The 144,179-nt window shown below is 37.8% G+C and overlaps 10 protein-coding genes, 1 long non-coding RNA gene and 1 other non-coding gene across 18 annotated transcripts in view; 4 read left to right on the forward strand and 8 right to left on the reverse strand.

Moving 5' to 3' along the window:
- Window positions 1-11,589: 11,589 nt before the first annotated feature.
- LOC592806 (ranBP-type and C3HC4-type zinc finger-containing protein 1) lies at window positions 11,590-31,169 on the forward strand. Of its 3 annotated transcripts, none has more exons than XM_030984770.1 (14): window positions 11,590-11,888; window positions 14,222-14,848; window positions 15,319-15,511; window positions 17,111-17,281; window positions 18,611-18,761; window positions 20,128-20,221; window positions 20,782-21,028; window positions 22,283-22,503; window positions 24,774-24,953; window positions 26,153-26,310; window positions 27,078-27,189; window positions 27,794-28,072; window positions 28,923-29,066; window positions 30,253-31,169. In XM_030984770.1, the coding sequence occupies exons 2-14, from the start codon at window positions 14,624-14,626 to the stop codon at window positions 30,331-30,333; spliced, it is 2,256 nt and encodes a 751-aa protein (XP_030840630.1). In that variant the 5' UTR covers window positions 11,590-11,888; window positions 14,222-14,623; the 3' UTR covers window positions 30,334-31,169. The 3 variants fall into 3 exon arrangements, with proteins under 3 accessions (XP_030840630.1, XP_030840638.1, XP_030840621.1); XM_030984778.1 differs by having other exon boundaries at window positions 20,782-21,001; window positions 26,150-26,310; XM_030984761.1 differs by having other exon boundaries at window positions 11,591-11,888; window positions 26,150-26,310.
- An 8,865-nt stretch (window positions 31,170-40,034) lies between these two features.
- LOC115923652 lies at window positions 40,035-51,257 on the forward strand. Of its 2 annotated transcripts, none has more exons than XM_030984788.1 (3): window positions 40,035-40,275; window positions 47,072-47,422; window positions 48,162-51,257. In XM_030984788.1, the coding sequence occupies exons 2-3, from the start codon at window positions 47,257-47,259 to the stop codon at window positions 49,976-49,978; spliced, it is 1,983 nt and encodes a 660-aa protein (XP_030840648.1). In that variant the 5' UTR covers window positions 40,035-40,275; window positions 47,072-47,256; the 3' UTR covers window positions 49,979-51,257. The 2 variants fall into 2 exon arrangements, with proteins under 2 accessions (XP_030840648.1, XP_030840653.1); XM_030984793.1 differs by having other exon boundaries at window positions 47,123-47,422.
- On the reverse strand, window positions 42,899-43,109 carry LOC115923704. Its single transcript, XR_004064059.1, has one exon. It is a non-coding gene; the product is annotated as a small nucleolar RNA U3 (small nucleolar RNA).
- A 7,123-nt stretch (window positions 51,258-58,380) lies between the features above and the next one.
- Window positions 58,381-79,116, reverse strand: LOC576039 (differentially expressed in FDCP 8 homolog). 3 transcript variants are annotated; one of them, XM_030984810.1, is made up of 13 exons: window positions 78,725-79,116; window positions 73,664-74,348; window positions 72,617-72,774; window positions 68,971-69,120; window positions 68,288-68,435; window positions 67,519-67,583; window positions 66,417-66,513; window positions 65,761-65,888; window positions 65,136-65,249; window positions 63,767-63,847; window positions 62,714-62,854; window positions 61,969-62,078; window positions 58,381-59,179 (listed from the first exon to the last, which is right to left on the reverse strand). In XM_030984810.1, the coding sequence occupies exons 2-13, from the start codon at window positions 74,277-74,279 to the stop codon at window positions 59,071-59,073; spliced, it is 1,917 nt and encodes a 638-aa protein (XP_030840670.1). In that variant the 5' UTR covers window positions 74,280-74,348; window positions 78,725-79,116; the 3' UTR covers window positions 58,381-59,070. The 3 variants fall into 3 exon arrangements, with proteins under 3 accessions (XP_030840670.1, XP_030840679.1, XP_030840664.1); XM_030984819.1 differs by having other exon boundaries at window positions 73,664-74,351; XM_030984804.1 differs by lacking the exon at window positions 78,725-79,116 and having other exon boundaries at window positions 73,664-74,440.
- Window positions 79,117-80,508: 1,392 nt separating this feature from the next.
- On the forward strand, window positions 80,509-89,077 carry LOC115923665. The gene is made up of 3 exons (XR_004064036.1): window positions 80,509-80,643; window positions 86,964-87,097; window positions 88,325-89,077. It is a non-coding gene; the product is annotated as an uncharacterized LOC115923665 (long non-coding RNA).
- Window positions 89,078-91,100: 2,023 nt separating this feature from the next.
- LOC115923673 (tubulin beta chain) lies at window positions 91,101-94,600 on the reverse strand. Its single transcript, XM_030984838.1, has 3 exons — window positions 94,462-94,600; window positions 92,693-93,028; window positions 91,101-92,402 (listed from the first exon to the last, which is right to left on the reverse strand). Exons 1-3 carry the CDS (start codon window positions 94,516-94,518, stop codon window positions 91,452-91,454), a joined length of 1,344 nt encoding a protein of 447 aa, XP_030840698.1. The 5' UTR covers window positions 94,519-94,600; the 3' UTR covers window positions 91,101-91,451.
- Window positions 94,601-97,869: 3,269 nt separating this feature from the next.
- Window positions 97,870-100,555, reverse strand: LOC115917993 (tubulin beta chain-like). The gene is given in 5 exon segments (XM_030984831.1): window positions 97,870-98,464; window positions 98,466-98,579; window positions 98,581-99,126; window positions 99,390-99,725; window positions 100,422-100,555. Coding segments are annotated over 5 exon segments (1,344 nt in total). The 5' UTR covers window positions 100,479-100,555; the 3' UTR covers window positions 97,870-98,173.
- Window positions 100,556-105,038: 4,483 nt separating this feature from the next.
- LOC115923677 (tubulin beta chain-like) lies at window positions 105,039-113,631 on the reverse strand. The gene is made up of 4 exons (XM_030984846.1): window positions 113,568-113,631; window positions 111,293-111,401; window positions 106,217-106,443; window positions 105,039-106,001 (listed from the first exon to the last, which is right to left on the reverse strand). The coding sequence occupies exons 1-4, from the start codon at window positions 113,622-113,624 to the stop codon at window positions 105,054-105,056; spliced, it is 1,341 nt and encodes a 446-aa protein (XP_030840706.1). The 5' UTR covers window positions 113,625-113,631; the 3' UTR covers window positions 105,039-105,053.
- Window positions 113,632-119,241: 5,610 nt separating this feature from the next.
- Window positions 119,242-122,204, forward strand: LOC100891843 (proteasome assembly chaperone 4). 2 transcript variants are annotated; one of them, XM_030984856.1, is made up of 4 exons: window positions 119,242-119,344; window positions 120,042-120,426; window positions 120,915-120,990; window positions 121,446-122,204. In XM_030984856.1, exons 2-4 carry the CDS (start codon window positions 120,223-120,225, stop codon window positions 121,565-121,567), a joined length of 402 nt encoding a protein of 133 aa, XP_030840716.1. In that variant the 5' UTR covers window positions 119,242-119,344; window positions 120,042-120,222; the 3' UTR covers window positions 121,568-122,204. The 2 variants fall into 2 exon arrangements, with proteins under 2 accessions (XP_030840716.1, XP_003727241.1); XM_003727193.3 differs by lacking the exon at window positions 119,242-119,344 and having other exon boundaries at window positions 119,656-120,426.
- A 1,009-nt stretch (window positions 122,205-123,213) lies between these two features.
- Window positions 123,214-131,738, reverse strand: LOC115918610. The gene is made up of 3 exons (XM_030984864.1): window positions 131,642-131,738; window positions 126,848-128,294; window positions 123,214-125,950 (listed from the first exon to the last, which is right to left on the reverse strand). Exons 2-3 carry the CDS (start codon window positions 128,262-128,264, stop codon window positions 125,388-125,390), a joined length of 1,980 nt encoding a protein of 659 aa, XP_030840724.1. The 5' UTR covers window positions 128,265-128,294; window positions 131,642-131,738; the 3' UTR covers window positions 123,214-125,387.
- A 6,159-nt stretch (window positions 131,739-137,897) lies between these two features.
- LOC115923682 lies at window positions 137,898-140,225 on the reverse strand. The gene is made up of 2 exons (XM_030984871.1): window positions 140,031-140,225; window positions 137,898-139,641 (listed from the first exon to the last, which is right to left on the reverse strand). The coding sequence occupies exons 1-2, from the start codon at window positions 140,209-140,211 to the stop codon at window positions 137,966-137,968; spliced, it is 1,857 nt and encodes a 618-aa protein (XP_030840731.1). The 5' UTR covers window positions 140,212-140,225; the 3' UTR covers window positions 137,898-137,965.
- Window positions 140,226-140,435: 210 nt separating this feature from the next.
- LOC115918599 (embryonic protein UVS.2-like) overlaps window positions 140,436-144,179 on the reverse strand; it is an 18,259-nt gene continuing 14,515 nt past the window's right edge. Inside the window, exons 2-3 of the mRNA XM_030984597.1 lie at window positions 141,068-141,210; window positions 140,436-140,750 (exon numbers count right to left, since the gene is read on the reverse strand). Coding sequence (XP_030840457.1) covers window positions 140,436-140,750; window positions 141,068-141,210 — 458 coding nt within the window. The remainder of the gene's footprint in view (window positions 140,751-141,067; window positions 141,211-144,179) is intronic.

Consider the following 144,179-nt stretch of genomic DNA (forward strand, 5'->3'; position numbering starts at 1 on the left):
ACAATAAGAGAGAAGGAAGGAAAGGGAAAGAAAAAAGGAGAAGAGGAGATACTGCAGGGAAGGAAAAAAGAGAAAGAAGAAATTAAGGAAAACAAGGGGAATATCAGTTGCAATTTTCCTGCCAACAAGTTGTGGAATGGAGGGGGGAAAGCCCTTGCCTCCCCCCCCCCCCCCCCCCCCCGCCTCGCTATAAAAAAAGAGAGAAGGAAGGGAAAGGGAAAAGAGGAGAGCTAAAAGGGAACAAAAAGAGGAAGAAGAAAAGAAGGGGAGATCAGTTGCGGTTAATCCCGCCAACATCGTGTGGTTCGGGGGGCCGAAAGGCCCTTGCCTCCCCTGCCCCCCCCCCCCCCAGCAAACCTTAAAAAAAGGAGGGAAAGAAGGGAAGGGAAAGGGGAAGAGGAAAGAAGAGAAAGGGAAAAGAAGAGAAAGAAGAAAGGTAGGGGAATTGGGAAATCAGTTGCGATTTTTCCCGCCAACAAGGTGTAGATCGGGGGGGGGGGGCACTGGAGTACTGTAGGGGGGGGGGGGGCTTGGGGGAAATAAAATTCAAACGTGGTTTATTTCTACTTCCATTACGGTGATTTAAAAAAGTTGCTGAACTCTTGACATAATTTTTCGAGAATTGTCCTCACTTTTTAGTAAATCAACGTATAATTCTTTATGCGTTTGTTGCAAGATGACAAATTCCTAACTTTACGGTCAGGCAAGAAATTATGCTCATTGAGATGCCCACATGTCAGGGCCCGCGTAACCGGCGGGGGTTGGGAGCCTCGAGCTCCCTCCTCCCCCCCCCCCACACTTTTTTTGGAAAAGTTTATGAAAGAGAAATAGAAAGAAAGAGAGCAAGAAAAAAAGAATAGTGAACTGCCAGGGTCACAAATAATAAAGTATTAAAATATGCTCATCTGACCGTGATTAAACGCCTAAAACCCCTGGATTTCAGAGCCCTATACTGAGGCGGGCCCTTAGATGCTCATCTGACTGTAATTAAATGCCTAAAACCCTTGAAATTCCGGGGGCTCCGCCCCTGAACCCCACGCCAAAAATACTGTAAATACTGTATCGGGCCCCTGAATGCTTATCTGACCGTTATAAAATGACTCAAATCCCTGAGTTTCATGGGGCTCAGCCCCCTTGACCCCACGCCAATTAGTAACCTGTCAGTGTTATGAATAAGGTATCAAAAATATGCTCATCTGACCTTAATTAAAATGCCCATATACCCCCTGAGCTTCCAGGGGGCTCCACCCCTCGACCCCTGCCGGGGCTTTGCTCCTAGACCCCACGTCAAGTTATGCTACGCTCATTAACCTTATCGCAAATACTTTAGCCTCCCCACCCACTTTGAAAAACGTTCAGCGGGGCCTGCATGTAAGAGAATGGGGTGATGCGGATTTTTTTTTGTCTGCCTCCCAAACGTTTTTGCTCATTCCGTCACTGCTGGTCACCATTACGTACCAATATTTGGTCGCAAAATTTCAAATTTGGGCCCCCCCCCCCCTAAGAAATCCTGGATCCGCGCCTATATACGTATAGGAAAGAGTGCAACTTTTTTACTTACACAGAGAAGTGCCCCATTTTCTTTAAAATAGATGCCCCTTTCCCCTTCTCAGAAGTGCCCCTTCAAGTTCATCTCTGGCTGATCAGCGCCACTTTTCATGTGTGAGAAATACTCCTTTCATCACGTTAAAGTGCCTCTTTTACTTCGACTCGCACTCCTTTTCCTTTTTAATATTTTTTTCACTTCATTAAGTGCATCTTTTTACCTACCATAATATTTCCCAATCTCGTTTACAAAGTGAGGCCTTTAAAAAAATTTAATCTATAGTCAATATAGAGAGTTATTTCTACCTTCAAAGAATCGGAGCATGCTGCAGCTTTGTGTAGTTCCAAGGACACAAAATATATGGCCCTTTAAACTGTCATGACATATATTTCTGTCCCCCGAAACAACATTTCACATATAGCCTTCCAAACATGTGCCCCTAATATAAAGCGACTGAGAGTAATTATTTTGAATTTATAGAAAAGCTCGCTCGCTAGTCGCTACGCTCTCTTGCATTATTATGGTCTTATACATTCTTTCATTATGACTATGAGATAATGCTTAAAACCCTAACAGGTTGTTTCCACTAATAAGATCTTATCATAAATCTTTAAATATATTTTGCTCGCTCGCTTCGCTTGCTCATGAATGAATCTTCAGGCCATCGCCCACAACTGCAAAGTATGATGCTCAATCATCTTGCATCTTGGACCACGTAAAGAGAAAATCTTGAAGATCTTCCCTGCTAAATTATATATGTATTAATGTAGGGTTATATTATCTTTCTCTGAAATTTGTATTGTTTTCTATTTAAGGTATACTCTTTGTAGGTGCCCCCTTTTCCCCAAAATCGTTGCTGCAAGGGTTTGAGGTGCTATCATCAGATACCTTTTGAAGAAAATGCATTCTTAGTGGTGGTGGTGGTGGTGGTGGTGGTTATTTCACCTGACTGTTAAGAAAGCACAAATGCTTGTAAGCCAAGCAACCAGACGGCCGACGGCTGGTCCTCTCCGAGGGACCTGGTAATGAGGATAAATGCCTTACCAAATGGCACTAGCGCATCGCTTTGGTTTCGAACCCGGGTCACCGGATTACGAGACCACTGCTCTACCGACTGAGCTATCGCGCCTCCCTTTCTTTGTTTTTTCATTGATTTTTAAAGTGAAAAGGGTTACCCTCAATCTCCCCCCCCCCCCCAAAAAAAAAAAAAAAATATATAATAATAATAATAATAAAATAAATAAATAAATTTAAAAAAAATTAAAAAAAATATTTTTTTTTTTTTTTTTTTAAGTGAATTTCTTCCACTCTTTTGTTTGTCATAATTATTAACTGGTTGTTGCAGGTTGGGGCGGGCACGTTAGCGGTGTCAATTCCATTTTGGCGAGCGAGCATATAGCGAGCAAGCAAAAAAAATAAATTCTCTTTTAATAGAAATTAATAAATAAACTTGCTTTTATTGGTGCAGGTCAGGATGGACGCAATCGCGTTTAACGCGATTCAATTCCTTTTTGGCGAGAGGGCGAAAAAACTCTTCCATTTTCTTCCACTCTTTTGTTTGTCATTTTCCTTGCTCAACGTTTTTTTCCGGGTCTGCAACCCCTCGATCCTTGACCAGAGCAGTGGCGTACCTGGGGTACTCCGTCAGGGGTGGCAAGCGACCGAAACAAACAAAAAAGGCGATGCTAATTTTCACTTCTGGCGAGCGAGCGAGCGAGCAAAAAAAAATCTTTAAGTAACGTTTGGTATATAAACTGGTATTGTTGCAAGTTGGGGGTGGGAACATTCACTTGTTAGCGACGTTAATTTCATTTTTTTGCAAACTAGTGTAGCGAGCAAGAAAAAAATCACTTCTTTTTTAATAATTGCCACTTAAACTTGGTTCACTGAATTGTCCCATGCAGGGCGCGGGAACAATAGTGTGTTTAGGGTGATTTTATACCCATTTTAGCTAGCGAGCGAAAATACATCTTTCTCTCAATGAATTGCTATATAAAATTTGTTTCATTGTTGCAGGTAGGGGGCGGGCACAATCGTGTTTAAGGCAATGTCAATCCCATTTTGGCGGGCAGGCAACCCCCTACATTTCTCTTTTTAATGATATTGTAGCAGGTTAGTGGTGGGCACATAATTCCACGAGCTAGCGATCGTAGCGAGCGAAAAAAAAAATCACTTTTCTTTTATAGGGAAAATATGGTACATAAAACTTGGGTTCATTGTTCCATGTCAGGGACGTGATTATTAAAAGCGGTGTTAATTCTATTTTGGCGAGCGAGCGTAGCGAGCGAGCAAAAAAAAAATCACTTCTCTTTATAGGGAAAATATGGTATATAAACTTGGTTTAATTGTTCCATGTCAGGGACGTGATTATTAAAAGCGGTGTTATTTCTATTTTGGCGAGCGTAGCGAGCGAGCAAAATTTTTGTAATGATAATTGGTTCATAAATTTCAGATTTTTTTGTTGCAGGGCAGGGCTTACACAATCATGTCTATGCACGAGCACACCAAAACTTCTTTGAATAACGTTTCGTACATAATTATTAACTGGTTGTTGCAGGTTGGGGCGGGCAGTTGTTAGCGATGTCAATTCCATTTTGGCGAGCGAGCATATAGCGAGCAAGCAAAAAAAATAAATTCTCTTTTAATAGAAATTAATAAATAAACTTGTTTTTATTGGTGCAGGTCAGGATGGACGCAATCGCGTTTAACGCGATTCAATTCCTTTTTGGCGAGAGGGCGAAAAAACTCTTCCATTTTTAATGATATTGTTGCAGGTCAAGGGTGGGCACAATTGTTTCCAAAGCAATGTCTATTCATTTTATTCGCGAGCGAGTGTAGCGAGCTAGAAAAATGAATTAGTCTCTTTTAGTAACATTTGGTACATATATTGTGTGTTATTGTTGCCATGGTTGCAGGTCGGGGCCCGTCGGGGCAGGCACAATTGTATTCTAGGCAATACTAATCTTTTTCTTTTTTCCGGGGGACGAGGAAGTGAAAACATTTAATACAAAATAGGCTAGCAAGCAGTTCGCGCCAGCGAAGAGTTTCAAATTTGTTATATCACTTATATTTTCCTATTTTCATTTGTTTTAATTTTTCAGGGCCGTATGCGGAATATTTTTCTGATGGGGGAAGGGGGAAAGATGCGTTAAAAGTTTTCGAAGAATCTCAAAAGCAAAAGGAGTGAAGGGAGTTCGAGCGACCGAACTGGTCATGAGGGTACTTTTGCATTTTCAAAAGTAGAATTGAAGGATTTGGTATAGGCCTACACTACATTTTCAGGAAAAAAACTGTATGATTTCAAAATATCTGGGGTCAACTGCCCCCCCCCCTGGTGCTTACGGCCATGTTCCAGTTTTTTCCCCATTTTTATTCCTTTCCTTTTCTTTTCCCTTTTTCTTCCTTTTCTCTTCTTCTTCCTTTTTTCTTTCCTTTTTTTCCTTTTTTTCTCTTTCTTTCCTTTTTTTCTTTCCTTTTCCTTTTTTCTTTTTCTTTCCTTTCCCTTTCTTTTCTTTTCTTTCCCCTTTTTCTTTTTTTTCCCCTGGAGCCCGTCAGGGGGGCACTCTGCCCCCCTGCCCCCCATAGGTACGCCAGTGGACCAGAGAATACTAAATCCGCCTCCAAAGGATGGGACTTTCTATAATTATATTCTCACCATTCATCTCAATCCCAGGAAACTCTCAGACCTGCAGACACCCGGTAGCTGAGGCTCGATTTATTCCCTCGCATAATTTATGTAAATGTCTCCATGACATTCGTGGCCCCTCAATCACTGACATATTGTGCAACTGGTCTAGTCATTAAGGGGGCATTGAATTTATTGAGGAGATAGGGCGGGGCGGGGCAATAACCATATAATTATAATGGTGGCTTCTTATGCAACGTATATATTTCACTGGACTGGTATACTCCAAGACTCGAGCTGCGCGCTCCCGTAGCACGATGGGGTGGAGAGGGACAAATGGTGGATGAAGTTAAAATTGCCGGGTCTGCAAATGAGAATCAAGTGAATGAACAACTATACCACGACAACTCCACAATTTTTCTGTTATAATCATATTGATATTCCTTTTCCCTTTTCTCTATAAAGCTCTTTTTTTTTTCTTAGCTATAATTTTTCTTTTTCATTCCCCCCTGGTAATCCGACTTGGAAGCACTAACTCTGTTTCCATAGTGGTGATATTATGAGCAACAACAAAAAACAAAACAACTCTAGCTAGTCACTTAATGTATGCAAGTTTTTATAGGCACGACGTCATGAGCTCGCTGCAGAGTGCATTATTTAAACCCCCATAGGCAAACTCTCAATACTGAACAATTTATTAATAATAATAATATTAATAATGATAATAATAACAATTATAATAATAATATTTTTTATTTTTTATGGGGGAAAAAGGAGAAGATAAAAGAAAAGAGAACAAAAAGTAAAGAAAAGAGAGAGAGTTCAAAAAAGAGGAAAGAAAAAGAAGAGAGGAGCCGGTGAGAAAGCAAGACAACGAAATGGCACTAAAAATTAGTGACAGTAACGACGAATAAGGGAAAGACAAGGGGAAGGGGGTGCGTGAAGGCGGATGCATTAAGGGGAGGGGGGGGGGGTGACTGGCCGTATTCTTATTTTTAGGTTATGCGAAACTGAGTCGAAATTATGCTTCTTTTCAAAACAATCTTAGCATGCTTGTTTATGTTAAGCCGGAGTGCATGAAAAGGTTAGTGTAGAAACACTTCTGAAAAGGCCGCGCCCGGCCCCTCCAAAGAACGGCAGAATGGTAATCTATAAATTATGGGGTCATTCTTGATGGCTTGGGAGTCGTTATTAAGGAGGGGGCCCGGCCCTACTCAAATGGTAGTGACGGTAACGATGGATAAGGCAGAGGGGGGGGGGGGGGGGGTCAAACCCCCCTCAAATTTTTGTCAAGTTGTCAAGTTGGTCCTGATGTGTATAATGCGTAGACCAGGGGTTCTCAAACTTTTTCTTTGACGGTCCAGAAGCGATTTCTATGAAAGCTGTAAGGTCCGAAATGACACTTGTATACTGAAGATAATGAGGCTTGTTTTTGGTCTATATCTGATCCAAGGAGAATTGTTACAGTTTAAAAAAAAACAGAACCGCCAGTGCTTCCACTCGTTTAAATAGAGTTTCCTGAAAAAGAACACCCAATATCCTGGAATTTGAAAGAATTTTCTTAAAACATTAAAAATGCCTCTTACGTGGATTTCTTATTTGGATGAATCGCTGTGACGTTTTAATATGTATCAATTATTGAGTGGGCTTATTTTGCTTTCTAATGGATCCATACAACGTGGCAGAGCTTGAGGGGTCTGGTAGAGCCTTTTCAAGAAAGAAATTGTCTTTAGGAGAAAAAAAGAGGTTATTTCTAAAATGAAATGAAAGGGTTATTGACTTTCAAGAGAGAAAATTGTCTATAAGAGAGGAGGAGAGGTTATTTCTAAAATGAAATGAAAGGGCTCTTGTCAAATAGCCCTTTCATTTCATTTTTTCTCTCGAAATAAACTCTCTTTCTCTCTGATAGACAATTTTATGAGATGGAATCTTCAATCTGAAGCCTTTTTGTGCTCTTTGAAAATGGGACACTGAATGGGGGCAGTGCAATTTAAATTTCAAGGGATGGATTAGAGTTTTTATCGCTCTTGAAAGTCAAATAGCCCTTTCATTTCATTTTAGAAATAAACTCTAATACATTCCTTGATATTTAAATTGCGCCGCCCCTATTGTGTCCTCTTTTTAAAGAGCACAACAGAGCCCTCAGATTAGGCAGCAAGTAGCAAAACAAACCCGTAACACTGGACACAACATTCAATGGGATGATGCCCATATCATTGAGTTTGAAACGCACTTCTGGTCAAGAATGGTAGAAGAAGCATCTGCATAAAAAAGGATGAATCCTTCACTGAATAGGGATTCTTGCTATACACTTTTACCTTTGTGTAAATAATAAAAAGTCCACGGGCGTGGTTGTTAGAAGCTTAAACTACATAAAACTCTCTCCAATTTTGCAGGGGGAGAGCCTTTGTCGGGAGTCTTTAATAATAAAAGGGATAAATCCTTCACTGAATAGGGATTCTTGCTATAATGTTACCTTTCTTCGCTCCAGTGATCTCGAGGCAGCAGACAGCAAGAAATTGTGTAAATAATTCGCTGTTGCCGGGAGTCTTGCATGGGGCGGAGCACCAGGAAGTTCTTGAACTTTAAAAAAAATTAGGAAATTCCAAATAGTCGTCATGAGCGATAGAAATTGTAATTTCCTCCTTGAGAGTCACATACCCCCTTTCATTTCATTTTAGAATTTAACCTCTCTTTCTCTCTTAAAGACAATTTCATATAACTTCTGTTTTCGTATTGTTGTACTTTCGTCCGCAGACTACTTAAGCACATGTCGAGCCAACTCAGTCGGAAATGTAATATGTAGGCCTAAGTGTAAAGTTAAGTTTCATGTTCTTCCTTTTTTCTTTCTTTCTTTCTTTCTCTCCCTCTCTCTGTCTCTCTCCTTTTCCTCTATCTTCTTTAAACAAAAAAAAACTCTTTCTTTTCTTCTCATTTTTCTGTGTGTGACATGCGTTGCGCGTACGTCTATCAATGTCTTAATATGGTAGATTTACATTTTGATGTTTCCCTTTGTAGGTGCACCTTATATTCCAGAAAGTGCCTATTTTGATGGTGCCCCCCCCCCCCATGTATCGATCTCGATAAAAAAAAAAAATTTCTCATTAATTCTATTTCCAATATATCTAATACTTGCGCTAATCTCCAATTAAAAAAAATCGTCTACTTTCTCTCAAGACAACATTATATAAAGGATTCATTAATGCAAGGCTATCACGCGAGTAATCTCTCAATTTCTAACTTCCTGCTTTCCTCATCTCCCAGTCTCCCTTGCTTTAATATTCCTCGTTACTTCCTTCCAATTGAACTCCAACTTAATTGATGTTATACACTGTATCTATTCTTCAACTACAGGTAGATGCAAATGTTACTCAAAATCCATTATATAAATCACACTCAGGATACAGCCAATCGACGAGAATTGCTTCAATCTATATTTTACATGTATCATTAATATATGGTTTTACAATGGCTATGGTGATGAGTTGTCTAGGTAACATGTTGATGTGTTTGTTAAAATGTATTACCATGGTGCACCTTCTTGGTTACAAACAAATTATGTGTATGTATTAACGTAAGTTCGTGCCTTTACATATCACAGTAGAAATCAATGTTTTATATTTGATGCAGAATAATATTAATATTTGGAGATTAGAAACACAAACAGTTTCCATAACCGTTCAAGTGTTTCAAGAAAAAGTTAAGAAAACTTTCTCCTGGATGTAAATTGGAATTTTAAGCGGTTTCATTGGAATTAATCGAGAAATTCCCCTCGCTAGCGTGTAAATAAAAATACGCTGGCCGGCCATACGTAAATGGCAGTGACGGTAACAACGAATTAGGAGGAAGGGGTGCATACGTGAACTACAAGCGATGATGATGGGGCGGGTGGCAGGGGTAGGGGGCAAAGTTCGCCCCACTCTTCAAGTACCCCCCTCCCCAAAGGGCCACTTTTACTTTGTAAAGAAGTGCCCCTTCCCCTTTTTAACTCGGATAAGCGCACATTTCATCAACACATGTGCCCCCTTTCCTATCTGATAAGGGCTATTTAGAAAAATGAGGCCCTTCATAAATAAAAAGTGTCCCTTTTCATCTCTGGTAAATGACCATTTTCATATATGAGAAGTTAATTCTTTTCACTTCAGTGCGCTCTTCACCTCCGATAATTGCCCCTATTCAAATCTGAGAGATGCTCGTTTTACTTTGAAAAGTACCCCTTCCCCTCCTGATAGGTACTCTTTTCATCTATGATGGGTGCCCATTTTCACCTTCGCTAACTGCCCTTTTATTTTGAATCGTGCCCCTTTCCCTTTCTATTAAGGGACCTATCCCCTTTTCATAAATGCCCCTTTTCACCTCTGATAAATCAATTTCTGATGGATGCCCCCTTTCCGTCGACAAATGCCCATTTCCCATACTCATAAGTGCCCAATCTCATTTCTGGTGAGTGCCTCCTTTCAGATGTAAGAAGTGCCCAGTTTAAACCTTGATAATTACTCTTTGTACCTTGGCACATGCTCCTTTTCTTTTCTAATAAGTGTCTTTATCCCTTTCGATATGTGTCCCCTTAACCTCTCACCATCAGGCACGTAGGCACGGGGGGGGGGGCACGGGGGGGGGGGGCACGTGCCCCCTAACCTGCTCATCATTAGTCTTGCACTAATTTAAAGCGACTAAGAGTAATTTCCCCTAAAGCTTGCTTGCTCGCTCGCATTTATAGATGATACAATTATATGTCACTTTAAAACAAATGTTTTTTCAGTCTTCCGTGATGCTTATAACCCCATCATGATTTGGTTTTTTCCTCTTTCTAAGATGTAATTTTTCACTCTGCGACCTCACAGATCTTACATTTTTTTCTCGCTCGCTTTGCTCGCTCGCAAATGAATATTCAGACAATCACACTCAGCCGAAAGTGTGATGCTTAAAGTCACTGAGTAGTCGGCTCTCATGGGGAATTCGACACCGTTCGGGTGTTTACCCAATAACAGGTGTTGTCAATCACCAGGGTTAGCCTTGAGTTTTATGACCATTGGACCTTATGTAATGCTTTGATTTGCCCGAAGACTCTCGAGCTCTCCGAGAGATTAGGGGGTAATTCTTGACTGGACTATGGGTTTGCTGTGTGCAAATTTGTACCCCCATTAATGGTATTTCCACCAAGTCTGGTGTCAGCGAATTATGGCCTTCTGCACATGGAAACTGGCGATCCACTCCCTTTAAGCAATAACTTGTATGATATATAAAGAAAAACAAATATTGAAATCGTCCCTGATAATGGGATCACAATGAAAGGGTATATACCAATGTCTAAAAAAATGTATAATTTCGCCTTGAGATTTCGCTTTGTAGGTGCCCTTTTTTGTTGGTGCTTTCCACTTTGGAAATAGCTCCGCCGCCCCTGCTTACGCATTAGCGCCAGCGTTAATTTCACGCTTGCACGCACAGGGGGCGTGTGTGTGTGTGTGTGTGTGGGGGGGGGGGTTCCTCTCTAGCTCTGAAGCTGATTTTTTTTTTTTACCTAGATTCGTGCGATTCGGTTAATACTTTTAGAGGGAGTCTGAGGGGTGATGTGCCCCCCTCTGAAGCTGACATTTTTTTGGATTTTTGAAACTGGATTCGTGCGTTTTGGTTAATACTTTTTTGGGGAGTCTGATTTGATTTCAAAACACCTGCAGTTAATGCGGGATGGTGTTGCAGCCTCTCTTTCCCCGAAAATTTAAAAATTACCAATATGCATTTGTTATATCTTATCTCGTATATTTTGGTGACAATTAACACTTTTCACAACATACATAAGCTCAAATTTCCGCTCACTCGCCAAATTATTAAACCAGGAAATAGATATTGGGGCAAGAGGCTTCAGCCCCCACTGATGGAAATGTCAAAAAAATTGCGCGCGAGCATAACTTGAAAACGGGGAATGTTGATATCGGACAAGAGATGTGACGTGAGCATGTCCCCTTTCCAAAATAATTGTGCCCGTTTGTAGGTACCAGTACACTATTAAAGTCCAGTGCTTCTAATATGACCTTGTCAGTATTGGTAAGTTTAAATAATGGTCTGCGCGAATTTCGAATTTCCGGCCTCCCCTATTGGAAAATCCTGGATCCGCGCCTGGTTATCATCATCAAAATCACTCATTTCTCGTTTCAACCTGTAGATTCTATTAGACAATTATCATTAACAAATGTCACAAGCACTTGTGTTTTTTTTTAATTGTTATTATTGTATTCGTTGTTGTTCTTTTTTTAAAACATTTTTTAAAGTAAAATTAGTCCCTGTAGGCCCTGCTTGTGTCACTCCGGGAGATATCTCTCCAATTTCCCTGATTGGTTTGTGAAGCTCTTTTCATGAAATGATTGTGAAAATAATGATAGAATAATCTAATAATCGATCCATTTGACTATGAATATTGATCAATAACGTTTTGAGAACATATCGAATTTATCTATCAAAAGGTATAACCATATTCTCACGATCACTAGGAAAACACTCTATTAAGTCAATCGCAACAATACCAGATGACCTATGACATTGTCGTCATCGTCTGCATGCAGGTCGGGGAATTCCCATTTCACGCTTAGGGTCTATGTGAATTAATGACGCATCGTTGAGTGTATTTCGCAATTTCCTTTATTTTCGGGTTGTACACACAATTTTTTGGTGCTGCGATGATTCATCATTATTAGGTATCATCATAGATCAAGAAAATATGTAAGTAGACTTCTCTTATTTTGATAGTCAGTTTAGCTAGCACGCACACGGCCATGCACCTGGCAAGACAGTGCCCAACCGCCCAGTACAGTGCAGTGGACGTGCGTGGCCACACAGATCATGGACGCTGTACTGGCATATCATGTCATTGTCAATGCATTCACTTGCTGATGTGGCCTAACTAGCCGTGGTGGGGGTTGAAGTCTATGAAATAATGAAGACTGTCTATGATAAAAGACATAAAAGACAAGATGTGGGACTAGACCTATACATATAAATTATGTTATTACAATATTAGCAACACAACTGGCTTTATTGGGCTAAAATGTTTTAAAATGAATTCCAAGTTGCATTCCAGTTCCATGATTCAATGTGCTATTATTTGTCTATAAAGTCTTTGGAGGTGAATAGATTTTAATTAATTATTTGTTACCGAACAAAGGATATTGCACCAACCAGAAAAATCAGTATATATCCTCTGCAGAAGTCGAGATGATTGTGCAATTTAAAAATAATATTTCATGCCATGGTTTGTGAAAACCACCAGGATGACTGTGCAATAATTGTTTCAGTATCTCATGGTTAAGGGTGCGTGAATGTGTAAAACAGGTGAACACGTTTTTAAATACGCTAAGGCTATAAAGACAATAGGTGCATGTACCGACTCGTGCAAAATGGTAAGGACAAAAATATGTTTTGCTTTCTGTTTATATTCATTCATAGGATGGTGTTCTCTAGGTCATATTTCTTTTTAGGCTGTTTTATGTTTCGATTAAATTCTAACGAACTTCCTCATGCCATCACGTCGACATTCCAAAAGAATCAACAACTTCATAATTATCCAACCCGACAGTCTTCCTTTTTTCACTTACACAAACTGAGAACTTTACTAAAACAAAAAACTTTGATTTATACTGGTCCTGTGTACTGGAACTCCTTAGACATTTCGCTCAGACAGCTGCCAAGTTTAAGTACTTTTAAATATCACTTGAAACATAAACTTCTACTCCAGTATGAAATTGAGTAAGGTCATCATGATAGAGACCATCGGTATTATCAACACTTGTTGGCTGGCTGCACCACACACCCGTTTTTGTTCTTTTGTTTTGTTTTTTGTTTTATATATTATGTAACAAATGTATTATGTAAAGGGAACCTTAATTACAAGCATTATGCTTCCAAGGTTTCCTCCTCATTACTGCAAATAATTGTTAGCATCATATGTATTAAATGACTTGCCATTACATTGTTTTTATTACTGTTGTATCAATCAAATATTATGTACATGTTTTGTTACCTTGTATATGCTTTTCTTTGTAAATTCTTTTCATATGCAGTTAATGTGGAAATAAAACCTTAAAAAAAAATATATAAGTGCATTTAATAAACTACACATGCATACTAGTACTGGATGCATGTGAATTATATGCAGTGTTTGAATCTGTTAATGTTCTGCCAAAGCTAATTTTTAGGAGAGAGAGAGAGAGAGAGAGAGAGAGAAATGAGAGAGAGAGAGAGAGAGAGAGAGAGAGAGAGAGAGAGAGAGAAATGAGAGAGAGAGAGAGAGAGAGAGAGAGAGAGAGAGAAATGAGAGAGAGAGAGAGAGAGAGAGAGAGCTTGTAAATGCTTTCAAGTTTAAGCAAATATGTCATTTGTTGCACTGGTGGACACAAAAATACCAATACTGCAGAAGAAATACATGTCTTTATCTGTGCAAGCAATATATGGATATACAGTAGGCTTACGGTTGCACCAAGTAAGAGAAAGGGGGGGGGGGTAGGGGAATCCTGAAAAGGACTGTCAGCAATCTTTCTTTCTTGAGTGTTTGTGTAGTAATGAAAAGGACTGTGGAAGTCTTACTAATTCTTCTGAAGTCAGGTGTCAGCTTCTAAATTTATTTCCAAATTCCTTCTTTGCGTGAAGTTGGCCGGATCATGAACAGGTGGGTTGGCGTCGAATTTGAACTTGACAAGTTCTCCAGTACGTGTCCAGACCGTTTTCAGATTGTAGACACTGAGTGCATGAACTAGATCTTCATTTAAAGTATTTCAGGGTTTTCTCATTCTTATGTAAAAAGAGTTTTTACATTCTGGCACTACCTCTTGGTCATACCAATGAAATGATGATATACTGTAGCCTTTGCTCATATGGAAGAGCCTTAAACTCAGGTACCAAGTTTGTGGCCCTTCTTTGTAAATTTTCTCATGCTTGAATATGCTTTTTCGTATAAAATACTCATATGATATATATGTCAAAGATTCATTTCTAATTTATTCTTCTTTGAGAGAGTGCATTAATCAATCAATCGTATCTTTTGTTTTATTTTGATGCAGGTGAAGAGCATTTGTTGGCAATATAATTATATGAGAAGTCCCTTCTACCAACAACAAGTTACCATCAAACTACCTGTAGGAAATCAGTCTCGACAAATTCCCCCGCCTTCCCTGCCTTCCCTGCCCTTCCCTTGCCTTCCCCTGTCCCTTCAGATTTGAAAAATCCAATCCACAATACAGATTGGTGTCTAAACTTTCTCTCAATTATCCTTATTACACCTTCTTTATGAACTTACGAATCTAGAGAGACTTGTTGTACCAGGAACATTGATTAACATTCCAAAAACCAGCTAGACCTGATAAAAACAAGACCCAAGATATTAAAGCAAAAACAAAAAACATTCAGGAGGTTGCCAATTTCTTTACAAAGCGTGATCCATCTGCTATACTGACCGTCGTATAATGCACTCAAGTCTGTCACGAGGCCACACATCTGGGATAACTGTCGTTCTCTCAGGAAGAGGCTTCTTAAGCAGTTACCCGGAGACTAGGAGGCGAGATCCAAACGGGAGCCCACCGGCTAAAAACGGTTATGATGGGGGTCTCCTAAATGCCCCGGTCAAGCTACAGCTTGTTAATCACAAGCATGGGGGCTACTCCATCCGTGTAGTGCACAATGATGATAGAGTAAGTATACTTTAATGAACTTTGTGTCTCTAAAATAAAGAAGTAGTGGAGAAGTTTTGACATTTTTATTTCCATTTGTAAGTAACTTCATTGGAGAAAAAAATGTTTGCTGCAAATGAATCAAATTCCCCCCTTTTTTTAGAAGGTCTTTTTGCCAGAGATTAGGGACTTTTAAAAAAATATAATGGTAATATTATTACCAATGTTTAAAGTTAAAAAGGCGAGTGTCTTATGAGTAAGTTTAAAAAAAAAGGTCATGTTATCAAATTAAGAAAATGTAACGCAATAACAGGCAGAAATAAGAAATTGCTTTTGGACCATTATTAGACTCAATACCAGTATATACAATGTACATTTCACCATCTCTGCAAAACATCATTAAAAAAACAAGTCTTGTGTGTTAATTCCTTGTATGGAAATATAAGTGCCAGAGTAATTTTCATTTTCATTTTGATTCTTTTGCATTTCAGCCACGATCTCAACCTATCATCAGCGAAAATTTAGATGACATATCCGTTCTGAATCACACAGCGCAGGAGTTTGAGTTCCTCTTGAACAGAGACGGCAGTCGCCATTTGATGCTTTTCAGCAGCTTGGACGAGGGACAGCAATTCCAATTGATATTCGGTGCCGTCAATGTCCAAGGACGAATCGGAATGACAAGTCAGTTTTTTTTTCACACTTTATCATATTTTGTGTGCTGAGAGCCAGAAGGGCATTCGTTCTATATAAAATGATAGTACTGTGAAACCTGTCTATAAAGACCACCCAAGGGAGACAAGAAAGGTTGTATTTATAGGCAGGTGGTCTTTATGTACAGGTTCCTGTACATGTTTCAATGAGAAACCATTTTCAAGGGAAACAAAATAAGTATGTGGTCTTGGTAGACAGGTGGTCACTAAAGCAGGTTTGACTGCATTTAATTAATGCTTTTTTGGCTGTTAACAGAAAATTTGAAGGTTATGATTTTATCACACAATTTGAAACATGCATGTGAATTCAATCTGAATTTTTACTTTTCATCTCCACGAAACATGGTCAAGTGAAAATATTCACCTGTAAGATATTACTGTGTGGGGTTACTGCAATAGCGACGCTGTTATGTGCTAGGCGAAAGAACAGAAACACCCAAATAAATGTACAAATATGATTGAATAGTATACTTAATGCTTGATGACTTGATTCAGAGGCTATTTCCAGATACATTCACATAGTAGATGGCTATATTTCCCTATAAGATGTACCAGTCTATAGAGCCTGTCTATAGAGGCCACCATAGGAAGAAATATGTACCGGTATCGTAGAACATGTCCAGAAAAGCCACCTGTCTATAGTGGTCACTTTTTTTTGTTTCCCTTGGGTAGCCTTAATAGATAGGTTTGACTGTAATTACAATCATTTGCCTGCTCAGGAAGTAAGAAGGAAAATTGAAATAAAACAGAACACTTGAGGTTTGAATGCTCAAGTAGGTAAGATAAGATGAGCATTTTAAAAGTATTGAATGCCAAAGTCCACTTGAGTTGTTTATGCTATACTGTTTCATGTTGTCATTTACAGTCGTTTATCGAAGCAGCACTTGAACAGAACATTGAACTTATTCCATACATGAACCTCACACATATAATGTCCGTCATATTCTAGTAAACAGCCTAATTTCATTATCATGAATTCTTGTCAAAATATATTCTTGAAGGAAAGAAAAACTATCAGTAATGATTTTTGCTAGTGTCAGGTAGTATCTTTTAGTTTATCTTTAATAATTCATCTGAGTATGTGCATATTAAAACGTAATAGTTAATGTTTTGGACAGATTGCTATGCAATTCCAATGTAATTGCAATTGTTTATATCAGTACGTCTACCACACTTATTAGTGACATAGATCAATGTCAATTGATAGGCATTGGACCAAATTTGAAAAAAATATATTATTCCATTAAAAGGCTCAAACTTGAATCGTTCTTTCAGATAAGCACAATTTAATGAGGTAGTTCAAACTTGACATATCATTTTATATTCTGCTTAAAGCCAGAAGGACATTTTGCATTGACTTAATGATGACTTTCTGGCTCTCAAGAGATTAATTCTTTTAACTCTGCCTATTTTTCACTCCATTTAGCAGATTTTGCACGTTCTAACTGCCCTTCCAGTGACTCCAGCAGTGACTTACAGGAGAGTAGCCTACATCATCTCCAGTACTTCCTGAAATCAATTAAACCATATTTTTCTTTCTTCTTACCCCCACCCCACCCCCTTCCTCCAGGTAAACGAGGAGTAGCTCCAATGGCAGCCAGGTTTCCAGGCCAACAGGGATCCAATGATGTAGGAGGAGGAGGGGGAGGAGCAACGATTAAGAAGAAAGGATCCAAGACGGAGAACGACAGAGTTCCTATGTCAACACCTATGGGTAATGGAGGAGACGACATTGATGTCCGTAAGTTCACTTGATACCTTCGTAAACACTTGCCTACGATAGCCTTTGGTTCCTGTATTAAAGGGGTGTAGCATGGCAAATACTGGTTAACGCCATCTACCACTTCTTTTGGAAAACTGCACGTAAACGAATGGACTTGATTAACGGTCAGCGTGCACTATAGCGTTCGCGAAACAGACCGAAGTTCTCTTCACGCTTTGGTTTTGCGTATGTTGCATGCACGTGAATACTTCGGTCGCGTAGTCTTTTCATACCCGATTGGCCCCAAGTCAAGCCACAGGAAAGATACGTAGACTCATCATGCTACCCCCCCTTACAGTTAAAGGGAATGAGATAATTCAGAATTTAATGAGTTATTATTCTTCAGTAGAGCATTTTAGTTGTGGAAGGCCCTGATCTACTGCAAAACTTGGTAATGGGGACACACTAGGGGGAAAGATATATATATATATATATATATATATATATATATATATATATACACATGTATATCCCCCCCCCCCCATTTGATAATTTCGAGACATATTTTCTCTGCATAGTAATAAAGCAGACTCGTTTCATGCTTGATATATCATTAATGAAAGGAATGACAAGGGTCTGCATCATTCCCACAGAACACATATAATTTGTGTTCATATTCACCCTGTTTCATGGTACAAGGTTAAGGATTGTCAAATTTGCATACAATTCCAAGGAAATGGGATGAATTGACTTTTGGAAGTGATCGACCCATACTGAACATTGGTTTAATACAAACAACTGCCATGGCTAGGGATGTGTAGAATGATTACTACTACTGACAGATGCAGTGGAAGCACTATTAATTTCCTTCGTCAGTTTGCAATGTTCTTATTTGATTTGTTTTGATTTTTGATTTACCAACAGCAATACAGAGTTTCATACAATGTGTTTACATATATAGAAGAGAACTATTGATTGGTAAGAGGGGCCAGATAACAGCACATATGCTAGTCGAGCCTTTAACCTCTTAAACAGCTATTAAACAAAGTATTTTGGTACAAATCAGTTAAAAAAAACGTAACAAATCAAGAATAATGAATTTAGTATCGATACTTTACAAAAATAAGAATACTTAACAATGTCTTACAATATACAAAATGATAATGTACAATATAATTTGTGTATATATGCAGACTATTTAACTAGATATTTCATTCATGATTTTTTCAACAAATGACTTGTAACAGAATTCCGAAATATACCGTGTTAATCTGACATTAATAGCTCTATTCCAAAATTCACTGCCCACAAAAGACAATGTAAATTTACCTTGTGCTAAATTCATGTATCATATTCTTCCATCAACAGAAACAATGGTAGAACTTTTAAAGTCATCAATACAGGCTGGTGATGTGAAGAACGCTGAGATCTGGGCTGGGAACCTCGCTAATCACCAACCAAAGCTCAGTATCTTGGTTGAAACAGCTGGTACTACCGTTTCTTCAAGCAGTGAAATATCGTTAGTGCCCCTACTAGTTTCTTATATCTTTTCTTATCTTTTCTTATCTTCATTTGTTTTCCCCATCTCCGGTCTTCTTTGTATGGTCCTCCATATTTCCAATATTTTTCTGATGTTTTTTTAAAGCTTACATTGATGGAGATTCATCGAAATTAAAATTAAGAATGTTGGTGCCATCCAATGTAACGATAGCTGGACTTGAATGTCAAATTTTTCTTCATGGAAATTATCAAGTTTTTAGTGAAAATATCCGTTTGTAGATTAGTTCCCATTATTAGATATTGCAAAAATGATAAATGTTAGAAGATCTAACCCCAATAATTTGGAATACTGTTATAGCTACCTGATAATGAAATTTAATTCTCACATGGTTATTTTACACTAAGCATCTCTTTCAGAGTTGTTATTGTCTTCATAAGATATATATTTTTATTACTGGATAATGTGAATGGTTGTGAATTATGAGTCTATAGACAATGATAAGTTCAAGACATCAATGAATGACTAAGTAAACTGATGTGAATTGATATTTCACTAAAAAATTATCATCAAACTTAAAGGTAAAGACCAGTTATGGTCATGCGATTGCATTGTGAAAGAAACGTTGTGGAATCGATCAGAAAAGGTTGATCATCTAGCATCTAGCATCTGCAAGGTTCTGGAATCATCAAAATGATAAAAAATTTGGCCCATTCTTCATAAAGTTACAAGCACTATACACAGAAAGATGTATATGGGACTACCCTATATCTCTCACAGACCATGAGAGAAACAAATTTACCAAATATATGAATTAGTAGGCGGGTTTCCCGGCGAATGTTTTATCATCACGTATTAGTCAAAACATATTCTTTCACATGATTGGTAATGAGACCTTCCATTTCATTTTTTGAAATTGGGGCGTTTCCAATACTGGTCTTTACCTTTAAAAGGATTTAAAACAATTTCTATCCTTTGACATATATGTACCTTTGATGAGGCCTCACAAAAAAGATGTTGTATTGCCCTTTAGGTGCCTACCAACACCTGGGTCGGACGGTCGGTAGATTTTTTTTCTTCTTTTTCTTTTTTTTTTTGGTGTTGATTTTTTTTCCTCTTTGGGCTGATATTTTTCAGTTTTTAATGCTTTTACACCGTACATATATTTTGATTCATTAAACTTTTTTTCTTTCTTAAAAAATGGTTTAAAAAAACATTCAGTAAAAAGCCAACCAAGTAGGTCACAAAGGGCAATACAATTCTTTTTAAAGCCTGACAATATTGAGAAATGCTTGCAAACTCATGATATTTTAAATGGTGATTTCATCTTTCATATTACCTTGGAATTCACGTTCATGAAAAAGATGATTTCCCTTCTCATTTGCAGGATCCATGTTCAAGTTGAAGACAAAGATTCATCGAAATTAAAATTAAGAATGTCAGTGCCATCGAATATAACGATAGCTGGTCTGAAGAAAATGGTGAGTAAAAATAAAAACAGGGAAGAAAGTAATTACTTCACTGAGTTTACAAGTGTAGCCAGAATTTGTTTTCATGGACATTCAAAACCAACAAGAATAACCCACTTTAGCAAGTTAATATCTTTGGCCATCACCTTTATCAGTTATCTTGTATGTGTGAGAAAAAGATAGTTCCAAGTTGTCGCGGTCTGTTTCAAGTTTCTCGCTTATGCTTTATATTGTCATGTAATTCAGCTGAAGCTACGATATGATAATAAAACAAACTGAACTGAAAAAACTAATACTATGTGTACATTACATCTATTTTTTTTTCTGCAAAAACTTCTTAGAGTCTCTTTGGTTGGGGGGGGGGGGGTGGGGATGGTTGAGGGTTTGGGAGAACGTAATGTAAGAAGTAGTATTAGAAATAGAAGCATATTTTCATTAGAACATTTTCTTTTCCTATTATTTTGGGGTTTTTATCATAGAAAAATTTAGCTGAAGGTCATACACAATGTTTAAGTTACATATAATATCCTTGAATTTCAATTTGCCGAATTATTTCTACTGATTACTTACAGACTTGTCTCACATACGCTCTTCCAACGCCAGTCCAAAATTGGCTTATTGGGGGCCGCATCGCTAAAGACACCGAGACACTAGCAACCAATGGAATCTCGTCTTCTGGTGCAACCCTTTACCTCTATTTGACCTCGGCTTTAAAGGTCAACACTACAAAGCATGCGCTAGAGATTGAGAAGCATGCTATCTCTGAGGAGCGAAAACATCCAAGACATACCAGTAGGCCAGAACTAAATAGGACAAAAGGTAATCTACTACTGAATGATACTTTTGCTTAAAAGCTAAATCCAAATAATTTGCTTTTGATAGATGCAGATTTAAGTTGAATTAGCATAAGTATACACAAGAATCATTGCCAGAATGTTGGACATTAGGACTTGCATTTAGTACGCTTAGGCCAACAAAAAAAAATTGTTTGGTTGTCCTTGATTGCTATTCTGGAGTAGGGGCAGGCGGGCGGATTTTTTTTTTTTTTTTTTTTTTTTAATAATTTTTTTTCCATAAAAAAAAAAAATCTTTGGGATTGTCAAGCATTTAAACAAACAAAGTCTATAAAACACTTTAATATGGTAAAAGACTAGTTTAATGTACAATAAATATCAAGACCAACACAGAAAGTATTATGGGCTTTGAAATACGGCACCTTTTAAATCTCCATTGTACTACTTATAGCTACTTGCGCCCTCTATGTAGCAAACAATGCCTAATCGGTGACCATTGGTCTGCCATTATCCTCTTTATCTTATATTAACTGAGAGCTGATTTGATGAGATAACCACCTGTGCAGTGACCTTGCAGGGTGGTCTAATCCCTCCTGTAAACTAGTACAGATGGGCTCTAAAATGAGTTTAAGAATGCTCAGACCCTGATTTGAATGAACGGCATTTTGACATAGAAAAATAAAAATGGCAAGTTTAATAAATACCTAATTGCGTACTGAAAAGACCAAACTGGCAAAGGGACCCATTTTGATCCTTGCAAATGCATAAAATGGTATGTTTGGCATTTAAGATTGCTCCCCCCCCCCAAAAAAAAAAAAAAAAATAATAATAATAATAATAATAATAAAAAATAAATTAAAAAATTAAAAAATGAAATAAAAAAAAATTAAAAAAATGAATAAAAAAAAAAATATATATATATATATATATATTTAAAAAAATTTAAAAATACGAGCAGCCCGAAAATGACGAGCGGGCGGTCGAGGACAACCAAATGATTTTTTTGGGGGGCCTTATGGAGCTGTAAACCATCGGTCAAGATAAACCTCTTTAATGAGTGGACCGAACTGTGAACAGGTCGGTGGAAGAAAGTGAGATGTTAAAAGTGACGGCTTGAAAAAGTACCGATAATTATGAACACAGAAGAAAATCAGAAACTTGAATGATAAAATGCCTCTAATTTTTTTAATAAGAAAGGTTATGTAAAGCAAAAAAAATTACTGACTTTTTTTTTTATGAAATGTAATGAAGGAATTTCTTGCGATTTTTTTTTTTTTAGAACCCCAAACCCTACAAAGGACCTCCAACAACTTCACAGAAGGTCGCGGTACTTTGCGGACCTCACATAGCAGAGTCACATCTCCCCCACTGCATGAACCAGACTCGATACAAAGACTTGCACCATCGACAAGCAGTTCCTCGGATAGGTGGTCTTCAGGTCCAAGGTCTCCACAGGTTGAAAGAGTGCCTGAGGTGAAGAAGAAACCAACGGCAATGGAGGTGAGTTGAGTTTGGGAAGTGTCGTAGTCAGACACAATAGTGGGATACAAATTGCAAGCCTTTACAGTAAGGCCTAAAGGAAAAAAAGATGTTGTATTGCCCTTTAGGTGCCAAAACATGGGTCGGTCGGAAATCCTTTTTTTTTTTTTTATCTCCCTTTTGTGCTGATATTTCTCAGTTTTTAATGCTTTAATATTTTTTTTCTCTAAAAAACGGTTTAAAAATATAAACTTTTTTAAAAAGCCGACCGAATATTTCAAGATTTTGGGGTTGGTCGCAAAGGGCAATACAATTTTTGTTTTGTTTTAAAGCCTAAGGTTAATGCTAAATGAATGGGAACAAGGTGCAGTGTTGAGAGGTTTAGGCGTTATTCCGGCTTCATATCCGATGGGAATTCTCTATAATCTGACAAGCATTACCTATTCACAACAAGGTAAATTATGAGATGAGAAAAAATGGTAAATAAGTGAACAGTCTATGGCTTTATGAATAACTGTATCAACTTTATTCAAAATTCATGTAGAGTCAATGGCATGAGGTCAAGGGTTACATGGCCAGAAGAATTATTATTCCCTTGCCGACGAAGTCAGAGGGGATATAAAAACGCTGCCGTCCGTCTGTGCGACCGTCCGTCACAAATTTGGTTTCCAACCGATAACTTCAGTAATGTTTGACTGATTTTAATGAAATTTGATGTAAAGGTACATGATATCAAAATACAGGCTAGGTTCGATTTTGGAGTACGTAGGTCAAAGGTTAAAGGTCATAGCTCATTAAATATGCGAATCTGGTTTCCGATCGATAACTTTAGTAATGTTTGACTGATTTTAATCAATTTTGATATGAAGGTTCATGGTATCAAAACACAGCGTAATTTCAATTTCGGAGTATGTAGGTCAAAGGTCATAGCTCATTAAATATGCGAATCTGGTTTCCGATCCATAACTTTAGTATTGTTTGACGGATTTTAATGAAATTTGATATGAAGGTTCATGGTATCAAAACACAGCCTAAGTTCAATTTCGGAGTATGTAGGTCAACGGTCATAGCTCATTAAATATGTGAATCTGGTTTCCGATCCATAACTTTAGCATTATTTTACGGATTTTAATGAAATTTGATATGAAGGTTCATGGTATCAAAACACAGCCTAAGTTGAATTTCGGAGTATGTAGGTCAAAGGTCATAGCTCATTAAATATGCGAATCTGTTTTCCGGTCCATAACTTTAGTATTGTTTGACGGATTTTAATGAAATTTGATATGAAGGTTCATGGTATCAAAACACAGCCTAAGTTCAATTTTGGAGTATGTAGGTCAAAGGTCATAGCTCATCAAATATGTGAATCTGGTTTCCGATCCATAACTTTAGTATTGTTTGACGGATTTTAATGAAATTTGATATGAAGGTTCATGGTATCAAAATACAGCCTAAGTTCAATTTTGGAGTATATATGTCAAAGGTCATAGCTCATTAAATATGCGAATCTGGTTTCCGATCCATAACTTTAGTATTGTTTGACGGATTTTAATGAAATTTGATATGAAGGTTCATGGTATCAAAACACAGCCTAAGTTCAATTTTGGAGTATGTAGGTCAAAATTGAAAGGTCATAGCTTATTAAATATGCAAAAACACCTAATTATATATGTGAAAATGTGGTTAACTTCCTTGCCTAGTAATATAATAGTATAGTCCAATGGAGGTAACTTGTTCTGACATATATAGGCCACTTGTACCCTGCGAGGGGATGCTACGCTTTGCATTGACTTGTTTCTCCTTGAATGATTGGTGATAGGGATTCGAATATTTGAATCTTTGTAAGTGTTTCCATGATGATGGTTAGGAGTTACAATTTTTTAAAATCTTGATCAGTTATATAGGTCAGAAAACACAAAGATTTTAAATACAGAATATGCGTTACATTTTTTTTTGCAGAAAAATAAATAAATAATCATATTGTTTTACACTACAATCACATTACAGTGTAACATTAAAAAACAAGAGTTACAATTATGTTAATGCTTCAGTCAAAGAATCTTAGACAAATTAAGGGCTATTCACATATAGCCAATATCCATAACAATGAAATCTGTCTCACAATGGTATTCGTTGTTGTTGTGTCTTCATTGTCCAATTTTATTGTTGTCATTGTCATTATCATTACCAGTGGTATGTGACTAGTATTCAATGCCTTATTTAGGTAAATGACGTTTCGTTAGCATTAAAGTATTTCTTCAAACCATCTCCTGTGCTATTTTTTTGCTTAGGTTGGATGGGTGTGTACAGCCTGCACCCTGGTCAACCCCCCTCTCATACCGGGATGCCAGGCTTGCACCACTGCACGACCCGAAGCATACTCGGTTCCTACAGAAGGCTCCTACTCAATAGACCCGTCGGAGAGGGCCTTTCAGAAAGAATCGGAAGAGAAGGAGCAGGCTTTTTTAGAGGTGAGCAGTCTAACATTTCATTTGATGTAATCCGTGCATCTAGGGTCCAAAAGTCTGAACACATATTTTGGAGTCTTAGAATTGCTTGTTTAAGATTTATAAAGGAGAATTCAAAGTTTGGATATTTTCCACCATGTCTAGAAAGAAAGATCTCAGGTGGAGAGGTCAAGTTATACCAAATTTTGCAAATGATTTTGTTGAAAGAAGAACTATTGTTGGTATTGAGGAGACAAGAGGGAAGGTTTAATGCCAGGTCATATTTGTAAAGAGTCCTTTAATCAAGAAGGTGACAGAGCCAAAAGGTCAAGTGCTTTGTACAGTCAAACCTGATTATAGCGACCGCCCAAGGGGAACACAGCAAGTGGTCTTTGTAGACAGATTCCTTTAGTACATGTTTCAATGAGAAACCATTTTCAAGGGAAACAAGCAGGTCTTTGTAGACAGGTGGTCACTAAAGCAGGTTTGACTTTAGTTGTCAGAGTTCTTTTTATGCAATTATTATTATTATTTTTATGATTATTATTTTTTATATACTGCGCTTTTCCCAGAGCAACCCAAAGCGCTTACAAGAAGAATTCTACACAAAATGAAAATGAAAACTTACAGAATCCTAAAAATCTGGATTACAAAAAAATATGTTTTAAGTCCCTTTTCGAATGAAGGGACAGATGGTAGAGATATAGGCAGAAATATTACAGTCATACTCATAAGGGTCCAGCAGATTCACAAAGGTATTATAAAAATAATCAGAGTTAATTTTGTGCAATGAGGCAGAGAAACGATGAAGATTGGTGGAAAACTCCTGAGAAAGCAACAGTATGGACCCACACGAATAATATAATAATACATTTTTATAGAGCGCAGAAACTATCCAACATGCAGTATATATTTTACTGCACTACTAAAGCTCCTGATATGCTTAGATTTAAAGTTAATTGAAAGGCTTCTGAATACGAGTTGGTTTTCAACAAAAATTTGATCAGATGGCGACAGATTGGGCTCTTGTTATGACAAATAGAAGTGGAAATTTGCTGCGAAGCTAGGAGCAGCATTATCATTAGGGTTCAGCTGATTGAGCAGTGCATGTTCAAGTTTCAAGTTCATTAATTCCCACTTCAAAGACTACTTAGTACATAATTGTGTAGCTATATTGCATCCTTACAATTGGAAGTCAAAATATATATCACTACACACAGAAGGAGAGGGAGCTGGTGATTCAGAACTATCAGGATCTCTTAAGGATTGACGATCAAGACCTGGTCCTGAATCGAGAACCCTTTGACTGTCCTGTATGCCTTGTGGACTATGAATCTGGAGAAGGGGTAGTGCTAAGGGAATGCCTTCACATATTCTGCAGGTAAGACAACATCATGAGGCTATTGAGTTTCTGCAGGGAATCCTTTGATTGTTTTGTATGCCCGTCGGACTGCGATCCTGCACTGAAGGTATAGTGCTCTGCGAGTGTCTTCATAATTGTGCCAGGTATTAGAGTTTTCAGGCTAGTCTGTAGGAATCAGGACTTTGTTTATTGTAATGTATAACCAGGGGGTGTTCCACAAGATCCTAAGTTGAACTTATCTCTAAGTTGGACATAGCAATTATGGAAGCCATCAGCATGTTTGAAAATATTTTTTAAAAGTTATTTTAAAAGGCATAAAATGTTGATTCATTTAAGTCACTCATATTTTCTATTATCAAGGAGATTTCATGTTCTTGATGTAGAATTTATAAAAAGTCTTAAATACTTAAATTTGCTTTTGAATATACTTTATTTTAAGGCTACAAATGGCTCTCCATAATGTTTAAGTCCAACTTAGAGTTAAGTTCGACCTAGGATCTTTGTGAAACACCCCCCTGGTGGATGTGATTGATGGAATCAGGTAGGGCTGGATCATGATTGGAACATGGTTTTTGCATATTTTCATACGTGTTGCATGTAAGTCAGGTTTATCACACTAGTAATCAGTAAAACCGAATTCTTTACCACATATTCTTAAAGTAATTTATACGAATTATATCACAAGACATACGGAAATACAGTACTGGTGTGATTAAGTAAATCTTTGGAATAAAAAAATAGATTACGAAAATCTGCTGCTCACAAACAATATTTTGTTGTAACAGGGAATGTGTAAGCCAGCATGTGATGCAGTCAACAGATGCCTTGGTCAAGTGCCCCGGGATGGAAAATGGCGTCCCCTGCACACAGCACGTCCTTGAAAGAGAGATCAAAACAGTGAGTATCTTCATGTACTTGCAGATCGGTGTGACCACCAATTTGTAATTGTTGAAATGACAAATGGAAGAGGGTGGATATTAAGCCCACAAGAGTGAAAACTATAGTCTTGTAATCTCTACGTACAGAACACAGAATATTATGGGAACTATCCAATTGTGCTGTGAGTCACTGTACAGTAATACAGTTAAAAACATGCTACACTTTAGTGATTTGTGAGTGTTGTTTGAAGCTGCTGTATTTTTATATGGCTAAGTTCACACTCTATGTCAAATTTTGAATGCTATATCTGTTGGCAAAGTACTGAGAGACAGGGCATTCACTGCCAACACAATCAAGTGATGACACAATATTTTCATTCTCACCTTTCTCTGAACAAACGGACAAAAGAAATTGATCTAACTTAGCTTTCTGGTCCTTGCAAAATGTTTGTTGATATATTTTGTGGGAAAGAGAGTCTTTTCCCTTTAAATCATTGCCTTTAGGAGCTAGATGGTATCTGTTATTGAGCCATTAGGTATGAGAGAATCCTTTAGTCAAAGGGATGATGTGATATTATAGCACATCGTTCACTCAAATGAAACTATTTCATCTGTTGTCACAGCTCTTGAGTGAAGAAAACTTTCAGAAGTACCTGGAACGCGGTCTTCGTCGGGCGGAGTCCAGCGCGGCCAACAGCTTCCACTGCAAGACAACAGACTGCAGGGGATTCTGCTTCTACGAAGACAACAACAACTTCTTCAACTGCCCTCTGTGCAAACGATTAAACTGTTTGACATGTAAAGCCATTCATGAAGGCATAGACTGTAAGCAATACCAGGAGGATCTCAAAACAAGGGCGCAGAATGATGTGTCGGCGAGGCAGACGCAAGAAACCCTGGAGGTGATGTATTCTTTTCCCATAATAATGAATAATAAGGCATTCCTATAGCGCCCTCTATCTTGAAATTCTATTCCGAGGTGCACTAATTATTACCCCCGCCTTTGCCTAGCTGCCATTACAGCACTCCAGCGTTTCAAGGAATTAATTTCTGCCAGGTACCCATTTATCTCACCTGGGTCGAATGTGGCAAATGAAGATGCTCTTAATCTGTGTATCCTTGAACCGCGGTGTAGTCAGTTCTTTTTCTTCACTTTTATTTGCAACCTTCTTTTATTTTCTTAATTTTTTTGTTTCTCTCCTCATTTCATACACCCTCCCCCGTTCTATCACTTCACCTTTTCCCTTTTCATGCTGCTCCTTCTCCTTCTGAATTCAAATTTGTTTTAATTTTCTCCCACCATTCATCCATGACTTTCTTTCAACAGGTATGAATTTATTTATTAATGTATTTATCCTATGTTCTTTATACAGGGTAGTGTCTACAGCATTGCTTTGCATAAGAGCCCTGTATTACATAGTACAATTAAAATACAATGTGCAACAGCAGTCAACTTAATGAATAGTGAAATAGTGCAATACATAATAAAAGAAAGCAAGAGCAAAAGTATAGACTGATAATGGAAACAAATATTAAGACTTTTGATCGCGATACACAATTCAGCTATAAATATACTTTTATTAATCAAGATTAAATACCAGAAAGGGTAATGGTGGTACCCCCTATCCCCTAATAATATTAAGGTATTTGTTATCTAAGAGCATCTCAGTAATTCTGCCTGCTTTGCAATGTGCTTTTTATTCCTATTTTACAAATTTTAAAAACATTTTTTCTTTTTAATTCTTATCGTAGGAATTGGTGAGAAGTGGAGAGGCCATGAAGTGCCCTAATTGTAGTATCATTGTGCAGAAGAAAGGAGGTTGTGATTGGATTAAATGTTCGGTCTGCCAGATGGAGATCTGCTGGGTAACGAAGCAAGCTCGATGGGGAAAAGGGGTAAGTCAATGAAAGAAATGAAAATGTATGATTTGAAATAATAAAAACATAATATTTATAGAGCACATAACAAACAAAGTTTCTCTATGCGCTGTACAAGCATGAATAACAAGAGAAATATATTCACACAAAAGGAATCAAAAAAGAGAAGTATACAAATCTTATAATGCATGTAGTCATTCAGAGATTTATTGAAGAATTGTAGTACATTCTTGCAGTCCGAATAATGAATTGTGATGTTTACAATATGATTGACATTATAAAAAACGATGGTACGAAATTGAAAATTGACTGAGAGCACATTATTAAATATTGCTAAAAAACTACCAGTACCTCGGATCTAGCTATATGTTGATAGCGTAGATCAACAAAGGACCAATGAATATGAACAAGTTGGAAATATTAAGACTGTTTTCAAAAATGAAATGTTTTGACTGTTCCATGGTCTTAGTGTGACGTCATCAAAAATCTACTTTTGGAATTTCTCAATGTTTTCTTTTTTTCCGAAAGAGCATAAAAAATGATGTCTGAATGTCGAAAACCAATTAAATATGTAAAGTACTGGCTGAGATATGACCATCTGAATAAATAGATGTCCTATACTAGGAACTCAGTGTTATATTGCTCTGGCTCATAACCATATTCACATATCAAAATAAAGGGAAAAAAAATTGAGACATTCTAAAATAGAATTTTATGATGTCACAGCTTCGGTACTCTATAGACAGTACCAAGTAGAATCACTTCACAGAAAACAGTAGATGGGACCAGAGGGTTCTCTAAATACTGGGCAGTGTGTAGTCAAGAACTAGGATCACAAGTCTAAGACAAGATGCGAAAATTTAGGTAGTCTCACTTTCCAGGGTCAAAGATAAGAGACATAAAAAACCTGAAGCCAATATGTGTTCTGTTAAATCACTGATAATTGATTGTACAAACTGGTTCTATTAGACTATTTTTAACTCAAGGTGGTTTTCATACAGTTGGATATTTAAATCTTTGTTTCATTTTAACTGATTATAATGTTACAAATATTTGATGCTCAAAACATATCACTTTGAAAAAAAAGAAGACTGTTGAATATCGAAATTAACTTGATGATGTATATTGATTGGAGAACATAACATGATATCAACTTTGTCTCTTTCTCTCCCCCCCCCCCCCCCTCTTCCTTTTGTCCTCACAGGGTACTGGAGATATAACAGGGGGATGTCGTTGCCGCGTCAATGGGCAGCCGTGTCATCCAAACTGTCATAATTGTCATTGATACTGTATTAATATTCAAGAAAGCGGATTGAGGGACATTCCTGTACAATTAAAATCAGCCTAAATATTGATGTGTACATTATCTGAAATGTTTATTTTTTTTAACTGCTAGACGTTAGATGGACGCAAGCTATAATCTCAAGATGGTGTTGAATCATGCACATTTTTAGATGGACACATGCTACAGTCTCCTCAAGACAAAAGCCTTTGTGTTCATGTAGTAATTGCCATATGCCCTCACAGTGACCATATGGTAGGAATACTACCCAGGAAGTGGAGATGTTGCGCATTCTGCTTGAAAGAATCTGATGGCTGGGGCAATGATATCTGTGAAGCGTTTAGAGACAGTATTTTGTATTAAGCACTATATAAATCCAGATTATTATTATTATTATTATATTGAATAATTTGAAATCATATAGGCCAAATCACTAACTTCAACAATAGATAGGTGATAGATAGGTGAGAGCTAGACTTGATCGCTTTTAAAGCTTTGAATGGAATTGAACATCCAAATAGACACTTGTTCAATTTTTTGTTTGGTATCCATTTCCGATAGATTTTCACGTAAGTCATCTGCTATTCTGTCTTATCTGGTCAATTAAACATTTTCTAAGCCAGCACAATCATGCATAAATGCAAACTGTATTATGATGGGACTCTGACATATGCTCAGACAACAGCTTCTCTTGGTTAGATTTCATCATAGATATAGGGGTAGGCCGGGCTGCAATTGGGTTGTAGGTTAGATATAGGGTTAGGTTTTGGGTCAGGTAGAGTGTTTGGTTTAGGGTTTAAGTTAAGAATTTAGTTACATTAAGGTTTGTTTGGCAAAATCGCTTCTTTTATGATGACGTGAAGTGTAATACGCTTTACACTTTTCTGAATCTTGTAACGCAGAGCTCAGTGAATACATGCGAGTCCTTTTTTGTGCGCAGTTGCAATTCATTTTACGCATTTAAAAAAAACATGGTGGGAGTGTTTGGGTAGGAGCATCCATGAATGTTGTTCTTTTATAATAAAAATAATAAATAATATGGTTATTGATATAGTGCCAGTAACCATCAGGTTCTGACGCTCATGGCGCTTTACACATATTACCCCTGGTCGTAGCCGAGCTGCCAAATAGCGCTCAAGCATATCAGGTACCCATTTATGCCAAGATTATGAAAATTAATAGTAAAGATATAATGATGATCGCACCTTTCATTCAGTGTTAATGTACAAGTATATTTACACACACTCAAGAAAGATGATTACTGACAGTCCTATTCAGGGCTCCCCAATTCTCCCCCCCCCCCCCTATAATGATGATCGCACCTTTCATTCATTTGTTAATGTAGAAGTATATTTACACACACTCAAGAAGGATGATTACCGACAGTCCTTTTCAGGACTCCCCAATCCTCCCCTCGCCCCCCCCCCCCCCCCCCCCCCCCGGAATACGGAAGGACCGCATTCATGTTCCCAAAATCCCACGCAACAAAGTCTGGCTCGTAATACACAAGAAATCACCCATATTGACTTTACACACACAGATTTAGGGGGGGGGGGTGCTTTCAAAGGGAGGGAACATGCATACACGTACCCTCCCTTTGACACTGAGTGGGGGCCGGGTCCTCCCCCCTCTCTCACATGTTGCAACCGTAAGCCTACTGTATAAGTATATTTATATTCAGTAATCCTAAATGAACTTTTGCTTATGGAGATGCTGAAATATTTATGATCATATGAAATCGTATTATAATTGCCTATTAATTATTTGTGCATGAAATGATCACCCAATGTAATCAGATATCGAGACTAGAGATGAATGCCTTTTCTACAAATAACCATTTATAGACCACTGTAATTGAAAAAGTTTATTGTTTTATGGTAATTGCTGCAATAAATAATTAGATGTAGTTTATTCCTAATGTTGTCTATCTAATAATAAAGTGTCACAAATAAGATACCACAATGTAGAAACTAAAGAAAAAATGTTTCTGTTTACCCTTTTCTCTTTTATGATCATATCAGAAGTACTTCTTAAAACGATATGATAACACAAGTATAAAAAGATCCTTTATATCTGGACAATATTCTTTCTCTTTTTTTAATCAAAGCAGAAGTTGCGTCGTTAAAAATAGGTACAGGGTGATTGTAATCCTGTTATCAAGACCAGGAAAGTTGTATTTGCTTTGAAAGAATACCAATATGGAATATTCTCTCATATATTAATTTCTCATTTCATATGTCATTACTCAGTATACGTATTACAAACAGAACTATGGCTCAGTTAGTTGGAGAAACTGTACTCGGTACATACTAACAGTTTTTTTTCTTTCCTCAAACATGCATCATGTAGTGATTCGTATTAATAAGTCACGAGCTAAAAATCATCTTTTCTTCATAGAGATTCGAGAAATTGATTATACTATTTGGTAGTTCACATATCGTATAATTGTTTCACAGAGTTTCTGTAAATAAATTTTACTGTTTGGTAGTTCACATATTGTATGATAGTATGTTACCAAAATTTACTTGATTGAGACTTTTTTTTAGAGATTCAAGATTTACACCTTCCAATAGTTGGAGAACCTAATAACAAGATCAAATCAGATTAATCCAAGAACCAGATCATGTAATGATCGAAGCCCAGTATAATAAGTTTCTTATTCATTTTGAAAGAATGAAAGTGATGTCAACCATTAAAATTCACTCACAAATGTCAATGCAAACATTAGAAACACGACCTTGATTCACTGGTTCCATAAGTACTTTAGGGAATTTGTTTAATTAATTAATGAATTAATGTAATTTAGCTCATGTCAAGACCTCATTTTTCTTTCATCAATCATTTTATATTATAACAGGACACTAACATTTCTAGTTTTGAAGAACGTTCTTTATTATTATTATTAAGTTAGCAGTTGTGTAGAGATTATTCTCATGTGAACATGATTAAGATATGTGAAAGAGCAGAAATTTCTGTGCCATATCTTTATTCAGGGGTTGATACCACTTCTATACCTAAATTAAAATTGTATAATTTGTACTCTTTACTTTCACAAAAGTATACAAAATTCCCTCTATGGTGTCTCACATAAATGATGAAACTAATAATAAAGTGTGCATTTATAGGAACTTCATGGGGTAGAAAGATTATGGCTTCAGGGGCAATCAAATTCTGAGATATTTTATGCTCTTTTAATGTGTTTTCACATTTTTCTCTCCCGGAAATGCTTTTTCATATATTGATATTAGTATGATAGGTAGATATTACAATTGTTCTTTTAAATGGAACTTCATTGGGGTGAAAGATTTTGGTGTCGAGGGGTAATTCATTCTAAGGTCTTTTTTGTATTTTGTGTTTTTTGTTTTCACAATTCTGATCCTTGAAATACATTTTCATATATTGATATTAACATAATAGGCAGCGCAGTCACCAAAACTATGTAGTGTTTAAATCCAAGATAATACATCATCACTTCTTCTCTTGCAATATATGGTCAACTCATCATATGCATAATGTATATTAGAGGAAAAAGAAGTATGGAGAGAGGACATTGCTACATCATGAATTTTTTTTTTGCCCTACACAGCTCCATGTCCTAGAACATTTTAAATTTTAACATTTGGGACGAATTTGTTTGTTTTATGTACTATATTCTGATATCATTTGATTAAATTGCATTGAAATTGTAGCCTTCGCTGTGTTTCTCTGTGTGATGTTTTCTGATCAATTTGTAATTAACATAAATGCATCTATCTAATTTCTTGATATGGGTGGTTTCTACCGGATCGAATATGAAAAAGAATTAAACAAAAATATTAATTCCGTTTCGGCTCCATATCTGTGATTTGTTGACATTTATATAGGTTTCATTCGCCCCCTCATATGCTACCCCCGTTTAGCACTCGGGTCTTACCTTCTCCCGAACTCGTGAAATTGAGAGAGTGCAAAAACATGCCCTTTGTTTAATCATGGATTCAGCTTATTCATTTTACAATGAAGCGCTGGAATACACACATAGGAGACTAGTATTTAGAAGGATTCATCTTTGTAAAAAAAAAATGCCCAGGCCTTCACAAAATCTGGTCACTTCAATCGCGGGTTATCCCTTAGGAGACGACATGAAGGTTCCTGGTCACTTAGAGATGAATCATTTTCTTTCTTTCCACTTTCCTTTATTTTCAACCTCCCTCTTTTACTCTTGCTATCATATCGCTGCTTGAGATATTCTTCTGCTACGTACAATTACTCATATGTTATCCTTTCCCTTTCTCCCTCTCCCCCTCTCTCACTCTCTCTCTCTGTCCCCCTTTCTCTATCTTCCTCTCTCTCCCCTCTCTTTCTTTCTCAAACTTACTCCTCTCTATCTCTATCTTCGTCTATTTTCCCTCTTTGAGAACCACATTTGGCGCATTAATGTCCACCGGCACTTCCTGGAAAAAAAACTAGGCCTTCTGATTGGTTATAAGTTATAGAAAAGTTGTATATGCTTCGATGCCGCACAATGCACAAAGACGGTGGTCCGGTACTTCATCAGTAGTACTAGCAAAACATTTCTCGAGTGTATAAACTGTGTCGTTATCAGGGGTGTCGCTAGATCTGTGTCAGTGGGGGAGTGGGGAGGGTGTATATAGAGGCCACCGATTACCCACAAAATGAGCAACAAATATACCGACAAATATATTAATGCCAATGTCCAAATGTCTACAAATTTAACCCTATAAACCCGGGGATGGGAACTAAGTTATTTTTCAGTCCCCCCCCCCCCCCTCCCGCGCGAAGCGCGGAAACTTTGACACTTCATTAAATTATTAGAGAAAGAAGACGATCCGTTGTACCGTTCTCGACTCTTAATCCTTGTCTGAATTCATTTACGCCCAATCCGCGCAAAGCGCGGAAGCTTTGACGTTTCAATAAATCATTACTCTTAATCCTTGTCTGAATTCATTTTCGCCCATCCCACGCAAAGCACGGAAGCTTTCACGTTTCATTAAATTATTAGAGAATTAAGAAGACGATTCGTTGTATCGTGTTCTTGTCTGAATTCAGTTCCCCTCCCTCCCGAAGCTTTGACACTTCATTAAATTATTAGAGAAAGAAGACGATTCATTGTACCGGTTTCGACTCTTAATCCTTGTCTGAATTCATTTTCGCCCATCTCGCGTGAAGCGCGGAAACTCTGACGTTTCATTAAACTATAACTCTTAATCCTTGTCTGAATTCATTTTCGCCCATCCCGCGCGAGGCGCGGAAGCTTTCACGTTTCATTAAATTATTAGAAAAAGAAGACGATTCGTTGTATCGTGTTCTTGTCTGAATTCAGTTTTCCCCCTCTCCCGCGCGAAGCGCGGAATCTTTGACACTTCAAATTCAAAGTTTATTCAACACTCTTCATTAAAACATTTAAAACATACAAATACAGAATGGAATAATAAAAAAAACAAGAAAGTGATAACAATGGCAATTTATAAGAGCATTTGGGATAGGCAGAAAGGAGGGATTCCTTATATAAAAGCCTACCCCTAAAAACACACATACAGGAAAAAAAAAGAAAACAAGAACATGGAGAACAAGAACTGCATTAAATTATTAGAGAAAAAAGACGATTCATTATACCGGTTCCGACTCTTAATCCTTGTCTGAATTAATTTTTGCCGATCTCGCGCGAAGCGCGGAAGCTTTCACGTTTCATTAAACTATTACTCTTAATCCTTGTCTGAATTCAAATTCGCCAATCCAGCGAAAAGCGCGGAAGCTTCCACCTTACATTAAATTATCAGAGAAAGAAGACAAATCGTTGTATCGTTCTCAACTCTTAATCCTAGTCTGAATTCAGTTGCCCCCCCCCCCCCCCCAATGTCGGGAAAAAAAAATGTGTATTTTTACAATTTCTAACGTTGATTTTACCTTTTTTTGGAGATGCCCCCCCCCTGGCCCTCAAGGGGGGGGGGGGTGCAATTTTTTCAAATTTTCGAGGACCAAAAAAAATAATTAGTGCTCACTACCAGTTTGCAACAGAAATGGAGAAACGCGCATTTTGTTGAAAATCATGTGATATCACGAACATTTATACATCACTTGTATATGGAATTGAAAATAAGTCATGGTTCAATTTCATTTGGGGGAAGGGGGGCTGGCGCCCCCAAGCCCCCCCCCCCCCACCAGTACGCCAGTGCTGTATACCATCTAATACTAATTCGAGCTATTTTGGTTTAAAATGTGAAAGAATATTTGTTGAATATGCTACTAATTTTGTATGCAGTTATTATTTTGTGTAATGCTTTTTACAGTGCCTTTTTATGTCACTGAATTGTTAAAAAAATCGTGCAATTCAGCCTTTGGGATGCAAGAGATTTTTTGAATAAATAAACCATTAATAAAATAACTGCACATACTTCAGTCACATTTTAGTATCCCCTATCCCCTATCTCTCTCTTTCGCTTTCTCTCTCTTTCTCTCAATCCCACCTACTTTCTGGACTCCCTCTGTCATCTTCATTTTGGTTACTGTTTTTTGTTGTCAAGTCTATCTACTTGTTTTCTTCGCCCCAAAGGTTCGGGTGCACTGTAAGGGCGGCTAGGGTAGGGGGAGGGGGGATGAGGGAGGACACTGTACAGTCGTCATCATCATTAACTTACTCATTCTATATCTTGGTGGATAGTAATATCTGTCCTTGCCCGGGTCATTATCTTGCATCACTTCTGCTTCATTTCAACCTGTAATCCCTATATCACATCCACTCGACTGCATCTTGTGTATCACCATCTTCGTCGTCAGGACATCGAGAGGACACACCTGAGCACACTTCAGTGCTCTTTTTTGTCTTAATGGTCCCGATGCTGACGTTCGGAAACGTCTTTCCCCATTGTTCCAAGTGCAGTGGTTTGTGACAACATACAGCCTTTCGAGACATATAATCTCTGCTCGTCCTTCCAGATCTTCTCTGCAAACAAAAAACGGGTTATTGAAGGGGTTCTCGACCTCATCCATTATCCGAGGGCATAACTTTGGAAACCCTTATGTAGTTCACTCGTTCACTCTCGTCTACCTGCTAATAGGTGGATCATTCTGGTCTCTAGCTGTATATACCATCAGTGTTTTGAGGTACTCATGACGCATCACTTTCCTTTGACATGTATGTGCCCCTTTTCCTTTGCAATAAGTGTCTCTTTTCCAATATCTTACGTGCCCTTTTTCACTTCTGATAAATGCTCCCTTCACCTCTGAGATCTCTCCCTTTTCATATCTGAGAGGTGCCCCTTATCCTTTGTAATTATTGACCCTTCCTCTTCTGATAAGTGCCCCTGTTCATCTCTGGTGGGTGCCCCTATTCAGGTGCGAGAATTGCCCCATTTTCACCTCTGATAATTGCCCTTTTCACTTTGACACATCCTCCTTTTATTTAGTGTCCTTTTCCCTCCTGATAAATAACCCATTTTCCTTTCTCTATTACATGCGCCCCTTATAATGTGAAGCGATTTAGAGCAAATTTGTATTCAATTCCCCGAAAAACTTGCTCGCTACGTTAGCTCACATGTATATTTCATATGATTATGTTACTTATTAAAGGTCTTTTCAGTCTTTCATGATTAGATTGTGCTTAAAACCCATTGGGACCCCCCCCCCCTCCTTTTTTTTTTTTTACAGGATGTAATTTTTTGCACTGCGACCTCTCAAATCTTAAGATTTGTGGTCGTTTGCTTCGCTCGCTCACAAATGAATATTCAGACCATTACACCCAACTTCAAAGTTGATGCTAAGCAGTATCTTGGGCAATGTAAAGCAAAAAAATAAATATTGAAATCATCCCTGACAATGTAATCACAATGATGACAATTTAGGGGTAGGCCTATATACCAATGTCTAAAAATTGTATATTTTCGCTTTTAGTTTTCTCTTTGTAGGAGCCCCTTTTGTTGTTTGTTGCATGACATTTGACATTTTCTTAAGGAAACAATGAAATTACATCTTATCGGTGAAATTAAAGCATTTTGAGATGGAGTGAAAGTCATCATGGTCAATTTTTGTTTAAATGAATAAACTAAAAGCGAATTTCTTTTTTGAAATCACAACGAGGCCTATTATTCTCCTCTTTCCTCCACCCCCTCTCACCCTCTCTCTTTTCCTATCTCAATCCTCCCCTCCTTTCATCTCCCCATTCCCTTCCTAATTGTCTCTATCTGCATCTTGTCATCTACATCTGAGGAGCTTAATAGGGATTTTGACAGTTTTACAGAAATACAGGATTGACACCGATGGTGTTTATTTCTCTCCTCATTTACATAAATCTAAAGATATGTATATTATTCGTAATTAATTGTTTGTTTAAATTAGTAAGTTATATTCTGTTGATTTACCTTTTTTGTAGATTGCATATGTACAGCAACAAATTAGATCAGATAAAAATACAACTTCGCTCTCTAATAGTAGAGAGATGGGATGAGGTGGGAAAACAGAAACAAAATAATTGTAATGATCCAAAGGGAAGATAAAAAGAGAGTTAATTATCAAAGAGAGAGGAGAATTGGAAATAGAATGTCTTCGCGTCTCAAGTTGGAAAGGGGGTGTAAAAACAGACCTAAAAATAAAATAAAGCTCTAAAATAATACTCCAGACAATTTATAGATGTTGAGAATGGAAAAAAGGAAATGAGAGATTGAGAAATGAAAATTCGTGTGAGAACTGCAAACAAAAAGGAGAGGTAAATGGGTGGATGCTACGGGAGGGATAACAGAGAGGAAGAAAAAAATCTTCCCCGATTCTCAAATTTGCGAGCAAGCGAAGGTTGACAGCAAAACTTTTGCCATTTTTGTCTATTACCCGGTTAGTTCATCATGTTTAACCTTTGAATTGAAAATTGTCACTGAAATAATACTTGATCGCATTAAAAAACAACTGCCAGAAACATTTTCAATAATCTTGGGGAGGGGGCTGCAGCCATATTTATTACGATTTCACGCCTATATGCTCTCAATCAAATCAGTTTATTGAGATATAATCCACGATTTTTTATTACCATCAACGTACAAGAAAGAGCAAAAGAAGATTCAAAAGAGGAATGTAATTCTTTTGACCTTAACAGATCGTTACTAGGGGCCTTGAGCGCTGAAAATTTAATCTAATAAACGTTTCCTCTTAATTTATCTGCTGTTTTTTTCTTCCCCATGTACATGGAAGAATGGTGCCCATGCAAGATGCAGTCAACAAGTCTTGGCCATTGAGTGCTATAAAGCCCGTGAAACGCTTGTTTGTTTCATTACTTTACCATTTGCCTTCCCGATCAATTTGAAAACAAGAATTTCACCCTCTGATGTATTCCTCTGTGTTCCAATCGAATAAATGAAAGTTAACAGGCGATCGATATGAGCGAATGGCGTCCACGAACGGCTCAAAAGAAAAAACAGCTTTTTTCACAGGCGCGTCTTTAATAATTCATGAGAATTTTTAAATGAATATGTCGTAAACGAGTTGCGCCCTGCATTGTTTAAACGTTTACCTAATAATGTTTCTTTCGATAAATTAATGTTTCGTGACTTGTGACAATTTATTTACGAATAATGAGGGGAAGGGGAAATAACATGGGGCCCCGATAGAAATGCAAAAACATTGTTGTTCGTAGCGTGGACAAAAGGGGGCTGGAAGCTTTCTCTTCACACGAGAAGAAATTGATCGACCCAAAATCACTGGACTATACATGCCGGTCCATGACAACGAGGACTAAGAAGCGTAGGGCCTGGATCTTCTATGGTTTATGGGACATCACCGAATTAGTTGTCTCCATTCATCAGAATACAATGAGATCCCCAATGCATGTATTGTGAGAGGGGCAGATCGAAGTTGGTTCAGTGGATGTAGCTCTAATGCAAGTACTCTATGAGTGAAGTTAGTGCTTTTCATACCAGACGCTTTTTCGGATAACGGGAATAACATTCGTATCTTCTAAGAGTGGTAAGTGAATTGCTATTTCTTTTGGGGAAAGGTATTCTTGTAATAATTCGTTAGTTTTCAAAATGGGAATTCAAGACGATTATTGAGTTACAATTACAGCCTAGGAACAAAGAGATAGCAACGCGTCGGGTTTGAGTATACAGGTATAACGTTATAATCTCTGTAATAATTATTATTGATGAGACTGCATGCTGTCGCATTGTTCATTATTTTGTCCACAGCCATAAAGTTACCAGTAGTTGGAATACTATTTAGTTATCAAAGTGTAATGATTCCAGAGTTATGTATAAGTTTACTATGATCCAAATTTGTCTTATTCGCTCAGTGAATATATATATATATATATATATATATATCACAATAATGCTATTTAAGAAGTAATGCTTTCCTCCGTATGATCGTAATGGTGATAACAATTTATATATTCGATAATGATATACCTGGTGACTGCAACTGAAGTAAAGTTGATAATGTAATAGCTCTGCTTTATGTAAAATATTTAACGAAACGTTGAGTGCTCTATTATCAGTTTCAATGTTGCCCAGATTTTTGTCTAAGTATAGGAGACCTACTCATAACTAACTACAATCTAAGGATTAAATATGCTTCTTTTTAACAAAATGAGCTGTATTTTGTGGATATCATGGACAAAATAATAAATATATACTAAACTACATAATGTTATGATGATATAGAGTGGTATTTATCTTCCTATGCACCTGGAGAAAAAAGAGCTTCTGTGAAGACTATTTTCCTCAAACACCACACTTCATAATTTTATATTAGGATTAGGAATTAAAATAATGACAGCTTAACCAATTACGTGCATAATGATCATACTAATGATAAAAGTAACAATGATAGTAATGAGTATTGGTTTACATAGCGTTTATCAGTTATTACATCTACGATGATCTCTAAGCTATACAGATATATCATTACCCCGGTCATCACATTCGGGCTTGCCCGCATACAACCTCGACACATTCTCCACTCCATAGGGATTATTCCACCCAGGTCGACGTCATTTTGACAGGCAGCCCGACTATGTTCATGTTGTTTCGCATTAAATATTAAACAATATATTGGCAAACTTTTGTAACTCTGGGCTCTGATCTTGAATTTGCATCACGAGGCATGAGCCAATGTCTAATACGAATCTCGTTCAAGGTCATGGCTTATAGATGACCGGGTGAATCTATAATGTGGTCTCTAACATATAAAGAAAAAACGACGATCGATTATTATACCAGTCTGGTACCGGACTGTATCAGTTTAACCAGAATAATACTACTTTATGCTTTAGAAGTTTCAAGCGTTTCCTTTTTTGCAAATGTAGTTTTAAAAATTGAATTGCTTTGTACGTCTGTTATACAAAAAAAATTAAACACTTCATATTCATGCCTGCGGCAATAGGAAATATGAAAACAAAGTTGAGATGTTGCTTGTGCAAAGAATCACAGTGATCTATTAGTGATTTATTTGCTGTTTGCACCCCACAATTTTATTAAGGCGTTTTGTCATTTATCCTGATATTTTCATGTCAAGATTTACAACGTTCTTTGCATTGATGTTGGCGAATCGTATTTTTAAATTATCGTCATTTGTTTGAATTCCGCTTGAATTTAATAATCAGTTCTTTGGATGAGTGACGTTTTAGTGTAATGGTGTAATTGGAAGAGTGGGTGAAGATTACTTGAGCAAATAGATACCATTAAAGGGAATATAACTATAGCTTATCTTTACTAACACGAACGTATACATCTCCAGGCAATAAGTGATCTACGTCATTATGACACCTCTGTCTTTCCATCCCGTCTCACTTTCTCTACCCCCCTCTCTCTCTCTCTCTCTTTCTGTTCCGTTTCACCCTCTCTTGCTTTCTTCCCTTTCTTTCCATCTCTCTTCTACAACTTCTTCTCCTCCTTACTTTTCTTTCACTTTTTTACTCAAATTTTCTTGTCCTTTCACATCCTCTCCAAAGGCTGCATGTAATACGCATATGAGTAATTCCTACATAATATATATATCAAGTATATTAAAATGAAATGGATTGGAAATGGATTTAAATATTTTAATCCCTTCATTTTACCTCCGACTTCCACAAATTAATGCATAATTGTTTTGTTTTTTAGCCATCAAAGTTGCATTAAAAATAAATCTCCATAAGATATGAATCTATCAATATACATAATTTGTTTTTGATCCAATAAAGGGATATCTTGAGAGAAAACATTGCAAATGGGGGGGGGGGGGGGGGGCAAAAGAAGCATACTCCTATAATCCCAACCTTGTATCGCCAACAATTCAAAGATACAGAAATGTTGTGTTAAGTGTTTTCCAAGTTGTTTGTGCACCCCGTAGGGCTTTATAATGTGATCATAATCTATCTAAACAAGGTTAGTGATAGGCATGATTTTTCAAACGGAGACACTCTAGGCCTTGTCACAATGGAAGTAGGCAACCAGAGCTAACGCTCCAACAATTCAAAGAGAAATCACACTTTGCCCACATTTTTAATAGACAGTGTTAAATATGTAAATAACTAATTTCGGGGCTGCGGGGAAGGGCGAGGGGAGTTGACCCATGCCTCTAGCTACATTTATTTATGATACACCCCCTTACCACTCAGAATTATTTTCCCTCATCATTTTCCTAACAAAGGAAAAGATGACCGGTCGCCAATGACAATGAGCGAATTATCGAGAAGATAAAATACTCCAAGCCGCTTCGCACTCAGAGGGAAACCCTCCAACTCATCATCGTGGTCATGCATGACTTGTGTTAGAGCGGATTCAAATCTCAAGGGGCAGAAAAAATCTCTAACAAGCCCCCCTCCCCCCCCCCCCCCCCCCAAAAAAAAAAAGATGAAGAAAAGTGGAAGGAATAAATCTCTTGCAGTACTTTATTCACTTAAAAAGAATGATAGATCATGTTTTTTAAAGGGGAACCAGGCGCACGAGTCGGTTGAGCTCACTTAATCCGCCATTGGGAATGGGGACACTATAAAATAAAACATAAGTTCGAAATGATTTCTAGATCATGCGCAGGCCATGATATATTGGTATATAGTTTACATGCCCCTATCATAATTATGAATTATCTTCTATTTTTTAACTTCCATAATACCCATCTACTTGTGTTCAAAATTAATTAATCAAATTACTTGGATTTCACATTTTCACGGTTGTTTTAAACAAACATTTTGATATCGATGATTTAAAGGGAAAGTCCACACCCAAAATAAGTTTGTTTCGATAGAGGCAGAATAATAAGAAAATCAGGTGAATGAAAGTTTGAGCAAATTCTGAATGAAAATAAGAAAGTTATGAATTATTGAAGTTGTGATCAATCAAATACAAATAGGCAACTCTGTGACTTATTATACGAGCTCTCCTTCATTTGCTTTGTGCATAATATTCCATAAAATCATGTTTTCTTCGTTATTGATGACGGAATATATATTTGTTCCTTGCAGGGGGAGTATAGAAACATATTTGCAATTATTATATTTAGGGTGCATGTATGGTTGAAATTTTTCTTGAGGGAAAATGAAAATTTTAGATTTTTTTAGTACTGAGCAAATGGAAGTTGAGCTCGCATGATACGTCATAGAGTTGCCAATTTGTGTTTGATTGATCACAACTTCAAAAATCCTAACTTCCTTATTTTTAATCGGAATTTGCTCAAACTTTCACTGACTTGTTTCTCTCATTTTTCTACTCCTATTAAAACTAGCTTAATTTCAGGGTGGAATTCCCCTTTAATGACACAAAAATGTCAGCGCAATTATGATTTATGGATATTAATTTTCTTTATTATATTCATTCTGTTATCAATCATAAAAAGTTATACACAATTTAAAACTATTATAATTCACACGCTAAACATGCAAAGTATATATTGTGTGAGAAATAATGCGGCATTGCTTTTTAAAAGTTACATCATCAGGTAATAAAGTCAATTTAAAATAAAATTGAAGTTGGACTATGATTTCTTAACGCCTACAATGTAGCTACGTCAGTAAACACACAAACATACACCCACATCCACACCCACACACCAACAAATAAATAAAACAGATTTTAAAAAAATGAAAGAAATAGCCACAGTCATCTTTAATTCTATTCATAATAAGTGCGGCGAATATTGCGTGGCAAAAACATCTGCCTTGGTGCGAGCTCATTTTTATTTGATTTTCCTGTATTTATATTTACAATAAAATCGATGTAACAATCTTCCTCCTTTCCGCAACAACTTATGGTGGTATATAAATATATTTGGAAGAAAATCGTTAGCGGGCGACGAAAAGGTGGTCTTTTGTAGATAAAGCTTCTTGAGAGAAGAGTGTGAAAACAAACAAACATCATCCGCCGTGTCCTTGGTCCGCCATTAGACATTAAAGTACCTTCACTACAGCTTTGACAAAAGGGATGAGGGCAGGTGTGGATCAGGGACTATGTGAAGGGGGGGGGGGGGTAGGGCACAAGAACACAGTTATATATAGGGGCACACTTTTTCTTCTTCATCTAGGCCAACTGGGTATGTAGCTCATTGGTTAGCGTGTTGTTCGGTTGTGCCCTTCCCTCATTTGATAATTATGATCATCAATACAATATGATATGATGAGGACAGGGGCGAGTCCAGGATTCTGTATTTTAAAAAAGAGGCCACTAGAACGCAATTAGTGGCATATTTTTTCGTTTGTGTACTTCAGGTAGTGGATTGGTTTTAAAGGGGGCATGGTTTGGCTGTGCCCCATATAACAAATACTAATAATGTATTCTTGTATAGCGTTCATGACAGGTATGCGCTCTTAATTGGCACTCTAATTAACATTATTACACCAGTCATATAGCCGGGCATCCAAATATGTAGCGCTCGAGCATAATGTTAGGTACCCATTCCAAAGGGATGGAGAGTGGTAAATAAAGATTAATGTCTTGCCAAAGAACATTAGTGCCGGAATGGGATTGGAACCCAAGACCCCTTGATTGAAAGTCAAGGGAATTAACATCCACACTTTATTTTAAAGTAATTGGCAACAAACTAACAGCAGAACCTTATGAATGGGGTGGGGTGGGGGTGTTGAATACACTCTTTAGCGACGCCCATGTCACGTTTACACGGGGATAAGGAGCGAATGTGTTTCCTCAGGGAGGTGACATAAGTTTCCTTTTGTCCTCATCAATGCCCTGTGGCGGGGGTTCTTGTAAAGACGTTCTTGAAAGAAGGCACCCGTTAGCGTCGCCTTTTCTCGTCTTAACAAATTGAGCTTAAAGTATACAACAACTGTGATTCCCCTGGTGGTAGTAAAGCCGATTGGCACCTCATTGTTAAGTGGTCCTCTTAAATAGCGTCCATAGATACGGGTGACATCACTCTACTCAATTATACATTCAGTAAGAATACAACATGTACTACTAATTTGCGTTCTTTAAACCGGGACTGCAAAATACTATAGCAGACAGACAATGATATTATTAAAATGGCACATTGGTTTGACTATTCTTTCATAATCAAAGCCTTTCTTAATGTTAAATCTGGCGTTCACCGTAGAAGGGTTGGTTGCTGAATCAAGATTTGATTTGGTCAATGGCGTAGCGTGGGTACATCCACTGTGAGGGGGAACTGGCGTCCGAGAGGGTAGGGGAGGGGGTGCATCAAAATATGATACGGACCAACTGCGATTAGAAGGCCATAAAGTGATGGGGCGGTGGGGGAGGGGTCGCATCTTATTGTTTTGCAATGGTGTTTTCTCCATTTCAATCCATCTCTTCATCTCTATTTGTTCGTTATTCGATCATTGGAGCACGTGCCCCTGTGCCCCCATGGCAACTCCGCTGGTTTTTAATCGTGATGTTTTGATTTGCTTCACATTCGTCTCAGAAAAAGGACAAGCAAAAAAAAACACGCTTTTTTCATAAACTTATGCAATTCACTATGCTCTAGATCTGACACGATTCGAGGACTAAACATTAATATGGGATACATACATACTAAACATTGAGTTATAAGGCGACAGGTGCTGGTAGTCAAAGCTTCGTTCATCATGTTATACAAGATTTATAAAAAACGGACAAAGTTTGTCGGTATTGTCTGACAAATTCATATTTCTGCCAAGTGCTTGATGATCTTCGAATATATAAGATGTTCAAAATAAGGAAGGATAAAAATCACCAGTGTTTTAAAAACATATACCATGTTTATTAACTAAAAAGTGTTTTCAGTTCGGCTGAGATTGCATCTGTCCATGTTTTCTTGAATAGAAACGAAGGTTATGCGAAATAGCATCATGATCATGATCATTAGATATCCTTGATCATATGAAAGTCGAGTATAGTAATTGATTATTTGTCAAGGCCTAGAATATGTCAACTAACATTGCAATATGGTAAGCTATATTAGACTTTGCTATAACATATTGGACCCCGGTGTGTTAAGATTCCTCTCGCTTATTATATATTCTTCATACGCCATTATTGAATTTGTTGTCTAGGAATATGTTCAGACTGAATGATATCATAACTCCAAAAAGCTTGTTGGAGAGGACGTGTCATACACAGTTGGTCGAGCCATGGAGGGAGCACCGTTGGCATGATGCTTGGAGATCTTACTTGTATTACAGGATTCAACAATATTAATCATCCGCGATTATTAATGATTTCACTTTGTCAACATAACACATTTAATCGAAAAATGTCATCATTATAAAATGAACTTTAATTGCAGATGAACAAAATTCAGCCCCAAGTCTGTTTGTTTAAACATCTATTTTTTCTTATTAAACGTTTAGGCTTCTAAGGACATGGGGATTGGCTGATGAGATTTACCAATTATATCTTAGTAAAGCCAAAGGCATCCGTCTCGATGAACATCGACTCACATCTACTTCATCACATCGACGATCAGCGACGATAAGGAGGTCGATGACGACGTTGACTAGGAGGACCCCTGAAACCAGACGATGCATACCTTACCATGTCGACCCCGCTCAGTGCTACCATTGCGCGTCTAAAGCCCCCGCGGGACAAACAGGCTTTGGTCCTGATGGTGTCCTGCAGCTGCGGGAATCCCGTCGGGAATGGTCTACTTCTGGTTATCATCTTCATACCTATCTTTGCGAATGCAGCTTTCGTAGGAGCTGGTGAGTTTCTAAGTTTTTTTGTCATTTAATTTGAAACCAGATCGCCATCAATCGCATCCAGGATTTTGAAAGGGAGGGGAGAGAGATTCCGAGAAAAAAAAAGAAAAAAGACAAAAAAAAAAGAAAAAAAAAAAAAAAAAAAAATCAAGATTACGGGGGCATTTTTGTAGTGAGCCAAATGGGTCTCAAAGGGTGTGTGTGTGTGTGTGTGTGTGGGGGGGGGGTGGCAGCGCGGGTTGGTTGCTGCCCCCTCCCCGAAATCCGCTACTGGTTATTTCTTAACCCTACAATCCATAGTTACCCTACAAAGGTGTCTTACGAATGTTTCACAGCTAGGTGACGATAAAAATCTCATAATAATTTTGCCAAATGGTACATTAGGAACACCAGTTTGGAAGCTACATGACAGAATAATAATCAGGATCTGATACGTAATAATAAACACAGTTCCATATCATAATTTTATTTCACTGTGTTAAAAGAAAGTTCATTATGGTAGAGTTACCAACCAAACTATCAGTTTTTGTCGTTAACTTTCTTACGAAAGTTTGCTAGTCAGAAAAAACCTCAGGCGACTGTACCGTATGTTTGACAGTTGCAACATCAACAAAACAAAATCGTTACAACTAGAATTAGGTGGTCATGATATTTTTGTTCGAATGATCCTTTCCGTGACTTGTATATGCATTTTCCAGTATCATAATTAATCACACCATGTTTTATCCCATTTACGTTTCAGAGTCAACATCTACCCCTCGACCGTCCACCCTTCCCCAAGACGAGTTAGGCGACTTGTCACGTACCCACACCCCAGAGGGTCTACCCAAAGTCGCCTCCACGGCTTTTTTCCTCATCCTTCTCTTCGTCTTCAGCCTCGGTATTAGCTACTTCTTTCGCTACTATGTCTTCAGCCGCGATCGCAAGGAGTGCTGCTGCGAGAAGCAGTCCCAAGTTACAGTATCACCCGAAGCCATGGGCCTCAAGGAGAACACCAGCAGACAGAACACACCCGAAAATGGAAACGTCGCCAAGACCGGTCGTCTCTACGCTAACATCTTTGCGAGGTCGTACGATTCGGATGAAGAGGAGATACGTCAGTTGGAGCTTGAGGCCAAGAAAGCAGAGGAGTCGAGCGATATTGAGTTCCGGATCGGAAAGAAACCAGCGGTGGCGACTAAAACCGCTATCCTCAAGGCATTAGCGACTGCCAATCATTTGCCGAAGCTTACAGTACAAGCAATGACCTTAGCGGATAAAGCAAATAATGGGAAAGCTGTTAAAACTGTGGCCGCTATTTGGAAGGATAAAGCTTTGAATAAACCAGATGAAAATAAAAATAATATTCCAGATATGACTGTCGTTGATATTGGCGACAGTTCAAACAGGACAACACATCTTGACAATGACAATAACTTTGGTCTCACGAGTGTGGTCGTACATAGAAATCCCAGTCCTCTCCCCAATTCAACCAGTCTGGCAATCAACGACGATGAGACAAACGGAAACCTCTCCCCCGAAAGGCAGGAGAATGATTCCATTTCTGAAACTCCTAGAACAGACACCACCTCGATCGGCTTTCTCTCGGTCAGACCAAAATCAAGTCATGGTGATGACGACGGATATTCTGCAGATTTCGAGTCGGTCAGCTTATATTCGGAACTATCAAATATCACTGAACTTCAAGATAGTATGGACAGCAGAAGTGTTAGGCCAAACACTGCCAGAAGGAAACATCCCACGCATCAAAACGTTGTATCACCTAGTACAAAAGACAACACTGTTAATGAACAAATTTTAAGCAAGGAAACAAGTGGTGATCATTCTGGAAACCACTTAGTAAACGAAACAAGCAATACAGGCAATAGACAAACTGGTCTTCAAGAATCGTGCCAGGGTGTTGTATCGAAAGATTCCGATATGAGACCAGGGTCTCGACCGCAGACTGGAAAGTGGGCGAACAAGGTAACCCACAACAACCCTTCAGCACCCAAGGATGGACTTATGAACAAACGCGTCGAAGATAACAATCAATCAGACGCGAATCCCACTCTTACCACCAAAGCTGGAGATCAACCACAAGCAGCGGGAGTGTCCAATCCTCTAGAAGAAAATGTGGCAAAGGCCTCTAGTGAGGATGATAAACCAGGAACCCCAGAAAGCGGAACGCCACTTCTTCATACCGATGAGGGCGATGCAGACCTGAAGCAACAGGCCTCTGAGGAACCCCTGGACCTTGGCGATGCGTCTCAATCGCGAGGAGGAAACCAAACCCCAAACATTTATTCAAAGTATGCCAATAACGCCAAACTCCCAAATAAACACATAAAAGGAGATGCGAAAGATGGCGATAGGCCTTCTACAAGTGTGAAACCCAAAACGCCAGTGAAGGCTACGGGGGAGGCAGGACAGAAAAAACAGGGTAGTAGTCCGAGCAAAGATGCAACAAACAAAAGTGGAAAGAGTTCGGCAGTGTCTAAGCCCGCAGATGGCACACCGAGAAGCAAGGCAGGTGCGAGAAAACCAAGTGCTCAGAAAAAGAGAAATGCCAAACGATGACGACGGAAGTACGTAAGGAGTTTCGCTTTTAAAACAGATTGATAATTATGATGGATGATATTTAATAATAATAGTTCGTTCTTATATAGCGCTTTTCAGGACCGCAGGCCTTCTCAAAGCGCTTTACGGATAAGGGGTAATCATATATTATTATATTTATTAATTGATCTTTTAAAGATTCCGACATATTTTTACTCCTTAAAAGTGAAGCTAAAAAAAAAAAAAATTACAGCACATTTCTGGGAGAATTTATGGCCCTTGATCTGCATTAAAGTAAAGTGGAATGTCGTCCTTTACAAAAATTCTCTGAAGCCTCCACCTCAAGAGTTTGACATATTATTGAAACTTTTGAAGGCTTACGGGAATAATTTTTAATTATCGTGTATGATTGAATGTAATATTGTAATGACAATCTTTTAGTAATTCATCAAAGTGGAATATGACTAATGATAAAGTGTATATGGCCATGTGAATTTTTTTTTATAATTTTAGGAATACAAGTGCGACTCTGTAACATCGTTTGGATTATAAACTGTATCTTAACTATCTTCTGTCAAAACTTTATAGAGTGGTTCCTCAAATTCTAGTGTAGCTCCTTGATATGATCTTCATTTCATCTTTTATTTGTGTAACTACTGCACCATACCATACATAAACTAATTTGCAGCCTCTTGTTCTTCAAATCCCTCCGCTTGGTAAAGATCTGTGCTTGAGTACAGGTTTTCGGGAAACAGTAGCACTGTCAGAGATAGTCTTTAAATGAGAGACACAAGAAGAATGAAAGACAGAAATAGAAGTATCAAGAAATCTTGTGATATAAGTCTATATCACTATGTCACTGATCTTATTAGTGACTATGTAGATCAAGTGGATATAATCATTAGAATTACTTGGGAGCCTTACAGATACTTCACACAGCTACATAAAACCTCCTTTAATTTAGAATGCATAAACTATTTTTCGATCAGTTATAATTATTTTTGTAATAAAGTTGTTGAGAAAAAAAATGAACTTAACTGTGCACATCGAGAGAGAGAGAGAGAGAGTGAGAGAGAAAATGTTGTGTCTCTTATCATGATAATGTAAATAGATCAATATCATGCATGCATTATAATACATAAAAGGAATTATATGTTATTTAAAGCAAATTTTAATCTTAAAAAAAACAAACTAATGCACAGCTTTACCTTTTAATTCTAAAATTCTAAAATGCTTTTTTGTCATATGTAAGTCATTCTATTAAATGAAGCTATCAAATAAATGAACTGACTAAATTAAAGTTAAGACTAGTCCAGGATAATTTGTTATTTATTGTGCTCATACTGTTAGAGTTCTTTGCATCTATTGAAGCAAAACGACACAAATTATAAAGTGCGTCCCAGAAAAAACGAAACCGAGAAGTATCGATGTTCTATCATAACTTAATCACAACTATAATTAATGAATGATACATATTTGGAAAGCTTAGAGTCTCCTCTTTCATGTGATGCTACTCAGATGATGCATATTTCACGCATGAGTGATTAAAAGCAATTTGAAGGAAGGAATCCAAAAAGACATTTGGCGGGCGGTATCTGAATTTCGAAGAAAAATTCATATTTCTAGAAAGTTGAGTTTCTGTGATTAAGTTATGATAAAACATCGATACTTCTCAGTTTTTTTTCTTCTGGGACGCACTGTAGTACGTTTCATATCGCATTGCACCAGAGCACTAACCACACACCAACACAATTCCTCTTATCAACAAAGCTCCTATCTTTCTTCCTTTTATCCCTCTTTTTATTGAGTCAACTTCTATTTTTTATAGAAAAAGAGAGAAATAAAATGAAAACTAAACAATGCGTGGTATACTTATAGATGATTTTGTATAATTTTATTTACAAATCGTATGACAAAAGTAGACTCTTCATTTCCACAAGTATTTACATCCATACCGACTCATTTTTTCAAACATTGCAATATATCAGTAAATGTTGTACATTATTATCTAGTCTTTACATTAATTCTAGCATAAATGTGCTTACAGTACCCATGCCTTTCTCTTTTAAGCAAACTGAAAGAAAAAAAAAACAAATTGAAAAACACTTCAATCTTTTCCACGTCTCTTGTAGTCAACCATAGGCCTACTTTTGTTTTTAACAAATGGGGAATGGGGCGTCTGCAATAAACTTTTGCATCAGTAAAATGAAAGGGAAAAACAAAAATAGTAACCAAATTAACTGCAATAAACACCAATGCAATTAAATGCAGCTTATCTACATGATTTTGTGCTTTTCGCCAGTAAATCTTAAATACTTCTTAAATCCAAGAAAACATAACTTTGAAATAATAACAGGCAAATCAATTGTATAAATATGACACTAGATTATGTGGTAATACTGTCATAACTCAATTTAGAGGTATTTTGGATTGGAATATGTGTGATAGTCACATTTTCTTTTTATCTAAGAGTATTTATGATGCATTCAACCTTGCTTTATTAAAGTTACACTTTAAAAAAATAACCCTATATCTGAAACAATATCAAACCCCTCCTCTTTATGACTCATTAATACAGCATGAAGAAGAGTTATTGTTATTCCATTATCCAACAGAATATACCGGTACGTGTATAAGTAGATGCATTGCACAAACAGCATTTCGAGGGTTCAGTGACACAAAGACGTAACTCCATATTTTGCCAAAATGAGTATTTGATATCAAAATGTTCAGAAAAATGTGGGCTTTCCAGGAAACACAAAGACTTAACTCCACCCAACACCCCATTGAAGTCAATGGCTGGTGAAACATAGACTTAACTCCTTAAGGCCGAAGTGCTCAGTGACACATAAACCACTATTTCTCAAAATGGCCAATATGGAGTTACGTCTTTGTGTCAATGACCCCTTGATTAATACAATCATTGAATAGCCTTGATTGGGATACAAGGGTATATCTCATGAGCTGAAAAGCGATGTGAAAGCGCGTGCGGTATACCCTCGTGTCTCACGAAAGAAAAGCCATTCAATATTATAATCATTAATTGTATGAAAACTTGTATCGCGATTAACACCATTATATCTTTATGTTCTGTATAAACTTGCACATTAAAAAGACGTAGAAAAAAAAGCCTTGTTTGTCTTTACTTAAGTATTTTCCAAGGGCTCGCACACACATCAATTATCTTAGCCTTTGCATATTTACCTTTTTAACACGTTCTCGAACCCCAAACTATGAGATATTGTAAATTTACAGCACAGCCATCCACGTTCGTTTGCTCAAAGCACAAGATCTGCTGAATATTTTGGTTAACAAAGTGATGTATCTATACAGTTGTTTCATTCTAAATTCATAAAATAAATTACCAACTCATGCACCATTTCTGGAAGACCAAAGATAAACAAATATATAATACTGTATTTGCTGTTCATGTCAAGTTACATAAATCAAGAATATAAACAAAATGAAGAAAGAAAAAAAAGGGGGGGTGTAAGTTTGTACCTTTGGGGCTTTTCTGAGATTGTAAAAAAAATATAAAAAAACAACAACATTGAAACATGTTTAAACATGTTTCGATGTGTTTCAGGACAAGAAAAAAATGCTACATTTGAAATCTAACCGATTAAAGAACAGTAATAGGAATATTTTTTTAGTAAGATGAGGAACACTAATAAATCAAAGAAGAGGCATCTTTACTGAGAGAGAGAGAGAGAGAGAGGGTGAGAGGAGATGGTGAGAGGAGAGGGGAGAGAGAGAGAGGGGGGAGAGGGAGAGGGAGAGAGAGAGAGGGAGGGAGAGAGAGAGAGAGAGAGAGAGAGAGGGGGGAGAGAGAGGAGAGAGAGAGAGAGAGAGAGAGAGGGAGGGAGAGAGAGAGAGAGAGAGAGAGAGAGAGAGAGGGGGGGGGGGGGGGGGGGGGAAAGAGAGGGAGAGAGAGAAGAAAGGGAAGGGAAATTATTCAATTTTTGGGGTATAAGTAAACAATTTTAGCTTTCCTTTTTATCATGTTTCATAAATGCAAAATAGTTTATAACGGAACAAACATGCATTTTGTTGTGCTATGAAGCAAAATCCACTGAAAAAAATTTGTGGACAACAACATAAAAGGAAGAAAAGAGAAAAAGACAATTAGACCGTGGGCCGAGCGCGATTTTAGGGCTTAGTTTTCTTTTTTTGGACTGACTTTGTGGTACATAGTTTTTGGTAGCCAGAAATTAGGATAAAAATACACAAAATCCAAATCAGCTTATCCCCGTGACTGAATCCTTGCCGTTCGTATAAAACATAAGTTTAATTGACAAGTTATTTAAGAGAGATTTGCGTGAACGAGACCGCCAACTCTCCGTTCGTACACGTGTATAAACTTACCGTGCGACGAGAGTGAAACAGCACATTCTCCGTCTCCATCGTACGATGAAATTATGTAATCCATTCGAATATTTCCCAAAGCTAATCACATTTGCCGATGTAAATAATATGATTTTGCAAATATGAACTCGAAAAACTATTGAAAACCTCGTCAGGGTGAAAATATTTCGAAAATGGGCGGTCATAGCTACCATGAAACAGACGAGAAATAGCGCGTTGCCAATTTGATATTATTGTAAGGATCGTGTGCAATTCTCTTGAATGTACGTACTCTGTGTAGAGATCAGCTGGCTCCGTACCGACAAGACTCGAGTAATTTTTGTGTAATTAAAACTTTTGATGAACAAATTTCTTGTATTAGCAATGCAATGGTAGTTTAAGAATAGGCCTACAGAATTAGAGTCCCTAAATATTCATTGTAACTATAAAAAAGATATATGTCTTTTTTATAATCCTGTAGTACTTTTTACATGTTTTCAAATGTTTGATTTTTTTTGTTGATTTTGTTGATTTTTTTTGTTGATTTTTTTTTTTTTTTTTTGGGGGGGGGGGGGAGTACTCGCTTAATAATAGGGTATACGGGGATGTGGGTGATTTTTCTTCCTGGAGGAAGAAATGTGACAATGTTTATTCAAATTACACTGCATTCACTGGCTTAAAAATTGATAACAACATGCTGAGGTATATATGTGAAGTGTACAGAATGATGATGTATAATGTTATGTCGTCTGGATTTTGAAATCATGTGATGTTATTTTAGTTACAGAATGTTTTCATACATGTTTATTTTACAGAAATTTTATTTGTCAGGACTTATACATTTTTGACTAAACAAATGGTGACAAGGTTTTATATCCTTTCCCCCCTCTTCCTGTCAGATCTGTATACCAGAAGCTGATACTTACAAGGAACACTCAATAATATTGTTTAATAAGTAAAATACACAGATTTTAGAGCATATTTTCTGTTAGTTTTGTTATGTTTTGATGAACTGAATGCCCATCTACGTGTATGTGCGAAGAACCATTTACTGGATGAGAATCTGAAATGAAAGATAAATGTCGGTATGTGAAGGCTTCCACTTTACCAAAAATAAATGAATATAAAAGATTATATATAATAAAAGGTTTATGGGGATCCGAGACGGGAATCATGTGCCGCCGGAATGCATGATTTTTTCACAAAAAATCCTTTGACAAGGGTTAGGGTTTTGTAGGCCTAATTCAGATCGGATATTTTAGCTAATTTTTTCGCTGGAGTATACAAAAAAACCTTTTAAATAATGGCCCCTTTCTGCCTAAATGACCATTAAATATAGGTACGGGTCAGTTGTCGGCCTTATACATTTTGTCAGGACTTATACATTTTTGACTAAACAAATGGTGACAAGGTGTCAGTTGTTAGCGACACACCCCAGTCGGAACCAAATGCGAGTCCCCCCCCCCCCCCACATGGCATAATTTGTTAACCAAAAATAAAATATTTTATAAAGGAAGAAACCAACGAATTTATTAAAGATGAACATGAATAAATGATTGAAGAAATAAATTGTCACATGTCACCATAAAACGTTTTAGTTCTACTCATTTTGTTTTTCTTTTTACTTTCCTGAAATGGAATATGGAATATGAATAAACATTGTCACATTTCTTCCTCCAGGAAGAAAAATCACCCACATCCCCGTATACCCTATTATTAAGTGGGTACTCCCCCCCCCCCCCCCCGAAAAAAAAAATTAACAACAAAAAATCAAACATTTGAAAACATGTAAAAAGTACTACAGGACTGGAAATAAAAAAAGACATATATCTTTTGTTATAGTTACAATGAATATTTAGGGACTCTAATTCTGTAGGCCTATTCTTAAACTACCATTGCATTGCTAATACAAGAAATGTTTTCATCAAAAGTTTTAATTACACAAAAATTACTCGAGTCTTGTCGGTACGGAGCCAGCTGATCTCTACACAGAGTACGTACATTCAAGAGAATTGCACACGATCCTTACAATAATATCAAATTGGCAACGCGCTATTTCTCGTCTGTTTCATGGTAGCTATGACCGCCCATTTTCGAAATATTTTCACCCTGACGAGGTTTTCAATAGTTTTTCGAGTTCATATTTGCAAAATCATATTATTTACATCGGCAAATGTGATTAGCTTTGGGAAATATTCGAATGGATTACATAATTTCATCGTACGATGGAGACGGAGAATGTGCTGTTTCACTCTCGTCGCACGGTAAGTTTATACACGTGTACGAACGGAGAGTTAGCGGTCTCGTTCACGCAAATTTCTCTTAAATAACTTGTCAATTAAACTTATGTTTTATACGAACGGCAAGGATTCAGTCGCGGGGATAAGCTGATTTGGGATTTGTGTATTTTTATCTTTTTATTAACATTATTTAAATCTTGTACCGGAATCTACGCAACGGACTGGAAGGAAAATCGCGCTCGGCCCACGGTCTAAATTGGTGCAAGATTGATCAAGAATGTGAATTTGTTGAAAATTAATGCCATGTTTGTTTAAAAGTTTTGGCAAAATCTTATTTTCAACTGAAAGTGATAAACAATATACATGTAGTACATTTAACTTTTCCAATGCCACAAGCATAATATATATAACCATCCTGTAACTGCATGGTGTACAGGACTAATCATATTGCACTCAAATAATTATTTTCATAGAAATAACTTCATCCATGAGAAGGATAATTATTATTACATTTAATAATAATTATCATTCAAATGATCATATCCGTGTGTGACAACTGCCGTTGGAAATGTATTCTTCTATCAAAAATTGCTTATGAAAAATAGAGAATATGCAGTACTATCTAAACGTGAGTATATTACAAATAAATATAGATTACATGGATTACACACCCCAAATTAGATACACAAATATTTAGCCAAATGTTTTTAAACCATCTGCAGAAAACCTTCACAACTCAGAAGACAAGTAATATTAACCCTTTCAAAACAGTGGATGCACATGATTACTCCTTTCACAATGGCCCTCTTTCCCCCCACAATATGGAGGATTCACATTCCACAGTGCCATCTAGCGACACCAGTGTTCAGTCGATTTTACGTGATGTATTATGGGAAAAAGTCTACCAAAATATCTACTGTGGCATTGTTATTATACCCTAGGAGATGAGGGTATTTAATGAGAAGTTTTTTTTTTTTTTTTGGGGGGGGGGGGGGGGGGGGGAGGTTTGATAGGTTATCTGGGGTAAAAATTTGCACTGATTCCAAAAATGTCAGTCTCAAAGACCCTACTCACATAGTTTTTGTCATTTTGGCCACCTTTAGGCTAAACTAACCATTAAGGTCACTTTTGGTCAGGGGTAATTTTTCTAATGCTGTGCTGCACTAGTAGTTGAAAGATGTTGACCCGGGAGCTGAAAAACTGACCCGAATGTGGCTTGCCGGTGGCGGAGCTTTTAATTGTGAATTCACCCTATTCTCTTTGCTATACTGACCCTTATCTGATAGTATAGTATTAATGACTGCTTTGAGAGGAATAATTGTTTTTATACGCTCAAGGGAAGGTTAGAATTGTGCTATTGCGCGAGGCGATATACATTAAAATGGATTGAAAACGGCTTCGCGTGCTGGATGCTTCGCGGCAGCTCCATTAAACGGGCCCTTCTTTTACTTTTGCAATACATATTGGCACGAACTTAGATCAACATTTATCGGCAGATGTTGTTATTGGAAGTTTATTTTCGTCTTCATGTCAACAATGCAAGATAAAATTGTCGGTAAGATCGATCGAGATTCAATTGTATTGAAATTATCGACCAATTCTTCGCACACGTACGGTATCCTCGATCGCTCAGACCATTTTTTAACATGTAAACCTATGGGTGTTTCACCAAGACTGAACTATTTTCCCGGTAACCATGGTTACTGGGATTTTAGAACTATTTTTTAAAACTATTACATGGGTTTGGAATTTTACCGGGAATTTTACAGGAATAGTTAAAGTTTATGAATGCAATTTCGACCAATCAGATGGCTGGATTTCTTAAGTTAGGTATATAATTACTTTTATTCTTATTCATTGATGAAATATTTTCCATTGATCACATATCTTTCACCATTCTCAGTTTTAATTTGAATTACCAGTATGTATTTGCAAACAGAATTGCACTTTCTAAAGTTGTCCAATATTTGTCAATAGATTTTCATTTCTTACAAAGCAGTTTCAGAAACTTTAACTGTAAAATTTCACACATGATTTCTGAAGGATATATTTCAAACACTCGCCAAGTTTCATGGAGTTTATGCAAGTCTGCAAAAGGGACTTTCTGCTTTTAAGAGCAGATGACAAGTTTATGGGATTATCAAACAAAGGATGTAACCGTGGTAAGTATATCTCAAGGGATGAGAGGAATGCCGATATTAAAATCTTAGGAAATCTATATATTTCATATATTGGTGATAACTACATATTTATTCCAATAATAATTTTTTTTTGTATCTTGGTTATCAATCATTGCATGTCTTTTTAAAAATTAATAGTTTTGATCTTACATACTACATAATATTTAATTGTTAATATTATTATGCATGAATATGACTATTAAATGCCTGATAAGAAAAACAAAAAACAAAAAAACAAACAAACAAAATCCATATTAAAGGTCAAGTTTGGAAAGGAGAAACACTGATTTCCAGGAGTATAATGATACTTTCCTCCACATGTCATCATGCAATGGTCATCCTACAGTGGTCATTTCTGGATTGGTCTTGCAGGGCTGGAGGCTGGCCGGTCAGCAGATGCTCGTTGGGACAGCCTGGTACACTTAGGGCAATCTCCTGACCACTTGTAGAAGCAGTCCCTGTCAAAAGATAGACATCAAAAGGTTGTTGGATATGTTTCATTTCCTTCCCACTGTGTTCTCAATCCATCTTATTGTACTATCACTAACCCTAACTGACCAGAGAGGTGTTTCACAAAGATCCTAAGTTGAACTTATCTCTAAGTTGGACTTAACAATTATGGAAAGCCATTAGCATCCTTGAAAATATTTTGTAAAAGTTATTTTAAAAGGCATAAAATGTTGATTCAAAATATTTTCTATGTTCAAGGATATTTCATGTTTTTGATGTGGAGATGTGGAATTTATGAAAAGTCTGAAATAGTTATTATTTGCTTTTGAATATATTTTATTTTAAGGCTATAAATGGCTTTCCATAATATTCAAGTCCAACTTCGAGTTAAGTTTGACTTAGGATCTTTGTGAAACACCCCCCTGATGAAGTGGGGGTATAATGAGAACAATGACATCATCTGCCTGTGTGGAGAGGAGCAGACCATGCAACATCTCCTAAGCCTGCCCACATCTACCAGACCCTTGTACCCAAGAAGATCTGGAAACACTGACCCCCTGCACGATACAATGCATGCAACACTGGATTGGGACAATCTAATCAAGAGTGAACGATGTGACGTAGTGACTCGAAGGGAAGAAGATCACTAACCCTAATTGATACTTGCCACCACCTCTATTTCACACTGGTTTTACGGCATAATATATGTTCCAACGACAATACGGTGTATCAATTCATACAACAGTAACCAATTTCATCTTCAACCCTTGACCCAACCCTTTATACCTAGCCCTAACCCTATATAATTGATGAAAATAAAGCCTCAAGTATTAAAGTCAAATCACCTTCACATTATATCGAAGTCCAAACTTTTTACATCTTCCATTTATTCCACAGATCGCAGTGGCAAGTGGAAGAATGTACAAATTCAAAGATCACTAACTTATACTGATCTAGATCCAATAACAATCCATGGTTCATACAATTTATAAGACGATATTCAAAAGCATACAACTGGAAAAATTATGAAAGTAGTTGTAAAGGTTATGTGATGTAAAATAATAAACATTTAGCTTGGTATTTGATATATTCAGAGCCATTTGAAAGAACATTTGCTATGATGCTTCTGAAGCAATGGGACCTAGTATAGCCTTCCAACTAGATTTCTACTTATATGTATCCAATATCAAAATCAATAATTTTCTCTATAATATTCATGCTGTACTAAGGTACAGGAGAGCTGTCAGATTTTGGGGTGAATTACACTTTGATCTACAACCATAAGGTCTAATAATCATTTGATGATTATTATTATTATTTATGATTAAATGATAGGCAAAATTGGCTTTAGACAAACTGAGAATTAAACCAACTGGAAATTAGAATGAGTAATAGACCAAATGGGTAGTAGACTTATTGGAGGTTAGACCAAATGGAAATCAGACCAAATGGCTATATAATAGTAATAATAATAATAATAATCTTTTAAAGTCCACTCCAAATTTTATTAAGTTAAACCGAAAATGGAAATTCTTTTTGCCCAATTGATCATTAGCATGGCAGCCACTGAGCAGCGCCAGATCGACGTTGCTCTATCCATTATTGTTGAATGCCAAACAAGGTAGCAGCAACTCCTGCCTTTTAACGACTTTTGGTTTGACACGGCCGGGGTTCGAATCCACGACCTCCCGGTTGTGAGGCGGACGCTCTACTGACTGAGCCAACACACCATATTAGATGGTCATTAGACCAAATGATATTTAACCCTTACTGTACTGGGCTATTTTGAGCACCCTCTGACTGGGGGGGGGGGGGCCCCTATGATCTCGGCCGTCGAATGTCCTATGAACACGAAAATTTGCATATTTGTAGATATTTACGTAAGGAACAAGATGGTATAATTAGTTTTTTCCTAATATGCAAATTTTTGTCGTTATAGCCTAATTAATTATGCAAAATGCTAATTTTATGCATTTTACAGAAAACTCTACATATTTGTCCGTTGACTTGTGAACAATCTTGAAAATGTATTGAATAAATGATTCCTTCATCTCAAATTCATGAGGTTTCATTATTTTTATGATATAAAAAATGCATAGGTTAATTTGCATAAATTATGAATACGCAAATTACGCATTCATGAATATCAAATCTGGAACTATATTTAGGGAACTAGAATCATTACAAAAATTGTCAGGCTCAACTTTTTGAATGTTGAAACTCATTATTCATATGAAACTTCTTTTCTAACACAAAATAGTTATTTGATGTAATTAATAATGATAATTTATGCGATTTTCAATTATTTGTTTTCTTATGTATTTTATTGTTTTTTATTTCTTATTATATCTATTGTCTTATTTCTAATGTATTCTTTTGTTCTGGAATACATCAAGTTACGCTGAGAAACATATAAAAGCAATTTGATATCAATTCATATCTTCACATTTCTGCTTGTACATGAATATATGCAATTATAGCACTTTTTTGATGACATGCACATACTAATTGTTATGTAACACCTTACAGGTATATCCAATTTTGACGAAAGTGGTATCAAAATGTGCGCAAGACTTGAGGGAAAAAAAGTCATGAAACGACAATTCAAAATTCCAAGCGGTAGCGGCGCGATCTCCAAAAATGTCGAGGGGGGAGGGGGGGGGGCCTCCCAGGCCCCCCCCCCCCCCCCAGTACAGTAAGGGTTGATAGAGATGACATGATTATTAGATCATGTCGGTAGTAGATGGGCTGGTAGATAGATAGACCAAACGTCAAAAAAAGACAGATCCATTCTCACCTGTGAAACACGGCTGAGCAGGTAGCACACAATGTAGCTATCATGTCAAACGGGAACAGAATCTCATTGGAATGGCATATCTCACATATAAAACCCTTGCCTTGACATATCTGAAGGATAAAAATAAAAAAATAAATATGTTATTTAAAGCAGATTTTCAAGCCAAAATGATGTACCTGTATTCAGTAGTACGACATTCAAAGTGAGTACCTTTTTTTTTTTACTCTTTCGCCGTAAAGGCCGCACCCCGACTTTTTGATATTTTCTCTTCCAAAAATACTGCGGCGTTTACGCCAGCAAATACGGTACTACATTCGGCATAGCCTGATAGTCGCATGGCATTTGAATGAGAAGAAATAAATGTGAAATTAAGTGACTATTTTTCACACAATATACAATGATACAGTTTATCTGAGCATTTCGAACATTTCAAACTGCCAAACTGATTAGATCAAGATCCACACATATCCAATGTCAATTTTTGTAATCACAGTTCCTAATTGATCCTCTATGTTTACAAGGCCTTGCCTCTTACATTCTCCTAGTGTATTCCATGCACATACATAATTTTTATTAATACATTAACATTTTTCAATTTCTGATCAAAAATTTTGCAAAATTGTAATGGTTTTGCTTTTAATGGTCATTTAAACGCTGTTTAGCCGTTTTAACTCGGCCCTAGACGATAGATCACAAATAATCCCCAGCAATGTCAAATTCCCATGAGAGAGAGCTCGCAAAGTACCTGGCAATCGATTCGTATGTGTACTGCATAGTCTCCATGTAGAGTAGCTAGCTCTGTGAGAAGATTGCCTTCTTCTGTATCGATCAGATCTTGAAGAGAGTATGAGTCACTGTTCTCTACAAAGTGCGGTCTGACCTGGAGCTGAAGAACAAAAAAAGAGAGTGAATTATACCGACCCAGTTCAAAGGTAAGATGTCGATTACTAGGGGGTGTTTCACAAAGATTAAGATTGGCTTTAAGTTGGACTTAAATATGGCAGGCCGTTCATGCCACTGTTTGCTCTCACCATTTACTGGCATTGGTCTCTCAAGGGACGTACCGAATAATACCAACCAAGGTCATAATTGAAAGACCAATGATGAGAGCAACCAGTGGCATGAATGGCCTGTCATATTTAAGTCCAACTTAAAGTCGATCTTAGTCTTTGTGAAACACTCCCCCGGTCATGCAATTTCACTTTCCAGAGGTTATCAAGAATGATGATGTAGTGAACATTAACAATTTTTTTTTTTTAAAGGAGGTAATGGACTTATCAGGATAAAAAAAATGTTGAATAGATCGTTCTGAAAATTGCAAAACAACACAAAGCACTGACGACAGATATGGCTATATTAGAATGCATCAAACTTTGATCCAAACTAGTTGTATTTGAAATACAATTACGTGTCACTTGCAATCCTTCTCATGTGACTGACATAGTAACTTTGAAATTCTTGGACATGTAAATACAAAGAATGAGAAAGGTCATATCGAGGGGCCAGTGACACACAGACGTAACTCCATTTTGAGAAAAAGTGGGTTATGTGTCACTGAGCACTTGGGCCTCAAGGAGTTAAGTCTATGTTTCACTAGCCATTGACTTGGGTGAATTTAAGTCTTTGTGTTTCCTGGAAAGCCCACATTTTTCTGAACATTTTGCTATCAAATACTCATTTTGGCAAAATATGGAGTTACCCCTCAATATTTGTCACCTTTACACAGACTTAGTTTTTCTACAACATAATGGACATAATATGTTAGTGTATTACACAGAGGGAAACTTGAAACACTCACTTGTTTGAGTAGTTTTTGCTCCATGGCTCTTCGGCAGGATAGGAAGTATACCTTCATGGTCAGGATCTCCCCTCTCAGTTTCTGTACATATCAAAACATTGAATTAATTAAAGAATGGTGGTATATTTTTCAAACAACTCTCTGCAATTGCATGTAATAAACATATATAATTATGAATATATCTAATAATCAATTTTATCCATATCTGCATATGTCACTTTCTTACATACAAATGTATCTAATAAATATATCTAATAATATCTAAATGATCAATATTCATCCATATCTGCATGTGTCACTTTCTTTGACCAGTAAAATGCAAGATATGCACTGACCATTCAGACCTGTATCAATTGCATGCAAGGAGCAACCGCTGCATATTTGGGGAGCTCATTAGTTTCTATTGAGTTGTAAGCTAGTTTTTATAACTTTCCTCTCATTATCAACAAAAAAGAAAAAAAGAAAAGGGTTACTGCTGAAAGTTTTAATCAAATCAATTCATTTCAAAGTCACTTCCACTATTAAAAACATAAAATAAAACATAGAAAAATAGACTTAGCGCAGTAAGAGCAGAACAGGTATTTTAAGCATTAAAATATTGATAAAAAGTAAGTTACAAGAATCATCAATGATTCCATTCACAAGCCTCAACACTTAATATTTAGAAGAATACGAAAATGATATTAAATATAAATTCAGAAGTACTGAATGTATCACAAAGCAAAACAGATCTAAAGCAAACACTTGTTACCATGGATAACATGGTGTCTTATAAACCAATCATGGCATGGCACAAGTACAGTCAAACCTCCTTTTATGACCACCTGTATAGAAAGGCCATCTGCCTACAAAGACTACATTTTTTGTTTATCTTGAAAGTGGTTTCCCGTTGAAACCTATACCAAAGGAACCTGTACATAAAGACCACTTTTCCTGACTCCCTTGGGCAGTCTTTATATGCAGGTTTCACTAGGCCTGTCCTCATCAGCTCGAGATTTCAAAATAGCCCGCTATTTCTGATTTGGGAAATAATCCCGAAGTTACAAATCGCGTCTTCATCAGCTCGAGACTTGACCTCGAAACTTGAAACTCAAGCTCGAGAAATTAGCTCGGGATATTTTGCTGAGCGTTCGCGCAAAGTGCGAGTCTTCGGGCTGGTAGGCGCACTGGACAAATAGTAGGATATTTTGCAAATTAGCCCAAGATATCTTGGGATGAATATCTCGACCAAATATCCCGCTAATTGCAACTTCGGGCTGATGAAGACGCAAATTAACTGGATAATTTGCGATCGGGATATTTCAAATGGCGGGATATGGGGCAATCTCGAGCTGATGAGGACAGGCCTACTGTAATTATTAGAGCTTACCTTGATCTGACTGAGCTCCTCTACATAGTTGAAGAGCAAAGGGTTCAGGTCCTGGATTCTGAGAACTGCCTTACTGCACATTAGTTTGAGGAGCTGTTTAGACTGGCGACACACCTAGAAGAATAAGGATTAACATCAATGTAAACAGACGAGCTACTAATGAAAAAATAAGAGAATAAAAGCATTGAAACCAATGATTTTCAAGGCTTTTCTTTTTCATCATATTTTTCCGGATGAAATATAAAGAGTCTGAATGTACGATTCAAAATGAGGGATCCTTTATGCTGTTTTAAGTAGGAATAAGTTAACGCATCAGGCGAGTAAACCTACATTAATCTTCTCCTTGCTCTGGCACAATTTGCTACGGCTTTATTTAGTCAGAGATATAAAGCAAGGATTTGGGCTATGATTGAGTTTTAGATGAGACGAAGGGTCTGAGATTGGTATGAACATGTACAATGTTGCTTATTGAATTAAAATTAAGAATTTGACTGAGGATAGAAACTGAACATGGAGCAAATGTCGCATGAGCATGTGCCACATAATAGAAACATAATAACTATCACCATCATCATCATCATCACCATCACTATAACAAATCCATTCTCAGTAACTACTGACTTACCCTTCTTGGTTCAAAGTCCCAGTTATGAATGACCCTTGCAGGTATTACTTCCTGGTCATTCCAATGGCACATGCTGCAGTAGTACAGGCCGCTGTAATCACACAGTCTAGGTTCCGTCGGTACTCCATCTGAAAAGAATGGAAAACATCATAATTATGAAATGTGAGTAAATAATATTGTTGTCAAGGTTTCATCGTGCAGTGATACAGACTGATGTAATCACACACTTGGCCAGCTGGAGACCCCCCCCCCCCCCTCCCACCGCAAAAAACAACACCCAACAACAACAACCCTTTGATTACTCATGTACGTGTGTGATATGATACATAAATCCTGAGCACACTACTTTTAAAGCCCCTCTGCACTACTTTGGCCAGGAGGGATTAGACCTCCCTGCAAGGTCACTGGTAGATGGTTATCTCATCAAATCAGCTCTCAATTAACATTAAAAAAAGGGCATCATGGGGGATCAATAGGTACCACTTAGGAATTGTTGGCTGTATAGAGGGCGCAAGTAGCTATAAGTAGTACAGTGTGGCTTTAACTCGTAATACTTTTTGGTGGTTTACCACATCAGAAGCTCGAAAGGAAACACAAAAAAGAAGGAAAAAGATGCAAAGTTTTCTTTCACAGGAAAGATGAGAATGGAAACTTACTGAAAGCAAGTGGGGCTCTACATTCTGCACATCTGTACTTCTGAGCAGAGAGACCTTTCTCTGGACAAATATTGAGATCAAAGCAAGGCCTTGAAATCTGGGATGAGGAAAATAAGGAAGACAATTTAAAGTCAGTGTTCAATGTTTAGCATCTCCTACAAAAATAGCATCTCTTTCACATTTTTTATGCAGGTCCGAGGTATTTAAAAATTTTCTTACGTTTCCCATACATTACTAAGAATTGAAAAGGATTTAGGTAAAACGTATTTACTCAAATATTTGGTCTAATCAAAGCTTTCACGGGATTATACACTTGTACAATCAGTTCAATGAAATCTTTGATGCAGTTGATAATATATGGGACAAAATACCTTGGGCTTGTCTGTTTGCTTCTGCCATATTCTAATATATTTATCAATATGCACTGGTAAATACCATACTTGGATGTTATGGAAACTTTTAACCCCCAGCATATGAATACAATAACAACTTAATCACCAATGTTGATTTAGTTCAGCTTATATAAGGTTGGTCTTTTATTGTCATCTGCAGCAACAATACCCCGCAGCAAAACTTATTAAAAGTTTGTGCTAAAAAATTGTTGGGATAAAATCTAAATACTGCCATAACATCAAAGTTCTATCAAAAGCTGCTTGTTCATACACTTAGCTGACAAGACAAGAAAAAATAAATGCACATACTTTAACAGACTGATTCAAATCTACCAAGGTATACATGCGGGGCATTGTGGCGCGCCTGTAATCCAGCTAACAATGGAAGTTACAAACTGATTCAGTCGAGGACGCAGGTTCGAAACTAAGTCACGTCTTTCATATGGTGACGTTAAAGTACGGTCCACAGACGTAAATAATCGTATCTGATTTATACACATCTGTAACAACCCAATTACACACACACACTTTTATACTCCTAGAGTCCACTGTGACACCATCTAATCATATTTCAGATTGCAGGAACTTGTATAGAATTACATTTGAGTTATTTCCTTGAAATACTTATTCTGCCAACAAACTCCCACACATTTCAATGATCAAAGAAGGAAAGATAAGTTAGGGCGACGTGGCATTAGATGTGGACATACCTTTGCACTCACACACTTTCGTTTCACTAGGTTAAGGCACTTGCCATGGCATCCAAAGTTGCATTCTGAAAGAGAAAGAGAAAGAGCATTCATCCAATGTGTACATGCATGGTTATGAAATCTAGTTGCAACAAGGAAAATCAGTTTAAAGGGGAAGTCTACCCTAATATTATCTTGAATGCAATAAAAGCAGGAAAATGATAGGACAAAATTAGTGAAAGAGTGAGCAATAACCGATTGAAAAAAAGGAAAGTTATGAATTTTGATGTTTTCATCAGTGAAATACAAATGTGCAACACAGTGAGGTATCTTGCTAGCTTCTCTCCAATTTGCTCTGTACAGAAAACTTCTTTAAATTCCATTTTCTTTGTAATTGAATTTATGTTTGATTGATCACACCTTCAGAAATTCAAAACTTTCTTATCTTTAATCAGTTTTGCTCAAACTTTCACTGACCTGTTTCTCCCATTTTTCTGCTTCTAGTAAAACAAAGTAAATATTAGGGTGGACTTCCATTCTAAACACATATTGGCAAGTTGTATGGTCTCCATGTATCAAATCAATATGTTTACAATTTTTTTAAATGCACACCAATGCTTTTACAATACTTAATAGTTAAAATACAAATGACTGCAGAAAAGCAGTCTTGATGACTTCAAACTATAAAAATTACATAAACCTGATGACCTTTCAACTTTCAACAAAAAAAGGACAGCAACTCTGGCCTGTAGGTAACATTCAGAAGATCTGCTGATAGGTCAAGACTTACCACTACACTTGAACCACGTCTGAAGGAGAGTCCAGATGACCGAGAGACACACCTCGCAGTGGTCATTGCGACTATTTCCTTTCATCCGATAAAAACGATGACCAAGAACAACCTTGACCTCCTCCTTCTCCTCTTCTTCATCCCCTTCCTGGTTTAAAATGATGAAGAAGTCAAGCATTGTAAGATAAACTACTTCATTGGTCATAGAAGCACGTTTTAATGGTAAAGTGAAACTTCTTCAATATTTGATCTGATTGTCCAATGGAAATTTACTTTCACTCACATTCTACATATAAATTACCCCCCCCCCCCAAAAAAAACAAAAAAACAAAAAACAAACAGATGTCGTGACACTAGAAACATTCAATATTTTTTCTTTGAATTTGATGTTAACAAAAGTGAAAGTGTGACATAATCTTCAGATATACAGGAAAAATTATGATGAAGAATTTACTTTAAATTACACAAATTCGTAAAGAATTAAAACTTTTTTAGAAAAAAAAGCCATCATCATTAAAAAAAGGGGTGGGGGAACAAATAAAATTTGTCATTGCAATATCATGGTTGCAAATTTAGCAGGATAGAACTTGCTGGTCACAATTACAGTACAACTATTGCTTGCTGGCCACAATAAGGACTGCATAGCGATTGCTTGTGAGAAATGAAAGTGAGAAGACACTTACTTGGAGCTGGAGTAGTTTAAGTCTGAGTTGTACGAGTTTGGCGACCATCTTGCGCCTGTTCTCCGAGTTTTCTAGAGATGTCTTGACTTCTTCTTTACAGTTCCCGATAGCCATCTCTAGCTCCTCAATGCGAGAGAAACCAAAAATACCCTGCACAAAAAGAAACAAAGAAACAAACAAGACCATCAAAAAAAAAATTCTCTATTATTTTTCCTGCCATCTTTCCTTTGCATGCTTTGATATTTGCTCTGGAAACAATTTTTTGTTTGGGGGGGGGGGGCGGGGGGGAGGGGGGTCAGTGAAACAAAGACGTAACTCCATTTTGAGAAAAATGGTTCATGTGTCACTGAGCACTTGGGCCTTAAGGAGTTAAGTCTTTGTTTCACTAGCCATTGACTTCAATGGGGTGTTGGGTGGAGTTTTAAAATCAAATACTCATTTATGGAGTTACGTCTTTGCGTCACTGAACCCTCGATATTAGAGCATGAAAGTTGTAAAGATTGATCAATAAATGGTGATTCATTATCAATTTTAAAAGCCCACAACATATACATCATGTATAACCAGTCGACGGAGAGCAATTGTATTTCTTTTATTTTTATACCTTCCTTTTTTCATAAAAAAAACGCCTTTTACAGTGATATTTCTTTAGACATTATGGCCTAAATTCACAAAGGAGGTTTAAATGTAACCCATGGATGATTTAAAACCTCATTTACATTTATAACCCATGTATAAAACTAGCCCAAAATAAGTGCGATACAGTCAGAGGTCATATATTAGACGCACACTACTTTTAAACCATGGGTTATGTAAATACTAAATAAGTGTTTAAATTTAAACCATGGGTTGAATTTAAACCTCCTTTGTGAATTCGAATTCTGTCATGAATTGGCTTCAGATTTTTATTCAAACATATGATGCCAAAAATTTATCACGTCTGGCAACTAAATTCATTGGCAGCAGCCCACATTTACTCAATTGAGCGTTCACCCCAAAAGAGGACAATGGACAAGACTGGATGTTGTTTTCAAAATCTGTAAGTTGACTGTTTGTTCCTGTTTTGTGTCATATTCATTTTACACGTGATAATGAATATGTACAGATCATTCAATAATGTATGGAGTTAGACAACAAGTTTCATTGATCATTCTCCTGTTGTGAGGCTTATCACAATCTACATGATCATATAGGTCTTATATTCATTGTTTGTTGAATTACCATAATGTGAGTTTGCTTTTCCATTAGAAGTCATTAACAAAGACTACAGTTCATACGCCTTTCATAGTTTCACACACACACATACATTTATAGTGAACTGTGTGTCCAGCTATTAATATAATGCTTTTCATGTACAAAGTGTGTGTAGAGTACTAGCAGTATAATTCTGGTCTTGATGAGTTACTGAAAGTAATTAAACATGTACCAATAATTACAGGATAGAAAGCAAAATTTTCTTAATGTGGATATATAGAACTATTTGTTTTCTTTCCTTTCCACTTGAACCTTCTCTGTTTCTCTTAAAAAAACATCTTGAAACTCACGGATTACTTTCTCATAAACAACACGGGTTTACTACGAAAAGATCATGTGTCGCACAAGTGTTGAATAATACACATGAATGGTTTTCAGCTCTTGACTCCACCCCCACCCTAATCATTGATGCAATATTTTTAGATTTTAGTAAGGCGGTTGACCGAATGCCTCATTGATTTGCTTCTCACTAAACTTTCAACCAATTTTAATATCCACATGTGTGGAATATTTGAAATGGGTAAAATCATGGGTAAAATGTGTTCAGTACCTTGGTTCAAACTCAAAATGGCAGGTCAACCAATTTTGTTTTTCTCTTTGAAATTCAGATACCTTCTGCCAAATGACTTTTTGGTACCCTTTCTTCAAATTGATTTTAATCACTCATGCACGAAATATGCATCATATGAGTTGCATCAAATTGAAGAGGAGGATCTAAGCTTTACAAATATGTGTCATTTATTAATTATAATTGTGATTAAAATAGGATAAAACATCTATAATTCTCTGTTTTGTTTTTCTGGAACGCACTGTATAAATGAGGCATGCGCATGAGTTCATTATACGATCTATCCGCACTCGAGTTGAGGCTGTGTGTATCTATCTATCAACGAGGGCGGATAGATGGTATAATGAACAAATGATAACATGCATCATTTGTTTTATACATCGAAACTCCTAGATCCTTGTTATTTGATGTAAAAATAATTCATTCAAGATTGTTTCTTACAGTATGGCTTAAAAAATAAATCTCAAGTTTAAGAAGGCTCAATTTAGTGCGCACACATAGAAGCGCACTTACCTCTATACCCATTTACGAAGAAAATTTAATTGTCAGTTATACAAATAATAAGATACCCCTCCCAAAAAGAAATGCAGGCTATCTTTCATCAAAAGGATTATCAATGTACTGTATATATCTCTGTATGCTTGACAAATGTAAGTAAAATTTGGATTTGTATCTATAAAGAAATATATCACTGTCAGTACTATTTATGTGATATCCATTAAATCCTACGTGATGCATAATCTGAGCTCTGAGATTTCCTCATAGATTAGAGTGTGATTAATGCATGGTTATCAGCATGTGACGTCACTCAATATAAATGAAAGTGGGCAATATATGACTAAGTGTGTGTTCCAATCCAATCCAATCCACTCCACTCCACGGAGTATTACGTTTAGTGCCTTATACTTGCAGTTGCAAAGTGTTTCACGATCTGCTCCACAATGCAGTATAAGGACCGCTTATAGTATGAAGAAATTAAAGCCCATCTGTACTAGTTTGGCCAGGGGGGATTAGACCTCCCTGCAAGGTCACAGACAAGTGGTTATCTCATCAACTCTGCTCTCAATTAACATAAGAATAAGAGGATCACAGGGGACCAACAGGCACCGATTAGGCATTGTTTGCTATATAGAGGGCACAAGTAGCTATACGTAGTGCAGTAGGGCTTTAAAGGATAATCTCTACGTGCTTCAACTAGTCTACGTAACATTACAAGTCATTCTACTGTTTCCTTAGAGTATGTTTAAAAGAACCTGCAATGTCTCTTTATAGTTACGTAATATTTGAAACTCATATTTTGCATACAGTGTAGCGTCATGGAACCCTCACATCGGGAGCAAAACTGGTGATTGATCCGGAATAATCGGAAGTCCTCGAATCAATGGCAAGTTTAAAGTCTCCTATCTCTCATGTACACAGCTGCGATTGATATCAATCACAAATAACTTGTGATTAATATCAACTCTTTATTTAAGACGGGGCCCTGGGGATGAAATTGCATTTCACAAGAAACTGGCATAACATGATGCTGAGTTGTATACCATGCTGTAGATACATATAGGTTGTTTGAAATAGCAACAACAAAAAAGCAGGGATTTCTTTGGTTTTAATCCTTAAATATGTATAGCCATTACTCTGCTTTTATACTTTTTCTACCGAACGTAAAACCAAACCATATCTGGCCGTTTAATTCTATGAAAATTAAAAAAATTATTTTCAATCGTTAACCAAACTCAAGATTTCCTCAAACTACTTGTATTTCAAGTCCATATACTTGTTGTACCACTATTATAATGACAAGGAACAAGTGAAAATAAAAAATACCTCTGGTTGAGAAAAGTGATTTTCTGTGAGTCCCACTCCAAGATCTTCATTGGTGATTTCAGCCAGATCCTGGTCTTCTGAAGGCAAGCTGATATCCAAGTCTGACTCAAAGGAGTAGGAATGGCCGTGCTTCTCATCAAAGCTATGATTTCTTGAACCTAAGGGGTAAAGGAAAGGAAATTATTAATAAAGATTATGATTATTTTCTAATATTGTGAATTTTTATTCTGTTCTTTACTCTTAATATTCCAGGATGCAGACTGTGGGGGTGACATGCTTTCGAGTAATAGCAATTTAAATTGCTTTTGTCACCCCTGACCAGCAGATTGTATCCTTTTCTCTATCTCCTCTCCACTTTCATAATGTTTTCTGATTGGTCAAATAAATAATAATAATAATAATAATGATATGAAATTATGAATATGTGGTATATACTTGTGTCATAAGAGCTAGCCAGATTTTTTTTCAAATCCGAATAAGCAGTCAGAAAATTGGAATTTTCAACAGTTTTCCACTTAATATAATACACAGCAGTGAGGGCATTATTTCATTTCATTTCATTTCATTTCATTTCATTTCTTTATTGTGTCCATATAGGATAATTGTTTATATGCACATGAACAATCTTGCTTCAACATATGAACATAGGAACAACATATAATTGTAAGAATTACCCACCCAAGGTACCTTTAGAACAGTCTAACACGCCTGAGGCGATAGCCTAGGGTGTTTGGACTGTTTTGAAGGTACTGAGTGTGGGTAATTTCACTAATGTCCAAACAAAATGATGTGTATTACTTGTTATAGGATTATTTTTGATTTGTTTTATAAAATGATGTTTTATAACATTTTACTAATGACTGGTCATTATCAAAATTACGTATTAGGCAAAATAAATGCCTGTTAACGTGTACGCTATCAACCAATCATTTGATTAGGATCCACGTCATCATCTTATAAAACAATAAAACAAAATATTCTCATTTAAGAAAGAGAGAGAGAGAGAGAGAGAGAGAGAGAAAGAGAGATAAAACTAATGCTTCTTACCAACATTATGGTGATCATTGTGAATGTGTTTATCTTCATCATCACAAGGCACATCTGAAAATGGATTGTGAGATTCTTCATAGCTCCCTTTTCTCCTGGGAACCACTTCGAAACCATCCACTTCAGGAAAGGGAGATTCAGGCAGCAGATTTTCTTCCATTGTCTTCTTTTTGGAAGTACCACTTTGTAAATCAGTCGTATTTCCCCGCTGCGACCGAAATGGCAAGTTTGAATCACTATCCCCTTGAGTTAGAATTCTATCTGTGTTCCTTTGGGAATGTGATACCCGTGGCTGGATCGAGTTGCCTGATCTTTTATGATTCACATTCCCGTTTGCAATAACATCTCTATGAACACCGGCCTCTTTAGTCCTTTCCCTGTAGCCCTTCTCCATCGTGTCCATTGTGCCTACTGTTCGGGCGCCATTATCTTCCTTGCTGCTGCGTAAGGGGGGTTTCTGGGAGTCGGGTGACGTCCTGGAATGGGGCGTGTCCTCCTCGTCCTCTGAGTCCGTCCATTGTTCCGTACCGACGGAACCACCGGAGAACTTGATGACTGCTGCGGAGCTGATGAAGGTGTTCACCTTGGGCTCCTTGTTGGAGGTTGCTGTGCTCATCTTAAGCGACCCAAGGCTGGCCCACCAAGTTTGATCAACATAACCACTTAGTCAGGAAGCAACATGTATCTGCTGAAACAAAGGAGAACTATTGATAAATTTTACCATGCATATGTTTTACATGTAATTTTACTTAGTCACTGATGTATACTTTGTAAAAAAAACTGCAATTCGGCTCTCGGGCCGCAAATGTTTTTTAATGAAGTAAACCATTTAAAATTAATCAATAAAAAAATAAAAAATAATACTGTCAAACATGCTTTAGTGACTGCCTGTATAGAAGAACTACCTGCCTACTAAGACCACAATTTATAATTTTCCCTAGCTTGCATAGCGTTTCCCATTGTACATGTACTAGGGGAACCTTTACTGAAAGACCACCTGCATATAAAGACCACTTTTCTTGTTTCCCTTGAGCTGTCTTTACATACAGGTTTCAGTGTAAAAGGTAATCTCTGAGGGTAAAGAAGGCCAGAGAAGCCTCCTGTTAGGTGATCACTTCTAAATTGTATTCTGTTGGGAGTACTCAAGTCTCTTTCAGATATGAAGCGCTAAACCGCCGCAAAGAAAAAAAACACCTGGTGTTTTTTAAACGTGTAAATAAATGGCATCTGCAATTCTGCATGCAACAAACGTCCTGTGCATATTCACTTAGCTCTGTGTAATAAGATACATGTACTATTATAGAAATGTGATGCATATTAAATTTTACAGCATCATAAAAAAACAGCCGCAGTTTTGCTGAGTCATATCTGAACGAGGTCTATTAGTACAGTCAGATCTCCCACTACAACAGAAAATATTTCAACAGTTTCAGTTTCAGAAAACTTTAACTAATGGCATAAACTTAAAAAATTCAAAGAAATCTAAGCGGTGGAAAGTGTTGAAAAGATAACTTAAATCAGTGATAATCGTTGTCCATTATCCAGATGGACCAAAATATAGCAGACTATACAGTACATACAGATCCGCCAGCTCACATTCAGTTGGACACATTTTGTTGATCATCTTATCTTGGGCATTTACCCAACAAAGTAATAACTTGTTTCCAACTTACATCAAACTATGTTTAATATCAATCAATGACTCAGTGTTTTATAAAAACAAACTATTATAAAAATAAGATGAGTTGAAAAAAGAGGAGGATAGATGAGCACAGAGGAGAGGGGGATCATTTCAAACTTTGAAATCTAAATTTGTTTTGCTCTCAGCTACTATGTGACTTACGGTAATAGAAATAATTTACTCAGGAAGTTGTTACATACAGTATGTGAAGTTCTTATACTGCAAAATGCCAAATCTTTTTATTTGGAGGGGGAGGGGGTAATTTTCTAACATGGGTATGCATTTGCTTATTATTCTTTGTTTTTCTATGTTTCTATCCTTCAATCATCTTCTCTTTCCGTCATTTTTTCCTTTCTTCTTATTTTATTTCTCTCTTTCCTTGTTATCCATTACAATTAACCGTTTTCCTATTTCAGCTTTTCTTTCATCTTGTCCCTATGTATTTATATATCCTTCTATCATCCCCCGATTCTTCTCCATATCTCTTTCCTTACATTTTTTTCTGTTTCACATTTCTATCAGCTACTCTTTACCTAATGTCATTCTTTGTTTCATCCTTCTTTTACCTCTTTCTTTCCTTTCCTCCTTATATTTTCACTTACATCTCTTCTATTATTCCCTATATATTTGCTTAGGCTATGTTATTCTTTGTTTGTCTTCTTTTTATTTCTTTCCCAGAGATTTCCTCTCATACTCCTTAGTCCTTACATCACCTTTTTTCTGCGCTTCTCTTTGTATTTCTTTACTTTCATCTTCTCTCTCTAGTTTTCTTATTTGTTTTTCTATATTAAAAAAAAATCATTCTAACTTGTTCATTTCTTCACCTATCATTTACTATGTATTTCATTGTTTTTTCTTCTTCCTTTTTCATCTTCTATTTTTATCTTCCCTAATTCTTTGATTCCTTAAAGGTATTACAAAGTTTGGGAAATTTTGAAAAATGGGTGGATAGTGATTCTATACAATTTTGATATATTTTGATGCCCCTGTGGATGTATTAAAAGCACTAGAATCTTTAGCCCCTAAAACACTTCTGCTTTCGAGAAAAATTGAATATAAAGATTTACCGGTGCTCCCAGTAAATTTTGATAAATTTCAAATAGCTCCTACGGCCGTACAATGGTAGCTGTGACCATGATAATCTCAGAATATGTAGTTGTGGTATATAATTTCCGAACGGGTATAGCTAATCGGTCCATTTTAGTCAAGAAACATTGTTTTATAGCTTAATTAACATCTTGACCTTGAGAGGGAGCTATACAACATAAAGTGTTTATTATTTACAATTTCATAACTTTAGAGTCGATTTCGACCGCGACATCGATCAGTGAATATTGTAAGATCGCATAAGCTTCCAATATTCACGACCCCATACCAAAACTTTGTATTGCCTTTAAAAAAAAAGTTTTTATTCAATCATCTTTCTTTCTACATATAATCTACCCTCACTCTTTTTTGGCTTTCTCCTTTCATCTTCTCTTTGTAACTGTCAACATTATGTTTTGTATCCTTCTCTCTCCATATTTGTCTTCTATAATCTTCTCTTTTTATTTCTTCTTATTCTTTATTGGGTTATATCCTTTCATCTTTTCATTTGTTTCTAACTTTCCATATTTCTTTAAAACTGTCCTTTATTATTTCTTATATAATTTTTAAAAAAAAGTTTTTCTTTATTTTTCTCCTTCTTTCCTCTTATTTTACTAGACCTAGAATCTATATTATCATAGACTAGATCTAGACTAGTAGTATTATCCCTTGCATTTTCCTATTTATTCTTCTTAGATCTAACCCAAGTCTCATCTCTATATTCGAAGGTGTAATTTGTTTGCATTGCTATCTGGTCCAATAAAATAGCAATCATGGCGGAAAAAATGTGACCTAACCCGCTGTTTGAATAGTTTTAAAAATCATGCTCTGGTCTGCACAAAGAAGAATTACACACAAAACTCGCGCATGCGCAATGCGCTCTTCTGTTCGCTCAAGCCCACCTTTTTTTTTTTTATTCATAATAGTGCTAGCGTCACGATGCTCGTAGTTGATTGGGTGTTTACTCATTTCATTTGCATTTGCGGACAAGAATGGGGCGATGTAAGGTCAATATGGCAAGATGGGGCTATGCCCAAGAAGGAGATACTCTCTGCGACTGCGGAGAGACTCAGACGATGGACCACCTCTTGCAGTGTGGCGGAACGGGTTGCACAAATGAAGACCTGTCCCTTGTTAATGAAACGGCCATTGCAGCAATCGAGCGATGGAAGAACTTAATTTAATTTAATTTACTTCTAATTAAGGAACTTTACATAACTATTTTGATCTAAGGAGACACGAATGAACGATTTGCATATTTTCCCACAATGTTAAACCTATGAGTGCGATGAATTCTGCCTGCGACTTCTCGATTACGTTGATATCAAACTCGTTATATTTCCATTCCGACGTCGATTTTTGAACAATTTTTTTCGCCATCGGTGTCATCAATATTTCTAGGTACCTTCAGCAAAATCGTATGGTGGTTCTTTGTTTCGGTAAGTCATATTTTTTTATGATTTCGTCGGAAGTTTTTGTGAAGGATATGTATGTGTAGGTTGAAGTGTGTGTAAAGCTACGTGCACATTGTATGTGAGCGACACGAGTGTGTAGAGAGCGACATCGTTGAAACCATATACACTGAATGTGTCTTTGGTCGCCAGTTTTTGCTTGGTGTTCGAGTTTAGTGCAGGGCCCAGCTCCCGCAACACGGCCGCTACAATACATGGTATATTACACCGCGCACAGTGTAGCTAATGGCCCATGCCTTGCAACTAGCAGACAAGCGAGGGTCGCGCGATCAGCCAATCAGCGGCACATATTTCCGTTCACTGAGTTGGATAGGGAATTCTTCAACGTGGTCTAGAGCTCCAAGAGTCCAACGCCTTCGGCATGGGCGTCGGACTTGGAGCTCCCGGTCCTGGAGCTGGAGTTAGGGGTTCGTTTGCCATGGACAGTGCATATCCATGGGCCAATCCCACTACCCAAGACACATGTCAACGTCCATCCATTTGCCTAGGGCCCTTGGGGAATCGACATGCGGATCCACATACATTTATTATGATTTATGATAGAGCATGCCTTTCGGCACTGCGCAAAGCTCAAAGGCCAAACAAGTGACTCGAAGTCGAAGCCGACACACGCACAGCGCACACACACTGACATGACACAGCGACGACAGTCATCGCGACATCGACAATTCCGTCGTTTTATAACATGCTAAAGCAAAAACAAGTATGAAGTGTATGGATAATAAGCATACTCTTGTTAACAATAAGATCGAACAGATTTACTTATCAAACAAATAACCTTTAGTGAAAACAGATCTCAGAAATAAAATAGTCAGGACTCACCGGCTAACACGAATGTTATCATAATTAGTACGCTCCTTCAAATCTTGGCTAAAATTATGCGACAACTTCAGTCATATTAGATAGGCTACCTTATCAGCTCGGCCCCTCACAATCATGGCCTCCTCACTGCTTCAAACCATAGTCTATGTTCAAACTCTCTCGACCCACTGGTTAACATAAATGAAATTTGAAGTGAAGGTCATTTTTATCATTATTTAATAATAACCTATTTTAGGTGATGGTAGGCCCTACAAAATTAACTAATTTTGCCAAATGAATCTTTATTTATCATACTATAAAGCCCAATTTTATATAAGGCCGGAAAAAAAAAATCATTTGGTTGTCCTCCATTGCTTTTCTGGAGTAGGGGCGGGTGGGTGGTGCGGATTTTTAATTTTTGTTTAAATTTTTTTTTTTTAAACTTCATTTTGTGTGTCTTTTTTTTTCTTCTTTTCTCCCCCCATTGTTTTAATTTTTGTTCAAATAATATTTGTTTTCTATAAAAAAAAAAAAATCATTGGGATGTCAAGCATTTAAACAAACAAAGTCTATAAAACAATTTAATATGGTATCAAGACCAACACAGAAAGTATTTTTTGGCTTTGAAATACACTGTTTACAGTAACTTTTAAATCTCCATACTACTTATAGCTCATTGCGCCCTCTATGTAGAAAACATTGCCTAACCGGTGACCATTGGTCCCCCATGATCGTCTTTATTAACTGAGAGTTGATTTTGATGAGATACTCAATGACCTGTCCAGTGCATGACCTTGCAGGTTGGTCTAATACCTCCTTTAAAAACTAGTACAGATGGGCTTAAAATGAGTTTAAGAATGCTCAGAACCTGATATGAATGAACGGCGCATTTTGACATGCACAGAAATGGCAAGTTTAATAAATACCTAATTGTGTACTGCCAAAAGACTGAACTGGCGACGGGGTGCATTTTGATCCTTGCAAATGCATAAAATGGTATGTTTGGCATTTAAGATTGCTCCCCCCCCCCCAAAAAAAAAAAAAAAAAAAAAAAAAAAATATGAGCGGCTCGAAAATGACGAGCGGCCGGGCGGTCGAGGACAACCAAATGATTTTTTTTTTTTTTTTTTTTTCGGGGGGGGGGGGGGGGGGGGCCTAATTATGCAGTGTCAAAGTGGTGATATACATCTTTTTTTTTTACCTAATTTGGAAGTATCTCAGCTCCTCGATCGCTCGAGATCACAGAACTCTTAGATATTTAAGAGTTCTGTGCTCGAGATACATTTTTTACTGAACATTTTTGAAAATACATGTATCTCCAAGTAACTGCAATTGGCCCCCACCATGATTATTTGGTTAGATTATTATTGGATAACTGAGGTTCATTAGGTCAATTTAGAATCACAGATCAGATCAGAAATGTTATGTATAAAATATAGGAACTAGCGGGAACTATATAGCCATATTTTGACTGCAACACAACTTGAATTGGATCGAGTTATTTTTAAGTTATGTCAAGTTATTTATATTGTAGACCGAGTTGTACTACGGACGAATTAATCCATAGCTCACATAGACGGATTGAAGTTTACCAACTACTATGTGCTCCATCATGTAATAAATTGTCAATTACCAATCTAAAAATAGGTGCTTTTTGTATTATTATACGAGAACTAAAATAGTTTTTATTACTATTTAGGGTCAATATATTTTATTTATAAAGACTCATAATTATAATCATGTTACCAACAAATGAAACAGTATATTCATTTTATTATTTTCATCATGCTAATCTACCGAAAAAATGAACGAGGCTGAACAAGGGTGCTGCTGCTGTATGAGAAACAAGCCGGTGAGAGTTTCTAATTCCATTCAAAATCTTCGTTTTAAACCAAAAGAACTCTCAAAATGGTGGCCCCATGGAGACAAGTTGGAATGACGTAAGTTATTTAATTATTGTGACATGAAAATATAACCAATAACTGTATGTTGCCATAAAAATAATGTCTTTATGATGCCATTGCTAGAGAAAACTTGAGTCTTTTCAGAAGTGAGTGGTGTGTGTGTGTGTCTCTCTCTCTCAGCTCAGCTCGGCACAGGACAGCTCGCGCTCAGTCAGCTCAGTCAGCTCAGCGTGTGTGAGGATGAACTCGAGTTTGTCTCTCACCGTTTCACATAGACCGAATTTTTCTGTCTCTTTCGTTCGTTAGCCTCTGATTTGGGTAGGTCGGCTCTCTCTTTAGAGACAGAACAGCCCCATACGCTGTAGTGGCCGCGCGTTTGTACTAAGAAACGTTACACAAAACTTGGCCAAACTTAATCCCTAATTTTGATATTTTACCGGATGCGTATCCGATGCATTTAAAGTCCTAAATTAGCTAAATACTTAACTACTTCGGTTCCACTTACCAACTTGACTGGAATAATCCGTTTAATGGTCCATTTTTAGGAAATTATGGGTCAAGATCGACATCCATGAAGAAAATCTTGCAGCCGAGTCTCATTCTTTCTAGTCTACGCCGAAGGCAAAATGATAATAACGGAAAAACTGTGCACGAGCTACGAGTTCGTAATGACATGCACAGTTTTTTCCGTTATAATCATTTTGCCTTCGGCGTAGACTAGAAAGAATGAGACTCGGCTGCAAGATTTTCTTCATGGATGTCGGACTTGACCCATAATTTCCTAAAAATGGACCATTAAACGGATTATTCCAGTCAAGTTGGTAAGTGGAACCGAAGTAGTTAAGTATTTAGCTAATTTAGGACTTTAAATGCATCGGATACGCATCCGGTAAAATATCAAAATTAGGGATTAAGTTTGGCCAAGTTTTGTGTAACGTTTCTTAGTACAAACGCGCGGCCACTACAGCGTATGGGGCTGTTCTGTCTCTAAAGAGAGAGCCGACCTACCCAAATCAGAGGCTAACGAACGAAAGAGACAGAAAAATTCGGTCTACGTTTCACAGTGCAAGTTGCCTGTTCAATATTTACCTGTGATTCAGTTTTTCCAAGAATAAGCAAGCCGAATAAGGATCGTCTGCATAGAGTCTAATAAACAAAGATATCTTCGTAAATGCGCGTGGACAAATCGTGTCCTAAAATAGGCACATTCATGGGGCGCTAGAGGGCGCTTTGCTAGGCAAATTCATGCAAAAAAATATATTCAAAAAATTGACTTGAAAACACATCACACAATTAGTCTGAACCGAGTCAGGAGCAAATTTGAAGAAATTATATTTTTAAATGTTGTAAAACCAAAGATATAGTCTAGAGTAAAGGAGCCCGTAATCGGCCAGCTCCCGTTTTCGGCCGATTGGTTGGATGCAAGGTAAAATCACTCTAAAATACATCGCATAATAGCATAACACATATCCCACACATACCATACCATGCCAGTGTCACTGAAGAACCACATTTGCAATGGAAAATATATCCTAAAATATCACATTTTAGCGATGTAATCGCCGGTCCCGCTACCCAAATCTGAAAAATCGAGTATCTTACGCGTGTCTGTAAGAAATATGGGTACCATAAAATGAGCTTTATTTCAAGTATTTTTCAGATTCAAAGCCCGATTTTGTGCTGGTCGCAAGCTCAAAAGTATCTCATCGCATGTATTAAATCAATGCAGCCGCACACCGCGACGCACACACGATATCTCTGTCTAATTCAGATTCCAACTTCCGATCACCGCTGTGCCCGTCTTCGGCCAGGCGAGCACCAGGGAGCTCCGGCGTGGGATACCTGCTCCGCCCGCTTGTGCTGTACATCAGCGCGGAAACGCACGGCGCGCGCGAGCGCTTCCTATTGACTTTGTACATGCGGCCGTAAACTGAAACGCTCGGCCGATAACGGGCTCCAAAACAGTGAAAATTGAAATGAATATTGTCATGGCAATTCGTGATTTTTTTCTGGGATTCTTTTTTTGTTTAAATAATAATAATATTTGCTTCATGATTTGAACAAGAAATGATAATAAATAGGAAGTAAAGAGTCCTAAAAATAGGATTTTGTCTTAAGTGGCCGAAAACGGGCTCCTTTACTCTAGATCTAAGAAGAAAACTGACCAATTATCTGTACTAAAAATCGTACATGTAAAATTGGTCGTATACATTCGACAGCTGAATATGACGCGCACGGTTGCATTACGTGCGTTCTCGAATCCAAAATCGTACGTCACACACACAATCTCGCCATACCGCGAATGGTCCGTCTTGGGGAGCTAGCCAGCTGAGAGTTTGCAGCGATACCAACGCAGCTTCAGAGCTCCGCAGCGCGCCATTTTAGCGGGACTCGGAAAGGTTTGCGATGGGAAGGCAGCGGCCTAGCTTTTTGCCCAAACAATGCTAGATCGGCTGCTGGCAAAATGAAAATAACTACGATCGAGAACATCGTCGGTTTCTTAACTTTTCAGTGAGATAATTCTGAATTCTAATTGAGACTATATAATAAATTAAATCGACAAAGAAACCTCGGTAGAACTCTTATAACTATACAAAAGCTTGTTTATTTCTTCATTTGACATTTTGTTTTCGACCATTTTTTCGTGCGCGAGTCAATGTAAACTATGTATTACCAAACTTTCAACACGCAAGGAACGGGGAACACTCGCGCACCTCGTAACAAATTTGTTGCAAAAAAAAATTTTCAAGGGTGATTTTGAAGCAGTGAAGAACATTGGCGCTGCAATGCGCAGAAATATACTTGAAAGAAACTTAAAAAATAATACCTGAATTTTCAGAAAATCGTATTTGTATTAGTGTACCTAGATGTGACTTGTTTATAAATCAGATTTTATGAAGATTTGTCGGGAAAAAATGTCAATTTTTTCCGTTTGGTGGTCATTTCTAGGATAATATTTTAAAAGTTGCATCAGTAATGGGCCCGATGTTTCTCTTATCGTACTCGCATGTTATTTCTACATAGATTAAACATAGGATGGTTAAGGGTAAGACCAGATAACATTATAAAAAAGATATATCCTTCCACCCTCCCATATCCAAGTTTTGGGCTGATTATTGCCGACCCACCGCAGCAAGGCCATTCAGATTTTCGTACGCGCGCAAAGCGCCCTCTAGTGCCCCATGAATGTGCCTAGCTTTGCGCGCTTACAGAAATCTGAATGGCCCACATAGAAGAATCCCCTGTCCAACTCAGTGAACGGAAATACGCGCCGCTGATTGGCTGATCGCGCGACCCTTGCTTGTCTGCTAGCTGCGAGGCATGGGCGATTCGCTACACTGTGTGCGGTGTATTGTAGCGGCCGTGTTGCGGGAGCGGGGCCCTGCACTACACTCGAACACCAAGTAAAAGATGGAGACCAAAGACACATTCAGTGTATATGGTTTCAACGATGTCGCTCTCTACACACTCATGTCGCTCACATACAATTTGCACGTAGCTTTACACACACTTAAAACCTACACGTACATATCCTTTACAAAAACTTCCGACGAAATCATCAAAAAATATGACTTACCGAAACAAAGAACCACCATACGATTTTGCTGAAAGTACCTAGAAATATCGATGACACCGATGGCAAAAAAAATTGTTCAAAAATCGAAGTCGGGATGGAAATATAACGAGTTTGATATCAACGTAATCGAGAAGATGCAGGCAGAAATCATCGCACTCGTAGGTTTAACATTGTGGGAAAATATGCAAATGAAATGAGTAAACACCCTATCAACTACGAGCATCGTGACGCTAGCACTTTTATGAATGAAAAATGACGTCAGTCGGGCTTGAGCGAACAGAATAGCGCATTGCGCATGCGCAAGTTTTGTGTGTAATTCTTCTTCATGTGGCCTTGCTGCGGTGGGTCTGCAATAATCAGCCCAAAACTTGGATATGGCAGGGTGGAAGGATATATCTTTTTTATAATGTTATCCGGTCTTGCCCGTAACCATCCTAGACCTAGTCTATGCATGCATGTTTAATCTACACTGTAAGTAGAAATAACATGCGAGTACGAGAAGAGAAACATGGGGCCCATACTGATGCAACATTTTTAATATTAGCCTAGAAATGACCACCAAACGGAAAAAATTGACATTTTTTTCCGACAAATCTTCCTATAATCCGAGTTATAAACAAATCACAACTAGGTACAGAAATACAAATACGATTTTTTTTGAAAATTCAGGTGTGATTTTTTTAAAGTTTCTTTCGTATATAATTCTGCACATCGCAGCGCCAATTTTCTTCACTGCTTCAAAATCACCCTTGAAATTTTTTTTTGCAACAAATTTGATACGAGGTCCGCAAGTGTTCCCTGTTTCTTGCATGTTAAAAGTTTGGTAATAGTTACTTAATACATAGTTTGCATTGACTTGCGCACGAAAAAATGGCTTGAAAACAAAATGTCAAATGAAGAAATAAACAAACTTTTGTATACCGTATTTGCCGGCGATAAGGCCGCACCGCCGCATAGGCCGCACCCCAACTTTGACATTTCAAAGAGGGGGAACAAAAAACAAAAAACAAAAACAAACAGACAAAACAAAATAATCATAATTTTCTCGAAAACACTATTTTTTTTTTTACAAACTGATACCAAATTCATCCATATTCTTATAATTTACCGGAATTTTACTTAAAGAGGTGATCGCAGGCAGATTTGGTGTCCGATATACCCCTACCACAATGTACGGTGTAATGCGAAACTGCATGAAATTGAAAAACAAAATGGCGACTTCGGATGGATGTTCGCGGCAGCTCCGTTAGACTGTCTCTTCCTTTACTTTTGCAATGCATTGGCACAAACTTAGATCAAGATCTATCAGCAAATTTTGTGTTAGGACGTTTATTTTCGTCTTCATGTTTACAATGCAAGATAAAATTGTCGGTAACATGTTTGGAAATGTCCTGTACCATATTGGTATTGTTATTTTACCGTTTCTAGTCCCATACGTGCAAATTCGTGTTGGTTTTGACTTTTTTTTATTTTTTTTTTTACTCTTTCGTCGTAAAGGCTGCACCCCAGCTTTTTGATATTTTCTCTTCCAAAAATACTGCGGCCTTTACGCCGGCAAATACGGTAGTTATAAGAGATCTACCGAGGTTTCTTTGTCGATTTAATTTATTATATAGTCTAGTCTCAATTAGAATTAAGAATCATCTCACTGAAAAGTTAAGAAACCAACGATGTTCTCGATCGTATTGCCAGCAGCCGATCTAGCGTTGTTTTGGCAAAAAGCTAGCCTGCCACCTAGCCCTGCACGTAACGCAACCGTGCGCGTCATTTTCAGCTGTCGAATGTCTAAGGAAATTTTTACATGTACGATTTTTAGTACAAATTCTTGGTCAGTTTTCTTCTTATATCTTTGGTTGTACAACAATTAAAAATATAATTTCTTCAAATTTGCTCCTGACTCGGTTTAGACTAATTGTCTGATGTGTTTTCAAGTCAATTTTTTAAATATATTTTTTTGCATGAATTTACCTACCTAAAAATGCCTTTTTTCTTTGGCGCTCTGCGGGTGTAGGGTAACTCACTAGCCTAACTGATCCGCATGCTGGCAATGCGAAAAACTGATTCCATGTAATAAAATACCCCAGTTAACTGTCTACTTTTACAAGTTTTCCGTCTTCCCGAGTATTTATCGTTAAAAACGTGAAAGTCTCTGTGCTGCATACCGTAAAGTGAGATATGCATCATAGAGCATCGTCTCCAATGTGTAGTTTTTCGCATCGTCAATGCGCAAATCGGAAATAAGGATCGTCCATGAAAATGCGGACAGTTCATTTTTTTTTTGGATGAGTTTTTATGCAGAAATTTATTTTTTAGAAGATATCCCATTCCCTTTAAAGAATACCTTTCTATTTATAACTTGCGGTAGGTAAATCATGTGTGAGGAAATTTGATTCTATGTGAAAACAGGTAAACCATGGATGACTGATTACAATTTGCAAAACAGGTGGCAAGTAATGTAACCACGATGATATGTATTATTTGATCAGTTGTCATCATTATATATCATATCATTGAAGTCATAACTTTTCTCATTCATTTTTTTATTTTCTTTAACCTTTTTACATCGGGACTTTCTAACTTTTATAAGGACACTTTTGTAACAAACTCTTTTTTGAAAACTTTTTGCTAAGCCTCCTTTGTCGGCCATGTATTGTTATGGTGACCTTTTATGTTACACTGATGTTTTCCTGGGTTGATGATGATTGAGATTTGAGATGCAAATTCTAGCCTCACACATCAGAGTCATAACATATTGATTCTTTCAATTGCTTTGTTCCAGGTACATCCAGTACTCTGCAATCGCCGCAAGGCTCGTTAGGAGAGCATTGCGACCAGAGCTGAGGGAACAGGCTCTCAAGATTGAGGACTCTGCAGCTAAGTCCACAAAGTGGGAAGCCGGTAAACCAGTCTCAAGTAAGTCACTAACACGCTTTATCTTTAAATATTCACCTCTCTACCAAAAGAACTCAACCACAATGTACAATGACTGTAATGTCCTTATAGCAGTGAAGTGGTGAGTGATACAGTAACAGTTCACAACTATATTATTCATACCCTTTAATACCAAGTTAAATAATTTTTCAAAGGCAGTCTGTACTAGTTTGGGTAGGAGGGATTAGACCACCCAGGGTGGTCACTGACAGGTGGCTATCTCATCAACTCATTTCTCAATTAACATAAGAAAAAGAGGATCATGGTGGACCAATGGTCACCGATTGGGCATTGTTTTCTATATAGAGGGAGCAAGTAGATACAAGTGGTGCAGTGGGGCTTTAAGTATGTGAAAAATTGATTGGTTCCTATCTAAAATTATTCAACAAAAGCCTTAATTCAACCAGTCCACATTTGATTCTCGAGTTACGAAAAACATAAAAAACATTAAATCTACAAGGTGTATGATAAGGATAATTTGGTTTTTAACTGAATTTACTGTACATCTCTACATACCGGTATGTATCTTTGAGCTATGTATAAGTGCAGTGGAAGGTTTTGCCTAATGAAATACAAATGTAAATCAGGTATATAAAATTCTTGATTAATATGATGTACATGTAAATTGTAATTTTTTTGATTTTCTTAATTAAAAAAAAGTAAATATTTCAGGGATACACTCAAGAAGACTTGCTAATGTTTCAAGGGTTACAAAATCGTAGGATGAATAACATTGTTTGTATAAAGGATCCTATGACTTTATAATTTTCAATTCTTTACAAAAACAGTAAAAATATGTGTTCATATTAACTTTGTTCATTGTTTTCTTATACTTTACTAGCATTTTGATGATTCCAGAATATATTCTGTTGACCAATGTCAGAGACATACACTGTACATGTATTAGTTTTTAGTAGCTGATCTTGAGGTGTGCTAATAACCAATCTTTCTGTAGAATTTGTCTAAATTAAAGATGTAGGACTACGTTTTAGTTGATATTGGCATTTAGATTACCGGTAGGTGTATGGTTAGATATTATATAGGATCAAGGCTTGCAGTGTTAAAGACTGACCACACAGCAGGTGTCTTTAGAGCATGTGTCGTGCAATCAGTTTAAATGCCTAAGTAACACTATAATGGGTTAATAAATGACTTGTTGATCTTGACTTTGACCACTTTTTCTCTCCATCTTCATTTTGCCCTGTACAGAAGAAGCCGCTCTATGATGTCTTTACTCTCGTGATTCTCCCAATCTTCTACCGTCAAGCTGAATTCCTATCCCAGACCCTACATGCAGAAACCAGTCTACCCCATCACAACGACAATGTTATTATTTACGGAATGGATCTGATCATATTGAGAGACATGAAGAATCATATGGAAATCTACAGTCCATCATGATAGAAGGATCAGAAAAGAAAAACAGCAAATGGAGATATTGTATACAAAATGAGCACGAGAAGTCATGCTTTCTGCGTTTTATTCCAGAAGAATCCAGATGCAGTGAAACAGTTAGCGTACTAAATCTCGTCCGCATGTCAATGTCTGTGCTGTTTTTGAAACCATTTGTAATTTTGATTTTACACAAACAATTTTGTCCTTTCGAATATGTTATTCACATGTTTATAATGATAGGACAATCTTGAGTGTTTTCACTCCCTATGAAATTACGGAAAGATTACTGTCTGTATTGTATTACAGGAAGTGTGAGTGTGGTGTCTTAAAAATATTCCCTATATTATAAAATCTTTGGCTTTGTACCCTCATTCTAACAGAATGCTATGATGTCATTTTTCTGAGGATTTACATGATAGGATAAAAATTCAGCTTGAAGATAAAAGTATGAACCCATTTTTAGAAATCTATGATTGTTCAATTCATTTTGAGCAAGATATAAATGTAGGATTTAATTCATGTATTAAAGTATTTCAGAGTTCTACAAAATTCTACATCTTGTGTTTTTGAAACCTGCAGTTTGCCATGATGTAATTAAAATGCTTTGGTTTACCTAGTACAAATTTGTTGTGACTTTTTTTTCTTCACTTTTTATTTGTTTGTTGTCAAAGCACACCCAGTTCATAGAATTTATTGGCGAGTCCAAGCTATTTCATCCCATATGTACCGAGCACATCTAAGGTTTTAATTCATGTTTATTGATTTGAAAGCCTGAGCAGAGCTTGGATCCGACCAAACATGAACTAAAATCATCCTTTTGTTTTTAAGTCAACTTGTGTTAATAACATCACAAAACTTGATAAGAAATGGGACCCCAAATGATCAAATACCTTGGACTTTTTGAATAAATAAGGCCAATTAAAAAAGAGAAATAAAGAAAGAATGGGTGAAAGAACCAGTGAAATTGAAATCGTTGGACTGTAAATTCAATCATCTGGTGAAAGCAGATGAAATTTCCATGGTGATCAAAAATTGGGTCGTATTAATCTTTGTTACCAGTTATAATGGTAGAGGGGGAGGGGACAGAGAAAGAGAGAGAGACAGAAAGAAAGGGAAAGGGTGTGGAGGGAAGGTGAATATAAAAAATGGCAGAAATGATGTATATCTAGGTGGTTAAAGAGAGGAAGAGGGCAGAGAGAATGTACAAAAATGGAAAGGAGGCTCAATGGATAAGAAAAAGAAGAAGAGAGAGAAGTCGTATGGTTACATATTGTGTGAATTTGCATGAAGAAAAATAATGTAACTCACTTTTTCTCCCTTGATATGATCTTCTGATGACGCTCAGAGCTGAAACCGGTATAGCGCCCTCTGTACTTTACATAGAATGTTCTTTTTATTTTGTATATCTATTTCCTTTATTTTTAGAGAAAGAATGTGAAAGAGAGAGAGAGAGAGTGGGGGTTGGGGGGGGGGGGGGGGGGAGGTGAAGAAAACAGGCAGAAATGATGGATATCTAAGTGGTCAAAGAAAGGAAGAGAGCTAAATGGAAGGGGGGGGGGGGTTTCGTTGGATAAGGAAAAGCAGAGGAAGAGAGCCAGAGAAAATGAGAAAGATTAAAGAAGAGAGGTGAATGGAGAGAAGTGTGAAGAGAAGTCGTATGGTCATATTGTGAATTTATATGCAGGAAACTACTGTAACTCAGTTTCTCTCTCTCAATATGCTCTTGTGATGACACTCAAGAGCTGAAACTAGTATAGCGCCCTCTGTACAATGTACTTTTTATTTTGTATCTGAATTTCCTTTATTTTGAAAAAAGGGGGGGGGGGGAGAGGGATAGATAGAAGTAGAGAGAGAGAGAGGGGGGAAAGAAAGAAAAACGATTACCCTCTAGAACCCCCCTGAAAATTACCCCCAAGGACAACCACCCCCCCCCCCCCCCAGAGAAAATTCACCCCCCCCCCCTTCTGTTCATTAAAGGGGAAGTCCATCCTGATAACTTTTTTTTTTGATAAAAGCAGATTTATTTTTTAGGGTCCTTGGACTTTATCTATATTATTATTTTTGTTTTTTTTGTTACCCAATTTTAAATCTACCAAACATAGAAACTTTGGCCATGGTCAGAGTTGACCAGACTGCATATACATATACATGGCTTTGGGAACAAACAAGTCACGACTCACAGACAAGAAACTCATATCCACTCACACAATCTTATAACGTATCCACACACAGTCTCTCAATGACACAAGAGTTAATATTTGTCATCCCTTGTTATTGTCATCTTTACTCTTACACTCAATATTTATGTGACACCGTCTATAATTTTGAAATTTGTTGTCCAATGTTACAACAACAACAAATTAAGAATGATCCTATTTGTTTGGATTGAAATCAATAAAATTTGATTTGAATTGAATTATACATGCAAATTTTGTTCAACTCACTCACTCAGGAGGGGGGGGGGGGGGGGGTAGGGAATGATACATTCTCATGCACGTTCATGGCAATGCAACATCATCACAACTTCAACACATTTGATAATCACATCAAACAATGAAGAATATTACAGAAACATCGAAAAACATCTGAGTATATTTGTATTATTAAATTTATTCAATAATTTTTCTAAACAATTTCAGTGATGATAGTTTCCATCTGTTCCTTCTAACATTAAAAAAAACATCCAAATCTGTCAAATGACATAACATTGCTTTAGTTCTTTTTTAATAAATTCATTCTTGAATATTCATGATCGATTTGAACTCAGTTCTTGGCAGAGTTAAAATAAAACAATGTAGATCCGGAAGGCAGTTGCAATTTTTTTTTCAAAACATATTACAGAATTGACAATGCAAAGGATAGGAAATAAGGACGGAATGTTGAAAAATGTGGGTCTTGGGTCAAGTCTTTTGTTCAGTTTGGAAATTTCAGATCAATTGATTTATGCAGCCTCCTCATCACCTTCCTCCTCCTCGTCGAACTCTCCCTCCTCCTCAGCGGTGGCATCCTGGTACTGTTGGTACTCAGACACCAGATCATTCATGTTGCTCTCAGCCTCTGTGAACTCCATCTCGTCCATACCCTCACCAGTGTACCAATGGAGGAAAGCCTTCCTCCTGAACATAGCGGTGAACTGCTCAGAGATGCGCTTGAAGAGCTCCTGGATGGCGGTGCTGTTGCCGATGAAGGTGGCAGACATCTTAAGACCACGTGGTGGGATGTCACAGACGGCGGTCTTGACGTTGTTGGGGATCCATTCGACGAAGTAGCTGCTGTTCTTGTTCTGTACGTTGAGCATCTGCTCATCGACTTCCTTCATGGACATACGTCCACGGAAGATGGCGGCAACGGTGAGGTAGCGACCATGACGAGGATCACAGGCAGCCATCATGTTCTTAGCATCGAACATCTGCTGGGTGAGCTCTGGAACGGTCAAGGCACGGTATTGCTGGCTGCCACGGCTGGTGAGAGGAGCAAAGCCAGGCATGAAGAAATGAAGACGTGGGAAGGGAACCATGTTGACTGCAAGTTTGCGGAGATCAGCGTTGAGCTGGCCAGGGAAACGCAGGCAGGTGGTTACTCCACTCATGGTGGCAGAGACCAGATGGTTCAGATCTCCGTAGGTGGGTGTGGTCAGCTTGAGGGTACGGAAGCAGATATCGTAGAGGGCTTCATTGTCAATGCAGTAGGTCTCGTCTGTGTTCTCAACCAGCTGATGGACTGAGAGTGTGGCATTGTAAGGCTCAACAACAGTGTCTGATACTTTGGGTGATGGCACAACGCTGAATGTGTTCATGATGCGGTCTGGGTACTCTTCACGGATCTTGCTGATGAGAAGGGTTCCCATACCGGAACCGGTACCACCACCAAGGGAGTGTGTAAGCTGGAAGCCCTGTTATGAGAAAAACCAAAAGGAGAACATGTGGTTAAAATCAATTTCAATAAATTAAAGTTTATCTACAAAAGAAAAGTTGAACTGATATGCATCTAAAATCAGATTTTCCTCCACTCGATCTAACCCCCTTGTTTCTTCAGTTAAACCTGCAAATTAATTCTTTTTTCCCCCTACAAAATGATGAAGCTACATCCTTTTCTATTTTTAAGAGGAGACCACACACAGATAGACCCTATCTGTTTAATACAATCAAGAACTAATCCCTTAAAAAGGTGAAGCTTGCCTACCTGAAGACAATCACAGCTCTCAGCCTCCTTGCGGACAACATCGAGAACAGAGTCTACCAGCTCAGCACCTTCTGTGTAATGTCCCTTGGCCCAGTTGTTTCCAGCTCCACTCTGTCCAAAGACAAAGTTGTCTGGTCTGAAGATCTGTCCGAATGGTCCAGAGCGGACGGAGTCCATGGTACCTGGCTCCAGATCGACGAGGACGGCACGTGGGACATATTTGCCTCCGGTGGCCTCATTGTAGTACACGTTGATCCTCTCGAGCTGAAGATCAGAGTCTCCGTGGTAGGTACCGGTGGGGTCGATACCATGCTCATCTGAGATGACTTCCCAGAACTGTGTCAAGATAAAGAGTAGGTATTTGTTAAAATGTTAGATCTAGACCCTATCATCATTTGGCAAACCCGGACTTTAGTGCCCAGCTGAAAATCTCAGTTTATTATGGATTTAATATCAATAATATTAATTATGCTAATATATGCAAATATAAACATACCAAAACTTGATGATTTTTAATCATTTGACGTCATAAAAAGCAATTTTAAGCCAAAAATAGCAGCGAAGTAGGGGATCTCCTCTTTGCTTGATGCGAGATACTAGCGAACTGAAATAACCGAATAAAAACTATGGTGAACTAAAAAAAGAAAAGAAAAAATCAAACCACCTCTGAAATTACCTTTGAAATGTTTATTAATTTTTTCTTCCGATATGCGCACATGATAGGGGCAGGTTGGGATGGGATGGGGGGGGGGGGGGTGCTCAATAGTCGCCAAATTTGGGGTAAAAGGGCAACTGGCCTTGGGGGGGGGGCTAAATTTATTATTTACTTATTTTTCCACCCCGGAAAAAAATTAGAAAAATGATTACAAAGAAAAATAAGTAAATAATAAATTTAGCCCCCCCCCCAAGGCCAGTTGCCCTTTTACCCCAAATTTGGCGACTATTGAGCACCCCCCCCCATCCCATCCCAACCTGCCCCTATCATGTGCGCATATCGGAAGAAAAAATTAATAAACATTTCAAAGGTAATTTCAGAGGTGGTTTGATTTTTTTCTTTTCTTTTTTTAGTTCACCATAGTTTTTATTCGGTTATTTCAGTTCGCTAGTATCTCGCATCAAGCAAAGAGGAGATCCCCTACTTCGCTGCTATTTTTGGCTTAAAATTGCTTTTTATGACGTCAAATGATTAAAAATCATCAAGTTTTGGTATGTTTATATTTGCATATATTAGCATAATTAATATTATTGATATTAAATCCATAATAAACTGAGATTTTCAGCTGGGCACTAAAGTCCGGGTTTGCCCATCATTTTATTTCTAGACAATCAATCATGTTGCATTGTGTCTGTAAGATTACCTGGGGTATTATTACTATTGAATGCTCCCCAATTGTTGCATCAATCATCAATAGACCTATTATAATCACGATGAATTTGGTTCAAATCATGACAAATCATTCTTTATAAAGACGTTTAATTAACAGAATTGAACAGTCAGTAGCCAATAATATACTGTAAAACCCTAATCCACTTATCATGATCGTCTAGACGTGTCGAAGGAGATGGTTTATATTCTGATTGTCTCACTGTTCTGAGACTTGATCAAACTTGACAAGACAACATCGCTTACATTGCATTTCACACTGACTCTTCCACTTCCACGCAAATCCAATGCCAATGGCAATGACACTTCGATTTCGATGAAAATTAGCAAGTAAATAACGGTAAAAAAAAAAAAAAAGTAAAAAGAAAACTCAGTTATTAATTACCTTGGCACCAATCTGGTTACCGCACTGGCCAGCCTGCATATGAACAATTTCTCGCATCTTTGATTAGTTTTGTTTCTAATTAATGAAAATAAAGACAAGTTTGCTACACCTAGTTTCCCTGGCTGTAGAATATGAGAATGTAGTTTCAGCAACAGGTGCGCTTTATATAGTACGCGCGTTGTATATTTTGACACCATAGTAACAGTGGCTGGCAGGCACGCTGGACGCACCACTCACTTGGTTGTCAAGTAAAGGAACTATGTTATTGTAATGCTTGGGGTGGATACTGTACGCGTACGTACCTGTTGGTTAATAAGTTTCCATTTACTATACTGTTTTATATCTTATTTATCATTTTAGTCCGTGATTCATCATCAGATTTATAATAAATGTTGAAACTTTAGTTCTTCACATTTTTCGATATCAAAATTATATTCTCCCTTCAAGAACTTGTTGATCCCCTTAAAATGCTTAGTTACAGGACGCGGTCGCGTTGCTATGTCAAACTATTATATGAGCTGCAGTAGCTCTCAGCCCCTTAATTTGCATACCAATGGTGAAATCCCAAAGAGGACCGGTCCTGCATTCATGAGGCTAGTCCTGGACAGGGATAGTTGTCATGGTGACGTTATCTTGAGATTACTTTCAAAATTGTTTAATGTTTTATCATGGAACTATCTCAACGTTCAAACGAATTACGCCTCTTCTTTAATCGAAATACTGTCTAAAAGTAAGAGCTAATTAGTAGACGAAGGCTATATAATTAACCCATCCAAGTCAGGGTCACTCGAAAGATACTATCAGAAGGAAAGAGGCCTTCAAAATCCCGACCCACCCCCTACTTATTTGATAGGAATTTATATAAACAAAGCCAAATTATCATATTATAAAACAGTAATGACGATGATGATGATTTCATTTTTATTCATTATTTTGTAGGTCTATTTAATTCAATTCAATGATCGTCAAAGATGATAACCTGGAATGGAGCCCCCCCCCCCCCCTCCCCCGTAGATAACCGTCGAATAAATTAATAACTCGGTAAAGGGCCTGTTCAATCTTTAATATCCAGAGGCAACAAATAGAATAATTACAAAAAAAAAAAAAAACAATGTTGAGATTGGTAGAGCAAATGATCATGTTTTGATATTCCACCAGGGTGGTAAACAAGGAAAGACCGGGGGAGGGGGAGGGCCCCCGCATTTTTTTGGTTAAATACAAAGATACCCTATCAATTATATAGGCTAGTCTTTCAGCAACAACATAAAGAAAAGGACAATTGAGAAGAAATGAAATGAGAAAAATGGAAAGAAAGAAGAAGAGATGGAAAGATAAGGGACAATAGAAATAAGAAAAGTGGGAAGGGGTTAAAAACAAATATATAAAAAAAGGGTAAGAATGTATTTTGCCAAGCAAATGCCTCCGATAAGCGGTGTGACCAGGCGCGTACGCAGGATTTTTTCAAGGGGGGGGGTTTTGGTTTTAACATTTATAAATCGGTCCGAAAATTTCGCAACGACTCAGCCAGCCGCTGAATAAGCGGGGGGGGGGGGGGGGGGGGGGGGGGGGGGGGGGGGGGGGTAAGAGGACACATTTTTTTTTTTTTTTGTCCCAAAAAAATCGCAACGACTCAGCCGACCGCTGAATAAGCGGGGGAGCGGGGGGGGGGGGGGGGGGGGGGGGGGGGGGGGGGTAAGAGGACACTTTTTTTTTTTTTTTTTGGTCTCGAAATTTGGAAATTTGACATTTTGCTCCGTTGGGGGGGGGGTAAGGTCACCTTTTTTAGGTCGGCCATGGGAATAATTTTTTTTTTTTTTTTTTTTAATAATTAAAAAAAAAAAAAAAAAAAAAAAAAAAATCCAAAAGGGGGGGGGGGTTTTAGGTTTTTTTAGGGGGGTTTACACACAAAAAAATTCCAAAGGGGGGGGGGGTTTAACCCCCCTGCGTACGCGCCTGGGTGTGACTCCAGTCGAAAGGCGAATTAGAGGGAGGGGCATATCGAGAGGACTGAGAGAGAGAGGGAGAGAGAGAGAGAGAGAGAGAGAGAGAGAAGCGGGGAGGGAGAAGTGAAGGTCAAGGGAGGGGATGGAAAAGGGAGAGGGAGAAGGGTATATAATATGAAATCAAGACATCTTACCCCCTCCCCCCTCTAAACACCAATAAAATATGGCCGGCCTAGTTTGCAGAAGACCGGTGCTCCCCCCCCCCCGTAATCGACTTACCGGACCCCATTTACACCATTATATTATTTTGAATGCCTTCACTCCAGTATGAAGGTCATGGCAAGATGCCTCAAAAGGAAGACCCCCTTTAAAGGATTACAGGACCCCATTTAATCGAATGTATCTTTATTTGGGTTTTAAAGCCCTCCAAGTGTTGGGGGCCTAAAAATTCTCCCAACTTTTACTTAAATTGTGTCATAATGTGAAAGAGGATGTCATGTAAGAAATACTTCTGCAAAGATTCCCCCTCCCCCTAAAAAAAAATGTGTTTGATGACAAATATTGATAAAACGAATACACAATTTTGGTTTTCTGTAGCAAACAGAAAACCTAAATTTTGTATTCTTCATCAATATTCGACTTCAATCACACTTTTTAGAAAATGCTTGCAAAAAATGTCTCTATATCCTCTTTCACATCATGATACAATTTAAGTGAAATTTTGCCATCTAAATTTGTTGGGGTCACTCCCTACTCTTTAAAGGGGCTTTAAGTTGACCTTTTTCATATCAACCAAGAAACAGAAAAGAAACTAATGAAAGCAATTCCAGAATATTTTTACAGACAAGAAAGGGAGTTTAATGACGAAAATCAATTTCATTTCTTGTCCCGGTTTATAAAAATTTAGAACCGTGTATAACAAAAATAATGGGGGTACTTGGTGAATCGCAAAGAAAAGAAAAGAGCGAGAAGTCGATGAAAGTTGATTTCAGAGAAAGATAGATTTAGGCACTTATTGACATGCCTCATCCCTGAAACAATTATGATTTTCTGATTCAGTCATAATCATCAAATAAATTGATCGTGGATAGACCAAAGACAGCCATTTATTTCAAAGAAGGGGAATTTTGCGACATTATCACACTGCCTCCAACCGTGGACCTACACATCAATCAATCACCATTTCCATACTCGAGCCAAATAATGGATAGCATCAACATCTCATCAAAATAACCTCCAATGCTCACTCTCTCACCTCTCATTACCAATCTTATTCTCACTTATCATAATGGTTGGTCATACTTTAAAAAAATCAATCTTGATTGATATCATATACACACATCACATTACCGCTATGCTTTTGATGAAATTAACTAATTCAGCATCGATTGATAATTGCCATCTGCACTGAATGCATCACACAACTCCTTACATTAAAAATCAATAACACAGGGACACAAGGTAGTTAAGTTGTAAACTGGTATATATTTTGAAAACATTGTTCTGAAATATTTGTGATCAACAATAAGCATTTTTTTTTTGAATTCGACTTTGTCAACATATACAATATTGAGCACACCTTGAAGTTAAATTCAACATGAACGGTTAGGAGTATTTAGTGACGGTGGGATTTTGAATAAATATATCTTTGGTACTTGGTAGACTAGTTTATCATCCCAAAGGGTTTCAAATCTTTGGTGGTGCCAGACCAGAATAAAAATCATTCGATGAATTGCAGCTATATCTGTCCATTTCTAATTGTCCTGTACTTATGCAGCCTCCTCATCACCTTCCTCCTCCTCGTCGAACTCTCCCTCCTCCTCAGCGGTGGCATCCTGGTACTGCTGGTACTCAGACACCAGATCATTCATGTTGCTCTCAGCCTCTGTGAACTCCATCTCGTCCATACCCTCACCAGTGTACCAATGGAGGAAAGCCTTCCTCCTGAACATAGCGGTGAACTGCTCAGAGATGCGCTTGAAGAGCTCCTGGATGGCGGTGCTGTTGCCGATGAAGGTGGCAGACATCTTCAGACCACGTGGTGGGATGTCACAGACGGCGGGTCTTGACGTTGTTGGGGATCCATTCAACGAAGTAGCTGCTGTTCTTGTTCTGTACGTTCAGCATCTGCTCATCGACCTCCTTCATGGACATACGACCACGGAAGATGGCGGCCAACGGTGAGGTAGCGACCATGACGAGGATCACAGGCAGCCATCATGTTCTTGGCATCGAACATCTGCTGGGTGAGCTCTGGAACGGTCAAGGCACGGTATTGCTGGCTGCCACGGCTGGTGAGAGGAGCAAAGCCAGGCATGAAGAAATGAAGACGTGGGAAGGGAACCATGTTGACGGCAAGTTTGCGGAGATCAGCGTTGAGTTGGCCAGGGAAACGCAGGCAGGTGGTGACTCCACTCATGGTGGCAGAGACCAGATGGTTCAGATCTCCGTAGGTGGGTGTGGTCAGCTTGAGGGTACGGAAGCAGATATCGTAGAGGGCTTCATTGTCAATGCAGTAGGTCTCGTCTGTGTTCTCAACCAGCTGATGGACTGAGAGTGTGGCATTGTAAGGCTCAACAACAGTGTCTGATACTTTGGGTGATGGCACAACGCTGAATGTGTTCATGATGCGGTCTGGGTACTCTTCACGGATCTTGCTGATGAGAAGGGTTCCCATACCGGAACCGGTACCACCACCAAGGGAGTGTGTAAGCTGGAAGCCCTGTTACGAAGAAAACCAAAAGGAGAACATGTGGTTAAAATCAAATTCAATAAGTAATATTCTACAAAAGAAAAGATGAACTGATATGCATCTAAAATCATATTCTCCCCCCCCCCTTTGTTTCTTCAGTGGAACCTGCAAATTACTTCCCCCCCCCCCCACAAAATGATGAAACTGCATCTTTTTTTTTATAAAGATCACACACAAATTTCTGTTGAAATAAAATCAAGAACTAAACTCTTAAAAATGTGAAGCATGCATACCTGAAGACAATCACAGCTCTCAGCCTCCTTGCGGACAACATCAAGAACAGAGTCTACCAGCTCAGCACCTTCTGTGTAATGTCCCTTGGCCCAGTTGTTTCCAGCTCCACTCTGTCCAAAGACAAAGTTGTCTGGTCTGAAGATCTGTCCGAATGGTCCAGAGCGGACGGAGTCCATGGTACCTGGCTCCAGATCGACGAGGACGGCACGCGGGACATATTTGCCTCCGGTGGCCTCATTGTAGTAGACATTGATCCTCTCAAGCTGAAGATCAGAGTCTCCGTGGTAGGTACCGGTGGGGTCGATGCCATGCTCATCTGAGATGACTTCCCAGAACTGTTAATGTAAAAAGAAATAAACATAAATTTAATGTTGACACTCACTTGTTTTGAAATTTAACTAACCGTGAAGTTTGGAGTGAATCTTTCATTTTCAGCCGTAGCGGGTTTATCCATGACCATGATGAAACTTTAACTTTTAATTCTGACACAACTTATGCCAAAGAGTGACCCCAAATTGCAAGCTCACCCTGGGCCTGAATACAGAATAGTCTAGAGTCAGTCTAGAGTCAGTAGAGAGTAGAGTCTCTAGAGGATTTTTGTAGACAGATTTTTGACAAACTATTTGTTCCATTCATTCCCTGAAAAAAAATTAAATCATGATTCATGCCATGGAGTGGACTCACACTTCACAATCACATTCAATCTCATGATGAAGCCAAAATGTCAGCCCCAAAACTCATGAACTTGAAGGTTGCGTATTAATTTTTATCATGAAAATAACGAATTCTTCAATCCTTAATAAATTAACCATTCAATTCACCAATCCCCATGCCTCAGCACCCCCTTTTGCCCGTTTCCTTTTAGATCTAAGTTTCACAGAATCTCAACGACAAGCATGAACATCATCATCATGACATGGCACGCACACGTTCACAATTTTCCACAATCCACACACTCATCATCATAATTAAATGACACACTTGCACACTTTAATTTCAAAATACATAAAAATTGAAGAATAGTTATTCACCTTGGCACCGATCTGGTTGCCACACTGGCCAGCTTGCATATGGACGATCTCACGCATGATTGATATAAAAGTTACGAGTTGTCTAGGAAAAAATGTAAAATTGACACGTTCAGTTGACGTTTAGCGGGAATCTGACGTGAGATTGGAACTACTTGGGAATAAATGCGATTTCATTCAATCGATATTCCTCCGCCTAGCAACCCGCATAAACATTTGAATTCAGGGACCACGTTGTTTCCTCCATTTTCATTTCATTTCATTTACGATTTCATTTCGGTCTAAAATATAATTTTCGAGAGTTTCTTTTGAATATAGCTTTGAATTTCGATTAAAGATATCATATCTAAATAAAATATTTCATTTTTATGAGTTGAAAGCTCATTTTACAACAAAAATATGCCAAGATGTAAATCTGAATGTAATTCTGTGTATAGATTTTTTAAGGCAATCCCCAAAGTGAGAAGACAAGCGATTGACCAATCATGATACTTCATACCTGAGCGATATTTGTAAGACGTATTCAAGCGATCTAATTGGTCAAGATTTACCGCGCTATGGCAACTCGCACAAAATACATCTCCGCTTAACGGCCCATGGGTCAGCCAAACAAGAGATGGGGGATCGTGGAAACCATGGACCCTAGGTTTCGATGTACATGTGGAAACCAAGGGATACCGACCGCCTCGCTCCCGCTCCGATCGGCGGATGAAAACAAATTTTGGGGAAGCCTTTTGTCTCCTTTTGTATTGCAACTGGTGGAACATAATCGCTAATCGGCACTGAGAAGCCAAGAAATAGCAAAAGGGATGAATCATTTGAAATTTTAATCCCTGTAGCTGTAGCTACATTGCCGAAGTACACGAACTCATCAAACTCAGTGTTGTGAATCAATGCTAGTTTTAGGCCTATAAAGTACAGAAATCTTCTTTTTTTTTTAAATCTCCGAGAAGAAGTTTGTTTTTATGAGTGTTCAAGTTTATGGTCGCACACAACCAAAATAAAGTAATGACAAATTCCAAAGACATGTCTTTACCACTTTCATCATCTATTAACAAATGTGGGCGTTTCTCTGATTATAGAGAAGTGAGTAATATGGAAAAAGAAATGGGGGAAAGTTTTTTTTTTTTTTTTTTTTTTTTTTTTTGAGGGGGGGGGGTAAATAATTGGATAGACAATATAGGGACTACTATGCATGCGATGACCATTAGTTTCAAAATCTGTTTGAATTGTACAAGTGCCAGCCTACACTGATCAATTTTATTTGATTTCTCGAGTCACTATTTGAGTAGGCCTATATTATATCCGTGCATGATTTGATTAACGAAATAATTCGAGAGCCAAGAGAGATAGAGAGAAAGAGAGAGACAGAGAGAGACAGAGAGAGAGAGAGAGAGAGAGAGTGAGAGAGAGAGAGAGAGAGAGAGAGAAGAGAGAGAGAATATAAAACAGTAATAATGATAAAAACGGTGATTTATAAAGCGCTGCACCGAAGTCTCTAAGCGCTATTTTATGATAACAAACAAAATATGATAAACCAGGGAGGTGAACAATAAATTATATATTATTCTTAAACAAAACAAACCAATGATCTTGCAATACCATAAAAAGACACGATTGGGGAAGTCATGAGGGGGAGGGGTGCATTTAGTTATTGCATAACTGAGGCGTACCCCCTTCCCCTGAAAAATAATGCAGTGGTTGAGGAGTTACATGGGTATGGTTGCTATGGGGACTTGAAGTGAGCGGATAAACGAGGCAGGTATAGCTGTATAGATAGTGTTACGCAACAGGGGGTTTGAAAAAGCTACAGGCCTGACGACGGCCACAAACAAAAATCGATCATAATACAACGTCATCCCCGCCTTGACCCCTTTTAATTGTCAGGGATCCTTTAGCTGGAACGAGGAAGAGACATGAAGAGACGAACACGAACAACAGTCGATTATAAATTTAAAGGCTTATGACGTCACCCCCTTGGTAAACATAAAACATAATGACAGATGTATATTGTTTTACTATCATGTTGTATTTTGTTCCTTTTATTTGAAAAGAAATAACATAATAAAAAAGTTGTAAAAGTATTCAGAGTAATTTAATTTATTTTTTATCCCTGGGCCCTGTTTCATAAAATTTGTTACAGTGTATCAATAACAAATGTTAAATTTCTATGACAAAGTTGCTTTAAGCCAATCAAATTTCATGATTTCAGTAGCTTATATAACAGTTACTATAACTTATTATTGATAACAAGTTTGAAGAAACAGGTCCTTGTATTCTATGCACGAAGAGAGATGCAGTAGTACGTCAATTTTTGCCATTCCTGGCTGTTATAATATTCTTACACTCAATTATTTATGTTATACGCTATAATTTTGAAATTTGTTGTCCAATGTTATAAACAAAGTTGAGAACGATCCTATTTGTTTGGATTTTAATCAATACATATTTTTGAAGAGAATTGAATTGTATTGGCATATTACGTATACGTCATCTCCTCCTTTGTCGTTTGATAATATTGACAGGGAGCCTTTAGATGGATCGAGGAAGAGAGCGTGAGAGAGAGAGAGAGAGAGAGAGAGAGTGATGGAGTGGATGGAGGGAAGGCAAGTGAATGAGAGGGAGGAGGTGGTAGTGGGGGGGGGGGGGGAACAACTTTATATACCTTCAACGTAAAAGTCTTATGCATTAATCGCATCTCCATGTCTTTTTTTTCCACTAGAGGCAAAATAATATAAGACCATTCTTCCCGCAATACTGGCACTCTTTCAATTTATCAGTATTATCATAACTTTTTTATGGGTGGGGGCTTGGGGGCTCTTGCCCCCCCCCCCTCCGCCATTTAAAAAAAAAATTGCCATTAACAGACGAACGTTTTTATATAGGCTTATACGAAGCCATTCTGAATGGGTATTCGGTACCAAATTTGCCGACTAGTTAGCTGATTTTTGTTTGAAGCTCCCCCTCCCGATCCCATGATATTTGAATATGCCGATAATGATAGAGTTTGTTGTCAGGAGAAGAAACAAGAAAGTCAGTTTTTATATTTTGTGCGATTTTCCGACAAATTTAAGATTTACCCAAAGATTTTTTTTTGTGGGGGAGGGGGGGGGGGGGGGGGGTTGCACACCTGTGAAACAAAGAATTCTAAAAATCAGAGACTGATATATCGGTATCCAGCATTGCAGGATATCCGGGCAACGAAGTAATCTCGTGGTCATTTTGCCTCATGATTGATTTTACTAGCTAGTAAAATCTCTCTCTCTCTCTCTCTCTCTCTCTCTCTTTTTCCCTATCTCTTTCTTTCTCTCTCCGCTTATTTTCCTGCATCTCACTTTCATCTCACAGTCTCTCTCTATATCTCTACCACTATGTCTTGTATCAATTCATTTTGTTTTCTTCTGCATGCATGTACATCATCAAAACATGCAAACAAAAACAAGTGAGTGAGGTATAATTCTTTTTATTTTACTTTTTATCTACGATTCCATATTTTTGTAAAGAAAGGTATCCCTGAATGATATTGCATGATACCTCTTATCCTGCTAGATATTCAAGCAGAAAGGCGTTTAGAAAGGGGATTTTTTTTTTGTTCTCTATTTAGCACAGTTTGTATTGTAAGGGAATGGATCTATTTCTCGACTGATGATAATGATATTCACACAGACGTGAACTGAGGCGATTCATTTTCAGCTGACTAAAGATACTTATTGATGATGATAATATGTTATTTCAATAACGATTGTGACACGCTCTCCGATGATCTTTTGTCGGCCAAAACTCATTATAATGGTATCCGTAATTCAGACCCAAAAGGGAACAATGATTAACAATTGAGAAATTGGTCTTATTTACCCGAGGTAGCCCCATCAGTCAATACGGCCCTTCATGCGGTCCATGCAATTATAATCATCCAAGTATATGCAGGTATATCCATTATTTTGATTGCACCTGCGATATAGAGAGGGGCAAAATAAAGTGCATGCGTGCATGGTCAAATAATGTCTTTACCAATGATGTCAGCATCGAGCAAGATCGAACCCGGGACCTCTTGCGATGATTGTACGAGGGTCAAGAGCCCTCACCAAAATGCAACTGCTCCCATTTTCTCAAATCCATGTCAATCTCTTTCCTTCTCCATATTTGGCATACAGTGCTTGGTAAGTTCCTAGTCATTATCATGCTTGTTGGACTGTGTATAAAGTGTATTTTTTGTGATTTATAATAAAGTTGTTGTCATAGAGATATGTTAATACCATTTTATGAATACTAATTCTAGACAAGATAATTGTTTACATGCGAATTCTCAGTCTTCATTGGTTTAAGCCTGAGCTATAGAAGGGCATGCATTAATCACAGTCGCAATGTGAGTATGACTATACTGATCTAATAATTACTATATAGATGTCTAGAAAAAAAATCGACACTAGATGCTCCCGTTAACGTCATGCATTCATATTTTTTCTTGTAAACATTACTTTTGATCTTCAAATTGATCAACAAAAATGGTGATATTGCAATACTGCACAATAAAAGGTTTGAGCTCGGTATTGATAAACAACCATTGTTTACCAATACAGCCAGAATGTTCTTCAAAGAGTTATTATATTTAAGTATCGATTTGAATGGGTGGCTCTATGCCAAGTCCTCTTCTTCGTCCTCCTCGTCAAAGTCGCCATCGTCATCAACAGAGACATCCTGGTACTGTTGGTACTCAGACACCAGATCATTCATGTTGCTCTCAGCCTCTGTGAACTCCATCTCGTCCATACCTTCACCAGTGTACCAATGAAGGAAAGCCTTCCTCCTGAACATAGCGGTGAACTGCTCAGAGATGCGCTTGAAGAGCTCCTGGATGGCGGTGCTGTTGCCAATGAAGGTGGAAGACATCTTTAGACCACGTGGTGGGATGTCACAGACGGCGGTCTTGACGTTGTTGGGGATCCATTCGACGAAGTAGCTGCTGTTCTTGTTCTGTACGTTGAGCATCTGCTCGTCGACCTCCTTCATGGACATACGACCGCGGAAGATGGCGGCAACAGTGAGGTAGCGACCATGACGAGGATCACATGCAGCCATCATGTTCTTGGCATCGAACATCTGCTGGGTGAGCTCTGGAACGGTCAAGGCAAGGTATTGTTTGCTTCCTCGACTGGTCAGAGGTGCAAAGCCAGGCATGAAGAAGTGAAGACGTGGGAAGGGAACCATGTTGACGGCAAGTTTGCGGAGATCAGCATTGAGTTGGCCAGGGAATCGCAGGCAAGTGGTGACTCCACTCATGGTGGCAGAGACCAGATGGTTCAGATCTCCGTAGGTGGGTGTGGTCAGCTTGAGGGTACGGAAGCAGATATCGTAGAGGGCTTCATTGTCAATGCAGTAGGTCTCGTCTGTGTTCTCAACCAGCTGATGGACTGAGAGTGTGGCATTGTATGGCTCAACAACAGTGTCTGATACTTTGGGTGATGGCACAACGCTGAATGTGTTCATGATGCGGTCTGGGTACTCTTCACGGATCTTGCTGATGAGAAGGGTTCCCATACCGGAACCGGTACCACCACCAAGGGAGTGTGTAAGCTGGAAGCCCTGTAGTAAAGGAAATAAAAGAAAAACGTCTTGTTAAATACATACAAATTATCTCGGACAATCGTAAAATCCATTGACAGACAGATAAAAGCCATATCACTTGTTTGAATCATTTTAATCTGATTTTGAACAAATTGCGGATGGTCAAATTTTAATAGCTTTCAAGGACACTATTAGGGGCATTTGACATTTTTATCACGGATTTACTTTTTTACCTGGAGACAGTCGCAGTCTTCGGCTTCTTTTCTCAAGACATCCATGACAACATCCACCAGCTCTGCTCCCTCGGTGTAGTGTCCCTTGGCCCAGTTGTTCCCTGCCCCACTCTGTCCGAAGACGAAGTTGTCTGGACGGAAGAGCCGCCCAAATTGTCCAGACCGGACCGAATCCATGGTACCAGGCTCCAGATCCACCAGGATGGCACGAGGAACATATTTCTCTTCTAGATGGCGGGGCAAAGAAATATAATATCAAAATGTAGGGAAACATGTCGACACAAGTCAACAGGAAGCGAAGCAAATTTTTTATAGAAATTATGTTCATATAAAAAAAATATATATGTGAGTCATCATGAAATATACTAATATAAGAAAGAAATACGGAGCCACTTGGTCCTGCCTCCCTCTCGCCAAGCGCTTTTTGAGCTGCAACGAGATCGGATCCCACTTCGTCACCCAACTCGGCAAGTGCCAACAGAGCCGAATTGGGTGCCGATTTTGGACTCTGTGAGCTGGTTGGTACGGAGCAAAATGAGGCAGGCTTCGGGTGTGATTCGGGATGGTTAATCGGAGTGGCTCGACACAACTCAAAGGAGATCAAACTGACTGACTAATGGAATGAATTTGTGCAGAACTTTCAGACACAAAATCTCCCCACTTCATGGCATTGCGTCGGACCAGCCTTGGTTCTGGTCCGGCACCCAAACCAACCCAAACCAAACTGTAAATTATATTTTCTTCTTTCGTATAACCAAAGGTAAAAAGGGGTACAAAGAAATTCATCATGTATAATTTGATCTAAGAACTCAAGCGGTATCTTGAAATGTATACAAAAAGAAAATAGAACCCACAACTCTGACCCCTCTGACATTAAAGAGAAGGTTGAGTTCTGGGAAGAGGTGAAAAATAATTTGTGAGCGTTATCATTCTTATTATGCAAGTGTGGAAGAACATCAGATAAGACATGTTCCCTGAAAAGCATGGCTCTTCAAATGCCTTTATATTCTAAATATGTCATGTAACTCGTAAAACTCGGGGGGTAGGTTTTTTTTACTCCACGTGTTCGTGTAGTCCCATATATATCTTTCTGTGTACAGTGTTTGTAACTTTACCTAGACTTGGCCAAATTTCTTGTCATTTTGATGATTCCAGAACCTTGCAATACACACACATTCTTATATGCTAGATGATCAACCTTTTCTGGTCGATTTCACACCGTTTCTTTCACAATGCAATCGCATGACCAGAACTCAACTTCATCTTTAACAACGAATGCAAATATTTTCTTTAGGAAAACTATAGTTGACCTCCACAGAAGCTTGGCAAATGGCAAATATAGTCATTTCAATGGCTACATGATTTTAAAATGCCATTTGTTGCCACAATATGGAGGCTCCACACAAAATTAATCATAGGGTGTCATCTATTTGTTCACAAAATATATTTGTGAGCAGGCGCGTACACAGGGGGGGGGGGGGGGGGGGTTGGGGGTTAAACCCCCCCTTTGGTAATTTTTTGTGTGTTAACCCCCCCTAAATTTCCCTAAACCCCCCCCCCCCCTTTTGGATTTTTTTTTTTTTTTTTTTTTTTTTTTTCGGGAGCAAAATATTTTGGGCCAGATTTTAAAACCCCCCCTTGAAAAAATCCTGCGTACGCCCCTGTTTGTGAGGAGGACACTATCATAGTTTTTGTATATGAGTTTGGGAGTCTCTACAACATCAATAAGGGGCAGGTCAAGTTAAAATTTGCCGCCAAAAATGTACGTCATCCAGGCCGTTCAATTTTTGGCAAGCATATGGAAACGTTTGTTTGTATTTGTCTCATAAAAGAAGTTGAACACAAACTGACTCCCACACGGTGTTGAGTGCTCAGGGGTCACAGGCCACTGGCTTCATCGGGCAGGTAGTTCCATGATGTGAATGGGTAAATTAACTATTACAAAATGAGGGGACACATTACATTGTACAATAAGGACACACATTGTTTTTATTGTGCAGAACATACTCTTTTATTGACTTACTTTTATTGCATGAAAATATAAAACCAAAATGTATTTTGTATTCTAACAATTGGAGTACAAAGAATAATAACAGGTGAATGAAATGCATAAACACCAAAAACACCTGGGGAGGAAGCATTCATCAATTTGAATACATTATAGTTGATAAACGTCTCCGATGAAACTATAAAACCGAAATGAAATTTGCGTTCTGGCAATTGGAGTACAAAGAATGATATCGGTGAATGAAATGCTTCAATTAACAGCAGCACAAACACCTGGGAAGCTAGGAAGTATTTCCATAAATTTGAATAATTTAGTTGATAAACGACTCCGCATGTGGACGTTTGTTGGAGAAGAAAGCAGTGGATTCTTAACAACACGAACCCATTTAACAGAATGTCGGAACGTAAATTAAATTTGGCGCGGTTCGAAAATGCATCTTTCTACCCTGCGACTTTATAATGGTACGATCCAGTAAATTAAAACAGTAAATGACTCTTATTTTAAAATTACTCATTAAATAAAACCCAAAACTTCACTGATATCAGAAAAAATATGTTATATCTTACTAATAATTAAAAGAGATGAATAAACATTGTGAAAGTGTCGCATTTTACGATAAAAGACACTGATTTAGCGAAGATGACGTCATTAGTGCGCTTGCAACAGGGAATTCAAGGTCAAAAGGTCAATTCAGTCGCTGATAAGTTATTGTTCGAGCCTTTTTGTTTCCTTTATTCCGACAAAATTATACAATCAATCAAAACAAGTTTAATACCAGAAGAAAGCTAACGATTAGTATTTTCATTAACCGCTTGCCCCAAAGTCGCTTGACCACAGTGAAACGAGTGAGAGCTTGCTAGAGCGGCCAAAGTGCGATTGAAACTCGCTATTTGCTCTTCTCCAACGCAATAAGAGACGACATTATGCTGGATAAATGTATTTTTTCCGACAAAAGTACAGAAAATGTGCATATGGTCTTTTTATATTATACTTTATGAAATGTTACCCGAGTGACTTCCGGGCGCCCCAATGCTGGAAAGAAACGCACATTTTAGAAAACTTCACTTTTTCATTGAAAAATGCTTATTTGTTCTATGCACGCAAGTCAGATTGAGCGGATGATACAACGTTTCCATATGGTCGGGGAGGGTTGCTGGTTATATCATACATGGAGACGTTCGTGAAGTCCCCGAATATTTGCTATGAGTATATGCCATTCACTTTTAAAATAAAATAGAAGTACAAAGAGACCGTGGAAGAAGATTTCACTTCTCCTATAAGTAACGAAGCTTTCAACAACAACCTGGGGCAAAACGATTCGACTATAACGTAGGTCCATTATAAACCCCTATGAAAAACAACATTTTTGAATATAAGGGTGTTCCATCGTACAAGTGGAAATATATAAATTAATAAATTAAAAATCTTTTTGCTATAGCGTCATCCCGAACCAAGGCCCATCATTTTCTTCACCGAAAAGAAAAATGTTTACCCCCCTCCCCCACCATGAATCCAATGTATTTAAGACACGCCCCTGGAAACAGACTAAGAATTTCGAAATCATTTCGGTATGACTGAGAGGCGCGGAACTACTTTTCATAACAATCACTCCATACCGATATCCAATCGTTATTTTCATAATGATTCCAAAGTTCAGAATCAGAGGTCACAAGATAGATTCTAATCATGAATTCAAAAGAATTCAATATAAAGCCTTTGCTTTACAAGGCATTTGCACGAGGCTGCAATATTATTTAGATTCGAAGTACAAAATCACACTGTCCATATTCAGAGGATAATGCTAAAAAAGAACAAAAGAATATTGTCGCCGGTGACAACGCTTTGTATGCATGTTTTATTCATACGGCCGTCGGGCCGTGTCTATATAGTTGAATCACCAAAAGTTTTCATTCGAATTAGCTCTTAGTGCATGTTGTAACTAAGGTACCCGGACAAAGTTTATTGAACACGTTTTGTGAACACAGTCGTATAGCAACAGCATACTGTAAACTATATACAGCTGTACTCATAGACATGTACGTGTAGTTGTGATCTTGATCTTATTATGTTTACAGTAAGTTGATAATTATATAAGTTTCCAATAGTAAACAGTATATTATTCTGTTGTTAGGTTGGAGAAGACGAAAGTAATGATTCGATCGCTGTCCTTTCAGTTCATTTGTTTAAAATTAAGATATGACAATATTCTATAACATTAAAACAAGATAATATTCTATCTTGTAGGTACTATGACCTCAAGGTAAAAATGCAAAAGATATGTGCATGCGTTTGGCATTAATCATCGACTAGTCAATCAATCTTTGATCGGAGCAAAGTATTTTATGGTTAACTATTCCCGCTTCATTGTTACCGGTGACAACCTCAAGTTTGTTTGTATGCGGTCATGTATCATTTTAGAACAATCAAAGCAATCTGAAATTAAATTAGTCATTGGTGCGTCTACCTGAGCAATTTACTCTAACATGACATTAGAAACATTCATTTTGCAGGCAAGTCTTAAGCTGTTCAACCCTACATGTCTCTCACCAAATACATCAGCACTATTTGCCAAGCTATTTTATTTAAGTTTATTATAACAATATGTTGCGATCTTTATCTCAATTTTAAAAATTTACCCGTTATTATGTGTTATATATGCTGTCTTGTAACAAATTTTCTATACAACATCGTCAGAATCAAAACTTGATGAATGTCTTGTTAGAAGACCCATTTACACTATACGTTGCCCAAACCAGAGCCACATGAGTTTGGCCAACATGCTGTGTATTATTTGTTTTGTGCTTGCCCAACAAAGCAGTATTCGCCATATTGTGCCCAACTCGAACAAACTAGAGTTGGACAAACTCTACTTATCAGTGGCTCTTATGTTGCTATCAGCAATATGATATAACAATTGCAATTTTAAGACCATTATATTTATAACGAATAGGCTTATAGTGTCTAATACTAGCTTTCATTTTTGTTAAAGTAGAGAGGGGCGTGTTTAATGCCCCTCATTTTTTTTCTTTGTCCCCCTTTTTATTTGTTCATCATTTCAATATACTCACCGGATGCCAATCCATAATACACGTTTATCTTGTCCAGTTGTAACTCACTGTCCCCGACGTATGCCCCTGTAGGGTCGATACCATGCTCATCGGAAATTACCTCCCAGAACTAAAAAAAAAAAGAAGAAGAAGAAAAAAAAAAAAGGGGGGAAAGAAGAAGAAAAAGAAGAAGATAAAAGAAGAAGAAGGAAATGCTGTGTTACAATCAACAAATTTGGGCGAGATGCATTGTTGTGTATCATGGGTGGAGTCGTGATTTTTTTTTTAAAGGGAAGGGGGGGGGGGGGCACAGTTCCGAAAAATATCTGACAAGTATATGCAACATTTGAAAGGGTGGTACAAGAACACAATTAGACGCAACTTTTTTTTTATTTTGTGTACCTATAACAAAGTATGCCATACATGGGGTTTTGCCGGGGGGGGGGGGGGGGGGGGGACTCATTTCCCGTGCCCCGAGACCCGAAACTCGCAAATGTAGATTGCAAACGCGCAGTTAATGAGTCACTTTAACCCCCACCGGCCCACCCTACTAAATAATCATGATAAGATATGCCGAAAATGTAATAGATGCAAATATCAAACACTTTGAAATTTGCTAACTGTCCCCCTCAATAATGATTTTGATCAAAAGAGTGTTCGATTGTTTGTGATTCAAGGCTTAGGAAATCTCCCATAAGAATATTTTCCTTTCTTGTCGGAAATGTGGCATGACTGACATCCTAACTAAATTTCCTGCTCTGCTCAAAAACCTATCTGGGATTTTTCGTACAATACAGTCGAGCATGGAGCTGGGTGCAATAAGACTTAGAAGTTAGAAAACCAAAATGCGTAAATTATTGGATTGATGATAATTGAACTCTAGCAGTAGATAAAAAGGAAAAAAAGCTGCGAGGCATTATTGTCAAATTTCTTTTAGTTTTCAAAAGATTGTACAAAGATTCCTGGTAGCAAACCTAGCCTATTGAAAAGGGCTTTTATTTAATTCATGATTTACACAAGTACGAAAGAACACAGTCCGACATAATCATTATAGATGCTTCACTTTTGAGAGGCTCTATTTGAAGATTATAGTTCTTGAATACAATATACGGTTTGTTTGGCATGGTAGTTTTTTGCATGTACAAATAGTGTTAACGAAAGCACTACAAAGATAGAACTATCAATAATACTTTGGGGACTGCTTTTGAATCTACACAATATTTATTCAGAAGAAAAGAGCGGAACAAAGTCCAGTTCAATAAAAGTGGGCCTTACTCCAAACGCTTGTAAAAGGGATATTTATTGGTTGTATTGCATTTTAAAAGGAGCTGTCTAGGAATAGTTCTAACAGCTAAATTATGTCAGCCTATTATTATTATTGGAGTATAATGCGTTTCTGACAACCATCCAAAATTCCAAATCATAAATTCTGCTGAATTTTGCAAAGTCAAAAATAATTATTGCTGAGGCTTCACAAATCGATATTGCTTAATGAAAAACTTGACAGATTAAATACTTCACAAGATTATTTAATATTTCTGGCTATATTTGGAGTATGGAAGCATTAACAAAAATCCACAAAACCATTAAAACCAGGAGTTCTTCACAAGGGTTTAAGAAAAGTGATATGACTCAGCTAACAAATCGTAATTTACCAATCATCAGGGGCGCCAATCCAAATAAGGAATAATTTTAGTATTTAGATGTGCTTCTGAATAATGTGCTTGCCCTATGCCCCCCCCCCCTTCCTTGAAAAGTGGATTGGCGCTTCGTCTCTATTACACTATATAGGCCTTTGCCTTTATATTTATGGCTTTATTATTTCCGATTTGAATTTATTTCGATATCCAAACAAGGCAAAAAGTAGGTGTTCCTTATTAATTATTTATTACAAAAAATAAATTAGCTGAGGTATTTTGTACTAAACTGAAAGTGATCATTGCAACGAATTCCAAAATAATATTAAAAATGAACGTAGAATATGACATTATCAGCTAAAGAGGGCGCTCTTACAGATAGCAAAAAGAGTCATGATGACCCATAATCCTCCTAAGCGATTTTGAGAATATCTTTCATCTTCCTGACATCATAAGAAAATAAGCAAAAATGTCATCGTGACTTGTTTATAATGCTCATGCATGCTTCACAGTAGACTTGGTGGGGGACTAGGGGACATGCCTTACCATAACGAGAGGGGGGGGGGGGGGGGGGGGGGGTACCGGGTGAGGATGATGAACTGTCGGAGTGATTATGATTATGGGTAAATAAAGGTGTCATTAGATGCCCATTAGCTTACCTTGGCACCGATCTGGTTGCCGCACTGGCCGGCTTGGATGTGCACTATTTCACGCATGATTATTCTGAAAGATATATTGACGAAATAACAATATTTCAAAGAAGAACAAAAATAGTAAGTAATATCGAGGTTGAAATAGGAAGTCTGATGAAGGGTTTGTTGTGTCAGATTGATAGAGAACTCTATACATTCTACCTCTAATCTTCATCCCGGACAACAATTTCCAAGTAAAACGCTACTGCCCTGGAATCTTCCTTGGCAACTGCATGTATGCGAAAGAGGGCGAGAGGGTGGGTGAGAGAGACATACATAATAGACTCGATCGGGGGGGGGGGGGTAGGGGAGGGGGTTGAGGGGGTGAAGAGAGAGGAAATACAAACCATAATCATCTCATCCAGATCCCAATAGAAAATGAATATGAATTATCGTTCTCTCTCTAGAGTTTCTTTCACAGACGTCAAAAGTAAAACCCATGCGTAAGTTCATTGACCTAAGTTTACCCGATATAGCACTAAACTGTATCATGTATAATTATAGTAGTTCAATACCGATAGAACGATAGAACCAACTGCAGTGCATGTAGACCATTCTTTGTAAGATTGGAAATGTGGATTTTCGAGAGAGCGAGAGCATAATTCAAATTTCCGTGCATGACGTAGAGTTTACCAGATGGTATATGAAGATAAGGAAAGCTCAGCTCAGCTCTGAGGAAAGTCACTCATTAAAAAGAATAACCTCTTTCCAAAAATGGCGGGCTTCGGTACTTTTATGTGAAAAAATGTATAAACTATCATGATCTTTATCATTAACGATCAAAGTTGCGATAGTATCTGATTATCCATAAACATTGCTGTTGATTGATTAGTTGTCATTCATCATCGTCACCGTCTTTAAACATTTATTATTCTTATGACACGATAGCCTCCATAATACTACCATATAGGCCCCTATATAGTTATTATTTGGTTCACCAAGACTCAGTGTAGCATTTCCTTTGTTCATACTGAAGTTATTGAACGTTTATCATTTTGTCCTGCATGCACCCAATGAATGTAAAATCATAAATCTAATTTATTTACTAATTGATATGATGTAATAATAATAATAATAATGATAATGATAATAATAATAATAATAATAATAATAATAGCCTAATAGTCCACTCCAAATTGTATTAAACCGAAACGGAAATACGGCGTGATTTGAAACATAATAATTTTGGTTTATAATCGTAGACATCATTACCAGAGTTGTATTAGAAAACGTAACAATCAACCGGACCAAATCTAATTGATGTATCCACTTTCAAAGAAAAACTCTTGATGACTACCAGGCATTACACAGACAAACAAATTGAGAGATCTAGTACATTTATCTTGTTTTAACTGTTTTATTCATATTAGTGAAGGCACCATACGGAATTTGAATGTAATGTGGTGCAAACAATAATTTGAGGGTATTGTAAAAAGCTGTATTAAATCGGCATGTTATTCTGGCTACAAAATGAACAATTTTCTCTGTTCCTCCAATAATAAATGGTGCACCAACTCCCTGACACCATTAAAGCTTTTCATCACGATCATTGGTTAAACATTCCGGCAAATGAAATTCAAAATTCAAAAGATATCGAAATGAGCCAACTTACCAATTGCTTTCTCCAAGATTTAAATCGGACGAAATACTCTCAAATCGGCACTCGCGCTATACTCCACCTCGCTGTATGCTAAGTCACTGCAGTGTTTCAACCTGCTTTAAGATCCAGGCATCCAAATGGAGCCCTCGCTCGATCAGCACATCCTTTTCTACTTAACGAGGAAGACAAGCCAGATCAGTGCTGGCATCCACTTGTTCCATGCGTCATTCGTTATAATTCGACAAACGTATACGTTGCTCTTGAGATCAGAATCGAGATGGTCACGTAGAGAAGATGATTTGAACATGACTTTGCGCTTTCTTTCTTTTCCTTTTATTTTCTTTTCTATTTTTTTCTTTCATCACCCCCCCCCCCCTTTGTTTCTTAACTTTTTTCATTTGTTTGCCTGTTTGTTTCTTTTATCTTCTTCTCTGTTTTTTTTTTGTTGTTTTTGTTGGTTGTTGGTTGTCTGTTATTTTGTTCAATTCATATTAGCCCTATACTAGATATGTGGTAATTGTACATTGTAATTGAAGTTTTAAAAAATGTACTGAAGTGATGGAAATAAACATGAAGACAGAGGCGTAGCGTGGGACTGTAAACATACAGGAGGGGGGGGGGGGGGCTGACAGGCTTACTCTGTTGAGAAAATGCGAGGGGCGGGCGATGGTCTGTTATGATTTTGTTTTCAACTCAGGCCAATAGTTTGATAAATCTGACATATTTTTTTGTTTCACTTGACGTATCTCATGAATAAAAATACAATTAATTTTCATGTACCATTTTGATCTTTTTAATTTTTCTCAGGTTCTAGAATTCAGATAATCACTATTATCAAAGCTTTGGGTGAATGCCCGGGATGCGTAAGGATTATTACGAGCATCGTTCTTCTAGTTGCGTGGTTCCCTGACAACTCAGTCACACCGCAAAACCCAATCCCAAAACCGACCAATATACCCATTCAGGTTAATGTATGATTTTATTCGGCCCGTTCTCGGTCTCGTGTTAATCTCATTGGTGTGGCTATAGGTATTTCGGTGCACCCAAGCCACGCTGTCAACAGCCCCACCGCTAGACCGGTACTAACTAATATGGTGATTCAAACAGCTGATTACATGCTCAGGAAACAAACAGGAAACCCATGCCCCCTGCCAAACCGAGGTTGACCTCCATCAACAGTGCCTCATCGAGAGAGAGAGAGAGAGAGGATAATAGTAAGTCCGGTGGGGAGGGGGAGGGGGGGGGGGGGGGGGGGGGGGGGTAAGGGAGCTATTGGTGGGGATATGAGCGTTCTAGCTAGGGGCTGGAGGGTAAGGGTGATGGGGTGGGGATAATCCTTACTTGAGTATACTGATGCTAGAGATGTATTATTTTCACCCAATAAGAGGCTAGGTTCGCTCTGTCGATTAACATACCAGCTTAGCCTAGTTTCTATAAAAACATGACATGGACATTGGTTGAAGTATTTGGGAGATATAGTGGTTGAGTGAGAGAGGGGTAAAGAGAGAGAGAGAGAGAGAGAGAGAGAGAGAGAGAGAGATAGAGAGAGGGAGTTGGGGGAGGTGGAGGGAGGGCGAGAGAGAGAGAGAGAGATAATCGGAGAGCGAAAGAGAAAGAGACAGAGAGACAGAGAGATTCGAGAGAGACAGAGAGAGGGAGACAGAGAGAGGGAGACAGAGAGAGAGAGAGAGAGAGAGACAGATAGAGAGAGACAGAGAGAGAAGAGTGAGAGAGAGAGAGAGAGAGAGAGAGAGAGAGAGAGAGAGAGAGAGAGAGAGAAAGAGAGAGAGAGAGAGGGGGGGGGGGGGGGGGGGGGGGGGGAGGCTTAGATTGTTCGGGGGGGGGGGAATGACGTCAACTCCCGGGAAAAAAATCTAGCATTGCATTTATTGACTTATATGAATTGTATCAACCTTCTTGTGAAGAAAGTACGATGTGAAACTAGTATATACTTTTTTTTGCGAAATAGGAGGATTCAATGTATAACTTTTACAAATAAAGGGTAGAATGTTGGGAAGTGGTACGTTACGTTTTGCCATTCCCGGTTATGTTATTTTGACTTTTGCACTCAATTACAGAATGTTGCACTTTAATTTTGAAATTTGTTATCCATTGTTAGAAGAAAAAAACGGAAAATTATACTATCTGTTTGGATTTTAATCAATCAAATTTGAATTCAATTTAATTTAATAAATAAAATGAAATGAAAAATGAAATGAATTGTAATGTAATTTGATTTGATTTATTTCTTGTAGCACGGTAGCACCCCTCCGTTTATCTTGAAAGTAACTAGGACCACACTGAGCTATGTTCTATTCAAGAGGGCTAATATGGGATCTAAGTTCATGCCTCAATTGAATAATTCCTGATCTGTATTTTCTTCTTTCGATAAATCGAAAGTCCAAATAGACCTAAAAGCATTGAAAGGACTTTGTATGTATGTCTTTTGAATACAAAGAAAGTAAGTTCAATAGACGTTCTAGGAGATCCCTCAGGAATGCTTGATTTCTTGTTCGAGGGAGAAAAAATAAAAAAGAGATCAAGCCAAGCAGGCGCGTACGCAGGGGGGGGGGGGGGGGGGGGTTACCACCCCCTTGAGTTTTTTTTATGTGTATTGTTTTCAGGAAACCCCCCCCCCTTGACCCTTTTGTAATAATTAACAACAAAAAAATCAAAAAAAAAATCCAATGGATGACCTAAAAAAGATGACCTAAAAAAGATGACCTTACCCCCCCCCCCAAACGGAACGGAATGTCAATCGGTCAAATTTTGGAATTTCGGGACCCCCCCCCCCCCCCCCCCCCCCCCCCCCAAAAAAAAAAAAAAAAAAAAAAAAAAAATGTCCTCTTACCCCCGCTTATTCAGCGGCTGGCTGAGTCGTTGCGAAATTTTTGGGACCAAAAAAAAAAAAAAAAAATGTCCTCTTACCCTTTCTGTACCCGGCACCATTGATTGATTAGAAGTAGTCTATGTTACATTAATAATTCGCTGCCTTGAACAAAGGCTAGACTAGAGCATAAAGATCCAGCAAGTATATAAAACTCTGGCAAGACAGATGGAATAATTCTGATAGATCTCTTAGACATATACTGCCTACAGTAAATCAACCATATGAATGTAAGTTGAACAGATTTGAAGAAAGTATTCTCCATAGATTAAGAATAGGAGTGATAGGTTTGAACTTAGATCTCTTCAGATTGAATATACACTCGACAGGCCATTGCAATAACTGCATAGGACGTACTGAAACTGTAAACCACTTTCTCACTGAATGCCCAAAGTACATAATAGAAAGAGCTATGTTACTCGTAGAAACTGATTTAACACATCCACAGGAAATCATGACACTACTTAAACTTTCAGAAATAGTTAAACAAAAAGCAATAGTTCGCTTCGTTTAAGAACAAAGCGGCTGTATCAAAACAATTAAATTATTGTTGAGTTTTTTTTTTTTTTTTTTTTTTTTTTTTTTTTTTTTTTTTTTTTTTCTTATCTTCTCTTTTCCTTTTTCTTGCACCAATAAAGCCCACAATACTTGTAACTAATTTGACCATTTACTTTTCTAACAATTCGGTGATCACCTCCAACATCACATGCTAGCTGGCACCCCCTCACCTATGCCGGAGTGACCTAGGTTAAAACCGAAAGTCTGCGAAATATACCTCAAAGACTGGTAAGATGGCATTTTGAAAAGGGGGGGGGTAAGTGCGAAGTACACATGTGCATACGTGAGGTGATATTTGAACGCGCACGTGCGCGTAAACACAAGTACGTACGTTTAGTTTTAGTTTATAGGCGTTTTCTATTCACAACTTGCTAGGCCGTCGTCTCTTTCCAAAATTATTAATTTATTGAATTTTCTCTCTAAAAAAAGTTATAGAGTCTAAAAAGAAAAAAAGAGGAAGGAAAGAGGATGGAAGGAGAAAGAATCCTAAAAATAGTCATTTATGACATGAAATTGTACATATATGTATATATATAAATAATTCATAAAATAGTGTGTGGCAAAAATAGTCAACTGTGACTGATTGCCAAACAAAAACAAATCAAGAAGAAGAAGAAGATCATAAAATTGAAGAGTCTTTGACTTTGGTCAACGGCATTAATCGAGAGATTTTGAGGAGAAAAGAGCAATATATCAAAGGTATTTATGAAATTCATGCATTGAATGAATACATGATACACTTGAAAATGTCATACATCCGAAATGACTCGTGAAAGAAGAATTTGCCAATGTCACATTTCGTGTGATCAATCTTATGCCCCACATGTTCATAACTGTGTTAGTATACAATCTCTTCTGGCGGCATGTGAATTGTGATGTTTGCATGTGGTTTTATCACTGATAAATTTTATGTGTGTGTGTGTGTGTGTGTGTGTGTGTGTGTGTGTGTGTGTGTGTGTGTGTGTGTCGTTAGGTAGGCTTCTTTCTTTAGAGCCGACCCTACCCAAATAAGAGGCTAGTGAACGAAAGAGAAGAGACACAAATTTAGAGCCAATCCTACCCAAATTAGAGGCTGACGAACGAAAGAGACAGAATTTTTCGGTCTAGGCCTTGGAGTCTAAATGGGGAGAGGATATCATCTGGTCCTGGTCAAAAGAAGTTTGGAAATTTGTACTTGAATTATGAGATTTGGTATAAATTATTGTGATGTCGTTTTTGCTTTTCCCAAATCCAGTTCTTTGGGGCATGCAGTAGTGTTACATTGCTTTAGATTATAAGACACAATATTATGCAAGTATATTGCCATCTTTAGGGCACTTTAATTCATACCTAAATAATAATATGAATGTTTTAATGTGACTTTTTATTTGCTCTTTTCCCTCTTTAATATTTGCAGGACTTTACTAAATGTGACAGAAGGTTCATAATACAAGCCAAAGACCAAGGAGGGAGTAACCGTGATTGAATCTGGCAGAAGTTGGTTCAGTAACTACCCAAAATATTAACACTGTCTGCCCCTCACAGCTGTAGAGCCGAGGTGAATTTGCTGAAAGACCAGTACAGCACGGGAAGTCAGGATGACGAATGAAGAAGTTAAAACAAAGGAGACCTTAAGCATTGAACCTGCTGAATGTAGGATATCTGTGCACAGTTTCTCAGAAAGTTTGATGGATAAAGAGGTTTTCTTTCATGTGACCAAGATGAAGGACTGCTTCATGTTATGGATTGGAAACAAACCAGCTAGCATGAACAACCTGGCAGTGGCCATCGATACCAAATTTGTGAGTTTAATCTCTAAATATGTATTGGGCATGATTTACATAAGATGTCTACAAGAATAGGAATGATGCAGACAACTGAATTGGAAAAATTTGTTCTAAATTATGGAATATTTAAGTACCGGTATGTGATTTTTTAAGCATCAGAAATAAATATTTAGTGAAATGGGTACATATTCAATATCCCCAAAATTTTACAGCTAATATTGAATTCATACTTTGTTTAACAACATACCAAAATATTAAATACCAAAGTGGAAATCGAAGATCATTGAAACAAATTTACAATTTACAACCTGAAATCAATTTTAAAAGAAAAGAAAAATGTTATAATCAATGATATTCATGATCTCGTGAGGCTTTACAATTGATGATCAGTTAATACGATGTTTGGGATATCTAATCTTCATAGTGATAACTTCAAAATTGAAGTCAAATTTTTTAGAATTTATAAATAATTTTCTAATATTTCCACTTTCATTTTCAAACAGGATAGTGTACCCAGCAGTAGCTTGTTGATGGGTGATGTTTCAGATCTTCAGCCCACAGCTTTGGCCCAAAAATTAGGTAAGAATTCCATCTCAAGTCTGTCAACTGCTTAAATTCAGAAATACCAATAATTTGAAGCCATTCCAAATGATTTGAGGTCTCAGCAATGTCCAAGCCTCTAACGATAATCTGAAGGAAAGGTACAGAATTAAAAAGGAAAAGAAAAAAAAAAAGGGAAAATGAAATATTGCAAGAAAAGCTGGAAAAGTTCTCATAAATAATGTAATAAATGTATGATATCAATCAAGTCTTCAAGGCTAATGTATAAAGACTACAAGAATGTTCCTTGACGAACTTGAGTAAGATAGCTTTACTTAGCTTATCATTTTTAGAATGTGGTGAAGAAAAGTCAATTGTTTCATATGCTTTATAAATGTTGAATAAAACTAAAGGTGTAATATAAGTTTGTCATATCAATGCACCTGAATGTTCAATGTTATCTTGTATTAATTTCTATTGTTTTATTTGTCAAGCCAAATCGACTGGCAAGCAGGTGTTCGTGAGTTGCAGCCTTCCCGCAGTAGACCAACTGATGGTATCCCTTGTTGAAAAAAGGTTAACAGAGGAAATGAAAGCCAACCCGGACAAGTTTTGACACCAGAGAGCGCAAGGACTTTGAACTCAAACATTCCTCTCATGAATTCAGCCGACGAGTGGACCTTTTTTTAACACTTGCGTGGCATCAAGACCCGACCAAATTAGCTGAAACCACTTCCCCATTCAGTTGGTGGACTGTTGGAGATGATTCAGAGGCTTGTGTATCACAAGATGGATCTCCTTCTTCAGACATAACCTTTGAACCTGATGGGACCATGGGTGCTGTATCAAAATCGTTCATGAACTTTTCAAACAAAACTCAAGGATCAAGGATTTTATTACTCGTCCACCAACAGAGACACTATGCATTGAGCTTGACCTGTTTTATGTTTGGAAAGGAGCAGGGTTCTTTGGACAATTTATTCCACAATTCTTCTTATTTTTTTCTTCTTTATTCCACAATAAAGGTGCTCAGATTTAAGGGGTAGCATCAGAAACCACACTCATTCTGCTATCAGACCATGTACAGTAGATGCACCAAGGAAATGCTCTCATTAACACTATAGAAAAAAACAAAAAACGTGTATGATCTACCACAAGTGACGTGTAATTCTAGACACGATTATAAAAGGCATATTTTTTATCAATAGTGAAGTGTTAATTATTAAACATCAAATGATACAGCAAAAAGAAAATCCAGAGTAAATTTTCATCTTTTCTTGTCTGTCCACAAAGTTTGTCCAAAAAGTGTATAAATTTTAAAACAAACAACATTTAATTTGACTGAAGTCTAGAATACTTCGAAATAACAGACAAATGCAACTATAACTAATTTCCATAACACTGGCTTTCTTTATTTGCAAATAAAAGATAAATGTACACACGGAAAAAGTTCATATACATATGTATTTATTTCATTTTCCATTGTTACGTTTCCACAAAGGGCTTAAAAAAAAAAAAAGTCGAAATATTTAAAAAAAACTATTTTTTTTTCCTTCTCCCTCTTTGGGCTGGTATTTCTCACTTTTGAATGCTTTAAATACAATTTTTTCTATTTGTTAACCATTTTTTTTCTAAAAACGTTAAAGAAGAAAAACTTTTAAAAAAAAAAGCAGACTGTATATTTTAACATTTTTGGGTCGGTCGCAAAGGGCAATACAACATCTTTCTGTTTTACGCCTAGTGGTACACTGATAATTTTACAAGAAAGAATTGCACTAAATTTGCTCTTTCTTTTTCAATTAAAAATGGAAAGATACGCACAAAGATGTTTCAATCAAGGAGAATACATACATTTATTGGCAATAAGGAATTGAGTAAATTTCAAGGTTACATTGCATGTACTTGAAAATTTCAAATTCATGTACTGGTAATGTAATAAATTAAAAGTGGTCAAACATTTTAAGATAATGTTTTTATGTAATTTTGTAGACAGAAATATCAGATTTTGTTTTGATCATGATATTATATGAAGGTTATACCTTTGCACAGATCACCACATTGACTTGATTTAAGGTAACTAGAGTGTAAATTTTAGTAAATAAAACAACAAGGAATTTGGCAGTGCTCACAATTGCTGTCTACCAGGAGTCATTTTGGAAAATACTTGCATGCAATCTTTGCTTTCTGCATTTATGTTGTGAAAGTTACTGAATCAATGGAATAACTGTTTACTTCAAGGATAATAAACATACCTGTACATTATTTTTTTTTACATTCAATAATAAATTTGTTATGAAAAATGTACATATTCTTTGTCATTGCTTTGTGCATTATTGTAAGAAAAACCACAATTTCAGACATAATTTGAAAAATGTGCATTCTGCCCAAATCTTAATTTCCTTAGAAATATTTAAAACATATTACAATTCTCTTAAACTTTCGTCTAATTTCATCTGTGATTTTAAAAAGCTAATCTTGAGTTGATGTAATGAAATTGAAATGATCAGTTGATGAGTTGTACAAATTGATTTAAGAATCTAGCACTGGATATAACATTTACTGAAAGACACATTCCTTATAATTATTTACACATGATCATCAGACTATAATTTGCATGTGACAACAATTTACTTTATTTCCCAGCCAACCTATAATTCATTTGGATGGCTTTGAGGGGGATATCAGGATTTTGTTCCCCTCTCTGTGTAGACGCCAAGCCACTATTTTTTCTGTAGTACACACTGCCTTGCACTGTTGTCTTCTAAAGCAACAACAATAACATTAGTGTGGAGCAACAGAGCAAATATCTTGTCATGTGAGACCACCAGTTTACCCCATAAAATGATATAGAAATATATCATCACATCACACAGCTTATAATCCAAAGATAACAAAATGCACAAAGTACTGTACAAGTAAAAATGATGTTTACTGGTAAATGAAAAATCGGGACATGAAACAAGTAAAACATGAAGAAAAAACACTGATTTTTTTCTTTTTTTAAACTGGCTTTCTGACCAAAAGTTACTCTGAATGAAGAAGAAAACTAGGGAAAGATATTGGAGAAAAAATTTATGGAAGTTTAATTGATCTTTGAAAGTCACCAAGCTTAAGAGATGGTGATATGTAGGGAAACTCAATGATGTACACTACATTCATGGGAAGTCTTACTCCATTCATTAGTATACATGCACATTTCAGCAGGGTACTGACAGGTCTTGTGCCTCAATATGAACTTCCATTTTCTTAATTTTGCAAGAATGAGATAGCTAGCAAAAATTTTGAGTTTTTCATTGTAAAAGTGTAATTTTGTAGTAACAATATATTATATGAATAATAAAGAATCAATAGACGACCTCACTGCCCAAAATGAGGTGCCAATAGCACGAATAGTGGGAATTTCAAATTTCTCGGTGGGGGTGGGTGGCTGCAGCTTACCGTTATTGGTTTTTTCAACTTTTAATTATAACCTTTTTGAATTTGTCCACTTATGTTCAAATCAGTTTCTCTAATTTTTCTCCTCTCTATCCACGCAAAAGAAGAGATTGGATTGTCCTTTAAAATCAGTCAAAGGAAGATTTGCAAGAAAAAATTATATCTTACAATTACAAACCTACCTTAAATTATTGTTTAAAAGACAATGATTTGCAGCATGACAACTTTGGTCTTGGCAAGTTTAACACTAAAAAATGGCAATGAAAATGGACCAACTGTAGAATATGCACTATAAATAATGTCCAATAAAATATATGAAATTAACTGAAATCTATTTCAACAAGTACATGTACAGTACTTTGCCTTCAAGAGTTTTGAGAGAATAAGGATAGACAAGCAATCAAAATCAAGCTTTCTGTATTTAATTAATAGCGCACCTAAATGGAATGCTTTGCTCAGCTTCCCTTACTTCTCATAAAACATGGGAGCAGAACTAAGCATATAAACCCGGCTCCTGTGGTAAATCCCTTCATAACGCCATATAAGCTTTTTATTCACTGTGGATTAAAAGATGGTAAGACTGACACAATAGGCCTGTCTATATCACACTGAAGTTGCAAATTAACTCGCTATCTTTAGACTCAGGATGTTTTTTTCCTGAAGCTCGAAATTGTGTCTTCACCAGACCGATATGCTCATCACAAACTAGTGCAAATTAAACATTTTCAGGATATTTTCTCGACCAAATAGCCCACTAATTGCAACTGCGGGCTGACGAAAATTTGAGATCGGGGCATCAGGTCTAGTTAAAATAGCAGTTAATTTGCAAACTTTGGTCTGACGAAGACAGGCCTACTGTTACAAAGGTAGAATTACATTATATGTGTGGGTGTGACAAAACTAGATTGTTCTGTCTTTACTCCAAAATTTATTCCAAATTTCAAATTTGTTCAGAAGCCGAGAAAGCGTCGACCATAATATTACACCAGCCTCTGTAAAATTTATGAGAATTTTGAGTTGATCCTGATCATGTTCATGCGTAGCTCGTGTTCCTCTCGCTTCCACATGTGTTCTTCCAACAACCAGGCATGCTCCTCTCTCGACATTTGAATTCGAAGATCGTGCTCCCGTTGCAAAAGACGCTTCTTCAAAGTGCCAACGCTCTCCTTTCTCCTCTTGATCCTGGCCCTGCGGGAGCTGTCTGCGTCTTTGCCGGGCTCCGACCGGTGGATGCCGCTGTCCTGTATCTCTGTTGAGAGATCGGTGGTTAGCCCGTTCGTAGAGCAGCTCGAATCTTGAGAGAGAAGTTGACTTTGAGAGGCGAACTGAGAGCTAGTCTGAATGAGATAGCCAGAGGAATGATGATGGTTCTCTTCAGTTGGGAGTGAGGATGTAAAGCTGGATGAAGGGAAAGCTTGGTTCTGCCCTACTTGGCTCTCCCCACGATCTCTGTGCACCTTGATCTGTACATTTCCCATACCATCTTGCTCACTGGAAAGCTCCTCTGGTTGTTGTGGCGTCGTAGACTTGGCAGGTGGTACTTGGAGTTGGTTTCTGTTTACACCTGCAAGATTTCAAATAAAAGGCATGGACAATTGATGAACAGGAGGAAAGCAACAGAAACAATTAGACAGATAGAGGGACAAAGAGCCTGGAGAGACAATAGACGAATTAGGAAACTAAGGCCTCATTTATAATCATATACACGTATGAGTTGGTAAATTGCAACAGGTTTTTTATGGCGTAAAATGCATTAAGCTTACTGTTTCTGTATCTCACAAGACATACATGTAGGTAAATAATAATAATAATATTGGATATTTATATAGCGCACATATATGCAGTTGCTATTCATTTATTTTTTTTACTTTGTGTGTTGGGACAGATGGAAAGGTTGTACGTAACGTAGCTATATCACAGTGCTTGACAGTACTGATTCAGCCAATTTGAAGCTCTCATATATGTGTAGTGATTAGAAGTTTCAAAAATTCAAAACTTTCTTATTTCTTGTCTTATTTCATTCAAACTTTCACTAGTCTACTTCTCAGATTTTTCTGCTTTAAGGATGGATTTCATTTAAGAGTGAACGACATAAAAAGACATATATGAGAAAAGAACAATGTATTGAAGAAATTCATATGTTTTGATGATAAGTATCCTGTATTTCATCATATTAATCATCAACTGCATGTACAATGTATGCATGAAATAAACATTTGTCTTGTATAGTTTATCATCTGCTGTTAGCCAAAAGAAAGTCTTTACTCTATGGATAGGAATCATTAAGGTTCTGGGTCTAGGCTGACAATATAAAAGGAGAAAATTAAGTTTTCAAAATTAATGCTTAAAATACATGTACTTGCAAAACAGCGAAGAGTTAATATTTCCCCAATCCCTATGGGCAATACAAATATTGGAGTAGTGGTTGAGTACCAAGGAAAGTATTTCATAATAAGATTACCTGAATTCATGAGTTGATCTCCATATCTTGGTAACTGTGACGTATCTGTTGGGGATTTGTGGATCTCCATTGGTGTTGCCGATAACTGTTGCTCAAGCCCATACAGCTCTTCCGGATCAGAACCACTCTCCTCCTTGATCTCGATGATACAATCATCTCTTGTTTCTGCTAGGGTCTCATCCACTGCAGGCTTGCTGGACGACGTTGTGTTTTGATGATGCTGTGATGGAGTTTCTGGGATCCAACCGGATAACCCGAGGTCAGAATCTTGTGCAGGAGGCAAGCAGTGAGATTGGGTCTGTTGAACAGACATGGGCTGCAACGGTTGTATTTGAGATGACGAAAATGTCTGGACATGAACTATGGGCTGTGCTGGTGATGATTGTACTTGTTGAGCTGGACCCGCCTGCATTACGTGAGGCAGTGCTGACTGGGTAGGTTGTGTCCGAAGAGTTGAGACTGGGGGCGATAACTGTGATGAACTCATAGATACTTGGGGGACAGATATTGTTCGAACTGGGTGTGTCAGGGTGGGATGGTTATTCTGTGGTATGCTTGTTTGGGGAGTTGGCACATTTTGGGAAACAGCACCTATGAGAACTGGTGTTGACCTATTTGGGAAAGAAGATGCTGGTGCACTCAGAGGTTTGGGCAAGAGGAATCTGTGTTTGGGAACTTGAGGCTTATTACTCTGTGCCGGCTGAGATTTTTTGTTGTGAGCCATAGTACCTCTCCGTTGCACGCTACTAGTAGGTGATTGCATTGGGTTCTGTGTCACAGGAGTCCCATGGACGTTTGTTACAGGATGCGATACACCCCCAAGGACCACTGTTCCATCTAAGTGTGGCTGTTCAGGGATATCATTTTGCCTTGCATATTCAGGCATTTGTGACTTGAGGAACTCATCAACCTCTTTGTTCCTGTTGGTCATGTTGACCAGACAGTTCTTAATCTCTCTCGCTGTGCGCTGCGTCTTGATGCCCTGAGTCCTGTTGAATGTCCACATCATTTCAGTCCAAGCTTTCCTCTTGACCGCTTGCGTCTGCCCGTCTTTCAGCTTGGAGAAAACCACCGGTCGCTGCTTTCCCAGATTGAGAATCAAATTCTTCTCGAAAAGTGTGAAGTTGATCTTGCGAAATGACTGCTGCGCGGTCCCTCCTCCGGCCTTTTTCTGGAGGGTTTTGCGCATGATGTTCTGGAGGCAGGACTTCAGCTGGGCCACAGTTCTATAACACGAGCAGGATTCGTTGAATTTCTTCATGATGAGGGCCCAAGTGCCAGACCGTATCCGTTTAACAGCTCCAGGGTGGAGCAAATCAGGAGCCTCCTGTCGAACTAGATCCAGCAAGACTTTCCTTTCTGCCTGCGTCATACCGACGAGGGCAAAGGGTCTTGTGTCATCTGATTGTCGCATCATTTTAGGGTGTCTCTTTTAAAGTCAAACCAGCTGCATCAAAAGAAAAGAAAAATGCAAATCATTGACAAACCATGATATGAAATAAATTCAGGTGATTGGATTCCAATAAGCTAGTTCACGGTTGCAGTCTGAGCATGAGTAGATAAAGGTCAATGCAGAACAAATTTTGAAATACACGGAGACGATATACTGGATACGTGCTCATGAAATATATGTAATCATAATGCACATTCAGTGCACTCCATGATACATAGGTGGAGAGTATTCTTTACAAGGGGAAACAAAGGCTATTTATAAAGCACCTCCATCGCTGTAGGAGTGATTATTTCAAAATGTACAAAGTGGGACCTCTTCATGTTTTGAAGATCTGTGGATATTCAGGGTCATTGCAGTAATGTGCTAACTGTGAACTGGTCTATTATGGTGTATATACTGTATTCTAGTCTTATAGAAGTGTGAACTTGCCAGAAAAATCTGGAACTTGACAGTATCTAAATTCCTGTTGACAAACTCCATATGATACAAAGGGACAACTCCCGGTATTGGCTTTTTGCGAAAATGAGACTATCCCGGCCATACCCCGCCCCCCCCCCCCCCCCCCCACCTAGACAAACACACAGTCACAAATTGGCATGGAGCTACATACATACATGTACATGTTCATGTACATGAGTGGATCCCCAAATAACATCACCCATATAAACCATATTATGAGTGGACCTGGGCCTGACCAATTACTAGTAGTAGTACATCCAAGGCTTTTGGAAATGGTGTAAACCCAGACTCTTTTGCATGCATGAAAAGTTGACAAATTTGTGCTATTGATCAGGCGCGGATCCAGGATTTCTTTTAGGGGGGGGGGGGGGACAAATTTGAAATTATGCGAGCCAAATATTGGTACGTAATGGAGACCAGCAGTGACATAGTGCAGGGGGCTGTAGGGAGGGGCGAGTTTCCCCCTCCCACCTCTGCAAAGCGCGGAAGCTATATATGACGTTTCATTAAATAGTCCAGTAGATGATAGACCATGTACATGACCTGGAAAAGTTTATAAGTACAAGGTTTTTTTTGTTGATTCGTGTTCTAGATGGGTATTGAAGTAAATTCAGCTTGGTTGCCAGCTTGGCTACCTTGGGCAACCTTGAGCAACTTTTTTATATAGCCTAATTAGCATAATCATCTAATTATCATATGTGCAATATGTAATAATGTTGCTAATCTCAATCCAGGAAGCCTGAAAACATGGATAATACGACTTTTCAAGGTTTTTCTATGACGAGGAATTCATTTATGACACCAGTTTTTATTTTCAAGTAATGCAATTGTCTTAAATAGCATAATTAGCATAATGAGCTAATTAGGATATGTTAAAAATATGGACTTCATTGTCATTGTTTATCTATAAACCCTGAAAATGGTGCATTTCATTATTTGACACGTACTTCACATTTATTTATCTTATCGATAAGCGAAACGATTTGCTTTAGTATCATATAACAAATATAACAGTAATGACAAGTATGGTTTTCCTCAAAAAATTTCATTATACAATGTATATTCATCGTTATGGAAAATGTTGTATAATATACAACAATGGGCATAACATTTTCCAGACCAATGATTTAATTACGTTTAATATTGAAGCTGTTGCCCTTTTGAACTTGAAATAATAAGTAGCCTCGAAAGTGTCGCAATAAACCATGTGTGAGTGAGCTTGAAGTTTAACGGTGTAGGTTTTTTTGATACTGTATAGCCTTTATTCTGTTTTTAATGAGATATATCTCCAATCAAATCAAACTGCGTGATATTATCGTACAACTTAACAATATCAATCTTCTGTTCTCCTAAATAAGCCTGGGAAACTTGAAAATTGCATTACAATGTGAATTCATTGTCAGTGAAAATGTAATACAATACAACAATGGGCAAATAATTGTTTCCAGACCAATGATTTAAGTAAGAAGAACTCACATTTTATATTGAAACTGTTCCCGTTGTATATACATCAGGCGCGGATCCGGGGATTTCTTAGGGGGGGGGGGGGGGGGCAAAATTTGAAATTATGCGAGCCAAATATTGGTTCGTAATGGTGACCAGCAGTGACGTAATTGGGGGTTGGCGGGTGCAGGGAGGGGTGAGTTTCCCCCTCCCTCCTCCGCGAAACGCGGAAGCTTTGACATTTCAATAAATTATTAGAGAAAGAAGACGATTTGTTGTACCGTTCCCAAAAAATAATCCTCGTCTGAATTTAGTTTTCCCCCTCCCGCGCTAAGCGGAAGCTTACGATTCATTAAATCATTAGAGAAAGAAGACAATTTGTTGTGTCGTTATCGACTCTTAATCTTTGTCTAAATTCAGTTTTTTTCTACGTTCTCTTCCTTCCTTTTGCCCCCCCCCCCCCCCCCCCCCCCCCCCGATCCACAAGTTGTTGGCAGGAAAATTGCAACTGATATCCCACTTGTTTTCTTTTCTTCTTCCTCTTTTTTCCTTCCCTGTATTTCCTCTTTTCCTTCCCTGTATCTCCTCTTTTCCTTTTTTCTTTCCCTTTCCTTCCTTCTCTTTTATTTTTTGATTGGGGGGGGGGGGGGGGGCAACAGCCTGGGAGGCAAGTCCTTTTGCCCCCCCCCGATCTACTTCTTCCCTCTTTTCTTTTCTTCTTCCTCTTCTTTTTTTTCCCTTTCTCTCCTCTTTCCCTTTCCCTTTTTGCCTTCTCTCTCTCTCCTTTTTTTTTTTTTTTTTTTGCGGGGGGGGGGGGGGGGGGGGGGGCAAGGCCCGCTCGCTCCCCCCCTGGATCCGCGCCTGCTATTGATTCAGATGTTTTCAAGCAGCAAAATTATTATTAAAGAGAATGAGTACAAGAAGATAGACCTGGAAGCTCAACTGCTGTCTCAGCATTTATTTGCGGTAAATAAAGGTAAAGCCACTAAAGGCAAAATAAAAAACAAATCTCATTCACTCGAATCACAATCGACATTCTTCAATGCTTTTGCAATTGCTCAGCCGTCCTCTACTAGAGTCTATGTTAACAATACAATACAAATTTCATATTGCGAAAGTTTTTTTATTTTTTTATTTATATGACATATTGCGAAAGTTTCTAGTGATCTAGTGATCTACAGTCAAAGGGATCGCGCTACACACCTAAGGCAAGTAAGGGCTGAACAAAGCCCGGTACATGAGGTTCCTCGCCGAAGCCTAGGCCCTAGGTGGGTGCAAGACTTGTCTAGCTTGTTGTTGAACTCGTCTAGTTTCGGTACTGGTAATGACAGTGTACTATGGTGTAAAACAATGCAATTCATACCATACTTGGAGCTAAAATTTTATAATTTCGTTCTTCTTGATGTACGTATACATTAAGAAATTTGGTGTATACTCACATTGATTGGAACCTCCTAAAGTAGTTGGTTACACATGATAAACACATTCGGGTACGTTGTTTACTATACGCTGCGGTACATGTGTATGCATAATAATCATGTACGTATACCGTATGTAATGTGTACAGTGTCTGTAAATTCGCCCAGGCCAGGCCATCCAGCGCCTTATAAATATGAGGTGGTGCTAGAAAGTTGCAATCCCCCAAATCAAGCGTAAGTCTCGCGACGGAACTCAATTACGCCCCATTAGTGGGCCTATACTACAGACTTTATAGTAGTGTAGTATCAGGGGCGGCCGAGCGACTTTCAAAGTGGGGGGGGGGGGGGGGGGGGGGGGACCAACAAAAAAGGGCACTTTCTGGAAAAAAGGGCACCTACAGTGGGAAATCTCAAAGCGAAAATATACAATTTTTAGACATTGGTATATACCCCTACATTGTGATTACATTATCAGGGATGATTTCAATATTTGTTTCTCTTCATACATCATACAAGATATCGCTTAAGCATCAAACTTTACAGTTGGGTGTGATGTCTGAATATGCATTTACGAGCGAGCGAAGCGAGCGAGAACATTTTTAAAGATCTGTGAGGTTGCAGTGCGAAAAATTACATCTTATAAAGAGGAAAAAAAGCCAATCGTGATGGGGTTATAAGCACATTCTCATAACGGAAGACTGAAAAGACCTTTGATAAGTAACATAATTATATAATCTTTAAATGCGAGCGAGCGCAGCGAGCGAACTTTGGGGGAAACTGCTCTTAGTCGCTTTAAATAAGGGGCACGTTTAATGATTACATGAAAAGGGGACAATTATCGAAAGGGATAAGACACTTATTAGAAAAGAAAAGGAGCACGTGTATAAGTACAAAGGATAATTATAAGAGGTGAAAATGAGGCATTTTTTCACTTGAAAAGAGGCACTCACCAGTGATGAAAAGGAGGCGTTTACGAAAATGGGAAATAGGCATTTGTTGACGGAAAAGGGCACCCATCAGATTTTAATAGGGTCATTTATAAGAGGTGAAAAGGGGATAGGTCCCTTATTAGAAAGGAAAAGGGGCACGTATCATTATTAAAAGGGGAATTATCAGAGTTGCAAAGGGGCACTGACCAGATATGAAAAGGGGCACTTATGAAAATGTAAAAGGGGCACTTATAATAAAGGAAAATGTGCATTTGTTGAATGAAAAGGGGGCACCGTTCAGATGTTTAAAAGGGGCAGTTATGAGAAGGGGAAGGGGAAGTTATGAGAAGGGGAAGGAGCTCTCTCTTTTTAATGGGGGCACTTATCATAAGGAAAAGGGGCACTTATAGAAAGGGAAAGGGGAAGTTATGAGAAGGGGAAGGAGCTCTCTCTTTTTAATGGGGGCACTTATCATAAGGAAAAGGGGCACTTATTAGAAAGGGAAAGGGGAAGTTATGAGAAGGGGAAGGAACTCTCTTTTTTTAATGGGGGCACTTATCATAAGGAAAAGGGGCACTTATTAGAAAGGGAAAGGGGAAGTTATGAGAAGGGGAAGGAGCTCTCTCTTTTTAATGGGGGCACTTATCATAAGGAAAAGGGGCACTTATTAGAAAATAAGAGGGGCACATGTTAAAATGAAAGGTGCGCTCATCCGAGTTTACAATAGGGGTAGTTATTAAAAGGAGAAGGGGCACTTCTTACAAAGGAAAAAAGGGGAAGTTGTCAAAGTAAAAAGAGCACCTCTCAGTTTTGAATAGGGCAATCATCAGAGGTGAAGGGGGCACTTATTAAAAGGGGAAAGGGGCACTTCTCGTACCTGAAAAGAGGCACTTACTAGAGATTAAAAAGGGCACTTATTCAAGATAATTTCAAGATTCATGAGAATGGAAAATGAACATTTATTGCAAAGGAAAATGGGAACATGTCGAAGGAAAAGGGGCACGTGTCAAAAATAAAAAGGGCACTCGTCAGAGGTGAAAAGGGGAAAGGGGCACTTTTACTAAGTAATAGGGGCACTTGTCAAAGTAAAAGGGGCACCTTTCCTATGTAAAAGGGGCACTTCTTACAAAATAAAAGGGGCACTTTTCCTATGTAAAAGGGGGCATTTTGGGGGTATCTGAAAAAGTGGGGGGGGGGGCACTGCGCCCCCTGTCCCCCCGGGAGGGCCGCCTCTGTGTAGTATTAAGTATAGTATTCAGATTTTTCGACAGATTTACCGCCCTTGGTGACAAAGAAGTATCGTTTTACAAATGCATCTTCATTATTTACACAACCCCCCCCCCCCCCCCGGGGGGGTCTCCACTCCTTCAGCACGTTACTTTTTTTGTTGTTGGTAAAGTTACTCGTATTTCTCAGAGTCGATTTTCATGCAGTTTAAGTTCTATCCATGCCATGACAAATAAAAAATACAAATAAAAAGAATATTTCCCCTATCTATCCTCATGACCGTCATCATCTAGATCATGATTATTTAGAGTAGCCTAAGAATTGATCAAAATGCCATGTAAAATAGAGTGCACTAGAACTGAGATGAATTAATTCGGGCTTGATATTTTTGTTGAATGAATCATCGATGATTGATATAAATTTGATTGGATTGAACGAATCCAACCGATGTTTGATCCTTTTACACGTCCATAATTATGAATGGATGCTATACAAGATAACGCAGTAGCCATGCTGAACGTGGTTCATTACTAAGTGGCAATAATGTCCATAAATTATTATTAGTATAATTAAAAAAACAAGTAATTATGGAGTCCAACACTGAGTTATAATTATCACCTCTTTAAAACAGTATAAACATTAAAACTTATGGGAGTAAATCCATTTAAAATGTCACGGTGAATTTAGTGGGTGAGGGGGCATCCTGCAGTGACTATATAGTCTACTTGATAAGGAGTGGGGTGAAAACGCTGCTGTGGTGATGTAGAAGCATCGAAATTTAAAGTTCGGGGAAGCAAACAAGGGAAGTTGTGATTGTCATACCTAAAAGATGAGTCCTTCACCCCCCCCCCCCCCAAAAAAAAAAAAAAAAACCTTTATTAATCCATTCCTGCTTCCCCCTCTCTATCTCTCTCTCTCTCTCTCTACCTCCTCCTTCTTCTCTCTCTATTCCAGGCTTTCTCTCTCTCTCTCTATCTCTCTCTTCTCTCTCTCTCTCTCTTCTCCCCCTTTCCCTCTTTTTCGCTCCCTTCTCTCTGCCTCTCTGTCTCTTTCTCTCTCTCTCTCTGTCTCTCTCTTTCTCAATCTTTCTCTTTCCTCTTATCCATTTTTGTTTGTTTAGGTTCTATTAAAGTCGGATGGCAGATGAATTCTTCACGAATCCTACATTCATTGTTTATAATATACCTGAAGGAAATCAGGGACTTGTGAATTTAGTCCCTAGTATGAGGAAATGAACAAAACAATGGTCAAACGACCTCAAGTTTTGCATGGAAATCAGTCAAACAGACAAGGAATGAGATGTTTATCCTGAAACACAATATACCTCGTATAGCACAAGTTTTCAGATAATTGAAATTCGAAGCCATGATGTCACCCTACTATTTTTGATATCTATACTGGAACTACTTTTCTCAGGTATGCTGAATATATTATGAAAATGAGACCGAGTCATAATTCTGGGTGGATTGTGTTAGCAGGTATATTATCGGCACATCAGTTTCTAGCCTATCAATTTAATAGTGTTTTTGTTTTTAATACAGCGGACTCACGAAATTCAAAGTCTATAGTTTATGTGATAATATATAAAAAGAAGACAATTATCGTGCTCTTGATGACTGTGATGTCTGCTTCCATCTCCGTAGAGGTTATGTAGGCCTACTAGTACTAGGGAAACCATTTTCGACACACTGTCTACCTCTATCTCTCTTACCTTCTTTCTTTCATGTCCTATTTTTCATATTACTCTCAACAATATTCTTGTCTCTCATCAGAAATATATTTTAATATAAAGCAATGATGCCATTGGTTATTGTCAATTTCTGTGTAGCTAGTACGATAATATTGCTTGATAGGCAATCTGTTTATCCTATCTCTCCAACTCACAATTTGAATGTGGAAATTGTTATATTTTGGGCGGGAAAGTGTCCGGAGTTATTCGTTACATACTAAAAAGTGATTCACTATATAAACGAGAAACTAAGCGTTGTACAAATCTGTTGATCTCATAGAGATATATACTTAATAAGTGTTAGTAGTATATATCTCTATGGTTGATCTTAATCTAAACGACCTCTTGATACAGGTCAACTTTTCCCAAGTATTTAACAAGGGGGCGCTATATCACAATTTGCACCGTGCGCGAAGATTCGACAGAGATCGTGGGGGGAGGGATGCATTGCAGTGGTCGATATGGTCAGGTCGCTTTAGTACAAAACAAACTAATATGCTACGTTGGGCAGACTCTGCATGTGCTTAAAACAGCTCTTGTATGGATACAGAAAACTTTGCAAAAATCGGTTTTAATCGCGCCTACTGCATGCTTTGTAAAGTAAAATACACCTGGCAATGATTTTTATATAATCTCGTTTAATATTGTTTCTGGCAAACAAGTTGATAATAACCCATCAGCATCGGACGGTGGACCCCGGGGTGGACCACAACGCCTTTTAGTTTACAAATAATTGTGACCGATTGCAACCCTAAAATTAAATACAAATCCTACATGTGCTTTTTGGAATGGCCGAAAGTCAAGTCGCCTTCGGAATTGCGTTTTATCGCAACTTATTGCAAAACAGGCACTAGATCAATTTGACTTTTCTCCACTACAGGTCGAAATCGTTGACGTATTGAACTTGATGATAAACTACACTTCTTTTCAATAAATAATATCATTGTTTATCCACTTCTCTAGGAATAGATAGTCTCTTTATAGGCGACGGTACCTCTAATGACTGTCGCCCTTTCCGTTTAAACCCTTTTCTCACATTTGCCATTTCCCCCATCTCTTCCGCATACTCCACCGAACTCATCTTCTACCTCATCTTCACATGGATTTTCCTCTCGAAACATTTTTGTGGTACATTGTATCTCTTGAGTCAGAATATTTCTAGCGGTTGGATTTTTTCCCTTCAAACATTACAAATACTCTCTTAAGATCTCTTGATCACATATAAAAATGACACACGGACGAAAATGTAACTTTTCTCCATATAAGAAATTATTCATTTATTATCAAAATGTTTATATTTTCTGATAGGCGTTTAGGCGTTTAACATCAATATCATTACTGCATTGAGTCGTCCAATCTATATACCACTTTCATTAATAAATCATTATACTGTATTCATATACATAATCATTATTTCAGATTTAAGTGAGAAATTTCACCTCTTGTAAACAAATAGAAAACATAGGGATTCCACACCTGTCACAGTGACCGTCCGTTGAGGTCACATACGTCTTTTGTTTTAAAGGATGCTTGCTATTGTTCCCATTTCAATATAACAAAGGAACCCTGATGCACCAATAGGCCATTTTCGTAATGTAACCAAATCTATCGCACACGTCTTTGTAAAGTGCCTTGATACGAAATATTCCATGCACCTGTTACAAATAATTGTATTTCAATAGTCAGAATGCAAATTGCATATATTATATGTTGTAAGGCAGAGCAAGCCATTTTGTTTGTCCTACATAGCAACAAGTAATGTATGTAATTCGCATTGTGACTACTAAAATACTATTATTCGTAAAAATGTCCAACCCTTCTCATTAAAATCAAACAAAAACATTTTCAAAACCATTTTTATACTATAAAAGATGGACACGAGTAAATGAATACAAGAATCGTTGTTCTTTTCATATTTTCCCCTTTATCTGGGCGTCCTTCCATTACTTTTGTTCATAAATTCTGATGAGAATAGTTTCTTTTTCAAAGAAGTGCAGAATAATTTATTACTAACTTTTTTACCTAAGAGCAATTACTCTGCATTATTTTGTTTCAACTGGATACAAAGTCTAACGACCAGCATCTATAAGAACGGAGCTAATGCATCTCGTCAACCCCGCCTTAGATAATTCATCATTTTTTATTGATCACTGCATTAAACTAATATAAGGCGAACATATCAGTATTCAGTAGAATACCTTCAAAACGAACAATATTTCTTGTTGATAAATGTAACAGACAATGTTATCATTTTAAGTATGTTACCGAAATGTGCCTCAAATCAAACCTCTCAGTTTAACTGAGACAGACATGGCATCATTTGCATATTGAAAGATATCATCATCACAATTCTTCTGGTTGTTTTGGTTATCAAAGGTCATGCAACTATAGTCACACACCTAAATTCACTCAATAAGATCGAATTAAACAAATTGATTATCAAAGTGAAATGCGCTGTGGTCATAGATGAGTTGCGTGCGAGTATCGCCCCCGTTTTTCATCCCAGAATTTGACACTAGTATACCCGTGGACGGTAACAGCTGAGGTCGGCAGGTCATCCGCATCGTCATCAGGACGGTCTAATGTTGCACCCTCGCTAGCCCTTCGAAAGCGTGGTCGATACGATTGTTTGGTGTACGACCGAGTGCCGTCGGATAGGGTTTCAAATTTCTTCAAAATGCTTACGAGTTTCTTTGGTACTGTATCCTGTGGTTCTTCTTCTACTTTCTGTACTGTGAAACGACTAGGAGTAGGGTTTACTGGCTTTCCGGATTTCTCACCAACGTCTGATTTTATACCAGAGTCAATCACCGTTTGTCCTGCCGAGTCATTTTTAAGGCGGTTATCTTTTGGATCATTTTGTTTATCCTGAAGAGGGTCTTTCACTGACTGTACACTGAAGCGGCTCGTTGGTTGCTTGGAGACAGATGATACTGTTTTTCCAACGCCAGCAGAACTTCTCCGATGCGACGGCACTCGAAGGTATTTGTCTGCTGGTATATCTCTACCAGGAATATCACTACCTCTTCTTGTCTGTGACGCTTCTTTCCTCTTCAGTTCATTTTCATCAATTGAAGTTACACTGAATCTAGATGTGGTAGGCGTCGAGACCGACTTTTGAATTTGGGGCGGTAACTGGACTTCTGTTTCAGGAACCTTAGACACACTGAACCTCGGCTTACTGGGTGTGGTGGATTTCACAGGAACGGACGTACCATCCCGTCCTGATTTTGATAATCCATCATCTGGAACTGTCGTAACTGCAAAACGGGAAACACTTTTATTCCGATTTTGATCAGATGTTAAAGCTCCGTCTGATCTAGATGGCAATTGTTCTGCGGAAACCGCTGTAACATTAAACCTGGAAGGTGTTCCTATCTTATTTCGAACAGTCGTAGGAGCTCCTGCTGATTTCAAAGGCATTTCCTCCTCAGGAATCGACGAAACACTGGTCCTGGATAACCGTTTCTGGTATAAACCCCGCACGGAATTCCTAGGCACACCTTTGGAAAGTGCTTCATTTGGATCGTACAATACTTCCGCTGTACTTTCATCTCCATCCTCACTCACTACAACACTTGGAATGTATTCAAAAGATACTCTGTGCTCGCTTTGAGGGCTATCAACGAAGTGAATATTATCATTACCATGCTCAGAATGATTATTATTATCCCTGTCTATAAGGTGAATTAATTCACTGGTGCTGTTGATTTTATCATAATTGTAATTGATCGACTTTTGCATTGAGGCCTGGGACTTTGGCCGATGGTATTCAGAGTCCGTCGCGTTCTCCTGGATCTTCCGAAGCTCTAACTTGAGCTGCCGAGCGAGTTCCCCGCCGGTGATGGTGTTGAGGGTGGTATCGTAAGGCTGGCTTACTCGTCGGTCGTACAACGAGGTAGCCATCAGCGCTCGCCGGAGCTCTGCTTCCAACCCTTCTTCTTCCGGTTCACTGTCTTCTTCCTGATCTCGGGTCATTAATTTCTTAACCCTGCGTTTGATTTGCTTACAGGAGTCCCGGGTGCAGACAGCGGCGAAATAGATGACGAATACGGCGGTGAAAGCAATGGCTATTCCAATGTAAATGGCCTCATTTAGCTCCAGCACCCTGTCGCCCAGGTAATATGGTAGGCCGTCTGGTAATTAACAAGAAAAAAATAAAACGTATGAAGATCCACGAGAATACAATAACCAACAATGATATTAAAGATTATCTGTATTATAATCATAAAAGAAAAAAAAGAATGCTGTGTTCAAGTTTATTTCAGTCCGTCATTGATGGTAACGATTCATGTACATTTCTTTGACAGACATTCACAAGTGAAGCAAGTTACCCTAAACAGAGAAAAGTCATCATTTACAAGTTGGGTATCTGACAAGCAACTACACATGTACCCGGACAATCGAATGGACAATTGAAGTCAGAAGTCGTTGTATTTGTTAAAGCTGCTTGTAATTTCACATTTGATTTGTAAGAGAAACTCTGTGGTATACTAGTTATAGATCTACTATAATAAACAGATACCTTCGCATCCGACCGTTTCATCGGAGTTATCACCACAGTGATTGACCGAGTCACATCTGAGAACAGCCGGGATGCAACGACCATTGCTGCATAGGAACTTCTTGTAACCTAGGCACAGGGAACCATCTGCAAGGAAGGGAAAAACAAGTCGCAATTGATTTAGGATTTTTGATTTCATCATAACCACAAAATGAAAAGCAATATATGAAACCAGGGATATATATTGGACACGCTAATCCCAATCAACTTCTTCACTAGAAATATTTTGTTATCAGAGTTGTATCTTGAATTTTGATAGCTCGTTAACGCCTTATTCTAAAACCGTGAAAATATTCTCGTGACATCCACAGAATTATATCATAATCTTAGGCCTACCAAGTTAAAAATGCCAATTGCATTCTTGAATTACGTAGGCCAAAGCGTATACACATCTGACCCCTTTTCCCTTTGTCTGAAACCCGCCTCCTTATCCAATGGAAGCTTACCTGCTGATAACACATTCGTGAAGACCCCGGACCAGCCACGCCCACTCCCGACCCCATCCGAGACCAGATGGATGCGGAGAGAGGAGCCCTGTGACGCCACTTCCATGGGGGACGTCGTACCGCATATCCTCCGAGAGTCGACATCGTTACCGTCGTCATCCCTTGCTCTGATGTCACTGATCTCGAGGTAGTCATCGCTGCAGTCTTCATCCGACATCAGCTCACTCTCATGAAGCTGAAAAAAAAATTACACTTATTATGAAAATTCTCAAAATACATTAGAACAAGAGATTGGATCCATTGTTATATTGATTTGCCCTGTTAATCCCAGTATCCCGTATCCATTTATCATAAAATGATAAGTACTTCTTCTTCTTCTTCTTTTTGTTCTTCTACTTCTTTTTCTCCTCCCTTTTCTTCTGTCATAAATTTTGTTAAAGATGGTCTAATAATAATTATAGGTTGTGGGTTCATGGATATCCTTGACAATTAACTAATCCACCATTCTTAACCTTCATCGTTGTAAAGCACAGTAATATTTTGTCCACTCACCTGTAAGAGTACCCGGCCGTCACCACTGGGCGTTGCTATGGTAACCGTACAGTTGATGTTGGGAGGGTAGTAGAGCCCGCCCTGTGAGAAGATCATGTCGCCTGCTGAGTGGATAGTCCGCCCGCACTGGTTGATCATGTTCACTGAAAGAAGAAAACAAGAAATTCATTGAGTAAACCCTCACTGCTGGAGAGAAGGAATGTTTGGTGGGGCAGACGGGTTGTGTTGGGAAGGGATGGGTGGATGACTCATGGTATTGCGAAAGTGAGAGAGACGATCCTCTTTCCTCGAGATTAATGGTTGTACTCAAACCGTAACTTGTTTTAATTCAGTTAGATGGCTAGGTATTTTGTTTCAAAATTCATTCCAAGGTCAAAGTTATTCATTTTTGTTTCAAACAACGAGAAGACAACGATGAAGTGATATTAAACAAAATGGAAAAAGGAATTTAATTAACGAAATATAAAACCCTTACAAAATACTCAATATACACATGTATCAAAAATAACGAAGAACCAGTTCAACAAGTTCAAATCAAAGTAACCTTTTCCTTAAATATTTTACCAGATAAACATTCGAGGGAGAAAGATCATGAGAAATCGTAGATTGCAACGCCGATGGAGCCTGCTCTTGAAAACCACTTTTTTTTTTTCACGATGAGAAAATTATTATTCTAATCATTGAACAGAGAATATTAAACACTGTCTGGAGAGTGGAATGGGGGGGGGGGGGGGGGCTCTGATTTCCCTTCAAAAGAACTAATTACTTCAGGAAATCTGCATCCCCCATGTATTGATGCTCATCTTAGCGGTTCTTGTTCATAATCTTCGGGGAAATTTGAGGCTGCTTCTTGCGAGGAACATTTATTACGAATGACGTCAACAAATTGCACCAGCCATTCCAGAAGATTCGACGGACGAACATCTTGACTAAATCGCACATTGGGGGAAATCCCACTTTTCCTTTGAGAAACTATTATAGCATGGCAATTTCAGTCTGTAATCTACATTACACAGCACATTTTGTTTCCCAACTTCTGTTAACTCTCTTTTCTCAATTTCCACATCCGTCGTGACTAAATGACATGCGAAAGGCTGTGCCAATTAGGATTTCAGAAATGAGGAAGGCCTAACTTTTCTTAGAAAACAATCTTTATTGAGACGATATTTCACGTCTATAATTATTATCATTCGAAATGGCTTGTAAAAATCGTCTGAAGTTCTGAAGCCAAAGTCTTTTGGGGAGGGGGGGGGTGCACATGGATCACTTTAGGCGCCTTCCGGAACATTTATCAATGAAGACAGAGGGGAAAGAGGGAGGGAGCTAGGGGGTGGGGAGAAACTTTTGGAGGGATAGAAAAGCACATGTAATTGGAAAGTTGAAATGACGGTAATGACCCCTACATCCAAAAAGATGAACACAAGAACATGCAATACGCATTACCCATCCCAAGAAATGCTCAATGCGACTGTCATGAAAAATAGTAAAAACAAATCAACTACAATGATTGAGGCACATGTGAAATTATACTAATACATGCTTAAATAATTCTGAAATGATATTTAGCTCTCCACAATGAGTGGCTGACAGTGATCGTTCATTACCAATGGTCCAGGGAGGCACCATATCCATAAAGTAAACTGGTCTACTAACATGAAAGTCTATTGCTAAACCTATATCACATATCACTTTTTCTTTTATCAAATTAGTCATAATAATAAACTTTACAACCGGAAACAATCCACATTTTATCAATGTATAGATCTCCGATTGTCTATCTTTTAGAGGAAATGGGCATTAACCAAAAAGACGGAAGCCTGGATAATGATTGATTAACGGGGATTGATCTGGCGTTTACGTAAGTATTCTCAGGAACATCACCTAAAAGAGTCTATTTCAGCCATTTTTTCCAATAGGAAATGTTTCAAAGAGAAACACAAAGCGTTTGCATATTAAAAAATAATTACAAAGAGATGCATTTTTATAACTTGGTCAGGAAGAATGGTCTCTCTGAAATATTCAGAATAAGGGCATTTTATAACTGTGACACAAACACGTGATTCTATATAAACGGAATAACTGAAGATCATTACTCATTGAAAAAAAAGGTAAAACATCTATACCCCATTCACAGTGGCCTCAAACACCGCGACAGCAGCGGGACTGTCCCGCTGCTGTCGCGGTGTTGTCTTCAGTGTGAAGGCTCGGACCCGTTATAAACTATCGCGGGATAACACCGCCTAGCGATAACGCCGACACAAACTATCGCTAGGGACGCCTAGCTACAGCAGCGGGACAGTCCCGCTGCTGTCGCGGTGTTTACTCAGTGTGAAGGCTCTCCGCTATAACACCGCGACAAACACGTGTGATTTGTTTACTTACCTATCACTGACCTCTTTTCTACAGCAATGGGGAACATAAAGTGAAATAGAAATAAAGTAACCAGTGGATTCAAATTGATTTTATTATTATGTAGGTATTATAATTATCCAAATAAAAATATTTCACACTTCAAAAAATTAAAATATTCTGACTGGAAGCAATAAAAATGCTAGTTTTTTAAAAAGTAATATGATCGAGGATACAAAAAGCAACTTGACATGTTTACCGCGCAATTTCAAGCAAGTATTTCCGGTCATATCGGGGTCACTCGCGGGTCATGAGCCATGCATACACGTGTTTGTTACGGAGGTAATAAAAATCACCCGCTGCAGCGTGAATGGGTACATGATATTTATCCCGCTGCTGCAGCGGGATAACTTTTCTACTGTGAATGCATTTGTAGCGGTGTTATGGCGGTGTCGCCGCTCCGCTACAACGCCGCTACAAATTTCAAAACCACTGTGAATGGGGTATATGTGTGCTAAAGTGTTATAGCTTTGCACATACTCTGAACATTGCCTTGGAATTTCAATGACAAGGGATTCAATTATTTTCTGAATCAATATTTTATCTCATAACACTATCAACTTTCAGATCAGTACATTTCGAGTATTGCTTCCCACTGACTTTCGCGTTAAGAAATACATACAATTCATGAATACATTTTGAAGATATTTTTCTCCAGTGTTTGAAATACATGATGCAAAAAAAATAAATCTAAAGGTCAAAA

This window comes from Strongylocentrotus purpuratus, unplaced genomic scaffold (assembly GCF_000002235.5).
Source record: "Strongylocentrotus purpuratus isolate Spur 01 unplaced genomic scaffold, Spur_5.0 spur5_contig_834, whole genome shotgun sequence".
NCBI lineage: Eukaryota > Metazoa > Echinodermata > Echinoidea > Camarodonta > Strongylocentrotidae > Strongylocentrotus > Strongylocentrotus purpuratus.

Bases quoted from the DNA above. Each gene is read 5' to 3' on its own strand.
- LOC592806 (XM_030984761.1), top strand. From the start codon at position 14,624: ATGCACTCAAGTCTGTCACGAGGCCACACATCTGGGATAACTGTCGTT. The intron at 15,512-17,110 runs GTCAGTTTTTTT...CCCTTCCTCCAG, and splicing joins AGGACGAATCGGAATGACAA to GTAAACGAGGAGTAGCTCCA. The intron at 29,067-30,252 runs GTAAGTCAATGA...TTGTCCTCACAG, and splicing joins AAGCTCGATGGGGAAAAGGG to GGTACTGGAGATATAACAGG.
- LOC115923652 (XM_030984788.1), top strand. From the start codon at position 47,257: ATGTCGACCCCGCTCAGTGCTACCATTGCGCGTCTAAAGCCCCCGCGG. The intron at 47,423-48,161 runs GTGAGTTTCTAA...TTTACGTTTCAG, and splicing joins TGCAGCTTTCGTAGGAGCTG to AGTCAACATCTACCCCTCGA.
- LOC576039 (XM_030984810.1), bottom strand. From the start codon at position 74,279: ATGAGCACAGCAACCTCCAACAAGGAGCCCAAGGTGAACACCTTCATC. The intron at 65,250-65,760 runs GTAAGTCAGTAG...TTATTCTTCTAG, and splicing joins GGGACTTTGAACCAAGAAGG to GTGTGTCGCCAGTCTAAACA. The intron at 59,180-61,968 runs GTGAGAATGGAT...ATCTTTTGACAG, and splicing joins TGCTCAGCCGTGTTTCACAG to GGACTGCTTCTACAAGTGGT.
- LOC115923673 (XM_030984838.1), bottom strand. From the start codon at position 94,518: ATGCGAGAAATTGTTCATATGCAGGCTGGCCAGTGCGGTAACCAGATT. The intron at 93,029-94,461 runs GTAATTAATAAC...ATCTTGACACAG, and splicing joins GTAACCAGATTGGTGCCAAG to TTCTGGGAAGTCATCTCAGA. The intron at 92,403-92,692 runs GTAGGCAAGCTT...TTCTCATAACAG, and splicing joins AGAGCTGTGATTGTCTTCAG to GGCTTCCAGCTTACACACTC.
- LOC115923677 (XM_030984846.1), bottom strand. From the start codon at position 113,624: ATGCGTGAAATAGTGCACATCCAAGCCGGCCAGTGCGGCAACCAGATC. The intron at 111,402-113,567 runs GTAAGCTAATGG...TTTTTTTTTTAG, and splicing joins GCAACCAGATCGGTGCCAAG to TTCTGGGAGGTAATTTCCGA. The intron at 106,002-106,216 runs GTAAAAAAGTAA...CCTTTACTACAG, and splicing joins AAGACTGCGACTGTCTCCAG to GGCTTCCAGCTTACACACTC.
- LOC100891843 (XM_030984856.1), top strand. From the start codon at position 120,223: ATGACGAATGAAGAAGTTAAAACAAAGGAGACCTTAAGCATTGAACCT. The intron at 120,427-120,914 runs GTGAGTTTAATC...ATTTTCAAACAG, and splicing joins TGGCCATCGATACCAAATTT to GATAGTGTACCCAGCAGTAG. The intron at 120,991-121,445 runs GTAAGAATTCCA...TTATTTGTCAAG, and splicing joins AGCTTTGGCCCAAAAATTAG to CCAAATCGACTGGCAAGCAG.
- LOC115918610 (XM_030984864.1), bottom strand. From the start codon at position 128,264: ATGATGCGACAATCAGATGACACAAGACCCTTTGCCCTCGTCGGTATG. The intron at 125,951-126,847 runs GTAATCTTATTA...GAAATCTTGCAG, and splicing joins AGATCAACTCATGAATTCAG to GTGTAAACAGAAACCAACTC.
- LOC115923682 (XM_030984871.1), bottom strand. From the start codon at position 140,211: ATGATGAAATCAAAAATCCTAAATCAATTGCGACTTGTTTTTCCCTTC. The intron at 139,642-140,030 runs GTATCTGTTTAT...GTTAATTACCAG, and splicing joins TGAAACGGTCGGATGCGAAG to ACGGCCTACCATATTACCTG.